At 39.6% G+C, this 144,089-nt stretch overlaps 3 protein-coding genes across 6 annotated transcripts; all 3 read left to right on the top strand.

Annotated features, from left to right (window-relative positions):
• Positions 1-693: 693 nt before the first annotated feature.
• Positions 694-66,473, top strand: LOC104642559 (uncharacterized). Of its 3 annotated transcripts, none has more exons than XM_075751752.1 (20): positions 694-894; positions 1,271-1,371; positions 1,728-1,797; positions 2,671-2,801; positions 4,489-4,577; positions 7,273-7,372; positions 8,726-8,769; positions 9,963-10,040; positions 19,470-19,666; positions 22,639-22,703; positions 25,614-25,720; positions 28,285-28,396; positions 34,407-34,509; positions 46,341-46,380; positions 47,425-47,476; positions 50,765-50,876; positions 56,376-56,459; positions 57,998-58,121; positions 63,411-63,501; positions 64,597-66,473. In XM_075751752.1, the coding sequence occupies exons 1-20, from the start codon at positions 729-731 to the stop codon at positions 64,669-64,671; spliced, it is 1,941 nt and encodes a 646-aa protein (XP_075607867.1). In that variant the 5' UTR covers positions 694-728; the 3' UTR covers positions 64,672-66,473. The 3 variants fall into 3 exon arrangements, with proteins under 3 accessions (XP_075607867.1, XP_075607868.1, XP_075607869.1); XM_075751753.1 differs by having other exon boundaries at positions 34,410-34,509; XM_075751754.1 differs by lacking the exon at positions 64,597-66,473 and having other exon boundaries at positions 63,411-63,601.
• Positions 66,474-70,661: 4,188 nt separating this feature from the next.
• Positions 70,662-78,132, top strand: LRAT (lecithin retinol acyltransferase). Of its 2 annotated transcripts, XR_012835304.1 has the most exons (3): positions 70,662-71,284; positions 71,851-73,771; positions 78,025-78,132. XR_012835304.1 is itself a non-coding variant. In XM_075751750.1 (2 exons), exons 1-2 carry the CDS (start codon positions 70,745-70,747, stop codon positions 72,001-72,003), a joined length of 693 nt encoding a protein of 230 aa, XP_075607865.1. In that variant the 5' UTR covers positions 70,662-70,744; the 3' UTR covers positions 72,004-73,948. The 2 variants fall into 2 exon arrangements, 1 of the variants encoding a protein (XP_075607865.1); XM_075751750.1 differs by lacking the exon at positions 78,025-78,132 and having other exon boundaries at positions 71,851-73,948.
• An 11,740-nt stretch (positions 78,133-89,872) lies between these two features.
• On the top strand, positions 89,873-103,661 carry RBM46 (RNA binding motif protein 46). Its single transcript, XM_010310099.2, has 4 exons — positions 89,873-90,023; positions 95,212-95,679; positions 97,102-97,884; positions 103,615-103,661. Exons 1-4 carry the CDS (start codon positions 89,873-89,875, stop codon positions 103,659-103,661), a joined length of 1,449 nt encoding a protein of 482 aa, XP_010308401.2.
• The last annotated feature ends 40,428 nt before the right edge of the window (positions 103,662-144,089 follow it).

Here is a 144,089-nt window from a genome sequence, read left to right on the forward strand (position 1 = left end):
AGACTTCAGGACTGGGAAATCATTCCTCCTCCTGTACTGGGGAATTTGCTGGTTTGGTGATGTTTACCTCATGTCCCCTGACTAGAAATTCAGTCCGGGACCTGAGAAACCCTTCCTGTCAAAACTGAGATACGTACTCCTACAGAAAGCCTTATTTTTTAATAAATGCACTTTTTTATTTAGGGGAGGCGGAACATATTTCATAAAAATTTCATAACCAGACTGACATGCTTTTGACATCACTACATGCCTGAATGAGGTTTCCACTTTAGGGGTTAGCCCCCGCACCCCACTCGTGGTGGCTCGGTAGTGACGGGGTGCCCTTGCCAACGCTGCAGCCCTTCAGGTATGCGGCAGCCCCAAACCCACCGGGCATTGATCCACGCCCTGCATGGGCCAGAATAAAACCAGAATCAAACCACAGACGCCCGATTAGGTGCATCCTGGCATGCCGCCATCACCGACGTTCAACTGCCTGGCGCTAACGTGTTGAACAAAGCGGGCCAGCCGGGCCGAGCGGGGACTCCCTGAGCTCCTGTCATTTTCCCCCACAAAGGGGTTTATAAACCACCTCCCGTCCCTTTCCCCAGCCAGCTCTGCAGACCCCCAACACACCCCCAGCATCTCTTAGGCCGCTGCGGTGGGTTGGGCCGGGCCGGGGCGGCCGCGGGGCGGACCCGGGCCTCAGCCAGGGGCGGTGCCCATAAGTCCGCCCGCCCGCTGCCACCATGAGCTGCGCTACGCTGCTGGGGCTTCGGGGGCCGCGGCTCCTGGGGGCTGCGGCCCGACCGCCCCGCTGGAGCAGGCAGCGCAGCAGTGGCTCCGAGCCCCCGGCGGGCGCTGCGGTGCGCATCGGCTGTGCTTCGGGCTTCTGGGGGGACACGGCGGCTTCAGGTAGGCGGTGGCTCGGGGACGGCGGCGGGGGCAGCGGGGAGATCCAGCCGGGCGGCGGGAGCGGTCGTTGGGACGCTGAGGCCTGGTGAAGCCTCCGGTCGGGCTGCTGGCTCCGCAAACAGCACCGTTGCGTAAGCGGCCGGGCCGGGGCTGCCGCCGCACGCTCGGGCGGGGCGGGCCGAGCCGAGCCGCCCGCAAGGCCGTCACCAAGGGCAGAGGCGGAACGGCCCGGCGGGCCTCGGCTCTGCCCCGCGGCGGTTAGGGCGGGCCGGGACCGCCGGGCGCTGGCCCCGGCGCCGGGCAGCCCCCCCGGTCTGCGGCCGGGTGGGGTGAGGGTACCGCGGTGCTAACGGCAGGTTCTCCCCTGTCCCGCCAGTGCCGCAGCTGCTGTACGGAGGGAAGCTGGATTTCCTCGTCTTCGATTACCTCTCCGAGATCACCATGTCGCTGCTGACGGCCGCCAAAGCCCGGTCTCCCGTAAGTAGCCGCCGGGAGCCGTTGCCCAGCCCCAGCGTCCCGGCTTGGCCCAGGCGAGAGGGGCTGGGTGGGCTCCGGGACCTGCCCAGCTCTCCTCCAAACCAGATCACGCTCAGAGTCTGCTTAAAAAAACATGTCAGGTTCTGGGGACATGTTTGCTTTTGTATATGCCTCGCATGCATTTATTTTCATGTATTCAGTTTCATCTAGTAAAAGCGTTCCTGTCCTTTTCCATAGCATGATCCAAGCGTTTTGAGAGCTAGTTGTTCTCCCTTATTTTCCCTTTTCCCTTAACCAAGAAAAGGGATTGGATTTACTTAGCCATAACAAATCATTACAGCTCTTAATTATTTCAGCTTTTAGGTTACATTCCGGATTTTGTCTCTACTGCCATGGCTCCCTATATAAAAGATATTCACAGGAAAGGTATGCTACTCCCTGTGTCAATTTGTATGTTAACTAAGTTCAGTTGCTTAGGTGGGTTTTGTATAGTTGCTATTCTTACAAACTGCTATTTTTCACTCCAGCGTTTGGCTGCCCTCTGGGAATAATGATTTAAACAAAAATCCCATCATAATAGATGTGAAGTGCAGATCTGATGGTGACATTTAAATTGGGTTAATTTGAAATGCTTGCTCTAATTATAAGTATATACCTATATCTCCATGTATTTCTTATTGTAGCTTTAATTTGTGAATGGAAGATTGCTTTACAGATCTTTGTTAAAATGTGAGATCTAGATGTTTTCAATGCAATCTAAAAGTTTTTCAACGTTCCTGTATAGTTCTAGAATATCACTTTTCTTCTGTTTACATTAGTATAGCTTCACAGCTTTCTGAGCTTGAGAAGAGAAAAGGAGTTACTTCTAAGTACCCAATACCTTGCTAACACATTCTGGAATTTATAGAGATAGATGCATGTTTCTGCTAAAATGCAGTTGTTTGGAGAGCATGGATGCTTGAATGACTGGTGTCAAATACTGTTCCTGTAGGAGTTGTTTTGATAGTGTCTGTCTGCCTCATCATGTATGTCTCTTTGGTCACCTTCTCCTTTCATGCATAAAGGAAAGATGAGAAGTATCTATAAGAATTGTTTTTCTGTTAACAACTTTGCATTGGCTTACTCTGATCCTTTCACAGATTAAATAGTCTTCATATTTTAATGTGACTTTAGTACTTTACTTGATTAGATATCTGACACCTTGCAAAGATGCTATCTTGCTTGTGTTTCAGCACACTTTTAAGTTTTTAAAATACAAGTGACTGATGCTGCTGAACTGAACTTGTCTTTTTTGTTTAGGTGTTCGTGTCATCAGTAATGCTGGTGGAATTAATCCACATGCTTGTGCAGCTGCCCTTCAGGAGGTAGCAAAGAAAGCAGATGTTGATTTGAAAATAGCTGTTGTTGCTGGAGATGACCTAATGAGTGAGGTATTTTACTTTGTCTTAAGGCTTAGTGACATTGTGGAAATTATTTATTCTATATAATATGAAGGTGACATTTACTGTCCTGTAGGAACTTACTTTGTGTATCTTTATGCAGTAGCCTTCTACTGTTAAAAGCATCTAAAAATTGTTGCTTTATTTTTCTTTTTTTTAATGCATGAAAACAATTCTTGGCACATCTTATATTTAGTGTGTGGTGGGGGTGAATTTTATGAGATCTGCTGTTTAGCTTTTTGAAGCAAACTGTGAATCTGATCTAAGGTCTGCTTGCTCTTCAGGAGAAGCTGGGGTGTGCTGTTACTTATTGTTTCTGCCTAAACTAAATAATCCTGAGTGTTAAATCTCATAAATCAAAATGTGGTGTAGTTACAATGTGTTCAAATGTTCATCCCTTCTAGCTGTTTTTAATAGTTTTACAGGCATTGCCTGTTGCTATTTTGTTTACACATAGCTGTTTTTCTCTTTTAAAGTAATTAGTTTATGGCCAGTACAGTAATATTAAGTGGGAGGATTAAGTTTTAATATTTAAAAACCCCTTTGAAATCTGGAGATGAAATATATAGCTTTTTTGATTTAAAGGATGATGCTTTATATATGAAGTCTGGTTCAGCAAAAAGCATCGGCCATATCTGAAAAGATACTGTGAAAGCAGTTTATACCTTGATAGTGGTTAAGAGGGGATAGGTTTGCACTGTGGTTAAATATCTGCCTGTAACTTGGAAAATTATTTATCTATGTAGGCTCTTGTTACTCCTTGCATGCTATTGAATGTGGAAGATGGTCAAGTAAGATTCTTTATTTGCAAATTATGTGCAGTGCTTGGACTTCCTTTCAAGAAACTTCTGCCATACTGAAATTACTTTAGCATCAGTGGTCCAGAATCTCATTACTGGTATGACAGTGAAATGGTTGCTATTTGAGCTGAGAATTGGTTCTGATCTGAAATGGATGATTTTCTATGCTATTGTCAGTATGTATCTTACAAGAACAAAAAAGAGATAGCTTTTACTGCAGACAAATCTTACTGTTGATACCAAACACCATAAATTACACTAGGAAGTGTTATTTGTGGCTTGGAGGATTTCAGTTCTTACCATAGAACACCAAATAAATTCAAAGTGGAAGTTTTTTCCAAACTATAGTTTCCCCCTGTAACTAGCATTAGGCATTGAGTCTATGTAATAGTCACTGGCCCCTGGATCCACTGGTTTTCCAAACTGCGTAATGCGTTGTCAAAAACTCCCACCCCCCTACCTACCTCTCTGGAAACACAATGTATTCTGAATATCACCTGGAGCTGCAGAATTAACCTTGTTTGCTGGCCATGCTACCATTGCTGTTATCTGCTTGCAGGGTTTGATTTACTTGGTCCTACAGCAATTAAAGACAATTTAAAAGCCTAGGGAATATAACAAATTGTACTTGATCGTCTGGGAAGGGACTAGCATTCTTTAAAGACTGATTTATTTTTTCTGTGTGCTGGAACACTATGGTTAAAAGTGTGCCTAGGGATTTTTAGTCATTCAACTGATTTGTGTTGTTGCTAATTTTAAAGATTATGCTTTGCTTAGAGGTGCTATGAAGTGGATCTATTGTCTAATAGTAGTAAAAGGCTTACAGTAGATACTACGAAATAATAATAGATTTGGTCTTTTTGTTTGTTCTTAAACAGAAAGAGAACCTAAAAGGAGCTGGTATCAGTGATTTAGAGAGCGGCAAACCATTTCCAGAGAGCATTCATAGCATGAATGTGTATCTTGGGTGAGTTATGTTAATGAGTTGTTTTTATTATGGAAAGATAACTTTAAGACATTGACTATGTGAAATTGTTTGTTTTGTGCATAGAACCACCTAGTATGTGAGGGTCACCTTTGCATTATTCAGGCTACCAGGGAAAAAAAAAGGTTGTATAATAAACTTTAATTAAATTTATTTAATTAAATAAACTTTTAATTTAGAACCTTGCCAGTTGTGACTCCTTAGCATTACATCTCCTGCGAATCCTCAGGTTTTAGTTCAAGTCAGAATAGTTTCAGTTTACAGCAATGACAAAAGTCCTGTTTCATTTGCAGAGTATCCTGTTGTATGGAGCAGTTTAGGATGTTGTCATCAGAAAAGTGCAGCCAAGGAATTAAAGTACTGGGATGTGCTCTGAGTGCTGTAGGAGGTTCCATGAGGCTGTGCTGAATTGTGTGCCAGGCTTTGTACCATTGAAATTTTGGAAGCTGGCTTTCTGGGATGGATCACTATTTTGAAAGATGTCCCTTGCCTCCTTGTTGAGACTAAAGGCCTTCCATAAATCTCTAAATGCAGGTGTTCTAGCTACCTGTTTTATGATCAGTTGCATTTTCATTGTCACCATAAGCTTCTTCAGGTGAATTAATGTCAATCAAGTCTATCAAGGGGAGGAAGGACTGAGAAATGGGACAATGGTCAGGTGTTCCCAAAAGCCAGCACCTCTTCCAGATGATGACCCTGGTTTTGCTTTTCCATTCTCCATGTTGCATGTATCTTTGTTCGGTATACTTCTAAAGTCTGTGCACACAGTCTTCCCTTTTTTACGTTAATCTTTATGGAAAAAACTGCTGTGTTCTGTCTTACTGCACTTTCCAAAAATGCATCGGTGGCAGATAGCAGGGTATGGCTGTACCTAATACAGTATGTATTTGTCTCTGTAAAATAAGAACCTTTTAATAGATGAGTCTTTTTAAGTTCATCTTTAGAGAATCCAGCAACAGAAAACACTGTTTGTTAAACTTATGATCTACAAATGTTGCAAGTCAGAGTAACTGTAAATGAAATCTAACAAATAATGTTTTATATTTTTAATTGTGAGAAAGTATTCATTCCAATTCTGCTGATTCATGATTTAGTCACAAATTAAAAAAAGCAATGCAAAGCAGAGACGAAAAAAGCAGGCTAGTATCAAGATGAGATGTTTTAGAAATGTTACCTCTGTCTCTGCTTCATTAACAGATGCTAGAACAGTAGACTCTTGGCTTTCTAATAAAAGCCGTATTTCTTTATGGGCCCCTTAATCTGACTTGCATTGAAATGTAAAGCTATTATCAGCCTCTTAAATCAGTCAGTTACATTTTTCTTTGACAGCATCAGCAGTGGATGCTTACTTGAAAGGAAATAGTACATTTATATATACCTGTAAACCAAAGCAACACCAGAGTGTATTGGGTAAAATCTGTAAGTTCTATATGTAGTTCACTTTTTAATTCCCTAAATCTGATGTTTACAGTTTGATTCTTGAATCAAGTATGTAAACTCCATCTGAAAAATTTGCATTGGGGTATTGATCCTGAAGTTTCTTCTGTCCCTCCTGACTTGGGCTATTAGGAGTTCTGTGGACTGAATTCAAGTGCATTTTTGACAATAAGAGTCAAATGGCTTTATTTACTGCCTTTTTTTTAAAGGTAGTTACACAGTTTTTCTATCAGTATCCTGTATGTATGAATGTAGAAACCCAATTTGAGCTTTTTACCTGTGACTGTTACTTAACACTATGCCCAGAATGGTAAATTATTTCTGTATGTTGTGTATTTGCTTGTTGTTCTAACTAGTATCCTTTGGTTCATGTAGCATTGGGGGGGGGGGGGCGGGGGTAGTCAGTTTACATTACAAAGACAACTTGTGTCTCTCTAACTTACCTTTTGACAAAACCAGGGCTAAGTCTATAGAAACTGTAGAAGAATGCTACTCTTGGTTTTGTTCTCCAAGGCACACAGTTTGTGGCTTGTGTTTCCAAGCTGCCTGTTTCATGAAGAATAGAAGGATCCAGCAGATAGCATGGGTTTAGAAGCCAGGAGCCCCACACTCTGGTCAAAGCTTGCTCACTAAAATGTATAAACTCAAGCTGTTCACCTGGGTGAATATTTTCAAGCCTGACTAATTTTGCTTGGGCCGACTCCTACCTGACTGATCTGGAAAATCTGTTGCCTGAGTGTCTTTGAAAATAATGATTGCGTGTGTTCTTGTTGAAGTTGGTTGATATTACAAGTTCTAAAAACACTTATGGAAATTGACCTGAAAGGCTTAAAATTGGAGGGCAAATCCACTAAACTTTTTCTTTGAAGAATATTTGTCTTTATACCTCATCTACAAATGAAATAGGAGTAATGAGTCTCTGAAAAGCACTTACTAATTTCTGTTGCTGATAATAGCAGTGACCCTTTATGTACTACATTCAAGACAGTTTCTATGAGCATCAAGACAAGTGTTCCAATTGTGTTATTTAGGTACCTGAATTTGATAGGGTGTTCTGATGATTGCTTTTTGAAATATTCTTGTTGTATATACAAAATGACAAATTGGTTAAAATTGATTTAATTGATTTCCTATGGTATTTTAAAGTGATTTTTATCCCATGTGTGGTAGGGAACTGATTTTTTTTTTAATAATGCTTTATAAAAGTAAAGTACTTATTGTTGTGTTTTGTAATCTGTAGTGCAAGACCAATAAGCAGAGCTCTTGACCTTGGAGCTGATATTGTTGTGACGGGAAGATGCGTTGACAGTGGGATTGTATTAGGACCACTCATTCATTCTGTAAGTACAAGTTAATTTCCTTATGATAATTAAACAGGTGTGAATGGATATTCAGCAATCGTTGTCAGATAACTTTTGCTCCTTATGAAAATGTAGATACTAAATTCAAAATAATGAGCACCTGATGCTTTTTTCCTTGCACGCATGAAAAGATGCTAGTTTTCACTTCTCAAATTTATAGCAGAGATATTAATGAAGTTGTGCATGATGAAGCTGGGAAGCGTTTTGGTGAGGTTAAGGGAGTCTTACCGTGTTTTACCAGTATCTTGCTCTTACTCTTTTTCTGTCTCTTTAAAATTTGGCGTGCATGGTTAAGTAACCAGTATATTTTTCTTTACCACAAGATGGTGATAGCAAAACTTGCTTTCTTTTGGTGGGGATGGTGGGGGGAGTGGGTTGAGGCACATGTGGTCTAAGACGCTGGTCTTTTTCAATGGGTAAGCAGTTTTATTTTAAGTGACTGAATTTCAGTGCAACATTTCTTGAATTTCAACAAGTTATACAAGCAGGATATGTAGTTTTCTGAAGTATTTTGAATAGGTTATACATTTTCGTGAATGACCACACGCTGTGAAATGTGGAAGCTTTCTCTTGGTGCATATTTAAAAAAAAAAAAAAGAGGGTGTGTGTTAGTCTCTGTTTTCAAACATCATTTCTAAAACTTCATGCTCTCCTGACTTCATGCTTGTCAATTATTGCCTAATCTAGAATTAAATGTTGACATTTGTAATTGACATTATGACTTGTTACTTTATTCCTAGGTGTTTACATTTTCAAAATATGTCATTGTGTATTATTTACTCCAGAGAGGCCTTATCTAATTTATTGAAAAGTTTTAGGGAGATTTCTGTTAAGTTCTGAATAAGAAACAATGAATATATTGCTTGCACTGTCTTGAACTTGAGGAAAAATAATTGCTACTGAAACAGAAAGCATACTTCCAATTTTTAAGGTTGACTGGTAGTACTCCAGGAACTAATAACTTTCAAAAGACGAAAAAAATAGTGGTTTGTTTATATGACACAAAATAGATGCTAGGCTTTTAAACCTCTGGGTTATTCATAGTATTCAAAATTTGCATATTGCACTTCCATTTTTTTTAAGAGGGTATGATTTTCAGAATTTGTATTTGGATTTATTAATAAGAAGAAAACTGAAATCAGAGCTTTTTTACTAATTTACTGTATAGTAACTCAAATCCATGTACAGTGCCTGCCAGTCATTGTTCTTTAGATTTCTGCAGTTAAGTAAAAATACATTGAATGCATTGTTACTCAAAGCAGTGAACACGTGCAGTTTTCTGTATTGTATGAAACTTTTATATATTTAACATACCTGTATTTTTTCTTCTAGTTTGGCTGGAATAGGGATGAATTTGACTTGCTAGCTGCAGGAAGGTAAATGATATAAGAAGAAATGGGTAAATTTATATTTAATATCAGATAATGTTAGGATAACAGAACTTTTAAGCACTTAGTGATTCTGCATATTATTATTGAATTGATTTATTTGAATGTTTTATTATGTTTTGGCTTCTTTTTTTAAGGCTTACTTAGTACACTCTTGTTTGAATGTTCTATAATTTCAATTCCATTCTGGAACCAACTTAAAATAACAAAATGAGGAAAGGAGTGAATGATTTTATTTAGCAGCTTAACTTTCTCTGCCTGTCCATTTTGTGTAATGAGATAAAATCTTACAGTACAGACAAGTGCCTCCCAGCTTTTTCTGTTTGGCCATTACTGTTGATAGTTGAGGTGGTACAAGGTCTTATCCTCAAAGATGCACACGAAGAGATTCAGTAAGAGGTCAGCATCCTTGTATGGTTTTTCAGAAGCTCAGTGTCAGTACTCCTGTTTGCAAGTCCTATTTGTGAGTCTTAAGGTTAGGAATCTGCTCTAGAAAGCATAGGGTAAAATTTTGCCACCTAATTTAATGTTCTGCATCATCTGACTGCGTTGAAATCCATAAACATGAATGACTACTAAGGTAACCTGAGTAGACCTAGTAGTAGTATGCTTGGACCTCCTGTTGCTTGAGAATAAATGTGGAGATAAACTCCAGCTCCACTGAATTGGGGATGATAGAGATATGAGGATTTTTCCCTTAATTCATCGAGTGTTTATAAACTGTCATTTTCAAATCTTTGATTGTGATAATACATAATCATAATACATTCTGTCCTTCACCTTGGAAGTGAGATCTTATAGCTCTTAATTTAAAAATGGGCTTTGCATATTTAGTTACACATAGTGCAGACAGCTAAGACACTGAATTTAGATAAAGACTTCTTGAAATGACTAACGGAACTTGTTTTTTTTGGTGTCAGATAATTTTTAGATGTTCATTTTTTTTCAGTAAATTAATTTGATTTTTCATGTAAAAGTTACTCTTTTCAACTCTTACTCAACTTGCAGAATCCCTTGGTATGTTGAATGTGTAATTTATAAATATATTAGATCCCTGTGGAGGAGAAAATACAATGTTCTCTCATTTAGCTTTATTTCCATTGTACTATTACACTTTAAAGCTGGATTTGTGAAACTTGATTTTTACAAAATATTTAGTTACTTGAATGCCACTTTCCCAGCCTTGCAGGTCATCTCATTGAATGTGGTGCTCAATGTACAGGTGGAATATTCACGGATTGGCATGCAGTACCAGACTGGTAGGTAACCATGACATCGATATGTATGCTTGTAGTGAACCAAAGATGAGGTTTCCTGCTATATCTATGCTGTGAGAACTGCTTCTGCTTTGTTCTTTTGAGGGAGGCAGTATGGGTGTCTTGATATTTTTCTGCCTTAATGTCACTCTTCCCCAAGGTCTGCTCTCCCTATTGAAGTTTTCCTGTCTGGTCAATTGGGGGCTTGCTTTCTTAAGAAGCAGATGATTTGAGGAAAAAAAACTTAGCCCTTTGATTTCTTCCTTTTAGATTATCTTTGGTTTTCTTTTTTATCATCTGATTTTTTGAAAGATTGGTTTATTTGCTTTCATGTATGGTTGTAATGGAAAATACAATATGCATATACTGGATGCTGTTTTATCAGTCCTCAGATCAAAGTTGCGTACCGTTCGGTCACAAATTTAATGTGGTTTGCTTTGGTAGGGATGAATGTAAGCCGGAGTCTTCTCCTACTGTATGACCTGATTTTGAGCTGTCCATCCTTTAAGAAGTTACATGTGTATTTTGTGTTCAGACCTACTGAATTGGGCTTTCATGTAGGTAGGTTCTTCTGCCTTTTCAGAAGTACCACAAGGAAGGACTAGTGTAGCGTGCTTTTGACAGACTTGTTTAAGAGTAGACAGGGAACGTCTGCATAGGATGAGTGATTCTGTCTGCAGTTTATTCCTATTTTCCTTAGGATGAGAGGAAAGAATCTTATCCTGTGTGACATCCTGAGAGAGGCAGGGCTTCCTTTACACGATGGAGGAGAGGGCTGAAGAGGAGTGGGAGAAATGCAGGAGGGAAGGGTGGCTTTCATCCACGTGTTCCTGCTCCCAGGTTGACCCTGGGAGGAGGCCACTGGGGGCAGCCTGTGGTCCAGGTGGATGAACCAGCACAACGCTCTGCCCTGCAATCTGAAGAGCTGCTCTCCTGAGTTAGTTCCCTAGGGCTGCCAAGCTCTTTTCTCTGACTTGTAGTGACTGTTTCTGATTCAGAGCCTGATCCTGAAAGATGTATTCTGCTTTTATGGGTTCCCAAACGCTGCTGACTTACAGGTGAAGGCACATATGGCATTGAAAGAACAGGGTCAAACATGTCTTTTCACCTATTAGAAAGCTACTAGCTCTGAACAAACTGTACTTGCTCTTCAATGTTGTGTTCAATGGGAAGTCAAATGAGAGGGTTTATAGTAACAAGCTGGTCTGTTCAGATTGGAAATTTATAACTGCTAATCTGATGTATCTCCTAATGATTTTATTACGCTGTATCATGAAACTTCTTAAAATCTCCTGTAACTCTGACTCTGAAAGACCTTGTGTTGTAAAAGAATCAAAGAAAAAAACCCAGAATACTACTTTTATTATTAAAATGTCTGGTAGTTCTTTATTTTTAAGGATTTTTCTCTGAGAAATGGCAGTCTGATTTAAAAAATGTTGTTTGAGTATATTAAGCTATGTGCTACTAGAGTGGGAGTAGCTAATCTTGCAGGTAAGTATACATACATTGTATATGGATAGCTAATACTTTGTGTGTATGTAAAAATCACATAACTGTGCTAAAATCATAGTAGTCTTGTGGCTTAGAGCTGACTGGTGCTGACTTGAATTGCTACTAAAGAATGCAGAAGGTTAGCACCTCTGCTGCCTTGTGCCCATTGATCTGCATGCATACTTCTGAACCATGCATGATTGTATTTGTGCTAATATAACAGTAACTTATTTACCTTCAGGTTAAGTCTGCTAAAGAATTAATCATGGTGCCTTAAAACTAGTGGTTTTGTTTGCAAATTCAAAAAGTCTTAGGTGTTTAATTGGAGTTTTTGAAATAAAAGCATGTTACATGTCAGCCTGTATGACAAACTCCTAAAACTAGTTGAAACTAAAATAACGTGAGAGCTTTTAATTTTATATTTGGAGAGGCAGAGTAGAAGACTGTCTAAAGTGGACTTGTGGTCCAGCACATCCAGGATATGGTGGAAGGAGGGAGGGTTGTTAGCTTTGCTGCCCCCTTTTTTTTTTTTCTTCTCCCTGATAAATAGTTGTTTACTATATTTAGGCCCAAATACATGAAGGGGAAATACTATTGAAAGCTTTTGGGCTGCAGAAAAATGTATTTTCCATTTGATAGCTTAGTAGTAACCTTTTGACTCCTTAAGTTAAAGAAACTTGATGGGTTTTTTATTTAGACAGTCTGAATCTGTTTTCAATGCAGATAATATATTGCATAATAATACACAATAGTAATATGATAATCATAGTTTCAGTAATGACCAAACCATGCAATACTTGCTGCCACCAACATTACTTACATTGCCAATAGATCAACAGAGCTCTGACAGGGTTTGCAGAAATTACATGGCTACAGTCTGTTGAATGTTTCTCCCTCACTTAGGAAAAGCTGTGTTTTCACCAGTCTCCTGAAAGTAATCGTGTGTAATTTAGATCTCAATAAATCATAGTGTCTGTGATACATGTTAAATCCAAACCAGCTCAGCAAAGTCAGTAAATGTAGGGGGAGGAAGCCAAGTGAAACCCCTGTGTTTGTCATTAAAGTGCCTTTCACATATGAATTTTTCAGTCGTAAGTATGTTCATGCAGCCAAGACCACACTTATTCAGGTCTGCAAACATTTACTCAACCTTTATGCTAGAGCTTGAGAAAATCTTTCACAGCATTTTTTTCTCTGGTGACTAAACGCTAGAGGGCAATCTCTCTCTCTTTTCCTCACATCTTATTGCAGAGAGTAGGTTTGGTTAAAATTAGACTCGAGGCTTTTTTCCTCCCCAAGAACAGTAGTCCACATTACTCTTCTGTCTTTGGCTGCTGAAAAACGTGTAAGTGTACTGCTAAGGAGGACTGATGGGTATGAGTTTTTCTCATTTGTAAACAAAGGAAGAGTTATCAAATTTTAGGTTTATAAACCTTATCTGTCTATAGCTTATGTGTAAGCAAAAATAATTAACTATGCAAACAAGAGCACTTCAAATTAAACTGAGTAAAGCCAGGCAAGTCAGTTAGAGCTCACATTCTATGCATATATTATCACATCTGAGTATTGAGGCACTGGATTGGACCCACTTCATTCATCCAACATAGTGGTTTGTTTTTTGGTTGGTTCGGGTTGTGGTGGGGGTTTTTTTGGGTTTTTTTTTTTTTCATTTTCTTGAAATGTTTGATGTAGACCACTTCTGGGAACTCAATGCCACTGCAAAAGCGTGCTTTAAGTCTCAGGAATGTTCATGTGGACATATTGTGGCAATTGAATGGTCAGCAGTTAAAACCTAAGCTATTCTTTCTTTTTCTTTGTTGTCTTGGTAAAATAAGTTTTTAATGTAAAACAAGTTCAGCACATGTTCCAACTTGTGACCCTCTAATTACTTTAGCTGATAGAAGCTGGGCTTTAAGTTGATTTGTGTGCTGACCTAGGGCACTGAGATGTCTTTAATTGTGCTGGATGTATCTCTGTAATGTATTTGACTTAAATGCAGGAATGTTGAAGCTCTGAAGTTTTGTCCAGTTTCCATGTGAACAGGCAGACAGGTAGAGGGGATAGATGCTGTTTGCTTTCCAGTGAGAGGAAGGCTGCTTGACTTACCTCTTGTGTGGATTCTCTGATGTTCAGCAGAGAGAATGCAAGAAACCATTAGTTCAGTTTATAGAAGGCTACTGAGCGTTCTTAAATGACTTAGTTTAAGTAAATGTTATCAGAAAAAGGTACTTATTCCTTTTCTGTTATTTGTGTAGTAATATGTCAGCAGATGGTCAGAAGTTAAAACATCACAGCTCCCTATTTAACATCTAGTGCACAGCACTCAATAAGGAGTTCATGCAATGTGTCAAAATGAACCGATGCCAGAACTATATTGATAATGCACAGTTCTGTATTTAATTTTCATTTAACCCCAGACATTGATGTCTTTTACTATTATTTAGTGCCAGTGGGTGATTAGTACATTGTTTTATTTTGTTTTGAAATGCAGGAGAATAAACTAATGCTGATCAGTAGAGTAATCATTTTGAGGAGATGATAAACACTGACACTTTGCCCTAAGCCAAGAGTGTACAATGGTTGAGACTGCATAATCCTCTGGCCTGGGATGACCAAAAGGGTAAGTCAATAGTTGGAGTCTCTTAAGGGCTGGATCCAGATTGCTTAATTTGAGACTTGAACAGAATCCAGCATGTGAGTCCCAATCAGCAATGTGGAATGCCTTTTTCTCTGTAGCACCATCTATTCCAGGCAGCTGAAAACACCAGGCAGCCTGTCTGATTGGGCTGAAACTGTCTAGGTGTTGAGTTTACATACAATGCATACTCTGAAATGCCCTAGTCAGAGGAGATAGGTGATGCACTCAATAAATTTTGCCTAAATTGGAATTGCAGTAGAAGTTAGGAAACATGTTGGTACCTACATGTAAACAGATGTAAGATACATAAAAGTTTGTGTCCTGCCTGACACATTAGCAGTTTTGAATTGGTTGTAAAAACACCGCTAAGAAGCGGTAGCAATTTCTACTTTTTGCCTAATAGCATTGTGGTTTAAATACATGCCCAGGGAGTTGAGAAGCTTGCCTTGGAGCTCTCCTCAGCCTGACACTCGTTGAGTCACATCCCAGGAAACTGCAGTAGCTATAAAGCTAAAAGTTCATACCACAGCCTACTTGGACCCTGGTTCACTTCCATGTCACATACATTGCTGTGGCTTTTTTGTTTTCTTTCTTGCAGCATCTTCCCCTGCAAAGTAAATTTACTACACTGACTGTTGCATCTTCGCTTGCCAGTAGTCTCCTCAGTCTGCCCGTAGCAGCCACAATAAGATACTTAAGGGCTTTGGCACCTTATGAGGGAAGAAATACCCATTTTATCTCAGACAATGTCTTTCTCCCTGAGACCAACAGGACCCAGTATTGATCATGGGTTTTACATTTTTTGTAATGCATATGGTGTGAGGTATGTGGGAAAACAAAAAGAAAGGCTGTCTTCATAGTTGCACAGAAGTTGACTAGTGCATTGTCCTAGAGTAGACCAAGAGGAGATCTCTGCTTAGACAGTTCATGTTAGCACCTGTGACATGCCTATAAGGTGTAACATTTCTGAGAGCCAATCTAAATTAAAACTCAGCATTTTACATTTAAAAAAAAAATTAAAAATCCAAGAGTAAGTCGTTGGCAGGCAGTAGACTCAATTTCAGAGCCCTGATTACTACTAGAGTAGGACAGCAGCTCTAGGTGGTTATGAGGAGGTTGCTTCAGCAGCAAAACCAGTTTTGTAGTCAGTGAGGACCTGCTTTAGCTGTTAACTCCTTACCTAGCCCCAACTTGGAGGGGTTTTCTGAGGTTTAATCTTAGCTTGGATTTATTCAGTGCTCTGGTTTACTAATGGATATAACTTAATTGTTAAATACCAAACATGAAACCCAAACCAGAGATTTTGGATAAAAGAATGGTAGCTGTCATCTCCTTTCACAAACTGATATATATTACTCCAGTAATTTAACTCTATGTTAAAAGAACTGCTAAAAAATGTTTAAAAGTAGTACTTTCATATTTATCTCTAGTATTTTATTAATTACACAATCATATAATTATAAGTCATTTTAGTAGCTTCCTTTCAGAAGTGTTTACGTTGCTTGATACTGTCCCATCCTACTAGAGGATTTTATCACTAAACTGATGCAATTCTTCTGTTATTAAAGGGTGCCATTTGACCACTGTGCCACTTTGGATGCCATGACTGTAATTGCTGCTGAAGTTCAAGTTCATAGTTCTGTGGTTTAATTCCCCTGCTACACTGTACAAAATTACAACTTGGCTGTGGGTTATGGCCAGCATAAAATTGGCATGATACAGAGCAGATGTCATACGGCCTGCAGTTGTTCAGCAAGACTTACTAGTGAATCTGGCAAAGAGTTACTTCCTTCAGTGGAAGTGCTGATCAAGGTGACGATGTGATCATGGTACCTGTAGTATCTGCTAGAATACCCTGACCAGGCAGCTATTGCTGCTAGTGAGCTCTGACACTAGGTTTAAGTAGCTGTCACTTGACTGACTCATGCCATAGGGGTGACTTAGCCCAGTTTGTTTCCAAGTTGAAAATTAATTTTAAGTAATGGCTTTTAGCAATATACAAAATACATTTTTCTCTTAAACTACGTTAACATATGCATGCTGATTATTGGCATCTACTACAAGGTAATATAGGGTGTATGTATTTTCCCAGTCATCCAGTTACAATACAGCTTGAATCCAGGGGCTTCTTGCTCGGTTCACTGCGTCTGTTTTGAATTGTTAAAAAGTGAGGGAAGCTTTCAGAGCTGACATGACCTAGGACAACACATGTCTTCTGCAACTAACCGAGCATTCAGAAAAGTTCGTTGGATGTTGTTGGACCTTGAGGAAGAAACGTTTCTCATGCTTATCTCAAAGGCAAAACATCTTCCTTGATACCTTCACTAACTGTTGAAACAGAGTGACAATGAAAGAGATGACCAAAGACTAAGTCACTGATTGTAATGTTCCTCTCATTGGCCTGGGTCGTGGATTTCAGAATGCTTTAAATATAGCTAAAATTCTTCTCATGCAAAGATATGCCAGTGTCCTGTATCAGCATTCCTTTCCTAGGAAGACTTCTGGTTTTCCCCTTTGCTTTTTTTTTTGTTGTTGTTGGGTGGGTTTTTTGGGGTGGCAGGTGGGTTTGTGTTTCTTCTGTTTTTTTTTGTTTAGGGTTTTTTGTGTTGCAATGTCATCTTCATACAATTTTCTTACAAGCTTTGGGTCAACGCTTTGCAGCAAGTGGTAAGATCTGAGTGTCTTTTTTTATATAGAAAATATGTCTCAACCTCAGAGGTTCTTTAGAAGCTGTTCCAGAAAGTACATTCATACCTGTGTGGTCTCCTTACAGCTATTCTGGCAGCATAAAAAATTCCACCACAATGATACTTGACTTTGGCCCTAAGATAACAGGAAAATCAGAGTCTGTCCTTCCTTTTGCATATTAAGGGGCCTGAATAATAGTGTTGCTTATACTGATACTGTTTATCTGTTGTCTTCTGTGATTGGTCTGCTTTTAATGACTTAAGTGTTTGCCAGATCTTAGCCATTTTAGGGGGTGAAATTTCTCTCTCTGCTTCACTGTGTTGTTTTCTCTTAATGGTTTAGGTCTCTTGAGAGTGGAGCTTGAGTAAACTGAAGTTTAATCGATGTTAGTAGACTTGGTTCAGAATAGAAAGTTGAGTGTCTGCAGTTTACCTCTTCCTTCAAAACAAAGATCACTGGGGTGCAGCAATGTGTCGGAAGAGCTGCATGTGCTGATGACTTAGATCAGTGGGCTGCAACAAGGATACCGGTTGTTCCTGCATGTTCGTGTAGCCTGCACTGAGTAGTCTATCTTGATGGAAACGATTTCACTTTTGGGTAGGTGATTGGAGTAAGCTGGGTTGAGCCTGCTAGCAAGGCACCTGGTGCCCTTGCCTTAAAACAAGACAGATAGATGGTAGGGTCAAAGCACACAAGCATGGCCCCAAGCGGGTAACAGCACCTTAATTCTAGCCTTATTGAGCCACTGATACTGCTGTGTAACACTAGGCAAATCATGATGCTTCCTGTATCTGTCTCCTTACCTCTAAAACTGGGATGATTCCATATGTTAGTCTGTTACCCTACAATGATGTTCAAGACTGAGAACTGAGAAGTTTTTTGGGTGGTTTTTTTTTTCTATGCCACACTTCTTAAAGTTGAGTGTTACATAATTCTTGACACCATCTTTTCTCCCTCTTCTTCCCCTCATAAAAAAAAAAAAATCTAGAATAACTTGTATAAAAAAAATTGTTGATTCCATTCAATTCTCTGTATTCACCAGGGTGGGGGTTTTTGTGTCCCTTTATCTGTTTAGTGGTTTAAATAGTTTCAAAGACCAGTCTAATGAAGTATTATCTTTACTGATTAGTCATGGGCTTTTCTAGGTGTCCTCCAGCTACCATGCTTTCTGAGTTTTGTACACTATCAGTATTAAAGTTGCTGATCTCTGGTAACAGAGCTTGTCTCTTAATCCTTTTTTAAATAACGGGGTTATGTTTGAAGCTTCCCAATGATAAGGAATCTGTTTAAACTCCCATGAACTCTTACAAATGTCACTTAAGAGTTCACTGGTTTCTTTGCTTACTTCCTTCAAAAATTTGTGGATTTGTTATACAAACTATGTTCATCTAACCTTTGCTGAGAACCAATTCAGTTGTATGTTCAGCACATTGTTCCCACTAGCACCGAAAAAGAATTAATTTCAGGGATGGACTGATCTTAAGTATGTACAAAGGACCTGAAGGTTGTTGACTTTGATGTTCATCACCTTTCATTATCAGGATCTTTTTAGAACAGTTTTGCTTTTGCAAGGGGTTGATCTCCCTAACTCTTCTTTTTATGTCTCTGGGACACTTGCACAAATTTCCAACTGCTTGTGAAAGGGGAGTGAGCCAGGTCACCTTTTTAGAAGAATATTAAGATTCTATTTTAATTTTCAGGTACTCTTCAATTTTCTTTTAAGTCATTACTTTTGCTCAAATTGTCTGTAAATAAAATAAAAGCTGGGAAAGCAGATATCTAGATTTGGTCCACGTAACTCTGAAAATTCTGCTACTGTAATGACGAGCATGTACCTCTCCCTATTAGTTACTTGATCACTTTCTGTATATTAATCTTGTGATAATCTGAAGAGGAAGAATATTTTCCATTTGTAAAACATGTCTATAACTTTCTGGTTTTCCGGGTTTTTTTTGCTATGCATCATAATTTTTTGTTCATTCTGTCTTCTGGGCTGAAGATCTTAACTTTCATGTATCTTTGTGTTTTCTGATTATAACTTTTATGTGTAGAACTTATTATTAACATGTGAAATTGCTTTTAATAGGTGTGATTATTCCTGTTTCCTACTTCCCTTTATCTCTGAGGCTTCCAGCACACTGTTCTTGCAGCTTTGACTGCCTTTTTACAAATCCAGAGTGCAGGATGTGTTTACATATCTTCACCTTCATGCTGTGTGTGCTGCTGTAGCCAAACTAGGCTAGAATTAGTGATCATGGGTTTTCTTCTGAATTTACCTCTTTAATCATAGTCCTCTAATTCTTTTGGCTTTTTTCCTTTAACTGTTTCTGTTAGTGTCCTTCTACATTCCATTCCCCACTGCTATCCGTTTACTGTTGGAATCTGTTGTTACACCTGCACTCCTTTGCCAGGCAATAAAATGCATCCTCTTACTGTGATTGAGCAGTTTAGTGCTTTTTCTTGTGTATGTTTCTGCAGAAAGAACCAGATATTTCTATAACTCTTGATCAGTTTTATTTAGTCATTACCGTAAAATTCTGGAATGTTGTTAGTCATTTTTCTTTTCCCTTTCCCTTTGTATTTATAGGGGTTTTTCAATGTCTTTCATATTCTAGGCACAACATAGGATTTCCCATAGTAGAATGTTCCTCTGAAGGAGACTTTATTCTTTCCAAACCACCAGACACAGGAGGACTAATCTCTTTTGGCACCGTAGCTGAACAGTTGGTATATGAATTGGGCAATCCTCAGCGCTATCTTTTACCAGATGTCACATGTGACTTCTCCGAAGTTTCCATCACTGAAATTCCAGGTTAGTCCTCTTTAGATTTAAAGAGATGTGTGTCGATGAACTGACGTATCAAACTAAGGCAGTTACTTTAATTTCCATGTTTTCCTTGCATATTGCTTGTTAAATCAGTTTTTTTTAGTGTGATACTGTATTAAACTGATTTTTTTTTTCAAAGAATTTTGCTAGAAATTCCTAAAGGAATTTTAACCATAATCTTTATTTATGATGCTGGCTGACTAATTTAAATTTCCCTTTGCTTTCCTTGTACCTACCAAGTCTTTAAACTATATTCTGTGTGAGCAACATTGAGACAGCTCCACTGTGTCAGTGTTGTTTTTTTTTAACTGCTGCTCAGTTTCTTTGCTCAAAAAAAAGTATGTTTTATACATGATTTCTCATACAGCATTTGAAATGTTAGTAACAATGGAGAGCTGTGTCTTTAAAAGCACTACTTAGGATGATCCACCTAAATGTCTAAGAAACATCGTTACTAAGTGGTGGAAGTGTGCTTAGGTACAGGATTTCCACCAGAGAATCTCTGTTTGGAAAAAGCCTATCTGCTATCCTCAAAACTCTCAATAGCCACTAGACTAAAGAAGGATATGATGTATGTTCTGGATTTCGCTTTAAAAGCAAAACAAACAAAAAACCCCAGGCTTAACAGATTTGAAGATCTATAGATTGGATAAGACAGCTTGGAAAAAAATGTTTAGCTATAGTCATCTGAAGTTTTGTTTCTTATTGTATCTGTATTGTATATCCTTTTTCATTCTATTGGAACTTATCTGTGACTGTATGCTAAGTGTCTCTATAAAGCTTAGAACAATTGAAATCTCAAATTAAAAACTTTCTGTGATAAAACTCAAAACACTGTAGCATTAAAAATATTTTGTTTCAATAATAAAGGTACTGTAAAATTGTACAGTGAACCTTCTGCTCATGCAGCATAACCAAATGGCAGTCTAAGGCCAGCTTGTTGCTCTTAGCCACTAGTCCTTTTTTCTTAAAAAAGAAACCCTAACCTTCCTATGAACTTTTAGCTTGCAAATGACCCGATATGACATGTTTGAACTTAAAATGAACTTTCACATGAACTTTCAGTTAGCCCTCTTAGAAATATAACAGATGGAAAATGGGCAGATTTCTTAAATATTTTTAGTTTGAAGTGCTTTGACACGTACACCAGTAAAGACAGGCAAGCTATCTAGTTTTGCTGTTTACATTTGTCGTGAATCCTGATTTAGAATCCTGTTGATTATGCCAATTTGTTGCAAATGGGTGATTTGGATTGCTTAGTGAACCACTGTCAAAGGTATTGGCAAAAGTGGTTTTAGTATGATGTAAAAGTGTGACTTCACAAAGTTTGATGGCAAGGTTCCCTCTATGATTGTGCCGTACAGTAATTTGAACAATGATTTCAAGTTACCAAGGCACAAATTTAAAGTTACCATACTACAAGGTTATCGTAGTACCAACGATATCGGTCGCTTACTGAAGATCTGCTGTTGGTGAAAGGCCTCTCTGCCTGGAGAAGCAACCTTGAGAGGTGTCCCAGCTCAAGGGGAGATCGCTGCCGTGCAGCCAGGCTGCCCAGCTGGGAGAGCTCAAGGAAGGCTCGCTTAGGCTGCCGTATTTATGGAATACAGTAGTTGGCTTATAGACAAATTGCATGTGATGGGAAAGGTGTGCATGAGACTCCTTGTACCCACAACTTTCTTTGTTCCTTGATAAATGAGTCTTGAAAAAGCCACCCCGCTATTCATGTGTTAATTGAATGATCGGTGTTCCAAGCTCATGTGCATCGTTGCTCAGCGTGTCACTCTGCTCCTTTGTGGGTTTTTATAGAACAGATTGGAAGGAGAGTTGTTCTCGACCTGGTTGCAGCTCAGGCCTTTACCTCCTTTGGAGCTTGTACCAAACTACTGCTACTTTGGTTAAAGGGTCGAGTGCATCTGATGCAACATTGCCGATTTTATTTTCCTGCTGGATTACTTGCAGTGTTTGAACTGAGAGGTGCTTCTGTTTTCTGTCAGTGGATGCTATGTGTTCTGTTTTGCAGGATTTTTCTCTGTAATACTCCTTTACCTGGAACATGAAACTCTTTCAAATCTTCACCCTGATTGTAGGGGTGTTGTTCTGTACTGAGTGTGTTAAATTAACCTTATGTAAATCTTGCAGAGGGTGATGATGTTGTTTGAGTGACATGTAAAATTTTTCCTAGTTACATTCACTCTTTCAGATATATTTTGCTTTGAACTCTTCAGAGTATTTGTGTAAAGCTTTGAACTGCTTCCTAAATATTTGCAAGCACAGGTTAGGTACAGATGAGCTACAACATAATACTGTCTGACATCAGCTGCACTGTTAACTTTCAAGGAGTTGCACCTACTAATTTTCTTCCAGTTCAAGCTTGAACCCAATGCCATGGCAGCAATTTTCTCCAGTTTCTTTTTGGCATGAATATTCTTAATACTAACATGGTAGTTGCCCTGGAACACGCATTCAGATAGTTCTGTTTCTCTTATTGACAAGAAGGCTAAAGTTAAGTTGTCCCTTCGCTTACTGAGCTATCAGCAAAGACGCTCTCACTGGTTTTGTTTCTTTGCCAAGTGAAGGACTGCAGTCCGCTCCAGCCAACTACAGTAAACTTTGTGTGTGTGTGCAATAACTAGCTGTTAAGTGGAAAATAACTATTGGGTCTGAAGTCCTAAGGCTGCTTTCTGTGTTAAGTATTTTTTAAGTACATGAATAAACATTTCAAGCATTCTATTAAAAGGCTCATTGAAGTCGTAAATTTAGTCACCAGTTTGCTGCTTGTGTTTCTAAGGCAGGGAGGACTGTTTCGTGAAAGCTTCTCTCTTCCCTGGCAGTACAGCTATCAATGGTTTGCTTTTTAATTAAGTGCATTTGATTAATACATATCACAAAAGAATGTCTTTGAAGTTATATTGAAGAAGCTTAAATATTTATTTTTATTTTTTTAACCACTACAGGTTTTGATGGTGGGGCAGTAAAAGTTCATGGAGCAAAAGGATTGCCTCCTTCAACTTTTTATAAGGTATTATCTCGTTCCGTGAAGTGTAAGGTATTTTTGATTTGCAAAACTATATTTTGGAGAAAATACTACATATTTTCTGCCAAAAACTGTTACCACTTTAAAATCCTCGTCCTTCTTGCCCCAAGAGTAAAAGAAGGGGGAAAAAGAAAAAAAGACAAACCTTATTTGATACATAAAAACATGTTAATTTGTATAATGGACTTATCCACAAACCTCCAGAGAAGACCAGGATGGTTCTTTATATAATAATTTTAAAAACGTCTTAGCCCATTAACACTTGTATACTTGTTGATTTTTATACTGGTGTGTTAATTTTGTTCTGGTTCACTGTGAAACTTGCCTTTTGAAAACTACTTGGTGGATAAGTAATGAGTAACTACATCTGTCAAGAGAGCAACTAAGAATGAGAGAGTCTCCTGAAATACTCTCTTGAAAGAAACTCATGCTAGTAAAAATTGTGAAGTTTATGTTTATTACTATAGTCTTCTAGTGGTCTCCCATCCCTGGATGGATGCTAAGGTAATACAATTCTAGTGAAGGACCAGTAGGGCTGGATCTTTTTCTTGTTTTAAGCTAGTGGCAAAACTGACTCTTACGGAGGCAAGGTTGCGATCAGATATTAACTGCTTAGCACAGCCACGTCAAAAGTGAGTTAACCTAAGCACAGAATTGTGCTAATATTTCTGTTTAAATAATATAACAAAAGCACAATTTTTCTTTAAAATTTTTTACTGCATTTTAAAAATATTACTGACATTTTTAAAACCAGTTTTATATAAGATAGTTTCAGTTTTTAAAAGACACAGTATTTCAAAGACAAATAATAATATCATCAAAGTAGGTTTGGTATTGGTGAGTTGTAAATTCAGAATAGAAGAGCTCTCTAAAGGCTCCATAATTGAAGCATACTGACAAAGTATTTTTAGAATCAAATGGTGTATCACAGGTCACTTTTCTCATGCACTTAGTAAGTTTTTCACTTCTGTTAGCTTCCTAGTAATCATGTTTGTATCAGCTTTATGAAAAAGGGGTTTGATATTTTAGCACTATTGTGGGAGTGCAATCTGAACATGAATTTTTCTAAATTTTCACCTAATATAAGGAAGCGGATTTTTTTTACCAGGCAGCCTACAATTTCAGTAGAATATTGTCTTGCAGCTTTTTGCATTTCCTCAATTTTTCCTCTCTCTGAGTGATCTGTGTTTGCATCTGGGAATAACTGTGTCTCTTCAATCTGAAAATACATTTTTGTTTTTGAATCAACAACAAAAAAGTCTTAGAAGTGTGCTTATTTATGTTGTAAAAGTTTAGTCTTAAATATCAGGTTTACAGTGTCATTATGTAACTGACAGAGAAGTGAATTTAGAAGTAATTCCTAATAATTACATAGAATGAAGAGGATACTTTTGTATAAAACATCAAATTCCATCACTCAAAAGATAACTACGTCACTGCTCTTATTCCTGTAGTAAATAGTGGAATTTGATATGGGCAAATACAGAAGGGAGTGAGTGTACTTTTTATTCCTTGGTCTGAGTATGCGTTTTGAAGCAGAATGTTTTGCTGCTTCTCAGCAACTTTCAACAACTGTTCTGTTCAGCAGCCTTGTCCTCCTGTCATTTTTGTTCTCAACTTTACATTTCCATACTTCTGTGTATCTAAAGGATATGACTGAGACTTGAGATTTTCAGTTGATGAACCGTGAAATGGAATAAACAAAAAAGAATGAAAGTTTATTTTTACATAGCAATAAAATAAGCTTTATTTCTTATTTATTATTATGTTTTAAGAAGGACACTTGAAATGTATGTGTTTAGGAATCTCTTTTAATGTATCTTTTGTGTATTAAACAGTGTAATGATATTCTAAAATATTTAAGTTAGAGTTCCTGTGAAATATTTCCGTTTTTGAAACTGTTTAATTAGCTGTCAATGATAAATGGACATATGCTTTACACACCTATTTTCGAGGTAGTTTTTAGGAAATGAACTAAGTATGTTCAGCTTGGGTAAGGAGTGACTGAATGGGCATTATAACAAGCTAGAAATATATTTTAGCGGTGTGTTACATCTTTCAGTAACTTTAAGTCTAGAGGAAAATAATTGATTTGCTGCATTAAAGGTGAAGTGTAGTTAGGAAAACAATGATAAGAGAAATTAAGATATGAGGTAAATTTCAGGGAAAGAAATACATTACCCAGTCTACTTTCAAGTGTCCCAAAAACAGTGTTTCAGCTATTTCTTTTGAGAAGCTATTTCACAGGTAAAGTGAAAAATTACTGTAGGAAGAACACTTCTGGTTGTAGAGAGTTATGCTGAATGTCTTACCAGGTTCTTCAATTTCTGTTTTTGTTTTTCTGTTGGGTAACAAAAGTTGAAAACACATATCACCCTTAGTTTATATGTATCTATTAAGGCTTTTCTACCATTTATGGCTGTGTATTATGGTCATGACTTTCACTGTATTAGAGCTCTGTTAAGCAGTTGTAGCACTGGAAGTCTAGTAAAATGCTTATTAATTAAATGTTTGCAAGGTATAGCATGTTCCTTTTGTGTGTGTGTGTATATGTGATATTTTTCCACATTTACTTAATACTTCTGGGAAACTTATATCTGATCTATTTCACTGTGATAGATGATGCAGATTTGCAATATCAGAATGTGTTCTATCTACCAAAATAGATAAGTACAGGAGAATTTAAAGATAAGTGATTCAGAGTTTCACAGTTTTGCAGATTTCAATCTTCCTCCAACAGAATTTTGCATTCTAAATAATGGAGTAATTTTTTTGTGATGATGATGGTGTGTTACTGTTCCACTTCTGCTCAATGTATGGATAATGATTGTCAGAGAGCATTTATAGCATATCAGTACTGAATCCCATGTAATTTCATAATCCTTTTATTGTTAGGTAAATGCCACTTACCTTGATGGCTTCAGAGCTACTGCTGTCTGTCCAGTGGGAGGTCCAAAGGCAGTACAAAAAGGAAAACGCACTGCAGAAAGTATTCTGCAAAGGTTAGTATTTGAGTCTTGGAAGGGGTTTTGGCTTTTTGTTTTCAGAGATGATGAAAATAGAACTGTGACATACGATGGCAACCATATTAACCTTGTAAGAACCATAAAAGATGATAATATTCCAATTGGGAGGACGTTTCAAGACTAAGTAGCCTGTTTAGGAAACCTGTTTTTACCATATACTTCAGCTCATTTGACAGAGCGAGAAAGGTCTCAAATATTGTTGAAAATAGATGGCTGGGTAGTGGAGAGAAACCCAAATTAATGAGGGAAAATCTCTGATTCAGATTAAAATTTATTAGGTGCCAGAGGTAAACCTGTCTGAAACTTTTTTCACTGATTTTCACAGAACTTCTTTTTATCAAAAATCATAGTGCTATGAAATGTAGGCAGTTTACCAAGTTTGTGTTTTAAACAGAATTATCTGAGTACCTTGTAAAATGTGACTAATAGTTTTGTTTGCTAGAACAATCTTACAATTGTAAGACAGACTAATAAACATTTAGTCATATTGTCATGCCAGCATATTTGGGTGAGGAGGGATTCTTCTTAAATATAACTCCACATATCCTCATGGAAGTCTCTGAGCATTTACTCCAAGAGCCCCAGTCTTTCTATAAGATCTATCTTTGTGCCATGTTTTATATAAAACTTCCCCCCCATCCTATTATAGACCCATGCAGCAAGTACACTAAGATAGACACCTGTGGGAACTGGAACGTTTACTGTGGACTTAGAGTGACTTATTACTCATGTGTCCACATTCAGCACTGATGAAGGAGAAGCTGTGTGACTTCCTCAAGAGGCACAGTGGATGAGAGTGGGTGATACGGGATGTGTAGTTAAACTATGGAATCCCTTTCTTCAGAGTGTGAATGTTGAAAGTGTATGTATGTGTCCAAGAGCCACTGAGAAAAATGTATGAAGAAAAAACCCTTCAAGAGTTGTTCAATACAAAGACTCAGGGACTCGGAAGTCCCTGAAAAGCAATCCTTTTGGACGCTAGGTGATTATTTTGGGGAAAAAAAAAAATAGGATGGTGTATATTCCCTTTCATGTCTTCTCTTGAACTTTATTTCAGACTGGACTACATGAATCTTTGTCTAAAGCAGCTTGTGGTGCTGCTGCCTCTGTGACCACTAGAAAATTAATTTGGCCTACTGTCCTGAGTAACCCTCAGTAGAGGGCTGATGGGAGATAGCCAAAGGCTGGTTCACTGGCTTGATAAGTGGCCTCTAGCCCATGAGGCATGCCTGGAGCAGCTGTGGCTTGTTCTGTGTATTAAAAATCACAATATAGAGTATTATCCATGAATATATTCTCCATCTCAAACAGTCTTAAACAACTTAATGTGTGGAATAGTTTCTTCAGCATGTTCAAAAGATTTGTGTATGTATATTTTTCAGGTACCATGCTAGTATTTACAATAACAATGATAGATTAATAGTGTCTTCAAAATGTTCCACTGATGCAAAATGTTTTTTTCATGCTAATGTAATTCCAATGTTTTAACTGATGGCAGACTATACAGATAGAAGGGTGCTAGACTAAGATTGCTAGGAAACCAGTTTAGGTGCTTCAGAATTTAACTTCTTTTTCCAATCTGCAACATGGTAATAATTGGACTATTTTTAATGGTTGGATTCTTTTAAAACTTTATTCTGACTTTTTTACTATGGGTTTTTTATTTTTATTTTGGAGTTCATATGATTATCTTTTTAAAACTATAGCAGTCACTTTTTCAGTTTTAGTGCTTGAACTGGGCTATTCTTCCAAGAGTTGTTGCAAACAGTCTCTTTAATACAAACTTTGTATTTGTCAAAACCTAGTATTAATTCCTGGCTCTCTTAAATCAGTGTGTGTTTTCATAGTGTATAAAAGAAGGTAATGTTCATCCCCACTATTAATTGTGATTAGACAAACTTGGCACTTCTGACAATGTGCTTTTGGTGGAAATGTCCTTACAGAAAGAGTTTGAGGGATTTCGGTACCATTACTACATGAGTAATGAAGAAGCATTCTCTTTAAAAACTTTATCTACTTTTTGGCCTTTGAGCCATATGTTTATTAATCCCAAATAGTACCTTTAAGGTTTGAATAAAGGTTCCTTCTTCTGTTCAATTTTTCTTCAGTGGTGCCTGTGATGTAATGAGGTAGTTTCATGTATTTATGGGTAATTCATAATGCCTTATAGCAGAAACAGAGTTAAGAACTGAATTACCAGTATGAAAACCAGGAAGACTGCATATACTGTAATTACACTTCAAGCTGCCTTTATTTTAAAGATAAAAGTAAGAGCTAAAATAGATTTATTTGTCTTTGTGTGTCATCTTTCCAATAATTTGAATAAACAAAGGCTCAATTGGAAACCTAGGTATAAATTCAGAGGCATAACTTCCTTGTCAGTGATCACTTGATTTGTAGTATTCGGATATATTTGTTTCATGTAAAGTATTCATAGTCCAGTTTACATGACAGAGCTAACTCCTGTGGACTACACAGGGCTACTTCAGATAATAATTTTGAGGCAGTTTACTAATAAAAAAAAAAATCATTTGTTGCAGGACTCGTCTTATTTTCAGTCAGCTTGGGTATGAAGATTACAGTGCAGTTAACATACAGGTTTTAGGGTCTGAAGATACATATGGACCTCATGCTAGAAGGAGTATAGATGGTGTAAGTATTCAGTGGAGTGTTCTTAAACTTTTACTGACCTCTTGTAATCTCTCCATATTGTTATCTTTTTCCACAACTTTAAAGGAAGTCGCTATCATCTTGGGAATTTCACCCCATCATCTTGCAAAGAATTCAGTGTTGCTACTTAGTGTACAAAATTAACACTGACAAGGTCTTTGCAGTGTTGGGTCTTCCAGAAGCACTGATATGAAATCTTACAAAAATGTTGTAGTCTGTTCTAACGTTGTTCATCTAGAGAAGTATCTTCTTATAAAAGTTCTTATGGTGTAGACTTAAATTACATCAGATGTAACTCTAAAAGACCACATTATAAAGATTGCAGAGTCAGGAAATGGTAGAATTATTGTTGCCTGTGTAACTCAAACTCTCTGTGAGTATTCTTTGAAACAATCTTCAACTATATAATTCTGCATCGTATTTTGTGACTTAAATTCATACATAAGAGCATGAATAATGGTTATAGCCACAGCAGCTGTGATATCCATGGTCTGTCTTACTAATCTAGAATATGAAAGTTCCTTTTAAAGGAAGAAGACTGTAAATCTTGTACTCACTTATATGCACTCTTACAATTTTAGTTTGTTCCAAAACAGTAGCACCTAATTCTTCTTTGTCAATGGCAGCCATGCAAAACTCTTAAAGGTACATGTGGCAAAACTCAGCTGTGAGTTTGATCTTAGGAGTTGCCAGTGCTTAAAATAGCTAACAGCTTCTATGTATAGGAAACAAGAACTTGATGTGGAGAAAGGCAGTGAACTTCTTACTATAGCGATTAAGTGTTTTTAGAAATTGTGCAAGTTATATCTGCAGCTGTTCATTTTAATGCTTGTGCTTCAATGTCATTCTGCACAGCAGCAAAAGTTGCTTCTGAGGAACCAGCTTTATAACGTGGTCTTTTTCCTTTTAGGACCATGAACCCTGCACTGTTAAGTGTGTTACTGAGGTTACAGAATCAAAATTTTGAAACATAGGAACAGATGTTCCAGATGCTGAACTTGTCTGTGTTCTGTTTGTACCAGCTCCTTATGATTATGCATTGTAATACATTCTTTAATGAAATTGTTACATAGAATGTTTTCTTTCTCGTTGTATAGAGTTAATAATGATTTGAAAAAGAGCAGTTTCTCCTTCCTTATTGTTCTGTTTGCCTTGCTTACAGTAAATTAAATAAACTTTCCAAATGAAATTGAGTATTTGTAGTATTTTCTGTATTTCCAGCATCAACTCCCAGGTCTTGTATTAAAAGTAAATAGAGTGTTATCTCAGTTGTATGTGCTTCCCCTACATGCCTGAAATAGGATGTGAGAGCTGAGGCTGAAATACAGGAAATTGCTCTATTGCCTTCCCCCTTCACCCGGTTTCTCCAAGAGTTTGGAAGAAACTAACCAGAGGATTTTCATCTGGAAAGCAGACTTAACAGCTTGAGAAACAGGAGTGGAGGGTAGGGTTTGCTTTTCTGTTTAAAATACAAAGTCATAGAATCCTAAGGAAAACATCTGCCTGTTGGGGCTTCAGGTAAGAATAGTGTAGTCTCTGAAATGCTCTTTCCTACCACGTCTTTTCATACAAAATTAGACATATTTATTTGAGTTGCAAATAACGGTGCTCAAAACCAGGGCCATGTTATGTTAGGCAGTGTATTAACACAAGGAAAACAGTTCCTGCTTTGAAGATTCTACCATCTGAATTCAAAGAGGAGTAGCCAAATAGGTATATGAATACCAAAACAGCATAAGTTGAACAATATTTGGAGCTCAGTGTAGATGTCTGGTGTGGCTGGACTAATTCTCACACAGGTCTGTCAAACTGGGTGCTAAAGTTTGCCTTCAGCTGTAAAATCGCTGTATATCACAGGCTTATATATGTCTGTATACTGTACCCTGAACTGCTGAGTACTAAATGTTCCTGACAGCACAGAGTATCCTTGAGAAATGAAGAAATGGTTGCCTCCTTTCCTTTCTCAGTCTTCCCCGCCTGGTTACTTGGCTGTTGCTTGCCACTCTGATAGCTTGCTTTGGCAGTAGCAGCCCAGCATGAGCAAGAAAGGGACCTGCAACAACACGTGGTAACCCCAGTGGTGGTTAATTTTTAAGATCTCCTGCTCTGTGCTTTTCTGTTGGAGAGGAAGGAGTTACAACAGTGTCACAGCCTTAATGAGTTCAATGAAATACTGGATGTTTCATGTGAGAGGTATCTATTAATAGTAAATCAGTTATTAGTTTGCTATATAAAAACTGTATGTACTGTGCCTGTTAGTTTTCTACTAATCCTTTGTTAAGCAATTTACAACACTGTAAGATAAATGACTTTAAAATAGTCTATATATCCAGTTTTAATACTGGATTCACCCACCAAGAGTAGGATTTGGCTTATTTTCATAGGTCTTGCATCTATGGGCAAGGAAGTAAACCTAGAACTTAAATAGAATATTGAAGACACAGTACAGTTTAGAACCAGGAAGCAGGTGTGAATGCATAAGTCTGGTTTCTGCAAGAGTATTTCCTATTAATTATTATTTGCCACAATTTAATGAATCTCTTGGTAGCTTTGGGAACATAGAATGTAAACCAAAACAAAACCAGAATCCCCCCCAAAAAAACCCCAAGCATTTGTGGTATGGTTGGATATTTTCTTTGTAGCAACAATTTTTATAACAATCTAGTGACACTTCTTAAATTGAAAACTGATTGGTTGCTTTTTTATATTATCTTGATCAGGAAATCTCCTTCTGTATTCATAGAAGGAAACTTCTATCATTTCAGCAATATATGATCTGGTAAAATAATACAACCTCTCCTACCTTGGCTCTGCTAAATCTTTATTTTAGGATTTGCCTACATGGGTATTGAGATAAGCTAATAAAAATGTGAATCAAGTCTGCAGGATTTCCTGTACGATAGTATTGTGGCAGGTATTTCCAGCTGGGAGCTTGGAGACTGAGAAACAGAGTGTGTGTCTCCCTGTGAGTATGTCTACATAGGGGTACTTAAAGATGAAAGCAATGATATTTACCGTTACGGTACCTCAGAATACCTCTGTGTTGGATATGCCCCTGGAATAGGAAGTAGAGAACAATCATCTTTCAACTTCATGTATATTGAGGACTCAGGTTTCAACATACTAAACCACGAAGGTCCTTTTGTTACTGGGTTTTAGCTGATCACCAGCTCTAAAGTCAGGAATTTTTCCTCACTTGGTATAAGCTGGCGGAAGCAAGCTTGCTTGTGTTGAGTTTTGTTGTGTATTTGAGTTTGTTATGTTAACAGACTACTAAATCCTCTATTCAGTCTCTTTGGGATACTCTTACAGTAGCCAGAATGCTTGGTGCAGCGTATTACATTTATGATAAACACCGTTTCAGCAGCTGCCACTAGGAAATGCATCCATGTTCCTACATTGCTGAAGTTACTTAAATTCCTGAAATTGACTTGAGATTTTCAGATGTTGATATGTTCAACAGTATTGCTTTTGGGGAAAAATGTACTGTATACACACAGGGAATTGATACTAATATGCAAGACATCAGTATTCCAAAAGCTAATATTCAATTTGCTGGTTTATGTAATGTTTTTTTTAAAGAATGCAGCTTTACAGAAATGTGGGCAATTAAAATAAGTAGAACTAGAGTTAGGAGATGTGTTTAAAAGATGGACAGTTTAGGAGTTCAGATGCAGCATGTAGTTTCCCAGGTTATTTAAAGAGGAGAAAAAATATTTTTTTCTAGTTTAAAATGTTTAGTCAAGTCTTACTTGACAGTTTGTTTTGTTAAGATACTGCTTATTTTACTAGAATTCCAATGAGATACATTTATGTTTTCTTAGGCAAAATAGTCTAGCATTTTTCACTGCTAGCTGTGTAAATTGACCATTGCTTCAAGTAATTTTAGAATTGGTTTTGACATGACTTCTAGTTCCTGAAATCAGGGACACCCATTCAGCTTTGGGTAGTGAGTAAACATCAAAACATATAGCAAGATCACAACTTTAATTCAGTTTATCTAACAACTGCCTGCGTATAACACCACCTTCAAGGTGTTGATCTTTTTCTCTCCTGCTCTGTGTTTTAGAGGAGAGATGCTGTTAGCATGAAGAAAGTACCTCCGTCTCTTCAGTGTTAAGTCATAAAAAAACCAACCTTGATGCTGCGTAGGATGATACTGTTCCTTAGCGCAGAGGAGGGAGGACACCTTAAAGGAGTCATGGCTCCATTCTTTTCATCTGACCAAAAAACCATGTCCCCTCTGCTACACACCCCAACCCTTGTGTTTTGAAGTTGGGGCTGTTGAATTCTAGCAGATCTGTATCCTTCCTGTCTGCTGAGTAATCTCTGCTTTCAGAAATGTCACTGGGTTCTGTATTTGTAAAGAAGTAGACCTTTAGCTAAAACCTGCTGAACGTGTTACCTAGGAGGAAAAATGTTATTTTAAAAATATTCCTCATGATTTTATGCACAATTGGGAAGCTATTAAATGCTTCAGAAGTTATTATATGTAAGTAAAAAAGTTGGAATAAACTAAAAATGGGTTATCTAGTCATGTATAGCAAATGTCTGGCATAGATTCAGAAGGGCTTGGATCTTCCAAAATCCAATTGTCTCTTTCTTCCAGGAAAATGTCTTCTTCAGTATCCTAAGTAGCTATATGTTCAATTTTCCTTTACTTTTCTACACTTTTAGTAGAACAGCTACCAAGTCTACAAGAATTCTTTAGACAGGACATTTAGAGAACTGAAGTCCTCTGAGCTCTATAGAATAACATAGACAAAAAAACAAACTCCAGACTTTAGTATGTTTTTCATGCTTTCATGAAATAAATTCTGTTGATATGAAAAAGGACATAAACACTGGAAGAAATCCCCTAGTATCTTGTAGTCAAACTCTTCCTTTTTTGAATTTTACATTGATTTTAAGTAAGCCAAGAATCTCATGTAAGGTTACCAAAGAACCTTTAGAAACTGTCTTTGCGCTCATTAGTGAAAACAAAAGCTGACTTCGAGAGCTGACTACTAGAGGGAGGAAATGCCTTGCTGCAAAGCTCCATACTTGGAGTAGTGCTGTGTGAGAAACTCCTGACCAGTGGATTTTGAGACCTTGTGCAGTTCCATTTCATAGGTATGATGGAAATGGTTGTGCCTTGTGCTTTGGGACAAGAGATACTTAGGGACAGACTTGTATTTTGAGCATGTTTCACATTTTTTAGAGACTCAAAGGTAGACCAAAAGTGGCTGCAAATTCTTAAATAAATAGGCCTCACTGAGTAAAAGACTGTAATGTTCACTCTAAGGCTTTTTACCAGTGTATTGATTCCAGTGGTAGATCTTTCGGTAGTAGAAAAGATTTTCAGAGAAGTAAAATCTTAAGAGAGAGTACTTATTTATCTGCAAGGGTGGGGGTATTAGTTGGCTATAGAATAGAGGGCAGAGTACTGGTTGGGTTTACCTTTAGAGGAGCATCTGCTCTCTTCTCTGGAAATGTGGTGGCTTTTACAAGTTCAGTTCTCCCATTTCCCAGTCCCAAGGATTAGGTTTGAATTCTTTTCTGTGAGCAGATCTGCTTGCTTTTTGATGCTAAGAAAAGTAAACCTGGCGGTCTAATGTGACCTCAAGGTATTCTCAGTGCATTTAAAATAAGAGGAAAGTTTGTTTGCCAGTTCCACTGAGAGTGAAGGCAAGTTTTTAGTTTCTTGTAAAGTATTATTAGTTATAGTACTTAGTCCTTTGAGAATGCTGGAGAAGAGGTGTAGTGTCCTAGCAGTCTGAAATATCCAATAGTTGATTTCATGGTAGCAAAATAAAAGATTATTTTCTGTTAATGTTTCATTATAGTGATGCTGGATGAAAAGTCACTGAATGGAAGTTGTAGTTTGCAGCAGTGAACACTAACATTCCACTAGATTTAACTTGAATGCTGAGCTACAGTTATTTTTCAGTTTGGTAAATTTAGATGATGTTCTGCATCTAAGCTAATCTAACTTCTCCTTTTTTTTTTTAAGCAGGGTCCTCGGGAAGCTGTTATTTGGCTTGCTGTACACCATAAGCAAAAAGAAGCTGTAGAAGTCTTCTCCAGAGAGATTGCACCAGCTGGAACTGGCATGGGTAAATAGTCATATAATCGTCTAAGAATTTTAAAGTTACTCTCTTTTTTTTTTTCCCCCTGATCATGACTAACACCCAAAGACTTAACTGTGTTCAGTTTCATTGAGTTTGCAGTGAAATGGTAATGTTTTAAGGGTATTTGTTTGGTGCAGAAGTGGGACCTACAGACATTAGCAACATGATAAAGTGAAAGTTCTGGAAGTCCACCTTCTTGTTCCTTTGAGACTCTTTATCCTCCTGTTTCTGCTACTGTCCATTCCTGCCTTTTTGCCTCTTCCTCATTTGTCATTGTTTTCCTACCCAAGGTTACACTGATATACATCAGTATCTTAGTCTGTTTTACCATGTTATTAAAACTCAGTAATGCTTTTAGATCTCACTGGCAATCAGCATGAAGAATGTTACTCAGCTGGCAAAAATTTATCACAGTGTCCAGCTATAACACTGCAGTTTATGAAGAGCTGTGCTTTGTATGAGGGTTTTGAAGGGTCTCTTCAGCAATTAGTTATCCATGTTACTGCAAAGGATTTTTATAGACACTACTGTACTTCTAACATGTGTAGCTGCTTATGTAGGTAATTACAAATTTCAGATATAATTCAAAACTCATAATACAATACTGCAGTGAAAATGCTAATGACCTGCATCTAATTCTTTATTCACAGTGTATATTGACTGCTGGACTTAAATTCTGATCCTGCACTATTAAGTCTAACTTCAGATTAATCTGTATTTAACATTTGATTTTGTATGAATTTGTGGTATAACGCAACTATTGCAAGATTTGTTTTTAACTGAGCTGAAGTAATGCAAAAATACTGGGATTTAATTATGCTGTCTTAAGTTTTGCGTGTGTATTTTAAGTATTTGTGTCAGGGAAATCACCTATGCTTCTATTGTTTACCAAATATTTGTTCAAAAAAAACCCCTTCACATTTGTTCTTTGTAAGTGTCATTGGATTCTCTTCACTTTCTAGGAGGACTTACTGTTTGATTATTTTGAACAAACTCTTTTTTTTTTTTTTCCTTCTGTTCTCTGTCACTTAAGTGGCACTGCTGTATCCATCTCAATTGTGAGTAGTGCATTCATATGTTGTGAGTGACTGTTTACATTATGGATACTTATCCCACTTTTATTATCCATTTAAAATCTGGACAGCCTATTTTGAGGACTAGGACTTAGATATTTTGTAATGGCTTCTATGTATATCATGAAATAATATATCAAGGATTTATATAGATCTTCAAAATTAAGTTACATGAGCTTAACCTGAATGTAGCAAATATAGAATCTTGATTAATGGAGGGGTGGGGAGATGGTGTCTTGCGGTTAAGGAACTAATAAATACTTTATTTTCAGTGGATTCAAAATTGTATGAAAGTATGCACATCCTGTGTTGTTGTCTTTACAGTGGTAGCAGACATACAGTTAATGTAGGGCGGAGGTTTTTTGAAGTCTTGTGTTTATAGATGCATGGTCATCCTTTTTTGTCCTTTTTTCCTTTTTTTCCCTATAAGAAAGAATATGATAATGTAGAACTAATCAGGAATATTCACTGAGATAATTTTTAAAGATTTTGCAGTTCTAAAGGCTGGTTCGTAGGTCAGCATTTAGCATAGATGTAAGTTGCTTCTAAAGACTGTTTTTTCTAATGAGTGAAAGATGGTATTTTCACAGTTGGACCAAACTACCAGTTCTGTAATTAGATAAGGATTCATAACTTAAGTAGTTTCTCCTTTTGTCATTATTCAAGTAGATCATGTAACATAACTGAAAGATCTATACTAATTAATTATTTTATATATGCATAGACAATCCCCTAGAAAATATTTTTTTTGAAGGAAAGCTGGGTGGATTTTAAAACAATTACTTATTTGTAAGATCTGAAGTTAATGGAGGTATACTTGTCTCTCCAGATTCTTAATCTGTACCTCTTCTTTCATAAAGCAACTGGTGTGTATATAAACCTTGATTGAAGTCTGAAAGTGCTAGGTTTATTAAGGTTTTGGTTTTTTCCTTTCACCTCCGTTCTTCACAGAATGAAAAAAGTCAAAAAATCTGCACTACCTGGATTGGGTGGAGTATGTCCAATATTGAAATTGAGTTACCAGAATATGTGAACATCTGTGTCTTAAGGTGGCTGGCAAGCTTTCAGGTCATGTTATCAGGGCTCTTTGTGATGAAACAGGTGTGTTCCTGTGTAGAATCAGGTTAGGCAGTCTGTGTGGATGATGGTGGGGTGCTAGTTCTGTTTCCTAAAAGAACAGCTTAAACTTTTTAGAACATCCTTCAGCACTTATTCTCAAAAAAAAAAAAATCTATTTCAATTCGTAGAACTGCTGCTAATGAGCAGTAGTGGGAAAGACCGTATTTCTGGAATCATCTGGAGTATCTGGTGATAAATAGCACTTTTGCTTGCCAGGTACAGGACTGCAACAAGGTTTTTGGCCTCTGATGTAAATGACCAATGTCAGAGGGTATCAGAGCTGTTTACTGTCATGCTTCCGAGTGCTTGAACAACCACATAAATAGCCTTTTTTTTTTTTAATTTGTTGAAGATATATTGAGACTGCTTCATACAATCACTTCTTTCAGTTGCTGTTGTGTAGTAGATTTCCATATTACCTGCATAGATAACGTGCAGAGAAGGGTCAAACTTGGGATCTAAATGTAGTATGCTGCTTGTTGATGTGGAATACTTAAGGCAGTGGTTATGAAGAGTCTTTTTTATTTTCTTCAGTGAGACTTGGCAAAAATAAATTAAAAATTGTGCAGTACTGCCAAACAGTAATTAGTGGTGTACTAATAACTGAATCAGCTTAATGATGCTTGGTTTCTGACAGCGGTGTAGGTTGCCAGAACTTGCTGTGGGGAGCAGAACAAGGAATGTCCGCTGCTTAATTGTCTTAAAACAGGCAGTTCCATAGACAAGACTTAAATTAAAACTCTTGTCGGATAAATGTGTAAGCGATCTTGGGAACAGAAGCCAGAACAAAGATGATGGTCCTAGGTGAATTCTCTAAAACAGCACCTGATGTTCATTTCCCAGCCCCTTCCCCTTGGCTTTTCCTTCTCTGTTTCACTGGGCCATTTTTGCAAATGATTACTATTCTCTAAAGCGTAACAGCTTCAGCAAGAAGCAGAGTGTGCCCCATGGGAGTTTGGTCACTCTTATGGGAGGGATGGAGTATCCACAGGCAGAGAAGAACTCAGAATTTAAACCTCCCATACCCTGAGTAAGCGCTCTGGGCAGCAAGCACCTGAAGTTCCTTATTGTACAATGCTGCACCACTTTCTCGCTGGGCACTGAGCGAAAATAGCTGTGGCTGCTGTCTCTTACACGAATGGAGCATGCCTATCAGATGTGGCTTTGCACATCCCATGTGAGTCTATGTATGATGTAAACTTGCGTGACTTTGTTCTGCCAAAATGGTGGCAGTTGTGGAGATGCAAACCAAGTGAGGTTTTAAGCATGTGTGGCTTTTCCTGATGAAAACACAGGCACTCTTTAAGCAACAAAGTCCTGTGTTTTAAGGATTGCCAGCTTGGTCATGTTCCCTTCAGCTCTCCTGTGTTAGTTCTCTTCCAGGAGAGGTAGTGACTATGAGAGTGATTGCAAATAACACTCTTTCTTACTTTGCATATTATTTTAATGAAAAACTGAGGAAAAGCAGGAAAAACTATAAATCCTTTATAACCAGCAGCAAGGAGAACGGAGGAGTTGTTAACTTACAGGTTGATGTCACCTGAACTGAAACATTTAATTCCGTTATTTTTTTTGGACATTTGGAGAGTGACCTTTAAGAAACAAAGAACCTGTTTGGCCTGTACCAGACAAAAAGGAAGAAAGAAAAAAAAAGGAAAAGTTTTGTTCTTCTGCTTGGATTGTATCTAGTGATTGTGAAGTACCATTTTTAACTGTATTCCTCTTTCACCTCAATAGCAGTTTGTGTATGTTACCCTAAGTGGTGCTTAGGGACATGGTTTAGTGGTGGACTTGGCAGTACTAGGTTAACAGTTCGACTTGATGATCTTGAAGGTCTTTTCCAACCAAAATGATTCTATGATTCTAAATACACAGATCCCTAAACATTTAAGGGAACATTAAGACAGTTACACAGACAATGATTTTCATATATAGCACCTTTAATCCAAGAATCTTTAGCAAGCTGTGTTAACACCATTGACTATGCTTTCTAATGTCTAGTAACATTGGAAAGTATTCCATCTACTTTACAGATGTTTCTGGAGATAGTGTAAGGAGGCATAACCACAAAAGAATTTGAATCAGAGTCCTTGATTCTGCTTTCCCTTTAGGAAGTGCTAGAGAGGAACTCAGCAATATCGCTGGCTGGCTAAAATTTAGGAATGGGGAGTAGAGGGGAAAAGGGATGGAGAAAGGAGATCTGACAGTTCAGAATAAGTGTGGGGAGTCCTAAGAGCTCCTGCTCTGGTCCATGGGATTTTCCAGTACTGAGACGTGAGAGGGAGGCAGCACTGAACCTAGGCTTTTAGATTTATCTCTGCTTATCAGCCTCATCTTTTGAGACAAATCCAAGACCACTGTCACTCTTGGTCTTTTGTCAGGTTGTTTCAGCCTGCTAGTCACTACTTGTGGAGCCCTGAGCTAGATTTGGTAGGCAGTTTTATTTTGGAAATAGTATTGCGATATGAGAATTATAAATTGTAGATAAGAGATTAATTTCTTTAATAGCCAGTACTAAAAGCCTAGTTTTGATGGCTTTCACTTAGCTCAAAAGTTTTGACTCAAGTGATTTGAATTTAGTCTATTTCCCTGATAAACTTTGAGGGGAATTTTTCAGTTACGGTTTTTCAGATTTTGCAGGGAACAGTAAGATGAGAAGAAATTCTTTTTCTTCCTGTGATTAAAAAGCGTATTACAACAGAGATTTAAAACTTAGTGTGTTAGTCTTGAGTGTCAGAGATGTGCTTTTCAGCTCTTCTAGTGAATTTAAAGTCTTAATGTCAGTATTTTTAAATGTTTTACTCATTTTGCAGCTTTGACTATTTCAAAACATTTTTAGATATGATATGTTTTTTGTGTATTGGTATTTATAAAGGATAATAAAACTTAGGCCTCAAAAGGAGACCATTGTATAATTTCTGGTTAATTTGAGTGCCGATTCCCCCTACCACCACCCCATCTTTACTTCTCAAAAATCAGTAGAAAGCCAACCACCTCAAGGTATGCTGATTTTGAAATTCCCTATTTCTTATGAAATCCCATCCTCTGTCAGAAAGAAAAGGTAAAGGGATGCTACCTAAATGTTGGAATGGACTGAAGCATATATGTGTTTGTGCTCTGCAATATAGACAAGGAGTTAGATGTGCAAGAGAAGTTTGGGAAGGTGGCATCTTTTTAAAAGCTTCCATAATCAAGAGTGAAAGACAGATTTTCATAGCTATTCTCTAATGCTTTTTTCTAATGCTTTTTAGATTCCCATTGGTTTTTGTTGAAGACCAGTGGAGTACATGAGTGTACTTGCACAGAAAATTTCTGAAGTATTATTAAAATTGCAGATGAGATTCTTAAGCCCAGAGGAGAATTTGAAGCTACTGCATATAGACTTGCCATACCTTAGAGAGTGATTTGTTTATTTTCTGTTTGGAATGGAAGGCTTTTACTCTGAACTACTTCTGTTGAGCATGGTATTTAATTTGCCTGTTCAAAATCAGTTTTCATTTGTATTATGCTCTTCTGATGGGCTTAAAGGGATAAAAGCTATTTAAAAAACCACACCTAATCCAATCTTTTTATCTCTTTTTACAGTTAACACCCACGTTTGTTAAACTTTCAGTTGGTAACAGTATGCTTTCAGTTTATTTCTCAATACTTTGAAGGTTGGTAATAGCCAGACTTTTTTCACAGCAATTAGCAAGTTAGTTTGGTTTTGTGCATGTACGGTCTCCTGAAAAAAAAAAAAATAAAAACTTTAAATGTCTTTAATGTTCGGTCTTTAATAGCAGGGTCTTCAGAGCTATTTTCCTGTTCTATAAAGGGAGCTTTTCTGCACTTGGCAGTGAAGAATCCTAGGCACAGAGACTCAGACTTTTAAATCTGTAGTAGCCTGTGGGAGTTCAGTGCAGTTCTGCATTACCTAGTCTATAGAAATTTACCCTGACTTCCTAAAAGCTAGCAATCACAGACCAGGTTCGTACTACTCAGTGAAAATGTCTTCAATATGTACAGTCCAGTCAGCCAATGTTTAGCATTTAAATACACTGTATCAACACAAGTTATTTATTTTGTCATCTTAATTTCAGATATTTTATTCTGAATAAAATACAGTGTAGAAGAGGCTCAAGAAGAGCTTTGCTGTGGGAAACTGACATTTATAGTTTAATAGGGGTTCAGTAGCTAAGAAATGTTTTACTAATAGCTGAAATCATGTGCTGACCCTTATTTCACATTAAAATGACCGGAGTTTGACACTAAGATGACAGCTGGTTAATAGCACTTGAGATTTTAAAGTGCTTGAGTACATGTAAATATTATGACTGATCTCCTCAGCGTGTTGGAAGATACTTCCAGAAATGCCCTTGTTCTAACAGTTTACTGCAGTCCCCATTTTTTTGAGAATAATACTGCAGAAGACAGTTTATCTGCTGTATTCAGAGGACATAGAGTAACTAAGATTGTATAATTGACCCCGTAAACAAAGATTGTATGTATTTTGTGCTACTCAACTGTATTGTAAGAATGGTTGAGTATAAAACCTTGGATTTCAGAGTTGTCTGGTTTGATCACCTAAAAAATAATGCTTGAGAAGTAGATGTCTTTTGATACCTGTTTTATATATAAATATATATATATATAAAATTCCTTAGAATATGCAGTAAATAGATTAATAACCTTTTGGTTGAGCTAGTTCAGTCACCAGAAATATATGGGACAAACCATCTAGGGTCAAATGCTGTAAGTTAGTGAGCAAGAGACATCATTGTATTTTGGAACTCAGTGAAGTTTCAAAGAAAGAAGTGTCACCTGTTGGCTTTAAAGTTCTTAAAGCTTTGTTAGATTTCCACTAGTCAGAGCATTTTCATGCTTTTTAATTCCAAAACATGTTGTAAAATATTTCATGCAGTCTAGCATCTTTCTTTCATATATTGCATAATCTTTTATGCTGTTGAAAAAATCCAAATTTGTATATATATACAGAAATATTTATTAATTTTTGGCAGAAGTAGATTAAAGAATAAGAAGTAATAAGACAAAATTTGGTGTGGCCATTAAAGTAGGATTTGAACAGGATAGAGGAACTAATAAGGAGGCAAAACATGAGGCTTTCCTCCCATCAGAGAATCTAGTGGTGAATTATGAGAGCTGGACAGAATGAAGCTTGTTTTGCTGGGAATTTGCATCTTGTAGGTTAATTGCACGTTCCAACTGGAGCTTTTTCTGCCATGGGTCATTTTACAGGGTGCCATAGCTATGGCATAAATTATAATGCAGTAGAACGTGGTCGTTCTGCATATTGAAATAGGTGCTTGTTTGGGCTGATTTTAAGCATTCTTTTTGCCAGGGCTGGTTTTCAGTGGATCCACTCCCTGAAATGCTTGTGCAAACACCAGAGCTGGTACAGGAGAGGAGAGAAGAATGAATGACAAAGGATGAGGAGTGGGGAGCTGACAGCCCCAACCGAGAGCAACATTGGTTTTCCCAGTACTCTTGTTTGCCTGCTACCAGTATTCATGAAATTTATCAGAAAGTTCCTGTCTTTTCCAGCATATCATATATGAGCTCTAAAAGTATTGGTATTTGCAAGTCTGTCCTCATCTGAGTTCTATAGAGACAGAACATACATAGAGGATCAGAAATGGTGGAACTGCTGTATCAAGGAGTATATCTTGAGTGGACTTCATCTCGTATTATCTACATGCACATCTGTGTACACTGCTGCCAGGTCACAGGGTGGTGGTGATTGTAGGGTGTTAGCATGCTTTGATATTCTTGAGATTCCTCTCCATCCTTCAGATTTGGGTGAAACTTGCCATTGGACAAAAAATTTGGGGTCTTGCAGGTGTGCTGGAAGAATCATGAGCACAAAGGAAAAAAAAAAAATCCCACAAACATAAATATACGTGTATGTACGCACAGAGGATGATAGCTTGTTTTCCTAAAGTAATTGGGCTGAAAATGGGTAAGATTGAAGGTAGGCTAGAGGGAAGAGTCATAAAATGAACAGACAGGTTAAGACTGTGTGAAGAATTGTGCAGATTAACTAAAGCGAAGCACTTGCTAAATAATAAATTATTTTGTAGAGTAGTGTAGACTCAAACCTTTAAGCATAGAATCCAAAAGAAGGGTCCTATATCAGTACCTAGTCACCTAGAAAGAAGTAAATTTAGTGGATTTAGTGCCTGACGCTTCTCCAATCATGCCATATATCTGGGAGTTAATGAAATCAGTGGAATTCAAGCGGTGTAATCCCCAGTACTGACTCATGGCTTTTAAATGCCAGGTCACCCAGAGAATTTGTGGTTATCAAACTAGGTCCTCAGGCACTGTATGAGGGAAAATATTCTCAGAAGTGGTGGGCTTTTGGATCATATACACTTGAAGCAAAACAAATATGATATTCAGTATTATGATTACACCAGACAAATACTGTACCTACAGACAAACATGAACAGAATATAAATAGATTGAAAGAAGTGACTCCAGTTTAAGGCATTCAGCTCACTTTGCAGTGCACCAGTTTTGTGCTGTTCTGAGGCACAGAAGCTGGCAGATGGTGGTGGCGAGTCGTCCGTCAACTGATGGTGAAGCAACTTGTCCAAGAGGGCGACTGGAGGCAGATAGGATGACGCTATGCTTAGTGATACTTTATCTGCCTTGAGAAACTAATGAATGCAGCTCTGATTGCAAAAAAGTTGTCATGTAGAGTTTCTGGGAAGAGATCAACAGCTTCAATTTAACTGATAAGATTATCAACTTGATACTGCAGCCTGATTGATACTCTCTACAAGCATGACAAATTATTCATGTGATTATAGATAAAGACATCTTCCAAAAAGGAGGGAGGGAGAGCATCTGCACAGATATTTAAGCAAGCAATGTAAAGTAAGCATAAAATACAATATAAGTAAATCTCTTTAAAGAAAGTGTCTTGGGGCAACAGTTGATCTAAGGACATCACAACTAACTTAGCAGAAGTAGGTCTGGCCACAGTGACAAACGCACTGTTGCCCGTTTGTGCTTCACCTTCCATTGCAGCCTTTCAGTTTTACTGGAGAAGTGTAATGGGTATCTGAGCCCTGGGTTGAGATAAGGTGTTGGGCTCTAGTGCTGGTTACACAAATAACAAATCACTGATTATAAGCCATAATTTAAGATTTGCTTCATCTTCTCTGCCTGATGTCTAAATAGGAATTGCATATAGATAAAATTAAATTGTACTTACAAGTACTCAGATCTTATATTAACATAAACAATGAATTGGATAATCTTAAGATAGAAACTAATAATGTTGCAACTGGGATTTTGGTGTATACTTTGCCCTGCAATTGCATTGCATTTATGTGCAGGGGTAGCAGCAGTATCTCCAGAGGCAGAGCTGCTGTTAAGTAGCTTGTGCTGGAGAACTTTGCAAGACTAGTAATAGCAAGCAGCAGTAGAAGGCTATCATAGCCTCGAGCTGTGAGCAGTGGTTGCTCTTAGATGGTTTCTTTTCTTGTCAGTGTTTAGAGAGCTCCTTTGTTGTAGGAGCCAAGTTCCATTGTGTGAGAGTAGGCAAGTGAAGAGGTTTCTCTGAGAGCTTTCAGGAAGTTGAAACTGATGTCAGAGCAAAATCTGGTATCCTTAATGAGCAGTTCAGCTGCCTAGCAGGAAGTGAGCCATGTGACAATCCACAGATAATTTAAATTAACTTTATGAACCTATATTTTCAACATGACCTTACTATAGCCAGCATACTCTCCCAACAACCTAAATAAACTAGGCATATAATTCAGTAAAATAACTGCAGTTGGTTTTAATGTTGAATGGCAATTTTCTGCTTGAACGAGTGCATGGGTAATATGTCTAGGGCTGAATTTTCACTGGACGATTTAAAATTGTGTAACCCTGATGTAAGGGACTCTTTCACATTCTATCCACTACCATAGGTTTTTTTTGCAGCAGAACTTACTGAGTAGGGAGGTGGTTATTCATGGCAATTTTATTTTTTTTCATTGAAGGCATTCTTTTTTTTTCCTGTACTAAAAAATATCATAGGCTTTTTTGGAGAAAGAGGTGTAATTAATACACCCCTAATTCCTTCCAATTGTTCTCAACTGTAACACCTTCTAAACGCTGCTGTGTCTTGAGGTTGGTTGGGTTTGGTTTTTCAGCCTCTGGCTAAAAGTATAGTCAGTGAAGTCTGTTAATCTTGTGAATTAGTTATATTGTGCAAGTAGCACATTACATTAACCAGCACACTGGCTAAGCTGGCAGAGTGATTATGGACTAGCCTTAGGCAAAAGACCTCTTTCATAACTTCAGGTTTATTTACTGTAGTTACCATCTCTGAATCAGTCATTTAAATATGCGCTGAGTTTTAGTTTTGTTGATTCCAAATGTGCCTCTGATAATAGAGCAGTGTGATCAAGATAAGGACTACATAACAGCACTCCTCTTTGAAAATTTTGTTAAAACACCTTGGTAACCACTAGTCCATGGAAATCACTTTCAATGAATGCGAATATGGCAAGACTCTAATCTGTGCTATGTTGTACTGTCTGTGCTGCTATGGCGTGCGTCCACATGACCAAGGCACCGAATGCGAACTATAATAGCCTGCTGAGAGGTAGAAGTTATCGGTGTGAGCCTAGTACCACAACAGCATGGTTAAATGGCTTTTAATCTGTTTGGAGGACAAACAGAGAATTTGCACCCAGAGGAAGCATGAAGCCCACTTTAGCCAGTATTAGTTTGAGTAAATATACCATGTGGGCAGCTTTCCACAGCATTTGTTGTTAAGGGACTGCTTAACACACTTGTTAATTCCTAGACTGATTCAACGTATGCACTTTACTGTTTCTTTCCCCTGCAATACTCTGTGGAGCTCTGATGTACCGTGTAGGCATGCTATCCATGCCAAAAAGAAGAGTGAAAAGCTATGCTTGGGATGAGGAAAGCAGAACTGTTTCTTTCAGTAATACTGAGGTGGGTGGGTGGGTTTAATGGCAGTAATACCTGGCAACCTGATTCTAAGAACAAACAAGAGTCTAAGCACTACTGCAAATCTGGGATCAGGCTAGTGACTTAAGCCCCTGTGTTACCTATGTATCAGAGAGAGAATGGGATCTGCAGCACCCAGCACCTTAAAGCAAAGTTAGCCAGTGAAAATGCTAAAGAGAAAGATGCAAGTCAATTTGAAACGGTTAATCTAATAAGAAAAGTCATATTAAGCAAGTATTAAAACAAACTGTAGTTCAGGTCAGACTTGTTTCTCTGCTCTCTCTAAAAATAAATAAAACAGCAATGGAAAACCCAAAGCTAAGTTCTTTTTCTGTCAAATATATTGCCTGACATTGGTTTATAAAATATTTGGAAGAAGCTAAAGATTTAGTTTATACTTTGCATGTTTTGAAACATTCATTATTTTGTTAAGTCAGAGTACCTTTTAAATGTTTTACTTTTTTAACTGTTGTATAAAATGTTCAGTTTTATTTATTTACAAGAACATATGTAACTTGCTAGATATTTTTTCCTATCATTTAATAAATGTGCATTATAGGAACGATCCAAGTTATGGTAAGCTATGAGCTCTGGTGTTTTGAAGATGGCTTTAACAGTTCTTTTGTGAATTTCAATTTCCATTTCCAGCACCCGGCCTCACTGGAATTGTTGGAGGGCGCCCCAGAGTGTAAGTTAACTCCTGATCATTAACTTGCCATAATGTTAGTGTTCCTACCACTCACCATCATGAGCTTCCCCACCTTGAAAGAGTAGCCACAGAAGCAACTAAAGTCTTTCCATTGCACACTATGCTTAATAACTGATAACAGGATAATAGTGAGTGCTACAGATATGTATGTAAATAGTAAAATTCTTTATTGGGTTATTGAATATGAGTTACATAAGTCACTGATCAGCTCGTAACAAAGTCTTTGCTTGATGACCTGTAGGGACAACTTTAAATGTGATTTTGTGGCAGGGCAGTAGCTCATGCATGTGCCAATATATGCAGATTTCTGGACCAGATTTCTCTTGTACCCGTTAGTTTGGAATATGGGCACAGCAAATTTATGTCTGTACCAGCCCACCTCATCTAGAAATATGAGGTCAAATGTCCCAGAACATCCCACAAAATTTTAGCATGAACCCATTATGTGAGCAAATGGAACAGAATAATACTGAGAATAGAAGGAAAAAAAAAAGAGAAAACCTGGTCTGATTCAGTATTTTTCTAGATATGGCTAAAATCTGCTGCTGATTTATATGCCCACCTTTCCATACTTTTTCATGAGAGCATCTAAAACTTTCCTGTCCCAAAGCAAATCGTTTGATATGTCTGTCTTGGACATGGAGATGGGGGGAAAAAATTGTCAATCTATTTCCACTAGCTCTGTGTAACTAGCCTAGGTATCAGACTTCAATGTCATCGAGTGCATCCTTTGTCAAGAAAATATTTTCAGTATCTTTGGCTGCTACTCCTACAAAAATCTTGTGTGGGGGGGGTTTGGGTTTTTTTTAAACAAAGTCTTACTTTATTAATAATGAAATTCAAGGAATTTCTACACTTCTCAAGCTTTCCAAAATTGTTTGGAAAACCATTGCTAATCATGGCTAAATAGCTGTTAATTTCCCAAGTGTTTGTCTGATGTATAAATAGTCTAAAGATGTATGATCTGACATTTTCTTTAATTTCTGGTTAAATGCATTTATGCTTGTTGTTTTGTGTGTCTAGGTCTCCAGTTTTGAAGCCATTTTTCTTCCATTATCCAAAAAGCAATGTTCAGGTAAGACTTACAGCTTAAAGCCTGCTCTGTTCTCTTTGAAGTAATTTGAAAAATTCTGCTGACTCTGGCAGTTCTTCAGTGACTTTGAATCCTAAAACTGCAAAGTATTCTGGTAATTTTGATTAAAAAATATTTTCCCAGAGACTAATGTTATTAACACAGAATGTTTTACAACAGCTGAACTTACTAACCTTGCATTTTAATTGCTGTGAATTTTGAAATATCTTGCATCAAAAGTGAACTTCTCTTTTCAGGTTCCTAAAATTGTAGGTTTGAATCATTTTTACTGCATTTGCAAAGAGTGCCTATGAAAATTATATATGTTTTTTTTTTAAAGTTAAAGGTTCCTCTTTAAAGAGGACGCAATTGGGTGTTCAGAGAGTTGAACATTGATCTTGTGAGCCTGGACACATCTTCTGTCTGTTTTTTTGGGGGTCTAGATTTTGTATATACTACTGGAAAAAGTATTAAAATGGGTGAATTTCCTCTGATTGACACAGGTTTTACCTTAACACAGTTGGGCCTTTTCCTTCCAAATACCCTGTCTATAAAAATAGGTGTAGTAATTTCTGCTCTTGCCTATATTGCAAAACCTGTAAAATAATGAAAGCCTGTGTGACTATTGTGATGAGTATCATGGAGGAGCCTGTGAGATCTGTCTTTGTGGCTCTAGTCAGTTGGTAACAGTAGCTTCTTTCAGTCTGAGAAGTTATGGTTCAGATGACTAGGCAGCCCTAGGTGAGAATTCAGTGTAAGATGAAACACTGAGCTAGAGCCCTGCTTCCTTGCTGTTAGGGGTGTACCTCTGTGTAGACTGAAGTCTTCAAGATAAACTTGAAGAAACTGGTTTTGCTGAAAACATAAAATGTTTGGATTTGTAAATGTTGGTCTTGGCTTTTTGAATGCCATCAGATACTTAATTCATCCTTTGGAGACTGCAGACAAAATGGCAGATAGGCCCTTCTTTTTCCAAGGCCTTTACCTGACTTTTAGCTATTGCATCTATCTCGTGCCAAGGCATCTTGATAATGATGCTTCTCACTTGGTAAGAATTTTCTCACTCATTCGCCATCAAGAAAGGGGCCAAAGGCCAGAACATTGGCCTATGGTAGACCAGAAGGCACTGTGACAGGCTTCTGCTGAGGGTGGTGAAGGGAAGCCTCAGGGGCACTGGTGGCAAGTGAAAGGGAGGGGGGAGAGAAAAAACACAGCCAACCAAAACCCCAATTGATTAAAAAAACATCTGTAAAACAACTATTAGTAAACAATTTAGGTGTTCTAATCCTTTCAGAAAAGGACTGTTTCATTTTAATGTTTTTTAACATGCATACAGCGCTTAGCACAAATAAGCCCAAATGTTACATTTGTCTTTGAGTAGTACTCTGCATTAGTGGGAAACTTCAGGCTCATTTTACAGAGGAGATGCTATTTAGTTATTAAAACTAAGTTTATAAACTCTGCATAGTGGAAAACCATTTAAAAATCTCCCACCTTTCTTGTCATTTAAAGAAGTTCAAGTACTTATTGTCACTTAAATTTTCCTTTATACAAATGACTTGTCTTTGCCAAGTGTAATGTGAAATGATTATCTTTATGGAAGTTTAGGCTAGCACTGTTTTGTTCATCAAATTAAATGTAAACTTACTAATTAGCATTGTGTTCCAGACTTGGTAAAATGCTTGTGAGATTAAATAGTAAACTAACTTAGCAGGGAAAGCAAGCAGTGTCTCATCTACTCTTTTCAATACAGAAAACCAAAATCCTTGCTCTAGGTAGCTAATCTGATGAATGCAGATACGCTATTAACAAAATGCCATGTGATCCATCACTGTTGTACTGCAGTAATATTAAAGGTTATGTAAAAGTGTGGTGTAAGTGATTCAAGTCCTTGATTCAAAGTTTTAGCCATATATTAACAACACTGATCTAGCTGGAGATTAGAGAGTAAGAAAGGTAGGAATTAACTGCTTTTCTAGATTGGAAGTTCGGTTACAAAGAGCCTAGTTGCTCTGGTGCAGCATTTGACCTAAAACCAAAAAAAAAAAACAAAACTCCATAAGGAGATTTTCAGATATGTTAACATTGCCACAGTGGGTTCTTTTGTTTTGTGTTCGATAACACCTTTCTGGGTGTCAGTTTGGATTCAATATCTCATTTGTTGTTTCCGCTGCTCTTATGCAATTGTTCTAATTTTATTATAGATCACCACTGGGTTTACAGTGCAAACAGTAGTTACTTTCCATGTATGTTTTTTCATGTTTAAAAAGTAACCTAAAACTTTCCCTAAGGAGAAAAAATTCTAGCAAACCTACTGAAGGCAAGAACATCTTTTCTGAAATGTTTTTTTTTTTTTTTAATCTTCCTCTTACATAAGCATTGGAGGCCTTTGTCACTATTAGCTATTCTCTAAGAACAGTCTTACAGACAGCTAAGATAAATAGAATTATCTTGTATTTGCTGACAACTGAGCCTTGTAACTGCTGCAGCTCAGTTGTGTATTGTTTTGTTGTGGTAGTGTAACCTGGTTGTATGTCTGAGCCTGTAGTAGTGGGAGTCCTCCAATACAGATGAAATAGATGCAGTTAATTTTTCAACATGATTGTGCTCTGTGATTTAACTGGAGAAACCTTTGCTTACATCTTAAGTGAATACCCCAATCAGCTAATGAAATAGCAAACTTGACTATGTATTTTTTTCAGATTTCTTTGGTGGTGGGTGTAGAGATAGTTCATCATACAAGATGAACAGCATGGCACTTTTTATTTCATATTTTCATCTTAGCATAAACCCAAAATACCCAGTATTAACTTATTTTTTTATAGGTTGCTTTCACAAAATTTATTTAAAGATGAATTTAGGATCTAAAGAGAAGCTTGTCATTAATACAGACAGTGACATTAAGAAAAGGGGGTTATACCATGGAAGAGCTGGAAGCTTTCAGGTTTTGAGATCCAGCTGTCAAGAGTTGTGACACAGGATTCCATGTAATGCAGCTGTGTATAGGGGGGGATGGAAAGAGAGATTTGTCTTCCTTTAAAACATGCCCAACTAGATAGAGCATTTCTTTGATTTTATACTTTTTTCCCCCTACATGAAGATATTTTTTGATGTATAATGGATCATTATTGTTGTTGTGACTTTTTAAAAGGGAGGGACAGAACCTTATCTGTAAAACTGTTACTGAAAATGTGCCAGATCAATACTTACTTAGAAATATGCTTTATTTATTCACACGTTGCACTGGATTTCTAATTTGATGGTTTGAAAATGGGTCTTTTTTTTTTCCAGATTAACCTGTTTTTAAATGGGCAGCATGTTGAGTCGTTTGAGGAGGATCTTACGTTTACATCAGATGAGGTGGTTTCATTTGATCCACCTAAGATTAGCAGTGAATTGAAAGGTATGTTCATGTTTTTATTTGTGAATGTATCATTTACTGTCTTTTGTCCTGGAAAATCATGTACTAGATTTTGTCTGTGAAATATATTTTACCTCTTTATATTATATATTTTTAAGTCTGTTGCAAAACACTTAAGCTACTTTCCTTGGAAGGAAGGAGGTTAGTGTCACACAGTATAAAATGTATTTGAGACTATTACAAGTATGTAAGTAAACTGTTACTCAGCCTAAGTCTTTAACACAACTGAAGACAGTTGAATGCAGGCTTGAAATTGAAACATGGTTTCAAAGTATACTGCAATCTTACTTTGTTAATCCTGGAAATTGTTGGTTTTATCTTTCATCAAAATAGTTGTGTTCAGAATGGAGGACAGACTTACAGAATGCTACTTAGCATTTAGATAACTAAAGTTTGGCCCTATTCCATATGGCAGCCTTCATGAAATGAACAAGAATTGGATCAGCCTGGAACTGGTGACTTTTAAAGAGAACAAACTAGGCTAATGATCCAGCATGATCATTCCAGTGTTGCTGTTAAGATTTGTCTAACCAAATTCTCTGAAGAAAGGAAAAGAAACTTGAGAAGGGCAAACCAGTGAGCTGAATGGAGCAGGTCAGGATGTCTGCAATGAAAAGGAAGTGTTGAGTGTTGTTCATACAAACTAGGTACTACGGTACGGATTATTGAAAGTGCTAGACGCTTGAAGATTTTTCTTCTTTCTAATGGGAGAACTATGTACAGTATTTCTTAATGTATAGTACACTTCATAATTCCCTTTTGGTCCAGAGTCTTTATTATCTTATTCCTGCTCACCAGAGAAATGAGAGGAATTTAATTTAAAGCAAATTTAATTTAAATTAAAGATTTTCAAATCTAAATCAGGTGACTGTATCTAAAGATTACTTGTTAGAAATATTTCTAAAAATAATACTAATGCTGAAAGAGTAATTTGGGTATTTAAGTCTGTGTATACTCAAAAAATTAATGCTGTGAAGGCACCAATACATTTAAGATTTATTCTGGATTCCAGATATAGGTGAGTAGTATTTATCAAAACTGGTAATGGAATAGTGTAATGACTAATTATAAGTTAGTATGGAATGTTCTGTATCAGTAGAGAAATTTTAAAATACAGATATGATATGTTTTCATGATATGTTTTCATATGATATGTTGCCATTTGGAAGTCACTCATACTGTATGCCTGAATGCCATGCATCACTTCATTTTCCCTGTCTATTCAAACATCTCTTCAATGCAATGATTCATGCATGGCACAGAAACAAGACAAACTCTTAAGTGTGTTTTCAGCTCTTATGTCTGTTGCAAATCTAATGTTGCACCAGAATCTGATACCTGGGAGTTCCCAGGAGGGCAGTGGGGGATTTGTACCATTGAACTGGGCGAGTTAAGGAATAGGAAGTCATTGTTCCATTTAATAAAGGGGTTAGCAAAGGTCCTGGTATTTTTTTTTAAGGTGACTGAAATGCGAAATATTGGAGAAACAAAAAGCTATTACGCTTCTCATTGCTGCCTTGTTAGAGAAAACATTCTGAGGTGCCTGACATCAGTCAGCATTTAAGTACTGAATTCTTCAGGATTTATTCAGGCAAAAACTTTTGAGGCACAGCAGAGCTCCTCTGGTTGCTTCTCCTGAGAAGGATCTCTAAACTTTTGCCCTTAGTTGTAAATAGCAATGTTTTCTGTGTGTGACTAAATACCTACTTCTGTGGCTTAATGCATGGACAGCATGGATGAGAAATAAGACAAATAGGTTAGACTATAAAAGGAGTAACTTCTAAAACACTTTCTGTCAGCATTTAGTAAGGAGGGAAGTATTTTTCTTAGTTTCATGGTTATCTCAAGTGTGAGGGACTGGTAGTTGTCTTTGAATAGATAAGAGAAATATGTGAAAATGGATTTCAAAAATGCTGCTAGATGTGGTTCTGGGAGCGTGGAATTTGAATTTACCATTTGCCCTAGCTTTGAAGGGCATTCTTTTGTAGATTTGTTTAAGATGTTTATTAAATGAAAACAATTTCCTGATAAACAGATCATGAAAGATAAATCAATTAGGGTAATAATAAATGAGAACACCAGAAGACTGTCTTGAACTGGTTTTGTTTAAAGGGAGACTGCCAAAGACTGACTGTTTAAAATGTCTGATGGAGAAAAGACTTCTAGAGCTTATACAGTTTAAACACTGTCATACTTCAGCCTTTGAAGAAGCACTACATTTTTTTCTTGAATTCTGTATTGAATGAAATAATTATTAAAAATAATGTGATTTCTGTGGTGTATGAAGTGTGGTAGTCCAGAATGAACAATGAGCTTTAGCTGGACTTTTTCCGATCCTCTCTCAATGGAGATGTTTAATCAAAAATAATATTCCCCAATTAAACACACTCTTAATATTTTCTGACAAGTTTCATGGCACATTTCTGCTTGCATCTTTCATGGAGGTGAACATGGAAAAGAGCATCAAGCTCAAAACAAACCTCTTGTGTCAACTTTTTCATTGTATGCTTTCACCATTTCAAATTTCATGCTACTGTGACTTAGTACCGATGAAGAACCATTGTGCCAGACTAAACTATAATCACTCTTGGAATCACATCTTTGACAGCAATCCGATATACGTTATAAAACTTCAGGTCTTGGTGAAAGCAGTTTAACACTGATATGCTGCTGTTTGGGGTGTGGGTAGATGTTCTCTTTCTGATCCAGCTGTGCCAGTAGAAGAGGTGGCTGTGGTGAGCCCCCAGTTATTCATTATTGTTTTCCCTGTTATTCCCACTCAGATGTGCCAGTAAAGCCACTCTTGTAAGTGTTGCCTGATCTGTTTCGACCAAATAAGTACCACGAACTAAGATACACTATACAAATTATGTGTGATGTTGTAATGAGGCGTTTTTGTCATCCACAGTATCCCCCACCCCATACCCAAATGGATTTCTGGGATCTGTCCAGCTGCTGCTGCTGCCCCAGACTTGCAGCCTCCCTTTCTGACAGGGACAGTGAAAACTACAGGCAGTAGGATTTGGACATGGTTTCTTTGTTACCCAGCATTGCTAAAGCTCTTTAGGTCAGCCTGGCTCATGTCTGAGGAGTCAGCAATTCTCTGTGGGCAGGAAGGTAGTTGAAGGTAATGATGATTTGGCTAGTGCTGGGTTTACCTGGTTACCTGACGCAGTTCATGGAGTGCAACTCTACCCATGACTTAATAGTAGGTGCACTTTAAAACATACTTGAACTTACCACAGTGTTAATTTTGTTTTTAAGTGTAACTTAAACATTCATTTGTATCTTGAGGGCGAATTTAAATCTGTATGGTTACACTTGTAAATATAGTCTGCCTTTGGCCAGCATTTAGAGCATAACTTCTTTAGTATTGGGTCTCCCTAAAGTTAAAAACAAACCCACAAAACCAGCACAATAGTTGATATTCTCAGCAGAAGCAATAACAATACAGAGAAGATAGTGATGCATTTTCAAATTGCATTGTGTCTTGCAATATGGCGTTTGTCCAACATGACTGTAATTTGCAAGACCCTCTCTTCCATTCCTCTAAATCTGACAGTTTTTAACACACTAGACTGAAATGTCCTGTGAAAAGCCAGGGTGTGTAGCACCCGCAGTTGTGACGGAGAGCAGGAAAGCTGCTGCTTCCCTGCTCTGTATGTTCCCCCTACCGGTGTCGTGGGGCAGAGGCGGGGAGAGCTTCTGCTTGTCTACAGAGGGATGAGAAAATGAGGGGAAGGGGACAGAGGAGAGGGCAGCCCGGGGGTGAGAAGTCTACATGTGAGTCAAGAGTGTAGGTGAGCGTTAGAGATGCTGGGACTGAAAAGCCAGGGATGCCAGGAGAGCTGATGTGGCTATAGGGGAGCTGGATCAGAAGCAAAACTGGCTGGAAATTACTAGATTTTCACTGCCTAAAACTGGGATACAACCTATGCTTCAAGTTTCACTATTATGCTGCCATCAGCAGATACCTTAGTGGCAAAGTGAGTGCTTCATCTCTTGCTTTGGGGGAACAAACTAGATGGTGACAGCCTACTACTCTTAGTAATCAATGACTGCAAGCGGTCTGTGCTGTGTAACTCAACCATCAGACCTCACATATAAACTGTGTGGATCCCACAAGATTTGAGTTTCTGGATTTGAGCAGGAGTGGGTTTGTTTTTTTGATATACAAATGGATAAAAATAATGTGAACCTTTGTTCAATGAAGCACAACAATCCTTATGTTCCTAAAGTCTTGAAAATCCAATAGTCAGACATCAAGAAGTTAAAAAATGTGTTTCCTATAGAGCATGCATTTATAACCATTATGACCTTTTCTTCTATAAACAGACATTACAGAATTAACAGGACAGTAGCAACTACATGTATTTTCCACCTGCAATGGAAGCAGAAATCTGTGTGTTAAGGGGACAAAAGTTGTCAGTCAAGAAATGACAAGTAGCTGCTACTCCTCCTTCAGAGATAACCATATTGCTAAGACCAAGATAAATTTCCATATTCAATGGTGGTGGAAGAGGGGATGGTAAAGAGGTGTAAAAGAGCTTTTAGAGATGGAGCAGGAGGGATCAATTTTGTAATTTTGGCCTTCAGCCTCACCTCTTGTTCTCCAGGTTTTCTTGTGGGAAGAAAGCTTGGGAAACATTTTCAGGAGTACTACAAACCATGCAGAAATTATACCCTTAAAATGGCAGTTCTTCAAAAGCACAACTACAGGCTGGGCAGAGAATGGATTGAAAGCAGCCCTGAGGAGGACGACTTGGGTGTATTGATTGATGAAAAGCTCAACATGAGCCGGCAGTGTGTGCTTGCAGCTCAGAAAGCCAACTGTGTCCTGGGCCGCATCAAAAGAGGTGTGACCAGCAGGTCAAGGGAGGTCATTCTCCCCTTCTCTGCTCTTGTGAGACCCCACCTGGAGTACTGCGTCCAGCTCTGGGGGCCCCAGTACGGGAGAGACATGGAGCTGTTGGAGCGAGTCCAGAGGAGGGCCACGAAGCTGATCAGAGGGCTGGAGCACCTCTCCTATGAGGACAGGCTGAGAGAGTTGGGGTTGTTCAGCCTGGAGAAGAGAAGGCTCCAGGGAGATCTAATTGTGGCTTCCCAGTACCTGAAGGGGCCTACAGGAAAGCTGGAGAGGGACTGTTTATAAGGGCACGGAGTGATAGGACAAGGGGTAATGGCTTTAAGCTGAAGGAGGGTCGATTTAGATTAGATGTTAGAAAGAAATTCTTTACTGTGAGGGTGGTGAGGCACTGGAACAGGTTTTCCAGAGAAGCTGTGGCTGCCCCATCCCTGGAAGTGTTCAAGGCCAGGTTGGATGGGGCTTTGGGCAACCTGGTCTAGTGGAGGGTGTCCCTGCCCATGGCAGGGGGGTTGGAACTAGATGATCTTTGAGGTTCCAACCCAAGCTGTTCTGTGATTCTATGTACTATTATTTGTAGTTATCATTAACATGTATTCATTTTTTATATTGTATAGATCTGCCAAGTGGTCCACATACTTACCGCTTAGAAGATCTTGCCTATACTAGAAGCGGAGACAAAGGCAACTCTGCAAACATAGGTATTTTTCTTTTTCTTGCTTTCTGAAGTAATATAATATTTTCACATATGTCTTATATATTAAGTGCTCTACTTAATTTTTTGAAGGCTCTCACATTACTTGATTTTCATTTTTTAATTGTGTCTGTGCTGAAACAAAAAAAAAATTATGTATAAACCAAGGATTTTACTACAAAATACCTGTAGCTTTCTGTTTAGCAGCTATTGAAAACTGAGGTATTAAGAAAAACTACTTGTATGTCATACCACAAAGATAGATCTTTGTTTAGGGTTGCAAAGTTGAGCTTCCCAAAGTTAAGAAATGCCTTTTTAAGGCTTCCTTTACACATTAGTTGCTACTCCTGCATGCGTACATGTTATGTAATATAATCTCTTGGTTGTGTGATCATGTATAGTATTTCCATACATGAATTTTGTAATGTGTATGGCTAAAACATTGACACTGTTAGGAAATAACAAAGTTGTTCTTGCATGTAAGAGAATGTTTTTATTATATTGTTAATCCAAATGGTGTATTTCAGTGTGCAGTCTCTTTACATTGATTGTACTGCTCCTTGCATTGTTTAATAATTCCTTCTATTCCTTACTTCTGCATGCAACAATTGGCTCTCTTGTTGGAAGATGAGAGTGTGTGGTGTTCAAAGCTCAGTATGAATTAAAGGTGCGTTTGGGATTTGATTTGCTCTTAGCTGTCATGCTAAAACTGATTAATTTTGTTCATTTATTTTTAGGAATATAGTTTTCTTGTCCTTGTTTGTGAAACTGTTTTTTGGGTTGAAGAATGAAGGAATGTTGATTTTTTTCCTTTTTTTTCCCTCCCTTTCCCCATGGTTGACCACTGTTGCAGTGTAGCATTGCCAAATCATGAATGATGCATAGCTAATAGATTTCCTCAGATATAAAGACACTACTGCTGTATTAAGGAACAACAATAACAACAACAAACTTGACCTCTAATTTAGCTTTGAAGTCCACAGATAAAAAGATCCCTGTGACACAAATCTGCTTTCCTGATCCTGCTGTGGAACCTCAGCTTCAGCATAAAGTTACCTGAAGCTTATGAAAGCATATTTACAGCAATAAAAATGTAATTGTGATTTCCTACACTTATGTCAGGATCTCATGCAAGGAGTGGGTCAAGGACCAAACCGTCAGTCACTGATCATGCCTTGTTACGGTTAATTGCAATTACTTGTCTAAGTCTTGCAAACCATTTTGGGGAAGAGGACTGCCTGTGGGTTGTTTGTTGCGATGATACTGTTGTTCTTTAGGTGTCTTTCAGTGGCCTGAACTGTTTGCAGCCAGAAAAAGTCCAATAATCACTTAATCTGGGAGCATTCTTTTGTGTCATGCTCCACATTACCTCTCCACTGACAGAGGGAAAGCTGTCATACTATTGGTTTTTATTCAGGAGCTCATTAAAAAGGATCCATATGTACAGTTTCAGTTAGGAGGAGGATCTCAGATCAGTTTTGAAAGGATAAGTACAAATTAGTTTTAACAGCTCTTATTCCAACTAACACCAGTTATACCTAACAGGTGTGATAGCACGGCATCCCCTCTACTATCCGTACCTAAAGAAAACTTTGACTACTCAAGCCCTGGAGAATTACTTCCAACACCTTTTAGAGCAAGAAAAACCTGAAGAACAACTAGTGACAAGGTGAGTAGCTTGCTGCTCAGTCCACTCTTGTATGGTAGATATATGATTATATCAGAAGTTATCTTAAAGTATATAAACATAAATATTGCAAACCTGTGTGTTTTGTCTTCATTTTTATGTATCTTTCTTTGCCTTTTTAAATAACTTGAACAATAGTCATTGAAAAAGAACACGAACGTGGGCCTCTCTTGAAGCTGGACAAAGGCAGCGAATCAGTTTAGTGAAGGCATTCAAATTCCCAGAATTAGAATATCAGCGTTGGGACTATTTCTTTGTTTTGTTCCAGTAGAGAATGTCTCTACAAAATAGAAATAACTTCTAATGTCCTTTGAGAAATGTATCTTTCCATTATTTTTGAACTATTTGGAGACTACAGGAGCCTTAGTAACTGAAGCTTCCCGAGCCTCAGAGCCACTGCAGATCTGGGAGTTTGAAATCCCTAAAACACCACTGGAAAAACATTCATGCAGCCAGTATGGACTGGAGCCCAAACTTACCTGATCATCCATCAGAAACGTGCCTTGTCCTATCCCCATCTCTGTAAAACACTTTAATCTTTATGAAGCTCACTCACTTTAGAGAAAGTATTCCTTTGAATACCCCTGTCTCACCCACATTTTGCCAGAATTTAAAGAAAAACCACATCTAATTTCCCTTTTTAAAACACAAAAGAGAATACATCCTAAACAGGATACTTTTACCTGGTATTCATCTACAAAAGAATATCCTCTGCCAGTAGACAGCATACATAACATTTTTGTTTTCAGCTGGTGCTCAGGGTCCTTCCTGGGTACTGGCAAATAAGATGTACTGCTCTGTACCATGAGGTAATAGGGCTCATTCTCCTAAGGATGTCAAATGAAACAGCTGACAGATTTTAAACCTTTGTCTCTCCTTAAAAACAAACAAAAGCTTAATGTTGCAACAAACAAGTCTTCTAAAACCTGTTTTGATACAAAGTCAATTCTGCAAATACAGAGATTCTGCCAAAATCATTACATATTTCCATGGGTGATAAACTCAAGTGTCTCTTTCCATGTTCAAAGAGCTTGAGTCAGAAAGGTGCAGCTCAAAGCTCAGAGCTTGGAGTTATTTTAACCCCTGATCTTTGAGTTATAAGTGCTTGTTCTTTGTCTTCATAAGCAGCTCAGTGCAGATCTCAACCACTGTTTCAAAAGTGCTAACAAATCTGTGTATCTAATAAATTGTGATACCAAAAAATGTAATTGAATTTCCTCTGAAACAGAGCAAAGAAGAGAAGAAATCAAAAGTCCCATGCCTCCTAATGATACTTCTAGAAATTGATTCAGTGTTGTTGCTTAATGCTGTTCATGTTCATAAATAAAAGTTGAAATTTGCTGTGTCTGGATGAAGCCAATTTATTTTGATTAATTAGATTATCTGTTCCTGTGTTTGGCTTCCTTTTAATGATGTGATAATGGAGCTCTGTGAGTGAACTGAAAAACTACTGGGGAAAAAGAATAAATCCTTTTGTGGAAATATTTAGGATTATAAGGATTATGCTCATGTGCTTCAGATTGTATAGTTTCTTTTTAAATTACTTGTTTATTTAACTGTCATAAAAAGAGCTATCTTTTTCATTTTCCTTCATTTCCTTTATTTAAATTGTGAGTGGCTAAAAATATATATAGTAGTGTTGTTACTAAAAACATACCAACCCTGGCTCTGCCTCACTACAGAACTGAGATTGTCAGCCAGTTGCCTTTCATTCTTTTTCATTAAAGCTATTAAATACGTGTACTAAACAGAGAAAAGGTGGGATTATTTTGGTAGAGAACACTGAAAAATCAAACTTCCAGATTTTCAGGTAACATAACAACCAAGATGGTTTTTCAAACCCCTCTCCCCATACCCCCAAAATTCCAAACATATATACTCTATACAGTGGGGGAAGTAATCACATTATTAACAGTTAATCACAGTTTGTCTTGGGCATAGGAGTGATGCACAAGCTCAACGTGAAAGGTCAGACCTTTCATGTTGAGTGATGGTAAGGAAGACATGGCCATATTCAGACAGAAATTTATAAAAGGACTTTAGTTTCTTGAATTCTGACTGGTACCATAATTAAAAATAACATCAATGCTGTAGTAAGATGAGTAGCTAGAAAATCATACTGCATGTGAAAGATTTTTTTTTTTTTTTCCTTTAGCCATCTTGCCCTCTGGGTTACTACTAAGTTATCTGTGTGGTGTTTTGTATACAAGACTTTTATAAATTGAGATCTGGTAATGTTAAAGTGGAATATGAAACTTTCAGTGGTATTGTATTAGGTAAGTCATTTAAGGAGGATAGTAAAAATATCCTGTGAGAATGTGCTGGTTTCATCTGAAATATGGCTATCTTCATGTTTTGAGAGTATTCCAATGCTCAGAAATAAAAATTATATGACTGCTGATTTCTTCTTATGGGATACGTTTACTAAAAGCTGAAAAACAAGAAATGTGGATACTGATGCTTCTAGATTGCATTTCTTTGTATGTATATTTATTGGGGGGGGGGAAATTGCTTCTCTACAGTGTATCTCTTCTAGCCTATAGATTTGGTTCCTGCTTTCCTCTGAGAGGAATCCTATCTTTTTTCTTTATTTAAATGCACTAAAGAATTTTTGTACCATTATTATTTCCATGCATTTTTAACAGGAAATTGACAGGGAAACTCGACTTCTTTGAATATGTGCAGACAGCACTTTAAAGGAAGTAGTTAAGCAGGCACCCTATTGTGCATAAGCATAGGAGTTCAGCTACAACAGTGAATTTTCCTTGTTTTATTGGTTTCTGTCACAGCCAGAATAAACCCTTCTTTGAAGGGTTTATTTGTTTTCTTTCTGCATTTTAAGAGCAGAAAACTTAAAACTTCTGATTGAATTGTACCATTAGATAATATTTTTTCTTTTTAGATCTGTTAATTAAACTTACATTGTTTAATTGTGCTGGGTAAATGCAGGTCAACATTTTCATTGATGTATTGTTGCTGTTTCAGACTATTACAATGGTTATAGTGTTGAGTTTTTTAATTGTGAGCATATTTTTTTGCGCAGAAATATTTTGGATGCTTAGATTCTTCAAACAGGCCTTAAAATATTGAAAATGCTGCTCTTTATTATTTTGTAATCCTAGTTTTAGCTAGAGCTATCTCACTAAATATTTTCTCGAAGTACTTGAAGTGAATGTGCTGTTCTGTGATGTTCCAAATTAAGATCTGTTGCTTGTATTACATAATCCCCCTGCCAGAATTACTGCAGAAACTGAAATGAAATTCTTCCACTCTTTGTCATTTGCTTCTGCTTTTGTACACTCTTCAGTTTCTCTCCTGATTTTTTTAAAATGATTGATTTTCATGAAACCTCTTTTGAGAGCTGAAGTATTAGCTTCTGGAATACATATTCCATTAGTCTAGTTCTCATGGAGAGATCTGCCAGTTGTGAAATCACTTGCTGCCTGGAAGTCTTTTCCAGTTTTTCAGGGTAGAATTTACAGTGTAGTATTTTGGTAGACCTCTAGCTCTCATGGTATATGGTTATTGGTAATTTGTATTGAGTATTTAGTTGAAAATTTTGTGAGGTCCTTTGATCCTGCTATGTAGTTGATTATGCTATTTAAACTTAGTAAATTATGTAGATGACTTATTGTGGAAATGGCTTTATTCTTCATATTCCTGTTGTCAAGTAGAGCACTGTTGGATTAACTAAACTTCCCTGCTTTCCCAATGGATTTGCCTTTAAGCATGATAATGTTGCCTGGCAACTAGTTTTCAAGGAAGATCAACAGAATGCTAACACCACTTTTCTTAGTCACAACTAACAATGTTAATACTAGAATGTGGTAATTAAAGAGTAGAAGCAACAGTGAAAACTCCTTGCCTCGGAGACAGGCACAGACACTCCATGACTACTGCTTGCAAGAACATAATGAGAACTAAAGTGTTTGCCAGGCTGTTCAGCAGAATCATAGGCTGACAACATCTCCTTCTGTGAAAGGTTTGGGTCATCTGCCCAAGATACGAGAGCGTACAGAGCTGGGAACATCAACAGCCATAATTTTCACAATGCTAAGAAGGAGCTGAGAAAGATAAACCTCAGAGAGACAAAATCAGCAGTACGAGAGCACTGCAAGAAATCCAGCTATTTCGGAGGACAGATTAGAAGAATCTGCCCCAAACAGATGAAGATCAGATAGATCACTAAAGAAAAATAGATGGTGTTGGAGGAAGCGTGATTTCAATTGCAGCAAACACCTGGAGACAGAGCAAGAATTGGACATCATCTTTCTGCATTATTCCTCATGTCTTTCTGATGTTCTGATTAAACCCTTTCCTATGGAAAAAAGGAAAGCTGTCGAGTCCTTAGATAAAGAAAATATTGGAGGAAAGCAAAACCAAAGAAAAACAAGAAGACGACAAGGAAGATGACGAAACACTGAAAAACTGTGCAAGGAGAGGCAAATGGAAATATGTTATAGACCTATTTTTGGAATTTGAAACAACTTTGTTAGGAAACCACAGAGCCATTTGCCAAACTTCTACAGAAGTTTCCAAATTGGAATTGCACCAGTCAAAAGCAAGGATGGAAAAATGCTTACAGTGGCAATGGAACAGAAAAATAGGTCTATCACACTAAAATAAAACTTTATCATCTGAACAAAATACATGGCTCCAAGAAAGCATTGAAATGTAGCTCTACTCTTCATTTGTTGTAAAATTGTCTGTAGTTGGTCATAAGAGTTTGATTTAGTAACTCATAGTGATTTCTCAGTAATAAAGAGGATGCCGTCCCAATTAGCTGGCAGCCTTTGTTAGCAAAAGTGAGTTCCAGGAATTAAGCGATTGTATTTTGCAGTATCAGAACTAGGAAATACTAAAAATACTTCCTGTAGCCCACTACGTTCTCTGAGTTCATATTGGATCTTGCACCTCTTGCCTATGGAGCTTTCTATAGGGGCTTTAACTCTTGGGGGGGTGGGTGGGTGGGGGGGAAGTAGAAAACAACCTCATTAGAAATGAATGAGTTTTGAAGTTGAGTAAGAGGAAAGGAGCATTACTTTATGGTCCTACTTTAAAACTATTAAGAACTATTGATTTGGAGCAAGGGGAAGGAACAAGAAGGCAGGGAAAGCCATGGGTTAATCTTTAGTTAACTTTTAGGCTTGACTAAGCAGTGGGATGCCATCAGAAGCATGACACTTGTGCACGCAGTCTTTTGCTTGATGTTCTGTATGAGTGTTTCTTACAAAATCTCCTGAGAAACAATGTGTGGACTTGACTTTACAGATACGAGTTGCCAGGAATCCATGGATTAAATTTTGTTCTGAAGAATTCCCTTGGTGGTGGTGGCATAGCATCCCTAAGAAGCGACCCACAGGCATGTATCAAAGCATTGATTTTAATGTAGTTATCTTTTTATCACTATGTATTATGCAGTCTCTTTATAACTAGCTTTTGGGCTGGAACTGTTTTTGGTTTTGACTCTTTAGTTCCTTTTAATTTCCTGTCAATATACATAATCTACTTAATTGTTTTAAGGTTTGAAAACAACACAGGCAAGTAGAAAGTTCATTTAGGGTATTGGGTGAAAGAGTTGTACGGGAAATTATTAAGAATCATCAAATCAGTTATGCTCTTCATGATGTGCTACCTATGCTTTTAGATGCACCAGCAAAATCAGCTTCTCAAAGGCTGTCACTTTTTGAGAATACAAATTTACTAGATAATTCTGATTTAAGTGTTTCCTAGTACATACAGGAACGGTTAACTGTACGACAACTCCTCTAGCTTAGCATATGACTCCTATAGTTAAAATACTGATAACTGATACAAATCTGAAAGAGAAAGATAGATGAGTAGGAGATCTTTTGTGTTGATGACATTATGTGAATCTGAAACTAACATTTTCTTGCAAGTGTACAATTTGAGTATTAAATATTTGAAACATCTAAACCTGAAGATAAGCTGCCTTAATGTGGCAATCCCATGGCAAAGCATAGCTCTGCCACCATAGGCTGAGAAATGCTTATGTGTACTAATAACCTCAACATAGTTGAGAAGACTAATCACAACATAAGATGATGCCATGTATGAATCAGATAGCAGAATTGAACCCAAAATAAATTTATTTTAGTACTAGGTACTAAATAAATTGAAATAAACTATTCAGTCTGTTCAGGTTTAGATGCTTTAAAACTCAACTGTATAGTTCTCCTTACATAACTATATTGGCTCACAAGTGAGCCAAATAAATGGAAAAGGTAAATACAACTTTGGATAACACACAATCCAAGGCTTGATAAAACTCACCCAAAATTTATATAGAGAGCTAAATAGTCATAAAACTTAGAAAACATACTGAATTCTTGCATTGATTATATAAAGTACACTTGAACCATTTTTAAAAACTTAATTTACAAAGGTAGTATATTTAGACAGTAAAATGAAATGTTGGTTTGTTTTTTTCTTACAGGGCAAAGCACTTGGACAGATGCTGTTGGATTTCCAGATTAAAAATGTTCCTGACTTAAAATCACTGATAGAGTAACAGGTGTTTGATACATATGCTTTTAATACTGAGTGGTATAAAAACATTTTATAAACAAGAACTGGCTTCTTGAGTGAGACTTTTTTTTAAAGTCAAAGAGTAGAAATTAGTGACAGTTATCTCTCAGAGGCTTAGCTATATGGCACAGATTAGCAGATGTTTTGAGTAATACCAGACTAATAGCTTTGTCTGTGACTGATAACATTTCCTGTCTAGATAATACATTGGATGAAGAATTAATTTATTTCCTGTAAAATAGAATTAATCAAATTGCAACATAACACTTTATTACGAGACAAGATAATCTTCGTTCCAAGATGGAAATTACCTCCTGTTCAGTCCATGTCTCTTTTCCTTCTCTCAATCTTTATTTGAAAATTAAATGGCCCGATATAGTCGAGCTCCTGTCAGCTGTTTGTCCTGTGCATAGAGTGATGCTGGGTAACCTGCTGTGCATCGCTGTGAAGTCAGCACTGGCTGGTACTGGGAAACAGCTTTCCCCATAGGGCAATAAAGAAAAGTAGTAATTGTTACTGTTATAGCATGACTGGTAGTAAATGCTGACCTTTGGTGATCCACCAAACTTCCAGCACTTTGTCCAATTAATGACACAGTTTATTATTAGGGTTTCCCGCACCTCTGATCCATTGGTTGAAAGCACTGACTAGTAGTAACTTGCAGATCTAGGCGTGGGAATAAATGTGAAGATGAGGAAAGGAGAGTGCTGTGAGCTAGTCTGCCTGCTTGTGCTCTCTTGTGATGGTGTGACCCTGGTGGGGAGGAAGGGGGGCTGGGTGGTGGAGGGATACCTTGTTTTCTTTCAGGGCTGTTAAGTTCTCATTTTGTGCAGCAGAGTCCTGCCTGGATTGTTCATGTGACTGTCATTTGCATTGCCCTTACCACAGAAAGGTCTGTCCCTTGCTGTGAAGGAATACCATCTTCAGTGCAGTGTGCTCGCCTCTCTTTTGACTCCCAGTTCTCACCTCCATTTCTCCCTTCCTGCAGAATGACTTGCATGTTCAAATTAGGACACTCTTAAATGTCTTCACCTGATTAAGCAGAGACTTAAAAAATCTGTATCATGCTTCCAATGACTCTATTTCCTCTGCAGAAGCCATATAAATATTAATCTGCATGTTCAGGCATTTTATATTCAGAAATTAATCTTTTCCTTTATTTTGGGGTACTATTAATTGTTTCATGCTGACAAAATGAGACATTACTAATACCAGATAAAATGATGAAAATGAGAGTATTTTTTTAACTGTCACCAAAACTACCTGTTAGTTGTTCCTAAATCTCAATCTGTGCTACCACTACAATTAATTTCCTAGCCTCTTGCTTGCTAATAAGGACTATACAACTAATTGTTCCCACCTTTTCTGTGGTTCTGTTAATTTGAATTGAAGGTATTGTAAGTAAGTGAATACCTTATCCATGTAAACATACTATTCTCTTAGTGAGCCGTAAGTGTTATCAGTGTATACAGCATGATTCAGTCTAGTTGTACAAAATCAGTCATTACTTCATTGCAGAAAAATATCCAACTTCAAAGGGAGAACAGCATGCTGGTTTTATTATCTTTACAGCCATTGGTAATGATTTGGAAGCCTATTAATGTAGCAAAACAGACAAAGATACTGAGAGGAAATAAGAAAAAAGTGATAGACCTCAATACCAAACCAATAAGGATAAAAAGGCTACAGTAAATATTTGCATTTTACTCCATATGGTGCTTAAGTGACTCTGTAAATGTGTATGCAATAATTTTTGAATAAAAGTGAACATTTATAAAGTATAAATTTTAGTCATTTATGCTGTTTCTTCTACTGGAAGAGAGTGATACTCAGTTCAAAGGTTCTTTGTTCTGGGGTTATTTCACTTGCCTGCAATTTTGTGCATTGTCTTGCTGGTTCCCTTCTTCCGTTAGATTTTGTCTATTCTGTCCCTAGTCTTTGTTAAATACAAAAACTGAAAAAGTGATACTGTTTGCTAAAGAGCTGGTCATTTACAGCTCTACAATGGAAGCTGTAATTTGCTGAAAAGAACGGTACAGTGTTCAAATGGATTAGATTGGGACTACAAAGGCGGGGTTTTTTTTTTCCTCAGGAATCGCCTTTTTTGGATGTTGTGAAACCATCCTTCACAAACATGTTTTCTGTCTGTTATTTCTTTCAGTGCACCAGCTTAAACCAAGTGGCATTGCTTTCCAGATACTTTCCTTGCAAATTACAGCCTCCAAAAATCCCTATGCAAAGATTTTATTCTCCTTGACCTCCTTAACATGTTTTGAATTCATGAACCTGTACTTGTTCCAGCAATCCCAGCTGACCCGAAAGCTTGTTAAAGCTGCATTTGTTTCTTCACCTACAGTAGAGATTGAGTAATTGAGAAAGGTTTGGTAAAACGTAAATTGTACTCAAAGGTGAGCAAGTATGCGGTCAGTATTGGCTTAACTTCAGTCAGTTAAAAAATGCATTTTGCTTGCTTGTTAAAGCAGGGCTGTTCCTCAGACAGGCAAGAGCTTATCCTTCCCATTGCCTGCCTTTCCAGCTTTTTCCCTCCAGTGTTAGCTGTGAGGGCAGGATGGAAATAGTAATGCCTAGCTTATAAAATAAAGTTCCATCTAATATATGTGTTTCAGTGTAATGGAAAATGGCTCGCACCTCTTACCTGGCAAGCTTTTGTGCTGTGGCTCATCTGCACTACAAAACAAAAGCTGCATTCTCTTACCTCTTGCAGCTTTCTTACTGCATCTCACCTAACTCTTGAAAATAAATCATGGGGTTTATAACTGAATTATTCTGTAGCAGCTAACAGTCCAAACAAGTAGTTTGTCAATGTTTGCTGGTTTAATGTTTCAAAGTGATTTTCCTGCTGCGATTTGTGCATTAAAGGTACAAAAGTTATACAAAAGTGACCCAAGATAAAGGATGTGCCGGAGTGCTCGAGGCACAAAGTATATTTTCAGTTTAGCCATCTCCAATGAAGCCGTTTTTCCACTAAAATATGGGGGGAGGGAGGAGATTCTCCCTCAGAGCAGGGGAAAAATAATTGTAAGTATACCTTTTTTAAATTCTGCTTTGCACCATGACAGTTTGAAAGTAATAGGAGTGCAGCCCTTCAGGTCTGAAAGCAGAAAATGTTGGGTTGCAGGTTGCCTTTCAGGAATCTGAACGGTCTTACTCAGAAATGACTCTGATACGTGGTGGTGTGAGCGTTGCTGTGTGCAAAGCACTGAACAGTTGCAAGGTGGTGGCGCAGCGTTACCTGGGGTAGATTTCACTTGCTGCAGCTGGGTATGTGCGCTGGCCAAAGGAGCAGAGGCGTTTCATGGACCTGTCTGCTGTGTGATGCCTTCTGTGCTTGTTCAGTTGGGGTTTCCGGGCCTGAGAGTGAGCAAGGGGTTTGGGGGGGTGGGGGGCAGAGATGAGGCTCCTTAGTGCCTCAGGTATGAGGAAATTACGCTGCAGAAGTGTCACACCTCTTGCCTTATTTCCTTGAAAACCTCCCATGCAGTAAGACTTTGAGTCTCCTCATCGCCATTCCTCGTCTTTGGTTTCATCCTGTTTTCCTTTCCGGATTTACTTGAAATGGACCCTGGTGATTTTGGGATTAAAGCTAACTGGCACTAGAAAAGCAAACAAAGGATGCCTCCAAGTAAAAGATCCATTGGGAAATGTCTGTTTCTGCCAGGGAGTTCAACTGAATTCCTCTGCCTGCCTTTGGGCAGGGGAGAGAAATGTGAACTGTGGGACTGAAGTGTCTCTGACACCTATTTCAACAAAGCCCACCCAGAGACTGCCTCAACAGCTTTGGGGGAAGGGGAGGGGTAGTCTGGAGATGGCAGCACGGGGCAGGACCAGTGCTTATCCTCACTGGAGGGTGATGGGAACCTTTCTGTGCTAGGATGTTCTGTGGAGTCCAATAACCTGGCCGTGGCACAGTGCTCCAGCTGCTGTGACCATCACCAAATGGGCGAGACTCTTTATTGTGATGAGGGGTTTCAATCTTTTTTTTTTTTCTCCTGTCCCTTAAAAGCAATGCACTAGGTAACAGTGAGAAAAGCTCCCCCTTCTCCTGTTTGTATTTACTAGTGGCAAAAGCTTCAAACCTTTCAAATATATTTAAACATCTGGATTTTAAAAGATGCTGGTTTAATTATAAAATTATGTGTGGCTGGTGGCTAATCCACAGGGTTCCTACCAGCATCATAAGCCACATCTATGAGGTATTTTCTCTTTTGTAAGTGACACAATTTGAAGTAGGGGGCTTCAGAGGGCTAAGCCTCTGTGCAGTCTCCGCCAAATTTTTATGCAAGAGAAAATCCCAAATGCCTGATCACTCTAGTAAGAAGTGCTGGGGCTCTGGCCTTGGTAATCAGCAACCAAAAAAGAGGTTATGGTGGGCCTCTCTCTTTGCAGATGAAGGAGGGTAAGGATAATCTTCAGTTCCCCAGAAGCTGCTTTCTGCTCTGAGCAGGAGGAAACAGGAGGGTGACACCAGCCATCATTTCTTGGCAAGCAGGGAGGTAACCTGTTCCCCTGAAATATTTTTCTTCACTGAGTGGAAAACTTGCTTTGGCTCACTGATAAACCTCACCTTTCCTGTGCACAAGATCCTGCCTGAACCTTGGTTCAGTACCCATGGTGGTAGGAGGCTCTTACTTCCTGGGTCCTTCACCTTCCCTTTGCCTTTCCATTTGTACCAGGGCTCTTCCCTGATGGAAAGAAAAGGGATGGTGAACCTTTTCTCTTTTTTGCTGGTCTGGCCAAAGGGGTCAAAGCTTGAGAGTATTCTAGGGATCTTATCCTTAATCCACAGGCTCTCAGCTTTAAAGTGACTGAGGAGGGAAAGATAACTTGCTGTTTCGACGTGGCTTGCCTGTGGAGATGCTGACCTGTTACACCTTAGTGCTCCTCTTATTTCCCTTTTTTGTACTTGGCATCGTGTAAGTTGTGTTTGCCTGAGCATCCACAACCTGCGGAAGGAATGATCAGGCACCTTGGTGGCTTTAGAGCCCGGGTTTGGGGGAAGATGCTCCAACCCCACTACTCCTCCAGCGTTGCTTTCCCTCACCCCCCACCCACTCCGCGTTTCTCAGAGACACAATCTTCCCCCTGCAGCCGGAGCACCAGGAGGCTCTGCGGCACGAACAAAAGTCGATGGCAGCGGGTCGGGGCGAGACGGCGGTGGTGGCGGGGACGCTGTGAAAGGCCGCAGCCGTGAGGGGGGGCGGGCGGGCAGCCCCCTCCCCTGCCACTCTCCGGGGCCTGTCATCTTCCAGGTAAGATGAATGTCTGTCCCATCCATCATCCCGCAGTCCCCCGGGGGGGGCGGGAATTTGCTCGGTTACTGAAACTTATTAGCCTCAGATGGGGCGGCTTTGTTGCCCTGCCAGGGCTGCTCTTTTGTGGGCTCTGTTGCCAGGATTTAGCCATTTACATAATGGATTAGCATGAAACAAAACGCACGGGAATGCCTCTCCGCCTTTTCCCACTCTTTCTCAGCTGGCGGACCTTTCGGGAGAGTTTGTTTATAAATGTGACTTTCCCCCTTTTCCTCGGGGACGTGTTTTCTTCCGAGGAAGAAAGAGGCGCCCAGGAGCCACCGCTCCGCTCCCCTCTCCCGCCGCCGAGCGAGCATCGCGGCAGCCTCCCGCCCCCGGCGGGGGAAGGTGAACGAAGCGGCTGCGGCCCCGGGAGCCCTCCGCTGTACTCCTGGGGCAGATGAAGGGCTTTCAGCGCACTTTTTCTTTGCCCTTCTACCTGGGCAGCGCAGGGGGCAGGCGGGGGAGAGCTGCGGCTGGCGCCCGGCGTCGGGCCCGGGCATCGCGCCTGCCCGTCAACCGAGCCGCCGCCGGGCCCGGGCCGGGGGGTGCAGGGTCTGCTCGGTGCGCCCGCCGCGCTCCCCAATAAATCCCGGCCGCTCCTCGGGGCGGGCGCTCCCCGCACGCCGCTCAGCCGGTGGGCTGGCCCGGGTACCCGCCCCGCCCCACCCGGTAGCCTAGAAAAGCGGGTCCGGGCGGCGGGGGGTGCTCGGCGGCAGCGAGGGCTTCCCCCCCCCGCCGACCATGAAGAACCCGGTGCCGCAGGCGGCCTCGCTGCTGCTGGAGAAGCTGCTGCTCCTCGTCCACGTCCGGCCCCTGCCCGCGGGCTCCGGCGGGGAACCGGCAGCGGCCCCCGGCTACTACGACACCAGCTGCTTCAAGCGGGGCGACCTGCTGGAGGTGCCCCGCACCCTCTTCATCCACTTCGGCATCTACCTGGGCGAGAACCGCGTCGCCCACCTGATGCCCGACATCCTGCCCGCCATCACCGGCGACCGCCGGCAGATCCAGCAGGTGGTGACCAACAAGCGGCTCATCCTGGGCGTCATCACCAAAACGGCCAGCATCCGCGTGGACACGGTGGAGGACTTCGCCTACGGCGGCAGCATCCTGGTCAACCACATGGACCGGCTCTTCGAGGACCAGGTGCTGGGTAGCGAGGAGGCGGCCCGCCGGGCGGAGAAGCTGGTGGGAGCCACGGCCTACAGCCTGCTCTGGAACAACTGCGAGCACTTCGTCACTTACTGCCGATACGGAGCCCCGGTCAGCTTCCAGACCGACAAGGTACGGCCCAGCCGTCGGCGCTGGGGAGCCCCTTGGGGAGCCGGTACACCGGGACGGCGGGCAGCTGCCGGGAGAGGCGGCGGCCGGCGCCGGGGGGGTGCTGCCCTTCCTGGCGGCGGCCCCGCGGGCACTCCGCTCCCCGAAACTAGGTCAGCCGCCGCCACCGGTCCCCGGGAGGTGCCGCCCGGTGCCCCCGGCCGGAGCTGACGGCCGGTGTCGCCGCAGCGGGCACTGCCGCGGGTGCGGGGCCGCTCGGAAAGGCGGGCAGCCTGGCCGCTGCGGGCTCAAGTGGCAGAAAAGCGAAGCTGAATTGGTAGGACAATTAACGTGCTCTTAAAATGCTCTGACGTTACTCGTTCCTGCCGCAGCCGCAGGCTGGGCAGCGCTGGGGGTAAAGCTCGGGTCGTGAGCCAGTGCCAGACTCGCTCCTCACCCTGCCCTGTGCTCCAGAGAGCCCGCCCGAGAGCTGGGGTGGCAACCCCTGGCCCGTATGGAGAGAGCGGGCATCTCCGGCTCTCCTCTCTAACCCTCATCTCTTCCTTTTTTTTTTTTTTCTCTTTTTCTAGTTCTGTGAGACTGTGAAGATGATTATTCGGGACCAGAGGAGCGTTCTTGCTTCGGTGCTTGTGGGATTAGCATCAATAGTCTGCCTCGGTTTGGCACCCTCCACCACGCTCCCCACTATCTTTATTCCCTTCTTTCTGTGGATGGCTGGCTAACAGCCTATCGCAGGCGCGCGGCCAGCATCTGTACATAGGATGTACACTACTGTATTTATGAAAGCAGAGATTACTCATCGGTGTCGCGTAAAGTTTCTTAACCTTGTGTGCCATTTTTAAATATAACTTTGTCTAGAACACAGTGCACAAGGCATAGCTTACTGTGTAAGCCAAGTAATAGATTTTCTGAAAATCTCAGTTGGTACATTTTAATACACCTTTAAATCATGAAAAAGTAGGGTTGCGATGCAGTTCTGCTCCTTGCCTTTAGCCGTAAGTGATTCTGGCAATATCCTTCATGTTATTCAATTTCTTAGCTGCATACCCAGGTGCCGTAAGTATTAAAAAAAAAATAGAGGATGGAGTTCCACAAAGCGACTGATACTGAGAACAAACTACTTACCTCTTCCTTTGATAGATACAGTGCATATTCAGAAGTTACTATCTCCATCCCTAAAATACTCTTTAGTGGAGATACAAATAAGTAAACTGACTCTTTGATAGCCAAGAACCCAGCACCTAGGCTGGGCGCTGCAGGAGCACATCTGGCTGGATTGGCTGCATTTATTTCCCTTTTGAGAAATGTTCACAAATCTCTCATTTGTATTAATTGTGTAAACACTTGCTACCAGTATTGAACAAGTTTTTAATTGGGTTAGTGGTAAGGAAAGATCGCAATTCCTCAGCATTTTCCTTGCTACTGATAGTGGTTAGTATGGCTAATGTAGATGGCTACAGAGGGGCTTAAGGGATACAGGAAGAAAGTAGCTTGCTGTATGACAACTAGTGACATACAAACGTCAGAAATTACCAGTGTTCAGGGCACATGGTGGGGAGGAGGAGGACAGACCCCAATTTAGTTCCTACCTTCCCTCAGCAATGGGACCTGCGTGGGTGCCATAATGCATCAGGGATCATTGGAGCAGTTTCTCTGGTGGCTGTATTATCATTTTTGCCTTAAAACAAGGTGCCTCTCGGTGAAAGACAACACGTCTTTCTGCGCTCGTCCCTCGCGAATAAGTATTCACTTGCAAGCCAGCAGTTGGTGCTAAAAATGTTTCCTCTTCAATGTTGAGGCCTTTCTGCTTAACAAGAATGTGTAAAGTTGGATTTGAAATCAAGTTCATCTAGCCAATTGTTTGAGTGCTAAAAACCTTTGCTATTTTTTTTTTTTTTCTTAGCAATGTCTCGATGTATACAGAGAAACTGTTCAGCTCTTGGAATGCCTTGCATGTGATACGTGAACTTACACGTTCACGCGCTGTGCTTGCCTGCCTTTCTAGTCAAAGGCGACTACGATGGTGTCTTCACGAAGGACTGAACCTCAGATTTACTTCTTTCTATGAGTGGTGTTCAGTATCCTGTCATCAGCTCTGCTACTGAAGTGGCCATTTTCCCCACTTTTAGAGAAAGTCATTTTAACTGTGCTGTAAACCCCCTCCTCCTTCCCCTGGACCTTACAGCTGCTTGAAGATTGGATTCTTGAACTATGACTCTACTTGGCTGCTCTGTAATCATGTTTCTTCTTCTGGCTGCTCCACTATAACCGACGAAGAATGTAAAGACTGGGGTGAAATTCCAGGCTCGTAGGAAACGGCAGCATGGCTGCTGCTGCCGCCGTCAACCGAGAGGGGATTTCAGCCCAGCTTTCAGTACACCTTCAGTTTGCAGCCCAGCTCCGAGCAGCTGGATATCAATTACTATTGGATCCTTGTAAACAACTCTGTTCTGCTTTCAAAGATTGCAATGCTCAGTGTAACTGTTTCTGGTAAACGTTTAAAATTAAGGTGTTTTTTAATTAACATGAATTGCTTTTTCATAGTGTACGCATTAGTAGTATTTACATAAATTCCAGTGTGGTTTTTTTTTTTACTTGCTGTGCATAAGGTATGAACTGTAGTTATTACTGTAATTATATAAATAGAACTTATTCATTTAAAAACGTCTACCGGCCTCTTGAAATTGAGTATAATGCTATAGCATTTCTCTAACATATCCCAGTAGGGCACTGAACAGTCCATTAGCATGCAGTTACATGGTGTCTGATTACAGGTGGGCTTTTCTTTTCCCTTTATTTACTTGGGATTTATAAGAATTCCAGTAATTCTTACGATTCACTTATACAATAAACAATAGGGTCATGACCAGTAACCGAATCATAAGTGGGATTGTTGGAAGGCAGAGAAATGTTCCTGCTCTAGCTCCAATATCAAAGGACCAATGCTCCTGCTTTGATGCTGTCAAGCAAGAAGCATCGGGCTTAGACTGGGGGACTAAGCTGGGATCTTCATAGGTGTCTATGAAAGAAATGAAAGCAGTTCCTTGCAGACTTCCAGCTCCATTAGTAGAGAATTTTCCTTCAACATGTAGTCTTTTGAAGCTCATGAAATGCTATGGAATGGTCTAGAATGTCTTGCTGTATGCTTTCATCAAAGACAAGTAATAATGTGGGCACAGGAACAGAAGTTCAGCTGCACGTTTAGGAGTTTTTCCTACCAACTATAATTCTAGCAGAGACCTGGAAATTTTGTTCAAGTCAGGCATGAGTCAGATCAGTCGTACTCCGAGGGGAAAACCAAGACTAGCAGGCATGAATTCTCATGTTCAGCTCAGTGGGTGGTGGTTGTGCTCTGAAATATTTTGGTAAATGTCAGTGTCAACTTTTTTTCTGTAATTACTTGAGTAAAAATAAGCACTTGCCTTAGGTGGAGCATTGCATTTCAGACTTGAGCTCAGCTGTGATGCCACTGAAATGAAGGAGCTAGTTATAATAAGAAAAACACAGAAAACTGGAGCAGTTCAGCTGTTTGGAAATGTGTACGCTTAGAAGTGAAATTGTTCATCGGTAACTGTAAGTGATGATGATGGGGAGTGTAAATCTAGAGCTGAAGCTCATTTTAGTGGTGGGGCTGTTTTGAAAAATTGTGTGGTTAAACGAGACTATGTAATGGAGGAGTATAACCATCACCCCTGTGCCACTGGGAAAGGCAAGTAGTGAAGCCATCAAGTGAAAAGGATAGATGTTGCACTTCAGGCTTTCCAAACAAAATAAAAATAAAATGACCATTCACAAGGCTCGAAATGTTTCTACAAAACCTGTGTTTAAAAGAAGAAAAAAAAAAAGAAGTTGCTAAATGAAGACATTAGAACAGTGAGCTTTCTGTTTGTATTTATTTTAGCTTGGAACATAAATGATTACTCATTTTGTGGTGAACAGTCATCTGCTGCTTGATTTCACCTTTGGGTCCTCCTGTGCTCAAGGAGAATGCTACATATAAATACCATTGAGGGTTTTAATGAAAACAAAATCATAGCAATACTTGTTAAAGGCTGAGGGGGTGGGGAAGAGGGAATTAAACTTGTGTGTGACTTGACATCGTCCAGACAGGTTTTAGAAAGCAAGCTGCAGCAACAAGTAACATTAGGACTGTGATCTCTAGAAATGATACGGTGTTGTATTATTTATTGCATGTTCTCACATTAAATAAAGTGTCACATGCCACTGAATGATACAGAACTGTGTTAGACAGTTATTAGTTAGCATGCCCTTTATCCACTGAAATGAAAAAAACCCCAAAACTGTTGAGGTGACTGTAGGAGCCATTTACTCCTTATGCTTTGTAATAGCTTAGGACCTGACGACTCTGAGCACTCAACTGTCATGAATGGGCTTACTGATGGGGAACGAAGATACAAAAGCTTAGTAGTTTTCAGGCTCTTTGCTGCAGTGCATTGCACTCTCCTGTAAGCCTTACAGACATCTTTCAGAACACTGCTGGTAAAATAAACAATCTCCTCTGCTGTAGGAATAGATCACTAGAAGTATTTGAGGGCTATTTTGGGCATAATTTCTTAAAAATCTGTTCTGTGCTGTATTTTGTATCTTAGCTTCACTTCTTAAGTCAGGAGAACGTTTAAGATATGGTCCCGAGCGCTTGGAGACTGTCAGAGAAGGGGCAGAAGTGGAGTGATCTTCAGGAGACTTAAATCAGAATTACGCTGATTGCATTACTGCACTTCCACCTGTGACAAAACCGGTGATTTATGTTTACTGTTTCTGTGTCTTGCAGGGTAGAAAACTTCCTGTAACATGTTCTGTAGCTTTTCAATGTTTTCCCTGTTTATTAGGGAATTTTATGTAGCCCTGTGACCTTGTTTTAGTAGTTGCCTCTTCTCTACAGTGTATCTGTGAATTGGAAAACAGTCGGTGGCTGCTCTGTGATAGAGTGATTTGGAGCAAGTCAGCTGCATAATCCCCTACAACTACATCACGACACATACAACTAGGTGCTTGGTCTGAACAAGGCGGTGAAAGTGCGGGAGGCAGGTAACATAGGTTTATTTTACTTGCAAGGGCAGGGCATATTCAGTGTGCTGGAGGACCAGCCAGTGAACGCAGAGGTGCGTGCCTGTGAAAACTCAGATGCTGCTCAGTTGGGCACGCTGGGCACAGGGATGTGTCTGCTCTCCTGTCCCCAGATGGAGTTTAACGTGAGACGGGGTTGCATGTTAGGGCTAATATTAAATGGATTAACTTGCCTTCCCTGAAATTGAGAGGTATGCCATTAATGCCACAGGCTGTAATCTAACCTAGTAAATAAAATGGGCTGGGGTCCATCTTCTGGCTATGTGGTGGCACACTGCGGCTCCTGTCCCTGTAGCTAAACTCCCTCATGGCTACAGCACAGCTTCACCTCTAGTGGCTGTGGGCAGAGAGCACCAGTTACCCCAGCGCTGCAACTGGCACCATGCAAACAGCATCCATGCAAATGTGCAAACCTGTCACCTTGTTTAGCTGATTAACCTGGCCAGAATTTTAAGGTAGACACCCCCCCATTGGTTACCCAAAATCTTGAGTCCCTTCCTGATTGAGCAGCACTTCAAATGGAAACAGCAATACCATTTTATAAAGAGTGCAAAAATGCATTTCTGGGGATTTGGGAGACCTTCCTCCTGGGACCTTCCCAGTCCATCCTGCAGGAGACTCACCAGACTTTGGATAAGGCTATGAGGTGGCGACCCTTCACCTTTTCTAACTGTATCTCATGGCTAGGACAGTCATTATTGATTTTTTTATCAAGTTGGGCAACACCTGTGGCTTTGAGTTAGAAGGAGAAAATGGCTCTCTGGCCACTCTGTGTTGGAACAGGCTCTGTTTGGGCTCCGTGTATTTGCCCCCTCCAAGATGGGTGTCACTTCTCACGGTCTGTGGGCCCCAGTGAGGTTCTGAGTGGGAACCAGATCCCTAGATGCAGCCAGGAACTAGAAATGCTAAGATTGGGACATTTCTGACTTTGACACAACACACACTGCAGCCATTCCAAAAACTTGCAGGTAAAAACAAGGGAGAGACTATCAGGTTAGATCAAAGGTTTGCTGCTTCACTGCAGCGTTGCTTTAGTTAAAGCAAACAGTTTCAGTTAAAGCAGAAACCTGCTGTACCTCTCTAACTATTGGCTACAGTTTCTCTCTCTTAATTCTTTCCCATTTCTATAACTGCGAAAATAATCATCTCTCTGTTTTCTGGCCAGCTGCAAGACTTGGTTAATATTTGCATAAGGTTGTGGGTTCCCTGCACTGGACATAATAAATAAAGTGCATGGTTCCTCACCAGAAGGCAGCTTCCCTGCCTGTGAAACCAGTGTTTTCTGTGATGCTAAGGAGGTATGCTATTTTATGTAATTAAGAATACAGGCAAATGAAGGGTTATGCTCTGCTAAACTTGCCCAGCCACCTTATTTTCTCCTTCTGCATAGTCTTAGACCTGACTCAGATTTGCACCTGTGTTCCTTGCACAGGAAATTTTGCAGAAAGTACCTGCACATTTCCATTTAGAACTGCACGGAAACCCGGGGAGGGGTGGGTCCACTACTGCCACACGGTAGGTAAAAGGTTAGTAATTAATTCTAATCAAAAGTGAAGAAATGTGCGTGTGAAGATAATAAGAGGTCTCCTGCACCCTGGGTTGAAAGATCAGACTTAGATATTAAAGAGAGTAGTTTTTGCTATTTCTGTTTGCAGATAAGATTGTATATAGCTCCAAGTGAATGCTCAGGAGGAGGGAGGCACCTGGTTTCAACCACATCCATTTAGGGTCTGTATACACGGCACGGTAGTGCACTGTAAGTAAGTAGCCTGGAGCCAACGATGACTTGATTGCCTCCAGAACCAGCAACAGCATAGCCGTGAAAAATGTAGCACTGCATTTAGCCCTAGGGGAAGGAGGCTGTTTGGTTCAGCATCATGCTATTACAGCTCTGTCGCTGCTGGAGCCTGAATGCATAGCACCTCATGATCCCGTCCTGTTCTGCAGTCACACCAACTCACCTGAAGCAAGAGCTCTGAATCATGCAGATATGCCCCAGACCGTTTAAATTCCATCCCAAGCCTCATTTTATTCATGGGTTACTTAACAGGGGTTCCGGCTCTGCCAGTTCCTGAGGAGTCCTTCCCTAAGTGTCTAACTCTTCCCAAGCTCTGGAAGAGGAGCCCGAAGGCCTCACTCAGGGCTGGGAACCACTCCAGACTGGCAAGTGTGCAAAGCTGCAATGCCTCAGGTTACACGTGAAGCTGTAGCCTGTGACATCCACAGTCACGTTGTCTCAGTCTTTCATCAGGAAAGATGCTCGGGACACGTACAAAACTCGGCTCCTCTGGAAATCCAAATCTGTAATGAACTAGGACACGGCCTTGATGAGCAGAGGCAAAAGTCACATCTCTTCATCCAGCACATCAGCCATTTAGCACTGACAATCGCAGAGTAAAGACAGCTTTTTATTTTCCTTCAGTTATTACTCCCAATTTCTGACAGCAAGTAGGTTTGGTCACACTGCACGTAAGAAAGAACTACTCCGTTGTACAAGTAACTATTTTGGAATGACAATTTGATCACATATTGACAGAGAGGGTGTAGACTGGGAATGATGTCTTTTCAAAAACTTGCCTGCAGAAAGCAGTAATTCTGCTTGGCCAATGAACTCTAATTCCAGGGAGGAATGGAGCGGTTCTGTTTCTGATGTCTTTGAGCGATTCCAGTAACTCTAATACTGTTAAAGCACTGAGAATTGCACAGGCAGTAGACCTGATGCATAGTCATGAAATGTGTTTCAGAATTATAATGAGGTTTTTATGACTTGCAAAGAGGTTTTTTTACAAGCAGACTGAAAATACCCACCCAAACCAGTTAGAGAAATTACTTTCCCTCAGTAACTTTCTAGTTTGCATTTTTCAGTTTGGGGAATGTTTGTGTTAAAAGCTCTCTTACAGACAGTACTCAGTGCTGCAATTAAACTCCAATTTGTGCTTGAAACAACAGTCTGTTCTTATGGGAAAGACACTGGATTTGTGACATAAATTGTGAGCTCACTGTATAACTGAGCAGGAAGGGAACATGGGAAGTGAGCAAGACATCTGCTTATACAAAACCCATTTGATCTTAATTAAAAAAATAGTAAGATAGGTTACTGAAAAAAAATATTACTACCACTGCATATTTAAAAATAACTGCATTAGGACATGTTCTCAGTAATTCACCAGATTTACCATCGAGTACGTAGTACTCCAGGCTTCTTTATTACAGCAGCATCATTGGGTTTCTTCCAGCTAACATCAACAGCAGCTTTGTCACTGTCTTCATAGAGAGCAAGATGAAGTACTCCCACCTATTCGCTGACCTCCCCAAAATCTTGTACCTGTGGAAATGTAATAATGACAGTCAGAAATGAATCCCTGATGACTACGAACTTTACACTGAATTACGAGTTGAAGAATCTTACAGGTCACAAACTGTGCAGCTTTTTTTTTTTTTTTTCTGTGGTGTAGTTTTTCAACTCTATTCAGACAGCTGCCTACAGACGGTTGCTTTTGGGCTGCCACCAGTGTTTTCACCTATTTTTTTTGCTGGTCTAGGCATTGCATTCTTCAGATGGCTTCTGAGATCTTTTTCTGTGAACACAACTACTGCCATTAATCTTTAGAAAAACTGGACTCTCAATCCAGCACTGCAGCAAGACAACCAGACGCTGTTAACAACTTAACCACCTTTGAGAGCCTTGAGCTGGTAGATGAGGGCCAAATTTTTCAGCATCACGGGAACACAGGAATGAACCTGGCAATCTCTGAAGGTCAGTTTAGCCCTGTGTCATTCTTCACCAATGAGCAACAGTGAGCACTTAGGGAAAGGTACAGACAAAGTCTTGATATCTTCTCAAAAATTTCTGTAAGCAACAATTCACAACTTCCAGCTTTAAAGCTTGCCTTCATTTTGTCATGTTTAATACTCTTACTCTGCGTGAACTTGTCTTACTCCTTTTTTTAGCTTATCTGTCTGGCCTCTGAAAGGTTCTATGGCAAGATTGATTATGACATATGAAAAAGCACTTTATTTTAAATTGGCTGCCTGATGATTATATTAGCTGTCCCTCCCCTTCTTGTACTACAGGGAACAAGGAATAATCATTTTGTGTCCTTTTTTTCCACTTACAGTCTTACAACTCTCAGACATTCCTGGTGTGGACATCAGATTTTTTGCAGTTCCCACAAATTTCTGCTGTAATTCTTCTGAAAGTGGCTCATTTGGCACCACCCTTCTAGTACCATGGCTGCCCTCAGAAATTTATTACACGTTACACTCCTCAGTCCAACAATATCATCCTGGACTTGCTTTAGACTTGACTACACCCAGCCTTGTCAGTTTGTTACTTTCAGTCACTTCTAAAACACCTTTTATTGACCCCTCAATTTAAGACTAATATGAGGATGTATTTCCTGTAGAAAAGAATGGGCTTACTTTCAAAACTTCTCTATCACTTTTGTATTGAATATCGTTGCAGAAAGAAAAAATAAAAAAAAGAGAATTATTTTTGGTTTTGCTATGGTCTAGTCTTCCTCAAAAGGCCCTTTCTATATCATCTGTCAGTTCTCCCCCTGGAAAATGCCTGGCTTTTGATATATTTTCACAAGTTCTTTTTTTTTTTTTAATTATTAGCTTGTATGTTAGTAAGATGATCCTCTGAATCTTTCTTAGCCTGGGTGCTTGGGGCTTTCTACATAACTAGCCTGTGCAGAGTACTTGTGGTCCTTGTTTGGATAGGAGATCAGCTTTTTGGATGGTGGGACTTCTAGTCAGCCTTTGCTCGAGTCCTCCTGGGCTGAAGGAGCAGGAAGGCAGGCAGCGTCTGCCCAGCGCCCAGTGAGGACGCGAGCATCGAAAAATCCCAAATCGATCACCAACTTGACATGGTGCGGATGGTTTTGCAGAATCTCCTGGATGCTGGGAAAAGGGAGGCGCAGAGCTCCTTCAGAATAAAAATAGCCGGGGTGTACAAACCTTCTTTTAAGATAACATACTCCCACCTAGTGGCTTTCTTACCTTCAGGAAAATGCAGTCTCCAACACATTGGGAAGTTAACTATGAAACTTGCATTTAAAGAATGGGTAAAGCAGATACTAAGTCGATGTAACTGCTCAGTAGTTTTAGAAATGTCGATTTTGAATTTTTCTTTCACTGTTGTAACTTCTAACCAGGAATCGGGAAGGAACAGTTAAACTGTGCAACACTGATTTTGTTTATAGATGCCCACAATGGTTCTTGGTTTAATTTTTCATTGCAATTTTGGTTGTGTCACTAGGCTTTGCAGGAAAGACAATAGCTAGACACAGAAAAGCATTTAAAATCATTCTGTTAGGTGTACTTAATGAATACTATAAAAACGCCCAAAGATAAGTCATGTGATTCTATGAGTGTATAATATACAAATGTGTATCTATAAATAAGAGAAACATGCAAAATCACAGGCTACATTCCTTCAGACCTTCTTAGTTGTGTCTCCAAGCATAGCACTATATCCTTAAAGCCTCAGGAAAAATATAAAGAAAATTACACAGAAGCATCGTAAGTTATTTAACTATAATTGGCATTGACAGTCCAGAGTTTCCTGACTTAAAAGCTAGTTAGCAGCTTACAGCAGCTGGATTATAAATTAAAAGGATGTGAACTTGATAAATCGATGCCTTTTAGGATTCTCAGAATAAACAGGAATTCAAAGCCAAGTATGAACAGCCTAAAGAAAGAGTGAACTCTTTCCACTTTTCAAACTACAATTAAGGTATTTTAAGTATTTAAATCTAGGAAAAGTAAAAATTAAATCTTGTTCTCCATTGTTGCTCTCAATCTAATTTATTTGCAAAATTATTACATATTCAAAAGGTAATGTGATATAAAAATCTTCAGCCTCCCTGGTAAATTTCCAGGTACTGTCTGGGTCAGATCAGGTACAACCAGAGACCAGACAGTTTGATGCCTGATGCCTGTTTGGTTCCAACGCTGAAACATGTTCTAAGACTTGAACATGTTCAAGTATTTTCTGACAGTATTTGCAGAGAAATAAAAAACTGAGCAGTGACTGAGACGGGACTGTTTCCCATCTTTCTGAGCCCTCCGGTGAGGACTGAGACACCAGTGGCACAACGAAGGGAAGCTCGCTCCGTAGATCTTTGTGCTTCACATCCTTGTGGAAAGAAAACTGTTTTCAAGGTTGTTGGGGCAGTAGCCACTTTCAGAAGCACTAAACCCACCAAACCTCTGTAACTGCTGCTGTACAGACGTGCGGAGGATATACTGCCATTTCAGCACTCATTTAAAACACCTGCCCAAAAAGCAGTCAGGAAAACGGTGGGGCATCAAAAGACCGCAGTACTGCTGGACAGGATTCTCCACCTCCCTTGGCCCTTCCCTCCTTCCCATCCTTTTTTTCCCTTCTATTCCCTGGCATTCACCTCTCCTTTCATCAAACCTTCTGTAGTGTTACTTTTTCCAGCAATTTCCATCTGCTCCTTCCCTCTGGAGGTCAGCTGTATTGCCAGAAAATAGCCGTTTTGCTCCGTGATTAAAGGTACAGCTTTGTCGCACAGGGTCCAAGGTTTTAGAGTGAGATACAGAAGGAGCAGAGAACAATAGTTCTAGGGGTAATGAGGGAAAAAACAAGCAGAGAGATTTTAGACACTTTGTTATGCACATTTTACATCAATCTGCACTCAGCAATATTGGCTTAAAGTTGATTTAATTCAACTTACCTCAGTAGAATTGTCAATATTCATACTAATCTAAGTGAAGACAGAACATGCTTCAGGATCCATATTTTCATATTCATTGCATATCTGCATGTTAAAATCATGTGGCATGTGTGTCTCAAAGCGGTATACAAAAAAAAAGCAAACCATTCTGTATGATACTTTCTCTACATTTAATATTCTGTTCCCCCAAATGCTTATTCCAGCAATATCAGATTTTGTAATTTTAGAATTAAAAGAGATTTCAACGCTTTTAAGGCAGAAAGCTGAACGCCAGCAAACAGCACCTCTCAAGAAAAAGAAGACCCTTCAGGCGCTAGTGTGCCTTGTTAGGAGGATCCTACTGAACAGGCATTGCAGCTACTTGATAAACTGAAACCCAAAATGAAATGGACTGATTGACTGAAATGAAGTCTTTCTAGACAGCTTACTATAATTAGATTTACAATCATATTATGTCTAGATTTTCTACAGAGACCTTTGTCTAAACTTCAAAGGATGTCTGCTTCCTTTTAAAGTATTTCCACTACCTACATATCAAACCTGTCAGAGTGCAGAAATACTACATAGCCTCTTTTCCTGCTCCAGGCCATAGTAAAATTTACACTGACAAAAAAAAGCTTATGCTTCTATTAAAGCATATTACAACTGCGGTAATAGCCCACTCCAGGAATATATTTGCTGGGGCTTGCTAGCATTCCAATGAAACAGAAGTTAAAAAACATCAAGGGCTTCTGTGTTACAGCTACCCAAAATAACTTAGGAAAAGAAAAGCAACTGTCTGCTGCAGTGCTATAAAATAAACCGTGTAAGAAGACGACCTCTTTCACGTTTTCAAATTCAGCCAAAGGAATAAATGTCATAATCTTGGCAGGACTCTGCTCTCATTCCTCATCCATCAGATCTGTGACAGTTTCAAGAAGACGTTTGTGAGGAAATTAACTCAGCGTTAACAGGAGCTGTATAAAGCTTTAGGGCAAATAGCACATTATTTGCAATTCAAAGTAATTTTCAAACCAGAATTTTTGCCAAATGCTTTTTTCAAATTATACTGTAAATCTTGTAAAATAATCGTAAAATAAGTTTCTATTTATCAGATTTAAAAGTTAAACAGTTATGTACTAAGGTACTGATTCAATAAAGCCGTAAAAACCTAAATACTCTGATAAATAACAAACATTGTTCTGGGCCTGGTCTTCTTTCCCATCCTTTAGTAAATCCTCATTAAAAAGAAATGAATTAAAATACAGCATTGATTTGGATGAATGGTATTTATGTATGTATGGGGAGAGAGAAATTGTAACTGTGTGAAACTGTCCCCTTGCTGTGAACAGTTGTCACTCCTAGAAATGGGAATTAAAATGTTAATTGCCCTTCCCCTTCTACCACACTTATCCAAACGATGGCTACTGATAAAGGAGCGAGATATGTCTTTTGAAAGCAGAATACAATCAAATACTATGGGAGAGAAAGGGGAAGAAATTAAAACAAGGTGGAATTCACTGGGGGCAGTGCCTACCTGGAGGAGGAGAGACGTGGCTTATCCCCTACAACTGTTCCAACGTGATAGAATTACACATTGTGTTAAAGTTTAAAAGTAACTAAACCTGACTTTTTAAAATGGGAGAATGACTGAAGGGTTTGCTTGGTGAGGATTCTGCTTGTTGTAATACAAGAAAAGCAGTATTTCAGAGAGTGCCGAGGTCAATAGTTTTGATTTAGCCATTAAAAGCTTTCAGCTGTGCAAATTCTTTTTTGAGGACCTGAAGTTATCAGATATACTGCCTGATTTAATAAAACTATTGCATTCCCCTGCAAATCTTGTCTTATTAGAAAAGAAAGAAAAACATTCAGCTTAGACTTTATCATGAGTCACAGCAAAATCCAAGACAAATATAGGTTAGAAAGAGTTGTTCTCAGTAAAACCTCATTATACTGAACAATTAGACTGTCAGAGAGAAAAAAAGGAGCTAGCACCTGTGGGCAAGGGGGTAGTGAGAACTCTGATACCCAATTAGCACGTGGGGAACAACGGAAGAAAAGGATCATTAATTTCTTTCAGAGAGGCAGGGGTCAGCAAGAAAATCAATTGAGTCTTTAGTTCCTATGTCTGACTTTGATGTTTAGTAAGAGATAATAATGTAAGCATTGAATACTTTTTTGGTTATTTTGATGTTCGCTTTTACTCATGTCATGAAGTAAAAAAGCTGATGGCAAATTTGTATGCTTTCCTTGGGACCTTCTGCTGTGAAGTGCTGGAACGGGTTAATGTTCTCTATCCTGGAGCAGCAAACAGTCATTTGTACTCCAGAAATGGCGTAATGCACATGGTAACCCATCCGGTAAGATGTCACTTACATGAATACAAAGAAAATGCTAAGGAGTTGTGGTGGTTTGGTTTTTTTCTTCTCTATTTTCTTTTCACTTAGAGGAGGCTGTCCGCATTCCTTCAGTACTTCTCCCCAGCAATAACAACTGAGACACATGGAGTTTTCTGCCAGGGAGAGAGCAGTCTCCAAGGTAACAGGGACACGGTGAGGCAGTCAGAATACCCCAAACTTTATTTAACTTAATATACCCCAAGTTCATTCCTATTAGAGGCTTGATGACTGATTTAGATGTGGTCACAAAACAAGCGGACACCTCAAATGAGAAGGTGGTGAGATTTAATCTTCACCATTTGGAACTTTTAAATGGAGACATATTTGTAAAATACATAGTTAGTGTATCATGAGATTATTAATAAAAGGATAGTAAGCTTTCTCTTTGAAAAATAAGCAAACTTGAATAAGTAATGTGATGTGGTGACAATTTTATGGCAGTACGTATTTAAAACTGGATTGCTAAAAGCTCTGGAACATATTCATAATAAAGCTGAATTTGCATGCCCCAAGTCAAAATTTCTGTGATTCTCTGCCTTATTAATAGGTACAGTTAAGCATTTAAATCTTAGGAAAAGGGAGGGGAAGAAGTCTTTGGTGAAAGTATTTTGGCTTTGGGAGACTTCCATTTGCTAGATGGGGCAAAAGGGCCACAGCATTTTGGTAACAATAAATCGAGGAACTGGCAAACTGATCCCACGCTCTTTATTGACCCCGGTGCATTCGATGTGTGCCCACCAAGGTGCAGCGCTGCAGCCGCGCATGCGGCTGCGACACAAGTTTTGCAAAGAGTCCAGGAGCAGCGCTGAAACTGCGAGGCCTCCAGCCCCACTGGCTGGAGAAGCGCCCGTAGCTGTTGTTAAGCTAACGTGGTTCATCTCCAAGAGACTGAAACACTAACTTAACCGCCGCGGATTGAAGACAGGCCTGTTTCATCACTCAGGCATTACTGGTCAACACGGGCCTGCGTGACCATAAGCACACCCTGAAGCACAAGCGCACACTAAACGCACCCTAAAGGCCCAAACGTGCCTCTGAAAGCGGCTACAAGCCCGGAGACACCAAGCCGCCCCAGCCAGGTTCGGCAGCGCTAAAGGGGAGCCCACCACCAGGCCCTCCTTTCGGAGCGGGGGGCGGGAGGGGCTCGGAGGCGGTGTCGCGTGACCACCCTGAGGGCGGGGGCAGCACCGCCACCAACACGCGACGTTCCAACGGCGTTCCAACGGCGTTCCAACGGCTTTCGCGGTCGCCGTCACCCCCAGCACCACGCGCACCGGCAGCCTACTTTCCTCCAACGGTCGCCTGTTTTAAAAGAGCTCGCGTGCCGGGCACCGCCCTTTTCCTTTCTATGATTGGCTGATATGGCCTGTCAGTTATGCCCGTGCCCACCCTGGCTGCCTGGTGATTGGCTAGGCGGGGGCAGAGCGAGGGAAAGCTGTGGCGGCGGGGCCAGGCGAGTGAGGTGGTAGGCGGAGGTGTCGGCTGGGCTTCTTGTCTCCGCACCGTTCTCCTGGTGTGGCGCAGGGCTCGTGCGGGAAGTCGTGCCGCGGCCTTGCCTCCCTGGGGGTAGCGGCAGGTTTGGGCCTTTGCTGTGCTGTGGGGAAAGGCGGAGGCGACGTGAGGGACGAAGCCGTGAGGAGAAAGGACCGCGGCGGCCGCCCTCAACGTGCAAGTCGGCGAGAGTAGCGCAGGGTATTTCCGGGGCTGCTTTTTTTCTTTTTCTCTCGCTGTCCCGTATACCTGTCTTGCCTCCTCAGGTGGTGGTTTCGCCCTGGGACCCATCCCTCCTCCCTTGGCTTCCTCCGCTGGTCTCTTGTCCTAACTCCTTAGTGACTTTTCACCTCTTTGGGAGCACCGTGGGCACCCTCATAAACTCCCACGACTTTAATTTGGTGTCCCCTTGCTGCTCTTAACAGATAACGTTCTTGGCTGGATGTTTGAACTCACTGAGACAAAGGGAAAATTAATTTACCTCTCCCTTGCCGAACTTTGTTGTTGTCTATTTCCAGAACCTTGTTAGACCTGAAACTGCTGCGACAGTTCCTGATTAAGGAATCTCTATGCAGCTTGTAGGCCGTGAATCACAGTAAATGTAATTCACTTGCTGAAAGGAGATGGGACACAGTTAGTAGCAGATAGGAGTTGTCCTGTAACTGCTGTCATCTGTTGGGGATTTTTTTGTGCTCTACCCTGCTTCCTTTGTGGAATCTCATTTTGATGAAGCCAGGAGTTGCTTGAGGATTGGCTTTTTTAATGACTAGTGATGGGTGTCATATAAACTTTTCCAGAGTGGTTGGTTGCATGTATTCCTGCCCCCAAATGAATACCAGTTTGATAGAAAAGACAAAATATATCTCCACCAAAAGTCTTTTTCTGGGATGGAAGAACTGACAGTTGTGTTTATTCTGTCACTGTTCTAATTAAGGGATGTGTAGAGTCTATTATAATGTCATATGAAGGCTGTTGTGAAAAGAATGCATTGAAGAATAGTTTCATTATTACTTTGATTTAAAGTACATTTGACATGACTAAGGGGGAAGTCCACCTCTGGACAGTAATATTGCATAACATGCATAAATATGGCAGTGGAAGGGGCTTAATCACTCCATAAATACAATCTTTTGAAAAGCTTCAATTTATGCAAAATAATTTTAACTTGAGATACTGGGTTAGTTTCAGTGAAATGTGTAAGTGAAGAATAAAAGGACTAGCAACCATGGGGATGGTTAATGTTTTGTGTATGGAGGCAAAAGCTTGCTTAGTGTGACCAGCAATCATCTGGAAACCTTTATATTTAAAGATGGGTGGGATAACATTTGCTGCTATATATGGCTTTATTTTTACTAATTCTTGTTTCTGCAGGTAAAATAAATCATCTGTGTAGATAATGGTTCTCATTTGGATAATAAGTTAAAAGTAATAGTTTAGTTTGTACAAAAGCACTAGAAGTGATAAGCTGAAGATGACAAAGTGGCTTCAGACTGTAGAAAAAGGATGCAATTGTAACTGGTTTTGAACTCTTCTTCCCCCCTCTCTTTCAGCAGTGTTCAGTTCATTGCAACAAGTTTGAATTTACTGCATTGCTTGAGATACTGGTTTCTTGGGATCTTGAGTAGTGGAAGTTTAATCAAGAGACAGACATGTGAATGCTTATGCACTCTTTACTGTCCTTGATTTCGTTTCCTTTATTCTCTGCCTCCCAGATACTTTATTAATTGAGGCCTTACCTAAGAAGCTTCATTATCTGGCAAATAATAGTGAGTTGACAAGAGACATGTGTGTGAAAATTAAGCTGGTTTTAACTGATTTCTTGGAAAAATTCAACTGCTGAGGTCTCAGGACATTATTTATTGGAGCCTGATCCTGAAGACAAAGCAAGCTGAAAATATAAGGGACACTACAGAACAAACAGGAGTTGTAGCTTCTTTGTCTGGTGGTGATTTTCTGGGCAGCATTTCTTTCAGAGAACATGTGGCATGGCACTTGGATGTAGCTTTTGGGCAAAGGATTGAAGTGTTGAAGAAAATTGGTTGTCTAAGTATTGCAGACCGTAAAGCAGGAGGTCTTGGGAAAAGAAGATACAAATTGGGGAAGAAAAAAGTGTCAGTGAAAAAAAAAGTCTGACTTGAAAGTTAAAATTTTTTAGGGGCTTGACTAGTAAAGTTGGTACTTATCAAATTGGTTCTTTGGTGTGATTGTTTCTGTCATCTAGGTGATGGGAAACCTAAAGCTGTTGTACATGGCATGCCAGGGAAATAGTGGATAGAGCACCAACAACTATATTGATAAACTTTTTTTAGTTTTGGAAATTATGGAAATGGATAAAGGCATGAAAATAAGGACCCCAGAGGTGGGATTATTTCAAACACTTTTGCCAGACAGTTCTGCCTAGTTTTATTATATATTGGTTTTAATTAAATTACTTTTGTTCCTGAATTCTTTATATTAATTAGGCATGGACTTAATGTATTTTAAAATATTTTTGTACTAAATTACAGTTTTAAAATCACTGGTATTTCTATAAAATGTAGCAATAAGGAAGTGGAACTTGTCACTTTGAGTAGCATATAGATCTCTACATAAACAACTGATAACATGATTTATGAAGGAATTAATTATTGTACTTTAAGGGCAGCATACTTAGAAAATATTTGTGATACCACTTATGAAAGTTTGCTTATAGAATGTATGGTTGCTGGTTAAAGTTCAAGTTACCACAGTTACAGAACAATGTTTTGAAAGCAAATATGTAGATGGTAGTAGTTGGATGTAGGATTGAAACCTTATGGTAAACAAAGTCACAGTAAATAGGCATGTATAGTTGTCTTTCTGTGCTTTAGTAGCTTCTGTATACATATAACAACTTTGAATTATCTGAATTGAAATATTTGCAATGTTATGTTGAAGCTATTGCAGATATGCATGAGGAAAATAAAGCTGCAGCAAATGGATGTGGCAAAATCCGAAGTGGCACTCAGAATGAGGCTGCTTTACTGGCCCTGATGGAGAAGACTGGATACAGCATGGTTCAAGAAAATGGGCAAAGAAAATTTGGTGGTCCTCCACCAGGTAAGCATTTCTTTTGAGATTATGAAGTTGCAGTTTATTTTCTGTAAGGAGAGCTATACTGAATCAGACTGAAAAATAGCCCCATGTCCTGTATCTTGACAGTGACCGGTAGTAGATACTTAGGGAAAGAGTGTAAGAAACACAACATGTACAGGGTCCTGATTTGCTTTACAGTTCCCAGCAGTTTAAGATTTCTTGTGACAGGTTATGTTGAACATCTGCTTTTGGCAGATTTAAGAAGTCACAGCTTTAAAAGCAGCCTAAAGTTGACAGGTAGCAAAACAAATGTGGAGTTGAAAATACTGAACGTGTTCCATATGACGGAGAACATGCCTGAAAATGTTTAGTGACACAGAAGAGACAAACCAGTTGATAATAGCAGGCATAACCTACTTGATTTCTTGTCATACCACTTGCATTGGCCAAAGCATTTTAATTTTTTTTTACAAACCTCCATTCTCTGAGATAGCATCAGTGAAGATGATCTAACTCATTTTGTTTTAGTCAGAGTTGACCAAGCTGTTCTCCATATCTAACACACACCACCACCACCGCCCCTCCCCTTTATGCTGACAAGAAGAATTGATAAATGCTGAACTTCTGGAGCTTTTATCATTCATCGGATGTGTTTTTAACAGTGAAGTACAACAGTTGTAGTTTATTATTCATGTGTTATTGTTCTTTCACTTAATACACTGGAAAACACAAATTCTTGAGTATGTGTCCATGTGTAAACAAAAAATAATAGTTGATAAAAGTCCTAGAGAATAACAGAGTTTGTATTGATGCTATAAAAGCTACAATCATCCTCTTGGTTAATTTATGGTGATTTAAGATTTATTGTCACGGTGCAAGTGGGAGACTTACACACTTGAACTGGAAAGTTATTGCTGCAGTGAAAACAAACTTTGTCACTAAAATGTTTTTCTGTATGTCCAATTATATTTCCACTAAAGTCAGTGACAAAAAAGAATTGAGTCTTGCAGTATATGGAACATGTACATTGCAATTTGGAAACAGTGGTTGCTGGGTTTAGTAAACACTTTTCAGGATCTTACTGTATTGTAAGACTTAACTTTTTCTTGTGTATTAAATGCTATTTCAGAAGCATGTCTGATACTGTGATAAAGTAACTTAGCAATAATAAATCTCTTGCAGTAGCCCAATCCCCTGCTAAAATACTTTTGCTGAAACTGCTGCTGCAGATCTAGTTTATAGAGAATGAGTAACATTCACAGGTAGTGCAAGGAAAAGCCTTTGTTCAGCACTTGAAATTTGCTTTCAAAAATAAATTTAAATGACTTAGTTTTAAGTTCAACTGCTAAAGGTTGTTTTTGTTTGAAGATGTTGCAAGATCATTCAACTTCAATGCATGCTTATACAAGTGCTGAAAACTAGTGGGTCTATCTCGTGCTGCAAAGGCTGAAAGTTTGTGAAATAAATGAATAAAACCCAAATGACTGAATTTGTTACTGTTTTGAGTGAAGACACTTGAACAGAGGAGGAGGGATAGTTCAGTAGATATATATGGGTTTTTTCCCTAATTATCTGTTTTGTCATTATTCCCCTATTCATGAGCTAAAACTTATGTTAAGAGTGTGTTAAGAAAATAAGTGGCTTTAGTTTGAACTCTGTGTATCTTACATGTTTACTTTCTGCCCAGTTATTATTGTGTTGAGCCTGATGACTTTGGCCAAGACACATTTTCAGAAAAGTATATGGGTTTGATTTTTGAGAGCTCTAAAAGGTGGGATTATCTGCTCCTACGCTTAGCTTGTTAAAATGGTTAGCATCTTTCCTGCTGAATTAGGGCTTTATTTCTAGTCTGAAATACTTTTTTTTGAATTTTCATGGTGAAAAACCTAGTATCTGTAATTCTCTGTAATAACTTTGTGTCAGTTACCTTTATCTTAACATTTCTTGTTATCTGATGAAATTAATCAAATGCTTTAAATCTTTATGAAACATTTCTTCTACTTTGAATAATTTTTCAGTGTTGTTGTTGACATCAGCAAGGTACAAGAATTTTGCTATTAGTCCTGGTTGTATCACATGGAGTACAGTAATTCTTTTTGAGTCAGATTATGCATTTACACAAGCAGAAAGAGGGAAGACTCTTTGTGCTATTTTTGCAGTTCATTCTCACTTGTGGCCTGTGATTCCCTATCTTTGTAAGTCATGCTTCTAAGCATGAACTGTATTGCTTACTGCTGTAGGTAGTTTAAGATACAGCTGCATGAAAATTATTTCTCTTTGGAAGTTTTTGCTGTCTGAAATTACATACATACTTTTACTAGCCTATATAAAATAGGCAGATGGAGCCCTGTGAAGTTATTTTGAAAATGGTGCTGAAAAAAGAACTGCAGGGCATCACTGACTACTTTCTGAGGGCTGAGCCTGTTCTTAAATTATTTAATACATTTTTTACATTATAATTATGATTTTTAATTAGAACGCTAGGCAGTATTAAGTGTATTTGTTTGGCAGAGTTACTTTTATTAATGAAATTTGTTAATATTTTGTGAAACTAGATGTGTTTAACAAGGTGTATCTTCCATAAATCTGTTCATTGACATTAATTATACACCTCTCCTTTAAATCTTCATGTATTTTCATACTTGCTTAGGCTGGAAATTATGGTAAGTTACTGTGAATGGTTTTCTAGGCCAGATGAGACTTGAATGTTTGAGCTGGCTTGTAAGAAATTACAAGTACTCTTTGTAAATTAAGAGTTTCACTGTGAATTTTGCTTGTTTAAGCTGTAGTTTCTGTAAGCTTGCGTTGCTGCCAAAGGAGATAGTTTCACTGTCAGTTGTGTTTTCCTGTTACCACCTTGCTTATCTGACTGGTAGGTATCCAGAGCAAGAAGCTGATCTGGCTCAAAATTACCCTAAAAAATGATATTTTTTCTTTCCACTTCAGTTGGCAGCAGTGCAGTTCTTGTTCAGCTTATGTGACTTACAGAAAACGCATCTGTAGAGTGTAAAAGAAAATAAAAAAGGTTAAGAAAGTGAATTTTTCTTGCTTTGTTTGGGTCTTCTGCTTAGATTGCTGCAGGCATAATGATACCATTAGGTATGTAAGTCACTAGAATTATATAGAAGAAAATTTGAGATGTTATGGATCTCACAGTGAGAGGATTATAACTATAATGTTGTTTGAAGTTTGATTACTTGAACTGCTGCAAAAAAAGGAATTCCATAATCTGTTGTCCAGTGATGAATCAAGTACCCAGTCACGGAAACCCTGGTCAGTTGGTAACTACTTAAGGAATGGTGCTTTTGATGAGCTGTTTCCATGTTTGCTTTGGTAAATACATGTTGCTCACTGACAAATGTGGCACAGACCAGGCTTTCTTTAAGTCAGGAGTCATAACTTACTCGCAGTTGACAGTAGTGTGCTATAATGCTAAGTTAGTATGCAGCTTTAAAAGTAGAAGGTGGGTGCTGCATGGTAGATGGCTTTTACTTACTGAGAATCGCTGTTTAATCAGTTATCCTGCTGAGGATGACGGTAAAAGTTTGTCTTCCCTTTTTTCCTGATTAAGGTGTGCATTTTGTCTTTGGAGCTCCTAAATGGTGTACTGTTGGTTTATGCGGGTTTTTTTTAATGTTGGCAACTGACTGGCACGATGTGAGAGATGGCAGTACTAGCTTGCAAACTGTGTTACTTGCCATGTCCTGTCAGATCTCAGTTGAAGTGGTCGTAAGTGTTTATAAAGCTGAATAATACAAAAATGTTGAATGTTGTGTGGAACAGAACCGTAGTTTTTCCTAGATAAGCTATGGCGGTGTGGCTCCAAATGCATGTGAATTCTGATGCCTTGGTAGCTTCCCTGTGTACTGTATAGTTCTTAGTGTACAGCTTATAGATGAAAATTTATTCTGTGAGAAGGCTGAAATTTCCCAATTCTGTCAAAAATTTTTTTCATGAGTAAATTACGTGCTCTTTGATGATAGTTACATGAAGGAAAAAGTTTTAAGTTAATTACAAAATTACCTAAAAATAATTTATTCTGAACGTCAAGCCAAAGTGAAATATTTAATTATCTTCTTTTTTAATTTGTCAACAGTAATTTTTTTCACCTGGCCTCCTTATGCTTTGTCATTTCATATTAGCACTTACTTATCAAATTTTGTGTTGGTTTTTTTTTCTACCAGCTTTATACTCCTTGTCTTCTCTTCTGTGGCGAACCTTTCTTGTCAAAGCTTTAGAAAAAGCTCTTAGTGATGATTTAACTGTGTGCCTTTGAAACTTCTGCCTGATTTGTCTAATTTGTTTAAAAAAAACCCCAACCCAAACCCAAGATTTTTTTAATGCATATTTTGGGAAAATGGATTGCCATATTTGCAGACCATAACTCCATATTTTTAAATGCATGTATGCATTTTTACATTATCTGTTGAGCGTATCTTTCAGTGTATATGGCAGAGATATAAAAGAGTGTATGAATGGCTTAAGGACAGAAGCATGAATCTTCTTGTAACTGTCAGATGTGAACTAGGGACTTCTGTGGATTTTTTTAATTTCTTTTTTTCTACCATCCAGCTCCAGTTGTGAAAACTGGTCTGTTTTTAGAGGAAAAGTGTTCAGTCTTTTTGACTATTGAAGAAAGGATGGCTCCATATCCTGCTCCCACTCCTTAGGGAGTCCTGTTTTAGTGGTTGAATGGACAAGGTGGGAGCAAAATGTTTGAACCTTTTGAATGATGTCAAGGAACGAAGAAAATACTGTACTAGGGACCGTGACCAAAATGTCTTAAAATATGGGCAAGAAACGCAGAGAAACTTATGCAACTTTAAAATGTTACAGTAGAAAATACAACTTCTCAGTTATCACCTATCTCTATCTCAGTTATATCAGTATTAATAACTGACATACAATTTTAAGGGGCAAAAAATGATTGAAATGTAGACTCTTACAGAAAACCTATCAGTGTTTTAAATAATACTAGGTTGAGTGGGTTGTCATACAGATTCCAGTGAAAGCTGAAGATGGAATTAAATACAAATTTTGAGCTTATGGCATTTTTTTAAACATAACAAAAATAAGAATTAAATAGTGGACAAGAATATGCTAGTTTTAAATTGAGACTAAAATAAGTAACTCCCACCTCCATATTATAAGGGGGGGGTGTATGTCTGTCTGGCATTTGTACTAAGATTGTTGTTGGACAATTTATTTTAAGGTTGGGAAGGTCCTCCACCACCTCGTGGATGTGAAGTTTTTGTGGGTAAGATTCCTCGTGATATGTATGAAGATGAATTGGTTCCTGTTTTCGAGAAAGCTGGGAAGATCTATGAGTTCAGACTGATGATGGAATTCAGTGGTGAGAATCGAGGCTATGCTTTTGTGATGTACACTACTAAAGAGGAAGCCCAGCTAGCCATCAAGATTCTTAACAATTATGAAATTCGTCCAGGGAAACTTATTGGTGTCTGCGTAAGCTTGGACAACTGCAGACTATTTATTGGAGCAATTCCAAAAGAAAAGAAGAAAGAAGAAATACTGAATGAAATGAAAAAAGTTACGGAAGGAGTGGTGGATGTCATCGTTTATCCAAATGCCACTGACAAAACTAAAAATCGTGGCTTTGCTTTTGTAGAATATGAGTCTCACAGAGCAGCTGCGATGGCTAGAAGGCGGCTAATCCCAGGTAAACCTATTTGTAATTTTTTGGGAGTTTTTAGGGGAGTATCTGTCTCCAGTTTGCAGGCTGTGGGGTGCTGGATCATCCCTGATGTTCTTTTAAGGAAGGGTTGGTTTTTTTCTTTTTTGGTTCATGAATCAAGGCTGGGTTTGGAGGTTTCTTTCTTTTTTGCGGTGGTTTTTTTTTGTTTGTTTTTATTTTAAAGAAGCTAAAATTTAAGCAGTTTGGAAAATGAAAGAGCAGATACCCGTTTTATAAACACAAGTTACTGTAATCTACCCAAGATATGTATTTGCTTGGGCACACATCCAGTTTATATTTGCGTGCACTAATCCCTGCACATGAATTTTCTTAAAGCTGAACTTAAAAAATACAATCCTTGGAACATGTCCCTTATTTTCTTTGAGTGTCATGAGTGATGTTATTGATGTTTCATATTTTAAAAATGTTTGAAATTAGGTCTTTTAGTCTTTTACTAGAAAATAATTTTAAGAGTTTAACAAGTAGAAGACTACTTTTTCCTTGCACCTTATTTTATAATTGTTGCGGGAGGGAGAGTAGAAGGGATTAAATCTACTGAAAGAAGAGGGAATAGGTAAAGGTACAGTTAAAAAAGGAAATTCTGGAGAAGAAAGGAAAAGAAATTAAATAGGGATGAAATTAAACAATATTGTTGGAGAAGCAAAGTCATTAAAACAGATAATACAGCATTGGCCTTGCTGAAATGAATGACGAAACTCCCTGTATTTATTAAGGCTAAGATTTAGGCCAGTCTTGCGTTAATCGCTGACAGAGTATTAAGGAGGACTGTTACCTAAGACTTACATAGGCCTTGCAAAGTAGTGGGACAAGTATGGCTAGATCACTGAATGTGAAATAAACTAGTTGTGGATACTCAATATGTTGGCTTGAAATGACTAACAAGGTGGGTTTTGTTAGCTTGGGGTTTTTTTTGTTATTTGTTTGTTTTTAGTTTATGGTTTTGGTGTCTGCTGCAACATAAAGTAAGGCTTGTGCTAGTGCATATACATTTAGATTATTTTTTCCAAGTGTTGGCCTTACTTTTTAAGGTAGTAATATTATTGAAGATGCTGTGTTTGTTAACTAGTAAGGTAATATGTTGCTTTGGTTGCTTTATATATGCATGTACATGCATGTCACAAAATCACAAAGTCTTTGTTTTGACAGCTTATCTGGCTTAATGAACCCAAAGGGTACAGATAGAACCTTTTGAATTTTTGCAGTCTTATTTTCTTTAATAATTTCAAGTAGTAATATTTTACATATTTTGCTTAAGTAGATGCAGGCAAAAAACCCCACTATGTCATGCAGCCATGCATCATGTTTGCTTTTTCTAGAGGTAGTTGATACGAATGATTTTGTTTTCCTCTGAATATTTCTTATTGATGTAATGCTTCTTTGCTGTAGGAACATTCCAGCTATGGGGTCACACTATTCAAGTAGACTGGGCAGACCCAGAGAAAGAAGTAGATGAAGAAACAATGCAGAGAGTCAAAGTATTATACGTAAGAAATTTAATGATATCTACTACAGAGGACACAATTAAAGCTGAATTCAACAAGTTCAAACCAGGAGTAGTTGAACGTGTAAAGAAGCTGAGAGACTATGCTTTTGTTCATTTTTTCCACCGAGAAGATGCAGTTGCTGCTATGTCTGTAATGAACGGAAAGTGCATTGATGGAGCTAGTATTGAGGTAACATTGGCAAAGCCAGTTAACAAAGAAAGTACTTGGAAACAACATTTTAATGGTCACATAAGTCCTGGTTCTGAAAATCTCTTGGGGTTTCCTAACAAAGAAGATGGTCATCAAAAATCTGTAGGGAAACAAGCAACTCTTTCAGTTCGTCTTAATGGTCAGCACAGTCCAGGCCCTGCTGAAGTTGAAAGATGTACATACCCGTTTTTTCCAGGAATAAAGCTTACTCCAATTAGCATGTATTCTTTAAAATCCAGTCACTTCAGTTCTGCAGCAATGCATCTGGATTATTTTTGCAATAAAAATAACTGGGCACCACCAGAATACTACTTGTATTCAACCACAAGTCAGGATGGGAAAATACTCTTGGTGTACAAGGTGCTTATTCCTAGTATTTCAGATGGTTCCCAGAGTTATTTCATGCCAGACAAACTCTGTACAACAGTAGAAAGCGCAAAGGAATTGGCAGCACAGTTCACACTTCTACATCTAGGTAAGCATAAATGCTTTCAATTAGTTCTTAAGAACTGAAGCTAGCAAAGTTACTGTAAAATTGTTCTTTATATCTCGGCCTGCGTGTATGTCTTTTTATATAAAGATAGAATACAAAATATTCAGAATATAACAATACAGAAGAATTATTGCTTGTTTCAGCTGAGTCTGGACCGTCAGGTGAGAGCACTAAAGAAACACTTGTGTCAACGTCTATTCAGTGCAAAGCTAGGGTAATTTTTGCTTACATTTATCTACCACAATGATTTATAAGGAAGAACTAGATGACACATTAAGTGACTTTAATTATAAGGCCATCTGTGCAAGGACAGTGATGGTGCTGAAAATGTATTTGAAAAGACTGTCTGTGTTCTTGATTTATTATAAATAGGGAAAGCAGAAGTGGTAGATCCATATTCAGATAGTTTTGGGAAGCTTTTTTGATTCTTCTTTATAAACATTCTTGAGGCTATAGCAGAGTATAATTATGTGGCTGTATGTGTATTATCTTTGGGTGAAAAGTGCTGTCATTTAGTGTTGGGTTTTTTGTTTTTAAACCGGAAAATGGGAAAAAATAGGGATACAGTTATTATTAATTACTTTATAAGTCTAGCATCTTCATTTATATTTCTTAAATATAAATTCTTAATTTCTTAAAATTAGAATACAGCTACTAGAAAAGGGAAGTTTTTATATTATAAAAAACTATGGTAAAATCTGTTCTTTTCATAACTAAGACAACAGATCACTGCAGTTCTGACAGTGTCATCCCTGTTGCTCTGTAAAGTGAAATACATAAATAATACAAAATGTAACACTTTGGTCATCTAGTTCCTGCCCAGTGTTTTTCACCATTCACCAAGTGCATTCAGAACACAGAACTGATTTCTGGTACCAGGTTGTTTCATTAGTAATTGCAGTCATCATCTGATCGAACTTCATCCTCAAAGAAATCAGAATTTTGGCTCTTTGGTACTCAGATTTGAAGGCTGTTACAGAGCCATACCATAATGGTTTGAAAACTGCTCATATTTCCAGGCAAAGCTTTGTATAATTTATTCCACTTGTTCTTTTGAACAGTTTTTTTTTCTTTTTCTCTTTTTGGCCTTTACATCCTGGTATATTTGAAGATGAGATAAGACTGATCTTTATAGTTTTCCAAGTATTACGAACCATCATGTAATTTTTCTGATCTGCTGAGTAACGTTCTTGTGTATTTGTTGCATGGTTTCTTTCAGCATGACTAGATCCGTAGATGCTGTATCTTGAAATGAATTCTTGCTAGTCTTTTGTAGAACAACAGAAATATTTGTTTGTCATTATTAAATTGTTTCTAACGAATCCTAGAGCCAGAGGTTTGTTTTTTCTTTTCTATTTTCTCTTTCTGTGGAGAATTATGTTGGAGGTGATAGGCTTGTTCTGATAATGCAAACTAGTTTGTTGTCTAGTTGTGTGTAAAAAAGTTGGGTTTTTTTGAGTTGTGGCGTTTTTGTTGCCTTTTTTAAATTCAGAATTGCAGTAATGCCAGAGTTGTTTAGGAGGGAGTGTTTCAGTTTTTGGAATGGTGGTAGGCAAGTTCTTTCCAAGTTTCTTACAATATCTAGGAAGTTCAAACAGGTTGTGCTTCAATTACTATTATTTCAGTTTATTAATAGACTGCTGTGTTTTTTCACATTCTAGTTTAGATTATCAGCCTTCTTAAGCCATGGACTTCCAGGTTTGAAATGAGTGGCATTCTCTGTGGATAGTGCCTACTGTGTGGGGGCCAGGCAGTGTCTGAGGCATCAGACTTGATGGTCCTGTATAGTGCAGCTCTGGATAGAAGCACAATGAGATTGTACAATACAGTAAATAATCCTTTTCTGATTAGCTGTGCATGCAGGACCCAGGACTGCATCCACAAGATTTAAAGCTTGATTTTGCTTTAGGAATGGAAGGAGGAGAAATGAGACTAGATAAAGAAGTGTTTATTAAAATGCTTTTACTTAATAGTTTTGGGCCAGTGAAACTAAATTTTCAGGGAAATGGAAGCAGGAGTAACTGAAAGGTTAAGTGGACTCCTCTGTTAGTGATTACTGCTTCTGTTCCTGAGAAATGCTTTGAAAAAGACTTTTCTGTTCCCCTTTATTGCCCTGTTTTTTGTGGGGTTTTTTTGTGTTATTTTTTCTTCTTTTTTTCTCACCTGTTCTAGTTTTGGTAGATTAGAAAAGCTACTGCTGATAGCAAACTATTAAAATAGTGTTGCCATCCTTCTCTTCCCAATAACTGCTACTTAGCACTTGTTCTGGAAGTCTCTTGATACTTAGGCTGTGGTGAGATTTTTCTTATGGATACAGTTTGTAGCAGACTTATTTCAGGTTTGACTGTGATGCCTTTTTTTGCAATGCATGACTGAAATGTAAACAAACTTTTTCTTCTGGCTTAGAATCTTGCTTCTCCTTGGTTTTGTTTTTGCATGCTCAGAAGGCCTTCGAGAAAGGAGAATTTCCCAAAAGCAGCGCCTTATACGTTGTCCCCACTTTAGCAGTGATATGTTTGGTTTGCATTAGTAGGTTATCTCGTGAAGGTGATACTTTCAGATAATCAAAGTGATCAGAAACATTTATTTTTTAATAATAAAACAGCTAAGTATCTGTGCCTGGTTTTGTACACACTGTGGGGGGCATTTTACTAGTTGAGTGTTTGTTTCCATCTTCTTCTAACTATGAAAATTAGGGCCATACCTTTATAACCTGTGCAATTCTGAACACAAAAGATAAAAAGAATGCTAAGCTTGAAATAGTGGTGTGAGCCTCTCCTTTAAAGAAGAATGAAGACAGCTTCAGGTTCTGTGCTTGACCATGCATACCTACCCATTTTATGCCTTACACATAGCTTTATCTAAAGATAGTATTTTATCTTCTGTATTGCTCCAGGAAAGAATCACCAGAACAATTAAAAAAAAGTTGGACTAAGAATGATTATTCACACCAGTGGTCAAAACCAGAATGCAAACAAGTTTAAAAAAAAAAAAATTGAAGAAAGAACGTGTTGAGATTTTTTTATCTCTGCAATTATAGTTACAAGTGCTATTGGGAAAACCTTTTAAGCTGAATTTAAATTAACAGTATTTTAAAGCTTTTTAGCACTACAGGGTGCCAAATGATCACAATTAGTGTGAATTCTTACTTAACAGAATTCCCAAATCCTAGGCTTGTTTTTTAAAGGCTGTCCACCTAATGGCCTAGTGCTGGTAATGCTGTATTGTTATCTTTGAACTATAAAGGTGCTCTGTGCATTCTTCTTTCTGAGGATTTGGCCCCTCACAGAGCATGCAGACCCCTATTTCAAAGCAAACATAATGGCTGACTTTGGAAAGATACACCTCTTTCATGTTGGTAACAACCCTCTTTTTTGATGTTAGTATTGTCATTATACTGAAACATAGCCCTAAGGAGTCTAGAAATAGAATTGAATGATGCTGCATAGATGCATGTCTTGTGGGTGGTTTTTTGGTTGTTTTGGGGGGTTTTTTGGGTTTTTTTGTTGTTTTTTTTTTTTTTTTTAATAAGTAGCAGTGATTTTGAGAAAAGTCTGAATGTATTTCTTTGTGGAAGCAACTTACTATAAGCATGAGTGTACAGAGATGAGAACACCGGGAATAATTCCTTCTGGTAAGTAACTTCTCTTACAGGAACTTAATTTTTTTCCCACTTAAGTTTTGCTGATGTGTGCAGTTTTGGTTTTGTTTTTTTTTTTTCTTTTTAAAACATATAAACAGGCTAAGGTAAGTGAATGAGAAAGGTCTGCTTTGATAGAATTTTAAAATTGGACTGTTATGATTAATAATCTCAAAGCACTCTGCTGGCTTTTTTTTGGTGATACGTATTTCTGTATTTGCTTTCACATAACAGAATACTTGGTTGTTACTGTATGCAATAGTCCTGAACAGACAGCAGTACAACAATTAACCACTTGGTGTCACCTGAATGTTTTGAAAACAATGCTTGGAGAAAATACAGAAAGCTGTGATTTCACTGAAAGATGAATAAGCTATATTTTAATATTACTAGATAAATCGTAAACAGATCAAGGAAGTGAAAAAACTCAGGCTTGTTTAAATATATGGAAATTACATGTCTGGATATCCATTTGTGAGAAAGGGGGCAGAAGTATATGTTGAAGTTCAGAAGGCGGATGTTTGGGGTGGGGACAGGGGACAGAATAGGGAAAAACATGAATGCTCCATAGGAGAAATCAATACTTTTTCCATTAATTTGAACCTAATTTCAATAGAAATAAGTCTGCGTCTTAAAAGTTACACAACACGTTAGTGTTGTTTGCAAAATGGCGCTTGGCTGTTAAATGTGGTATCTAGTTAGAAAAACATGTAAGACTTCTTATTCTCGCCTGTCCTGGAGGCTGATTGGATATGAGGCAGCTCCAATGTGGAGACTGTATAGTTGTGCTAATTAACACAGACTCTATATTCCACCTCTGGTCCAGAAGCAGTGTTAGTGCCGAGTCAATCCCAAAATAAGACCATTCAGGTCCTGTGCATCAGTAATGTAGCTTTGTAGCTTATGGAATCAAGCTGGTTCATCCAGATGACTTCGAAGTCTAGGCAGAAAAGAACTTGAATAGATGTGCTCTGAGTTGTAGGAGAACTTCCACCTCCCTTTCTTTAGTAAGAGTAAACATCTGAACCCAGGAAAAGAACATTCTTTTGAGAATGATTGGGGTGGGGTTTTTTATTTTCTATTGTTATCACTTAATGCTAGTGAAATTCCACTGGTTTAAGGAAATACCAGAAAATGTGAGGACCTCTTTCTAGTCCTTAAGATAACACCCTTTGCAGCAAAGACTGAGTCCTGGGGAGTGCTCTCCCTTCTGACTCTGACTTAAAGGTGATGGGGAAGAAGGGAAGAAGATTTGGTAAAGTTTTCTGAGTTTTGGGGATCTGCCAGGTTTTAGACATGCATTCCACAACAGAGCATTCTTTGTTTATTCACGTATACTATTCCATGTGACATTTTGCTGAGACACAATTTAAGAAATTATTTTTTAGGTAGAAGAGAGTAGTTAAAAGTATTTAACAGAAAGTAGTTAAAAGAAAATATACTGATAAATCTCTGAATGAAGGAAAAGCATTTTAATAACCAACTGTAGCATGTAAATAACAGTTTAATTCCAGTTCACCACATAGAATGTATATAGTAAACTCTACTGAAACAGGTGGAGCAAGCATTATATTTTAATACTATGAATTCACTTATTTAAGCTTCTTAAAATACTGCATGCAGTAGCAATTTACAAGTTAAAGATAAAACTTATATAAAGTAGTTTAAGAGTCTGTACTCAGCATCTGGGTCTCAGAACAAATGTATCAGTACACTGCTGACCAAGATCTTCGGACATTAAACTTAAAGGTCTCACAGTTCAAGTGAAATATTTTTATTTTACTGTTTCATTGTAGAGATTTTCTTTACTTAAGCACTGCCTTGGTTTGCTTTATCAAAATTAACTATATTGCTGTTGAAACAAGCAACATGTAAGATGTTTAAAAAAATACAGAAATTGCTGGTTTTGTTTAGCCAATTCAGATGATAAGTGGTGATTGGTGGGGTTTTTTTCAGTGATTTTTCTTTTTTAAGAAAGGCACAGAATAAAGTATAAGATGTTCTTTAACAGTATGAATTTAGAAGTCTTAAATATTTATCAGATGACTTACACATAATGGTTTTTATCACAGCCCCTGAACAAGCCTATATAACTTTGCTGTCCCTGAATGCAGCATAGTGGGATAGTAGAGGTGAGTGAACCTCCCAGTATTGTGTTTGGTGCAGGTTTTTGCCCCCTCAAAGACATTGTCTTAGCTGCACTGTTTGGGCTGTTTGTTAGAGAAGTTGGTCTGAAGGTTATTTCCCCACATATTCACCTCTGAGAATGCTTGTAGAAATACTCTGTCCAGGTTTTTTTTTCAAAGGAGACCATAGCTCTACTGCTGTAGACCTGCTGATGGATAACCCCATCTGATGTTCATGAGGATTGTGCAGCACAAAGGAAGGTTATGGTTTTTACACCTGAAATGACTGTAAGTCATTTCTGAATTGTTGGCATTTCTAGCTTGGGTTTAAATTTATGTTCAGAAGTGGAGTTCTTACTGCACTGGTGACTTGGACCGTTTCTTTGGGTAGTCATTTTCTTGTAAAAGAAAGAGACTGTCTCCTCCGATTTACAAAAAGTGTTCTTTTTAACTTTCTGCATTTTATGCTGTAAGGGTAAATGTTCTCTTTTTTTGAATATGCTATTGTGGATGAATTTAACTGTAGATGTCTGTCACTTCTGAAGCCTCTCTCATTTTTTAAAATAAGGATTATTATCCTCTCTGAGTGTCATGAGATTGGTTTTTAAAAGCTTATAAGGCAGTTTGAAAATAGCATTAATTCCATGCTCGGTGTTAACTTTACTGCTGGAAGCTTCTAATCTGAGTCACTCAGGATTTGTCCTGAAGATTCAGTTATTTTTCTCTTGCTGCTGCTTACAGACAGGGAACATAAATTTGTAAGTCCAGGGCCAGCGTAGGAGAACTTGGAGAAAAACGAGTAAGAAAGATATGAGTCATGGCAGTCCAGTGAAGTTCCCACTGACTGGAAAAGGGGAAATATAATCCCTGTTTTTAAAAAGGGGGGGAAAAAAAAAAAGACCCAGGGAGCTACAGGCTGGTCAGTCTTACCTCTGTGCTCAACAGTATCACGGAGCAGATCCTCCTGGAAACTATGCTAAGGCACACAAAATAAGGAGGTGATTGGTGACAGCCAACATGGCTTCACTAAGGGCAAATCGTGCCTGACAAATTTGGTGACCTTCTACAACCGGGTTACGGTGTTGGTGGATAAGGGAAGAGCAACTGATGTCATCTGCCTGGACTTGTGCAAAGCATTTGATACTATTCCACATGACATCCTTGTCTCTAAATGGGAGAGACATGGATTTGACAAATGGACCACTTGGTGGATAAGGAATTGGCTGGATGGTCGCGCTCAGAGTTGCAGTCAATGGCTTAATGTCCAAGTGGAGACCAGTGACGAGTGGTGTTCCTCAGGGGTCAGTATTGGGACTGGTGCTGTTTAGCATCTTTGTAGGCAACATGGACAGCGGGATTGAGTGCACCCTCAGCAGGTTTGCTGATCAACACCAAAGTGTGCGGTGCAGCCAATGCACTGGAGGGAAGGGATGCCATCCAGAGGGACCTTGACAGGCTTGAGAGGCGGGCCTGTGTGAACCGCGTGAAATTCAGCAAGGCCAAGTGCAAGGTCCTGCACATGGGTCAGGGTAATCCCAAGCACGACTACAGGCTGGGCAGAGAATGGACTGAGAGCAGCCCTCAGGAAGAGGACTTGGGAGTGTCGGTGGACGAGAAGCTCAACATGACCCAACAATGTGCGCTTGCAGCCCAGAAAGCCTGCTGTATCCTAGGCCACATCAAAAGAAAAAGTTATCCAATATGCATGTTGAAGTTGTTTTAATATTTTGTGTTCAGTGGAGGTGAAACGCAGGGTCATTATTGTAAAGCTTGGTCAAAAAAATATATATACATACACTTATGTTCAGTACTGAAGAATGGGGTTTTTTAAAACATATAAGGCTTTTAGGAAGAAAACCCCTAAGATTAAGTTCTAATTTTTAATGTTTTTTTTTTTTTATGATGTCCTTTCTGATGTTGCTTGAACTGTTGACTAATTTCTTACTGATTTGAGTTAGTATTAGGGGTGCAGAGGAAAGGGAAGAATACAGCTTTGGCATAAGACTGTGAATGCTTTCTTTACATCATTTTCTTAAGTTTCTTAATAGTCAAGTTCATCTTGGAATAGGTAATGCAGTAATCAAAAGTCTCTTTCTTACCCTCTTCCCCCTCTTTTTCTGCAGCCAACTGTACACCCTATTTGGTTTGAATGGGCCTGAAGAAGGAAAGTTCGGAATTGCTTTGGATCTTGCCATGAAATGAACACCACACTGACACATAATTACCGGAAATTCACCCTACATCTCTATTAATGAATAATTCTTCAAAACACGTGTGTGTATTAAACATTTCACTTTAAAGATTAGTGAAATTGAATGTTAAATTATTTTGGTTAACTTGATTCAAATTTGTTTTGAAAAGATAGTTTGTTTAAAAGACTTTTTTTTACCTGTAATAGTTTATACAACAGTATCTTATTTTTTAGTGTTGAAATAATTTGCTACAATTCCTACTTTTGTATTTTGAGTTTCACACAGAATTTTTACAGCTTCTGTTGTAATAGATCTTAAGCAAACATTAAAAAAAACCAAAACCACCACCACACCACGCTGGCAACCCTGCCTTTTCATACATAAACTTACGTAATATGAAACTTAAATACCACACTCAGATTTGTTTCTGTAGATTGATGCAAAATTTTATAGGAAGAACACGTTCATTAAAATCGTTGCTTCTGGTATAGCATTACATCAATGGAGGAGTGGTATTTTGAAGGGCTTTATGTCAACATACCGTCAGGCTACACGAGATATATTGCTGTAGTCATAACATTGAGATTCGATGCCTTAGATAATTAAAATATGCAAAACAGAAATTTGCAAAAAAAAAAAAAAAAGTACTTTTATGCACAGCTCATTAAGGTGCATTTCCTGTTCTTAGCACCTCTCTGCTGGGTTCTTAGCACCTCTCTGTGTTCAGACGCCGCCTTCTTACCCAAGCTATCCCTCGTAACCAGCACTACTACTTGCTGTGGTAGCCATGTTGACCAGCAGCTTGCTCACTTTGTAATCAGGCCATGTTCTTCTTAAAAAAACCATTGTTTAGCACTAAACTGAATATAGTTTTCAAGTTTTTAAATTGGGTATATGTAATTCATTTTGAGTGAGCCATCTTTATTTTTATTGTGACTATTTAGTATTTCTCATAAAGTGCTTTATTTATTTAATGACAAATAATAAAGACTTTTTTCTTTTTTAAAATCTGAAACTAATATAGTGGGATCATCCTTCTTTTTGAATGTGATATATAGTTTCAGTTCCTGGTCAAGGAACGGGCCAAGTGGCATATGTTAAGAGTCTAAGGTTCTGACCTATGCAAATATTGGTTGTAAGCTGTTTTGTCTAAAAAGTGTTTGTCAGAAAGGAATATTATGTAGACAGCAAACAATGCAATGGAAAGATTGAAAGTTAAGTAATTTTTCTTACAAACAGTCAACTATTGTGGTCCATTACATATTTTAGTTAAACGTGTTTCATCAGCATATTAAATAGTCTCTTTTGGTGTTAATTTAGGTGCAGTTACAGCAGTTTAATTTTATTTGCATTTGATATTAGCTACGTAGTAGTTGTTTTAAGTGTTGTAATTTTTAATGTTGAAATCATGTGTTTGACTTCTGTACTTGAATTAACATTTATATTAAATTTATGCTGTTAGTATTTGGTGTGTGTAAAAGCTACTTATTTTACACATAGTACCTTCACAAACTTACTTTGCAGGATTCACTTTGCTTTCTCTAGTAGCAAGCTTTGGCCAGAGGTTCCAGTGCAGGTGCTCTGCTGAACTAGAGGAAGGGTAATTATAAGTGGCTTAGTGAAACCTTGAAAAAAGAAAAATAATTTTTAAAAAGCAAATTTGCTTAGTTGGGTCTATCGCATTTGAAAATTGTTAAACTGTTACGATTTCTTAAGAAACTCTGTTGAGAGGAAAGAAGAGAGGGCTTGCTTTACTTCATGTTTAAACTAAGTGGTCCCTGAGGACAAAAAAAAAAGACAAAAATCAGTGTTTGAGATAGAATAATACAGTATAATGCTGATAAGATATGGGGGGACAAATTTGAAAGTATTTGTGCCTGGCAGCCTGCGAATTCCAGTCTACAGACTGCTGAAATGAGCTTTATTTTTATTTTTCAGGGGCCTTAGGACTCACTTTTTTTATTGTACGTTTTTTGTATAGGCATCTGTAGCAACGCCTTGAAAATACAGTAGACTTTTTGCATGTGCAAGAAAGATTTCCTAAAACAATGTTCTCTAACACTTCTAATGGAAATCTGGGTCAACCAAGCCTAGGTAGAATTGGTGGTGTTAGCTACCTAAGGGAACTGTGTAATGAGCTGCACAAAGATTGCATAGTGGTAAAATGAATACGTGTTGGAGAGGAGACTTACCAGTGAACAGAAGGAGGTACTGACCAGTACTGTAGAAAGCCACAGGATTGTATTTTTCAGGTGTGTAACATCCTCCTTGTTCAGAGTTCTGACCCTGCTCCCATCTTTGAAGCAGTCTTGTGCAAAAAGTTTTGCTGCAAATGAGCAACTCCCATCATTATTAACATGAGCATGTACCTTGGCAATTATTTTCAGTATTCCCAACACGTGTGACTGTACAAGGCCATGATCAAACATTTGAGTGTAACGAGTCCTGGGTGGATGTAAACCAAATACAACCCTCAGACAACTTGGCCTTTGTTTTGCAGATAAGAACAAAGGTGTAAGGAATAAGCAGCTGAAGCAGCAGTAGCATTTAGTAGCTGTAGTTCAAGGTTTTTGAAGTTTATTTAGAACACATAATTAAAAAATCTCTAATTGGTGTGCAGAATTGCAAGCATATTTTTCATATTTATAAAATTCTCACTGGAGCTTATTAACCTTTAAAAAAACCCCATCAAACCATGTATTTCTTCTAAAAATACTGTGACCAAGGGAGAACGTGGTGTTGCATATTTTCAACAGTACTGTATAACTGATAGAAGTGAATCTGTATACCATCCTGTTTTATAATTGGTGTAGAATCTGGAAGTCCCTCTGAAAGTAGAGGTCACTGACTTTAGTGAAACAAAGTTTTGTTCCTTTGCGTTAAACCCGCTGCATTAAAATTTGTCCTAAATAAGAAAAGGTAGTCTTTATTCTTATAGTTACCTTTTTCATCTGCTTGGTTTTTTGTTTTGTTTTGTTTTTTTCTTAATATTATTATTACTACCTTGTGGTTGGTGGCAGATGGTAAAGCCAATGTTAGGGAGCAAGCATGGTGTGGGCTGCAGCCTCTATCTTTCAACCCCTGTTTTCCAATGGGGAAAAAACCCAGTAGATGGGGTGGGGGGAACTAAGGCTGTTTGTCACCAAGAGCTAGTGTCCTATTTAATAACATGATCAAGAGTTACTAAATTAATGGGAATGCCTTTTAAATAGGAAACAGTATTAAAGAGAAAGTCAGCTGGGAGTTACTAGGTTAACACACACTCTTGAGGTAAAAGGAACTGCCAAGAAGTCAGTTGTTACAAGTGTTCTCTTTCAGTGAATTTCTCAGCACAGTTCTGTGCATAACAAAAAATGAGCTGTTCAGCATCTCTTCATGTTCAACTTAATGGAGAACTAGGGGAAGGAAAACCGGCCACAATCCAGCAGTTAGAAATACACCTTTGGCAGTTAGAGTCTGAAAGCTAAGAAATGGGACTGTTTAGAGCAGTCACTTAGAGCTCCTTCCTCGACCCCTCATAGTTTTTCTCCATGCCAACAAGGCTGTTTCAGGCCACCATGACTTGCAATTGTCGTTCTAAGCTGTGGTTGAACTGTTCAGCTGAAGAGTCAGAGTAAAAAGGCTTTCCCTCCTCACTATGTTGCAGACTGCACCAGCACCGCAGTGACTTAACGCCCTTAGCATCCTCAGGAGGCAGAGCCCGTGTTGCCTGGTGAAAGCAGCGCTCAAGCCACCAGGATGACACCAAGCTATCAGGAATGGCACCAGGCCCAGTCCCATATGGGACCAGGATAAGCAGAGGCCTTCTCCAAAGGTACAAGCACTGCAAAACTACCATGGGGAATCATTTATGGACAAGAATGATCTAAGTATACCTTAACAATACCTTAAATTTTGTGTAAATGGCCTTCCATCCAACTGACATAGCTTTGGCCTTACTGCAGAAGGGCTTAATTTTTGTAAGGCTGGTCCTTTTCTTGAAGCTTTTCTGTTTCCAAAAATGTAAACAGCCATAAAACAATTAAACGATGCAACCACTGGCAAACCAGGTGGAATTTTTAGGACTCTAGAATGCAAATACCTGCTCATGGGAACTGAAAGAAAAATCTTATGTACTGCTTGAAGGTGGGTGAAATTCCAAGGACACTTAAGTATCTTCAAAAAGAAGCCTGCAAAGCCAAGATTGTTCCAGTCTTACAATTGAGAATGCAGCACTACTTTTAACTAAGCTACCAGATAAAGTTTTAGACTTGAAAGGGGTGAATAATCCAGGGTAATAACCACCGAGTGCAGCACGGGCTTGTAGATCAAACAGTAGTGATCATACTCTGCATTTTAAATCTTGCAGTGCTTCCGAAAGAAGGCATAATACTGCCGGTTTTTGATGGGGAGGGGAAAGCATTGAGGTACAGGAGTTTATGACTGTCACGAAATAATTGACACAATCAGAAATAGAAATTAAGCAGTGCAGGAATCAGAAGCATCTACAAAGGCAGGTTGTGGCTCAGGGAGGCTGGTCTGTGTGGTACAGTTCGGTTTAGGTAGGAAGTCAAGTTCCTTCAGAAAGCCATAGCAGAGTGTGGCAGACATGAAAGATGACACTCCCCCCCCCCCCCTCCCCCAAACCTGGCCTCCTGTGGCAATCCAAGGAGGGGAATGTTTGTAAGCACCAGCGTCAGACCTTTCTGCGTGGATAGTGGCAGGTTAGTTATTTGCTGTCAAACTCCACTGGGGGGGGGGGGGGAATAATCTACGTGAAAGTCAATGGAAATATTGTGATGGAAAACTTAACATAAAACGTGACCAAACCACTCGGGCAGCTTGCCAAGAAACAGGTACCCATTTCAGTAAATTTAACTGTACGAGTTACCACTTCAGGCCTCCAACACTTTTTCTACACTGCCGCAGGCTATGGCTGCTATTGACTTACAGTTTCCTGCAGAGGGAAGTATTCACTAGTGTATGAAAAACAAATATTGAGTCAAATGAACTTTGTAAAAGCTGGAAATCTCTCTATCTGTAAGCAAAGCAAAAGTCTAGAATGTCAAGAATGGTATTCACTGAGTTACACAGTTTTTAAGAAGTCAAAACATTTCAAGTGATAAAGTAGCTCTCTGAGCAAAAGAAACTTACCGGAACTTGTCGATGGGAAATCTTAAAAGAGGCATCTTAAATGTAACCCCTTTATGATTTAGCAGCCTACCTCTGGGCTGTAACACTGACGTTGTTACTCTAATGAAGAAGAACATGACGATTTTTTAAAAGACTGTCCCTGGAGGTTCCTGTTTTCCTCTGGATGTGTGCTTCCATGTCAGCTTTGTACTGCTTTCTGCCTCTTGTGTTTGAGGAGAGGACGTAACTCCTGGATCCTGGGCTGTCCTGAGGTGGGCAAGCATTCCTGAAGCAGCATGTGGGACCTTCCCTACCTGCGCCAAGTGCCTCAGCAGGTCCCTGCAGCAACAGGGCCCTTCTCTCCCAAATCGTGATGTCTCCCTTGCTCTGCTCTACAGCTTCAACAGGAAGGAAGAACATTTCTTCCAATTTCCTAGTGCCTTTTCCAGGCAACACACTCCTGGAGAAGACAGGGTAGTAGGTTGGATTCAGACTGATGAGGGAAGAGGCCTTTGACCTGTCCTCTCCTTTTTTTTTTTTTTTAAAAAAAGTGACAACAATCATGGTATTGTTTGTAGGTACATACTTTAACATATGCACCTTTAGCATAGGTAAAACAGCCTCGGGCAGTTTAGGTAGAATAACATCTGTTGGGAAGGTCTAACTGGGCTGAGAGCAGGAAGCTGTCATGATTTTTCAGGAATTCAGAGGTTCTGGCTGAGCAGGAGTTGTTCAGGTTCCCCAGAAACTTAAATAGCAAAGGAGGGCTTGGGTGCACGCACAAAAATCAGCTCAAGCTGCCTGCAGGATGACGCAGATTTTGAGGACCACACAACAAGGTTTAAGTGCCCAACTTCAGTTCTCTCTAGCTTTAGACAGCTAAGGCTAAAACTCAAATTCTTTGTAGAATCCGAGGAGATGTTTGGTTGTTAATACGTTGTTTTTACACAGGGAACAGCGGTATGTCAGAGGATGAATGACAGCTCCTTTGTAGCACTAGCTTTCTAAGGGGTGGTGGTGAGCATCTGTCACACATGAAGTCTTACAGTGAAAAACTATGAACTTGGGGACACTGATTAAAGGTTTTGTTTGTTTTAAACCAGAAAAAATGTAAACAAGGCAAAAAAACCCCACCTCCACTATCTAAAGTAGCATTCATGAGAGAAAGCTACCTCAAGTCTCTTTAAGGCATGTATGTTGATGAAACTTTCACTACGTATTTTTCCTTGAAGAAAGCATGTGGTTTTCAGCTACCATGAAATCATACTTATTTTATCCATTCAGGGATTTAGGCTATGACAGCAGTAGACTAAGACCAGAGGAAACAGTCATACCACCCAGTTTGTCCAGCAGTCCAAACACATCACTAAATTTAATTGCGTGCCCCTGGAGCAAGCCCAATAACAGCTGATGAAAACACATCTTCCAGAAAGACGTCAGAGTCCACGAGGTGCCGACTCTTGCAACATAAATTGGATCGGAGTTTCCTAACTTTGACCAGATGCAGTACTTTGTTGCAAAAACACTTGGTTCCTCCCACATAACAGAGGGTATTTCCTAAGCTCTTGATACCTCCTCTTGCTTTGAGCTCAGCAAATTTTTAAAGCTACCTACCAGCTCTACCTGCTGGTAACTTGTTGCTATTAATAGCTGTCAACTATATTTTCCTGCTTCTTTTTCACACCCTCATGTGAGGTTTGTCTAATATTTCACTAACTACTGAATACCTGTGTGAACAACGCTGTAGGAGGACTCCAGCGAGCTGTGGAGCAGGTGGAGTTCAACTGTATTTAGGTCTGGTGAACCTGCACTGCAGAGCTCACGAGCTGGTCCTGTTCCGCAGCTGAACTGGCGAGAGCTGTGCGTTAGTGGGGCTCCCTCCCCTCATTTTGGTTTATCTGACCTGGAGGGGGGACACGGCCCCCAATTTGTGCAGCCCCTGGAGCTGAGCTGCTGGTGAACCGCAGGTCTGGAGTTTCGGAGAGGAGCTGGAGCGAGGTGCTCTCACTGCAGAGTTCAGGGGCTAACGCGGGTGTGGGTATTCACAGAAGGACGGTGTATGTCTGTCTGTCTGTCAGAGAAAGTCTTCTGGGGATCATTTGGACAAAAACATGTATTTAAAAAGCTAACACCATATGAAATATTTTGATTCTGAAGTAGAACAGAAATTCTGTAAGACCATCAGATCCCGTCGTTTTTGTAAATAATTCTGCTAATGCTTATTTAGAGTCCTGTAACAGTAGAGGCAAGGGATGTATAACGCATACTGCATCAGTTAGGGCATGAATTTAGTGAACTCTCAAATGCCGCTGTACGAAGCTAGCTAATAGATTAACACTGCAGTCTTTTGGAAGCTTAGCCTCCTGTTTTTCTCCCCCAAACCCCGACAAAAGTGAGCAGGCATAGCTGCTGTAAGGGCTGATGAAAGGCTGGCACAAGAATCCTGCTGTAGCACAGCGTCTGCTGAACTTTTGCTCTCCTACTCTAGAATTACTTGCCAGAAAAGCAGTTTTTCCATTTCATACTGGATTTGTGCCTGTTAAATCCATTTCAATTGCATGATATACCAGTATTTAATAATGGAAAGAAGCTGCTGTCCTGTATAGGTATGACTTGACTTTTTCTAAGCTATTCTTCCTTAAATTTTCAGCAGTTCACTGGGATAGAGACAATACTATATTAGGGAAAGAAAACTGAAAAAAAAATCACTTTGTATATTTTGAGGGTTCTTATTTTGGTGCTAAGCCTTCCACATCCCTTCCTCACTCTGTACCAGTTCTGTAGCTTTTCTGCTTCAGAAAGAAATGAGTACATGTTGGAGTTCCAAAATGTTAGAAAATTGTGGAGAGTGATAGCCTTCGGTGCAGAGGACAGCCCAATTAGACACTCCCCCAGGTCATTAACAGCCTCATTATTACAAGCTAGACAGCAGTGATTTAAAAGCCTCTTCTTTTTTCTTTCTTCTCTCCCAGCCAGAGTAGAGAGATTCATATTTTATGTGCTCACATCCTAGTGCACTGTTTGTCAAACAGGAGCCAGCAGAGATAGGAGAGGCATCTAACCATGGGAGAATGTGCTAGCAGCCTGAGAGGACAACCAACATAACTCAAGGAAGCTTCATGTCAGTATCGTGTTTGACAGTTTAGGAAGGAATTTTTGGAAACACTTTTAAAATTCCACTTTAAATTAAATTTACTCATACTCTTGGCAGTTTAACAGTTCATTAAAAAAAAAAAAGCTATTTAATTACTCTTGCATGGGAGGAAGTTGCAGAGAAGATGAGAAAAGTAGGGATAAAGATCTAAGTACCAGTAGACGTTTTTAATTGCATTACATGGATAACTGTTTCATAACATTTTAAAAACTTGTTGGTTTATTAGGATTCATGATGCTAGGGTAAGCAGATGTTTGATTATAAATGAGAATATCCTACCCAAACAATCTTAGTCAGCATAGATAAGACTCAGATGTATTACAGCTCTTGAAAGTGAACTATGGTCAACTTGTTCACTATATTGTATATTTGGGGTTTTTGGCCTAATTTCCAAGCCAGTTCAGCAAGCTGCATTTCAAACTATACTGTCTTTAGCATCAGCTCTCTTTAGATTCTCCTTGCTTCATTGCTACTTTATCATTTTGTGGACCTTGCTTGGCATTTTCCCCCCTCAAATATTTTTCTGTGTCATAGAATAGTTTGGGTTGGAAGGAACCTTTAAAGATCATCTAGTCCAAGCCTCCTGCAATGCGCAGGAACATCTTCAAATTAGATCAGGTTGGTCAGAGCCCCGTCCAACCTGACTTTGCTCATCGATTATTCTTCCACAAAAGGCTTCAGTCTACTACTGTATTTAAGTGAAAAATATTTGCTGCTTTTTCCTTGTCAGCTCACATTGGTTTTTCTTTAAAAAGAAATCCAAAACCCAGCACACCCCTCAAGCATATCTGTTCTGATTCTTTTACTTAAAACAGTGCTGACTGCTCTCAGTGACACTGTTTTGTATCAAAATATTCTCTTCTTGTGTATTTCCAGACTATTTCCAAATAGACTACGTCCATCTTTAAGGGTGCTTTTGAAATAAGGTACCAGAATATCGCTTGGAGTACGGATTCAGCATCACCAGCGCGCAGGCTCCTGCCAGCTCAGCTGTGTCTGTCACTGGTTATGTTTTCTCATATCCTTAACAGAGCCTGCAACAGAGTGCTGCTGGAAGCTTACATTACAGGCTTCTGCTACGTATCAAATATAATCGCGTTCTTTTCATGATGAATAATCTTTTACAGATGTTGTTTTACAAAGGGAGAGTTCAATCCACCTACCACATCTCTAATTCTCTGGCAAGAAGATACCTACTCAGGGGGAAAATGGTCCCACATGATCATTGCATATATTTTGTGTTAATATATCGAATAAACAGGTACTGTGGTAGTAGAGTATATTTGTAGAATCATTTCAAGTGTGCGAACACAATTCGCTAAGCACCTGGCGAGCTTTCAGCGTTCATGATCTGCTCAGTTCTGGGAGGCACAGGGAGCGGAGGATGTATAAAACAAACTCAGGCTGTGGCAGCCAGAACCTCTACTAAAAATGAACTGGGGGATTGCAAGAGGAAGCAAGAAGCAAAGCACAGAGGAAGTATACGTAAGTTCATAGTTCAGTTGGTCTCCAGGTGGCAGAGGTGTACGGGGAAGAACAGCTTTCTGCGATGAGATTTCGAGCTAGGAGTGCAGAAAGGCGCAGGCTGCACCAGCCCAGCTCGCTGCTCGTGCTCCCGGGCTGCGTTCCCTGAGCCAGGACGCACCCAGATTTCCACAACGTCCACGTTAGCTGCCCTTGCAGCACATTGGGAATACCTTCTTTTTTTATGAAGGACCATCCATCCTAACAGAATTTGTAACAGAAGGAAATGGCTAGTTTTGGTACTATAAACTTTATTCCTGTATAATCAGCGGCTAAGTGATATTCAACTGAAGTTTTTCAAAAGTTACGAGGCTTATGACAGTAGGGCAAGATCTTTCTTGTTTATGGAAGAGGGAAAGCTTAAGGGTGATTTCCCTCGCTTCCCTGCAGAGTTTCACCTGCTTGAGCTGTCCCCGCCGCTCACAAGTGCCTCTGCCAGTCTCTCGCTTAGCCGGGCCAGAGCGGCAGCGCTGTCTATCTCCAAACCATTTCATGCACATTCCTGCACGATGTCCAGTTACTCAGAGTTGGATTTCTACAAATTAACAAGTCAATACACATTAAGACATGCATTTGTTTGCCTCTCCATTTTCATTCATTTGTAGCTTCCGATTTTTTTGGACCTGCGTGATGCTCCCCGAGGCCCAGAGACACGATGTTGGGTTACCAGGACCTGGTTAGACACAGTCCCTGATGCACCGAGCTCAAAGAAGGGAGGAGAGAGGTTTCAAACATCTGGCTGCAGGAAAGGCAGGGTGCTGAGGAGCTGGGCTAATCCCAGATCCCCTGCTGAAGGAGATAACAGAGGGCCTGCAAAGCCCTTACCAGCCCTCGAGGTAGATCAGCCTCTGTAATTGTTCTGCTAAGTTAGGAGCGGAGAACCAAAAGGGCTGTAAACAAGTAACATTTAAAGCAAACACTGACCCAAACCAGGAAGAAATATTTGGTGCACGTATTTACCAACACACATCTTAAGTCCTGGCCCATATGAGACAATAATTACATTATTGGAGTTACAAAGTGTCCTCAACTTGGAAAGATTCCAGTGACTGATGAGAAAAATGTACAGTTCCAGGACAGAAAGTAACATGATTTTTTTGGCTTGAAAATATGAAAACTATCACCTCTGGGGAAAAATAATCGAAAACAAAGACATTCACATGGAGCTCAGAGAAAAGCATCAAAGGGACTGTGGTTCTGGAGGGACAAATGTTTGAGGAAAGATTATGAAAGCTGAATATGAATATTTGGCTAAGCACCAATTTAATAAGGGATCAAGAGATAAATCTACAATTATTTAATTCACAGAATGGTAATGTTATTGGTGAAGCACACTTTTTTTTTTTTTTTTTTTTTTAAGAGCACCGAGGAGTTTATTTTCCAGTAGATACACATCAAAATTTTGGAGAGCAATATGAAGACACTGATTTCTTAAACATCCCATAGAAAGGTTAAAGGCAGTTCTTAATCAAATCCTATCTGAATCAGATCTTGGAGTCTTGAGCAATTCAGGTACAACACAGGGGAAAAAAAAAGTGGAGGCTTGCTTGTGTTTTCCGTGTTGGTCTTTGCACACTTCTAGAAATTTCTACTCCTGGTTGTTGTTTTTTTTTTTTTCCTTTAGTAGTAGAAGTTTCACACCCCAGGCTGATTTTCTCTGGAAAGGCATGTTACACCTTGGCTGAGCAGAATACGAGCGCAAGCCTGACAAGGGAAAAACCCATCTTCCACTTTTCAACCGACACTACCTTCAAAACACTCTTATCATTAAACTGAATTTCTGACACGACAGCACTATCCCTATCGGTCTAAATCCTGGTGGAAATCAGGGGAATAAAGTCAGTAGCTTAAGTTAGGCTTTGAAGGCAGCTTAGCTCAGTAACAGCACTAACAGCAGCAGTTACGCGAAAGGTGACACGTGGTATCATGATGAATCCTTGTACGTGCAAAGTACCAGACTGAGAGCAATATGTAACAGTCATCATTAATATCAGCCTATAATGACAAGACAACTAATGGAAATTTAAATTACCAAAACAATGAAGGCTCCGATTGTTAAATTAACTTACAGCTTTATGAAATAGAAGATAGTCTCATTTTTTTAACATTGGTAACTTTTATCTCCAACTTTGCAATACCTGATAATAAGTGAAGAATTTTAGAGGCTTTCAAGAAACAGGTTCTCATGTGAATATGAGCTGCTTATTTAATATTCCTTCCCCCCCCCCAAGCACTTATCTGAGTTATCATAATCAAAGACACTTACTGTGATAACAACTTTTCAGAATACATTTTCATTGAACAAAGCCTCTGTACTGCAACTAATTCATCAGCTTTTACAAGTGAATGCGTATCACAGAAGGACGACAAGATCAGTCTCGAGTCTGCCTTGGCTGTGTTCAGCTGCGATGGACCAGAGCCTGCATTCAGCATAGCACCTCCACAGCCAAAAATCAGCATCAAATGTTTAAAATAACAGCTGATTTTGAAAGGTGTGCACACCTAATAAACCTCAGATGTAGGCTTATATTTTCATATCCTGAAATATCTGGGCAGACTGGAGAAAAAGTGAACAGGAAAGAAGCAAGGTTTGGCTTGAAGAATTTTTTTTTTTTTTTTTTTTTTTTTTTTTTGCGGCTGTTGAAGACAAGTTTAGCGGAGAAAGCCAGGGGACAGGACAGTGCCAGTGAAATCCTAACCTACGTAGGTGAAACCCGGGGCACGGAGCAGGGTGCCGCCCTCCTGAGCTGGGGCTGGGGGTGCTGCCATCGCCAGGTCCCGGGGCAGCCACGGGCAGCTCTGCGGGCATGCCTGCCTGAGCGGGGAACCCCAGGGGCAGCAAATATGGAAATATGCCAAACCTTCCCTTCCAGCCATGCAATAAGTCTCAGCACGCTCAAAAAGTAGGGGTTTGGCTAACTTCCAGTTTTAAAAAGAAATTAAGCCTGCCTTTCAAGGCACTAAAGCAGCCAGATCCTATCGGTTCTCACTATGTTTTGAATACCTCTTCTCTCCGGCAGGAACAGCTTGGCTTTTGGTTTGGGTTGGGTTTGTGTTTTTTTTTTTTTCTTTTTGTTAAGCTGCTGTTATTTTGAACCAGAGTCTCAACACACAGGCACAGAAAATGAGATTTTAAAAGATGAATAAAAAAAGTCATAATTCTAACCCTATGGCTAAGAGATTAATCTGACAGAGGGGAAAAAAAGCCACTTTAATTATCTGGCTTAATTGATCCAGACAGATGAACTGTAATTCTGCAGTAGCCTGTGATGTGAAAAAGGCGGCACGTGTGGGTGCCGTGGGGCACCCTTGGGCTCAGAGTGCCGGCTTGTGCCGGGCAGGGAGACGGAAGCAGGTCCCAGGGGCAGCCCCGGCAGCAGCGGCACCATCTCCCGCTTCTCTCGCCCCTCACGTTTCAGCCTGAACACTTACGCAAGCCCAGAAGTTTTGACCGATAGGTTTTAGCATAGGCACTGCAAATCAGCCTTTTGATGCGAGTCATCTTGGTGAGTCCTAGCTCTGTGCCCTCAATATCTCACGTCCCCTCCTGCACATTTAGTCTGCCATAAATGGGTTCCTGGAGACTTATCCAAGCTGTTGTACTCCGAGGTGTAAAGCCTACTCCTAATTCTTTTCCTTTCCCCACTTTTCAGTCCACCCTGTGGAAGGGGACAGCTGCCGCTGAGGTTTGGAGGAGTTTACTCGTGAGATGCACGCAGCAAGAAAAGGAGGGTAACATTGCTTTCTGTGCAGGGTCCGTCCTATTTCTCTACCTCCCAGCCTCCACCAACCTGTTAAGGAAATTGGAAAAGGTCCTCCCAGCCCAATGGCTGCATCCCAGTGGTGACAACCACCTTTACTGGTTGAAGCATCTTATAGTCTAATAATGCCACTGTGGAGGTATTCCTCTGGTATCACACCTGCACAACTTCAATCTATTTATGCAACTGAAATAGGCTAAAAATAGGGTTCAAAACAGGAGGCAAGACAGACAGAGACTTGTTCTGGCTCAGGGAAGAATTTCACTGAATTATAACAAACTGAAATCCCCACAGGCAACGCGCTCACATTTCTGACTGATTCAACCTTTTTCTTTCAGCGGAAAAAGGGTGTAAAGGAAGCTCAGCAACAAAATTCCTGGCAAAAATCCCACTGACTTCAGTTAGCTGATATTTCAATGTTGAAATTTTATTATGCAATATTTTTTTAAAGATGCATTTGATTAGAAATATGCTCTTTGGTGTTTTTTTTTCCCCCAAAAGGGAAAGCAACAACTGGTTTAAGCTTTCCCCCCTCCTTACTTCATAAAAAAAAATAATAATCAAAGTAAAGCATTAGGAGAGACCTACCGGAGAGTATTTAAAAATACTTGACAGTTGTACAGTACCATTTTTATAGTTTATCACCCCGAGTTCAGAACTAAATAGTAAAATGACCTATAAATAGTAGTCAGCTTCAGCAATAACTTGTCAAATGTTCACTACATTAGGAAAAGGATTAAGTCACAGCTTTTTGATCTACTGAGGAAACGTTATCAAACCACTGTATACAAGAATACTATATCAAATGCATATTATTTACACATAGCGTGCCAGCTATGTGTAAATAATGGAGGAACTCAGTTATCCCAAATCACCCAGTATCACTCTGGAGTACTTCTTTGCTGACAAGTGTCATCCTTAGCAAGAGGCAGGCACTAATCTTATCTACACAGCGATGTAGTACATGACTGATGAAAGCGTGGTTCATGCAAAATGGGATTCAGCATGGGGGGGAAAGGATTACGTGGTAAACTGGAAGGCAGACGCTGTCCTGCTGGGTAGCTGCAGCTTGCAGGCTGTGCGTGCAGCACGGGGTTTGCTGGGGACCGCATACGCGTCAGCGGTACACGCTTGTGGCAAGGAAGGCTAGCTACACGTGGGGTTAGATAAGAATTAGTCAACAGGTCAAGGGAAGTGTTTTTCCCCTGCTGCCCATCGCTCAAAGCCGCACCTGGAGCGGTGTCCAGCTGTTTCCCCCAGCACAGGAGAGAGGGAGCTCAGAGGAGAGCTACCGTGATGGTCAAGAGCTGGAGCACACGATGCACGAGGAGCTGCAGACGATGCGTGAGGAGCCGCAGAGGGAGCTGAGCATGCCCAGCCTGCAAAAGTGCAGGCTGAGGGAGGACCTGATGGCTGCCGCTAACGCTAGGGTGGGGAGGGCTGGGCAGAAGACAGTCAGATCCTTCTCAGAAGCACATGGTGAGAGTATAAGCAGCAATGGTCATAGGGAGGAGCAAGGGAAATTCCAACTAATCTTTTTTTCTCCCCTCCCCCACCGTGAAGGTGGTTAAGCACTGCAAAAAGGATCCCTGGAGACAACATTGAATCTCTGTCCTTGCAGATACTCAAAACTCCCCTGGACAAGATGTCCAGTGCCTGATCTTAGATGTCACTCTTGAAGCAAGGGTTGGACTGGAGACCTCCAGAGGTCCCATCCAACTTGAACGAGGCCATGAAACTAGAAAGCACCAAGGTAACACCAAAACCAAAATCTTTTAGTTGCCTGGATGTAAGATGGTAATGGCTGGCCATGACCAGTGTCACCAGCATTTCCAGAAGGTAACTACGTTGGGAAATGTGACATTTGTGAGAGCAAGAAGGCCTGAGATTGAAGGACACGCTTGCACCCCTCTCTCCCATCAAGCCATGAACCAAAGGGATGGGAAACTATTGGGCCTCCTCCTGCCCCCATCCGAGTGTACCTCTTGTGGTTGCTGCCTGAGGACCGAGGGTGTTCAACACAGCAGGAGTCCCGGCAACATACGTCAGGTAAGTCTGCTTTCACCGGGATGCGGGAAGAGAATCCTTTAAAGACTTCATCATGTAACATCTTGACTGCATGCATTTTCCTTTCTGTCTTCAAAAACCTCCGTAAGCTCTTTCTGTTTGAATGCCATTAAAAAAAATATTTTTGTTTGCTTTAACCTTAACGTGGCTTTAATTAAAGTGGGGCTCATGGTCCTTAAAATCAAGACAGCATGCAAAATCACATCTGGGTACTCCTAATGTATCCAAAAGCCATGAACTGCATCCTTACCTAACAGCTCTGGGTGTGAGGAGCTGGCAACGTGGTGGTGTTGATGCCTGTGTGGAAGAGACTAGTTTCCAGCAAAGGATGTAATGCAGCAAGGTGCAAGGGTGTCTCTGCAGTAGGCTGACATGCCAGAAAGCAGTGCAGCTGAGCCTCAAAGGTCTGAGGTCCTGCACCTTTTTTTCCTAGTAATTTGTAATAGTTCAGCAAGAACTAGGGGTGGGGGAGAAATCAGTTCGTATTTTTCATTTTAGTACACCTGGCACACACATCAGCTTTTCAGAGCAGTACATTTGTGAGAGCAAGCTGCTGCTGGAAACTGGTAAAGGTCACTTTTGAGTCACATCGAAATATTAATTGCATTTTACTACACTATGATTTGTAGGAAGCTATTGTATTCCTTCAGAGGGCATGGTTTGAATCCTGTTTCTTCTCTCACAAGTTATATCAAAGAATATTTGTTTGAGATGACTAGAAAAGGAAAAAAAAAAAAAAAAAGACTGTGAAGTGTTTGATGTTTTAAACAGAGAACAACAACAAAGCCACAAGCTAGAATTAAACAAGTTCAAATTACTTCTTTGGTCCTTTTTACATCTCCTGAAATCATGCCTGGCCAGCATCCCAGCATGATCTGGAAGACACTAACAAAAGACTCAATCTAACATATATAATTAGGTCTTTTATTGGGTACATAGTTAAGTACTGTATAGATCATTATTTGTTTAAGTCTCAAAGAAATTTTCGCAGTCTCTTACTGTGGAGTTAAAATGAGATAGTTAAAGTTAGAACATTTTGGACTTGCTTTAGAGGCGCTTTGCTCTTTTCAAATAAGCACCACTGGGGAGTTGCCACAGTAGAGGTTTCTCTTTTTAGGAAGACCAGGAACCCTCTTAAGAGGTTAATGGGGGGGAGCAGAACACACAAATCTGTTCCCTCCACAAGCCAAATCACCTTCCTCTTCAAAGACTACTGCTCCCATTAGTGTGACAAGGGCTTCTCCCCGAGCTTTGCTCTTCTGAGTTAGGACTTACATTTCGCAACCAAGGTTTACTCCTGGCCAGCTTTACTCCTGTGTTTTTCCTGACACCGCTCTCCAACTTACGTAGCTGTTTACTCACTGAAGTTTGCAGGCAGCAATCTTTCCCCCCTTACTTTACCAATAGAAAGAACTAACCTTTGTATTTTCTAATGCATTCATCACTGATTCAAACCCCAACACCACCAGCTTTCACCAATTTGTTGAAACTTTTTGTCATGGGGTTTACTTTGAGCTCTGGCTGCTGAAGTTAAAAAAACCCAAACAACAAAAACATCTAGCCAATTAAGTGATGTTTTCTTACTGACGCTGGTTACAAAGAAAAACTTGTAAGTTTGACTCAGGGGAACTCTGGCATCTCAAAAATCAGAAGACAAATAATAAATTTTTAACAAGACCTACAAAGCGTGCTGTATATTATTTTAGTCCTGTTTGAGGGGTCTCTCTCAAGAGTTTGGTAATATTGCAGTAAGTGCATGATTTTGAGGGTTACTGTGAGTTTCAATGTTTTCTTTCAGGTGGTTGTTAAAAGTTAAAAATTGCATAGTTTGATGATCACAGGAGTCACTGGATGTTTTTAATCCATATAGTTTTCCTCCCACCTTCCCAAGACCATCTCTATTTGTTTTTATGAGTTCTCTGAGCAGATCCATCTGTCAAACATAACAGCAGATACATACACACAGAGAAGATCCTTGTCCTGTCTTGCCTAGCCTGCCTTGGTCAACACGGGCACTTCTTCAGACTTACCAAACCTATGAATACCTCCAGCTTGTTCCCAAGAAAGAGCGGTCGGCCACCACCAGAACTTCTCACGCAAGGCCTTCCATCTCATCTCAAGCAATGGCTCCCACTTCCTTAGGGACAGCTCAAGAGCAGACTGGGGATAACAGCATATCAGGTGAACAAACAGCTTCCAGCCATTCTCTTTCTCCATGACTTCCTCAAACTTCCCCACTTGACGACTGGATGTGCACCCATCTTTGTACGGTCAGATGCCCCCAGAGTCTGGAGTGTACTTCTGCTACCAAAGAAGTCACCCCTGGCTCGGAGCCAGCTCCTGACAGGCCCCAGGAAAACTGGCAAGCTGTCCTGGATAATTGCTGAGACACCTTTGTTCCAGGAGACTTGCTATCAATCTCATTTATTGGTGTAGCGCTGCACTGTAGGACTGTAAAAAGCAGTAAAACTGCTTGGATGGAGCTACCTGAAATATGCTGTTCAGTTTGTTTCTGTGCTCCTCTTGACTTTGTGAACGTGTCACAGAGGCAGCAGCAGTAATTTTATGCCATCACCATCCCATTTGCACTAGGTGCCCCCAATATCTTGTCCCCTTCCTCTATTTTCCCACCCACATCCATTTCAAGTCTCTCTCACCTCACAGCAGCATTATTAGTGGTGTTGATCATGCCAAATGCAAAAGCAGAATTCTTACCAATTTCACCAACACTATATATTCTTAAACGGTGTGGGGGGACACACCTCAAGTGGACAAATTTTAGCTGTAGTTACATTGCATGTCTCAATACTTTAAATACATGTTAAAATTCCATGTTCTCCTATGCATGCAAGAATTCCCTCCTCCCTACCTGTGACTGCCGGCATAAAACCACAGCAAGACATGAAGGTTTGCAATTTTTTATCTTACTTTGTATGATACAATGCCTCCTCAGCCACACAATTACCTGCACACACGTAAGGCCTGGTGGAATACACAACATAGAAATTTAAGTACAGGCGTGCCTCTGCAGGCTTGATGCCCTGTGAAATAGGACAAGGGGTAATGGGTTTAAGCTGAAGGAGGGTCGATTTAGATTAGATGTTAGAAAGACATTCTTTACTGTGAGGGTGGTGAGGCACTGGACCAGGTTGCCCAGAGAAGCTGTGGCTGCCCCATCCCTGGAAGTGTTTAAGGCCAGGTTGGATGGGGCTTTGGGCAACCTGGTCTAGTGGAGGGTGTCCCTGCCCATGGCAGGGGGGTTGGAACTAGATGGTCTTTGAGGTCCCTTCCAACCCAAACCATTCTATGAGTCTATGATTCTGTGAAATTTCCTGCAGCTGCACCACCCTTTTCACGCATGGACTTTGAAAGAACTGCAATACGCTGGTAGCCTGCTTAGAAGAAACACTGGTTAGATATAACCAACGCCAGGACAAGAGAGGACAAAACAGCTCTGGCTAAAGCAGGCTGCTGAGAAAGCAGGAGTGACGCTGGAGCAGGACGTTGATGGCAGTCCACGTGGGCCCAGATACGCAGCATCTCTCGGGATCAGACCCGTGGTGAGCAGATGAAATGGAATGAGGATTAGAAGATCCTGTCTAATTCTCTTCACAAATAAGTTTTTTTTTAAGACGTAAAACTTGTACATGGTTTATAACATTCAGAATGACAGTCATTTCTGATTAGTTTTATTACTACACTAAAAATTAACTTAGTCATGACGAATTTTTTTCGTACTAAAAAGATATAAAAATGCAAATCCAGAGGGATTCTTCATCTGCCTAGTATTAATGTCCATCTATGAAATCAAATAAGTTAAAATTGAGTTAAAGGTAACTCTTTTAGGAAAACAAATCCCCATTTTGGGAAGATATGTCTATTTTTCATTAGTGCAAAAACTGTTACAACTCTCCTGGCTAGTGCAGCTGTCATTTTAGATGAAAAAAACCTGTCATCTGAAAAGAATCTTCAAAGCCATCTTCAAAGAAAGCAAGCCTGCACGTGAAAAAAACTACATTAAAGATGTTAACATTAAAAATACATATTTATTGAAATTTGTTAAATTCAGTTAAACTAATCATATTTATATCATCTCTGGCACTAAGACAAAGCTTAAATGGCAAGGTTATCATTAAACTTCCATTTTTACACTGGCCAGCAAAAGTTATAATCTAGTGGGAGTCCAACCTGCAGTACTACCTTCTATTTAGAGTTTACATGTTCTCGCATATTGCTCAGTGGCAGCAAGGCTAAGGCAAGACCAGGGAGAGAGAGAAAATACAACAGCTTGCTCATCTGCAGTTCATCTTGTGACTTTATCAAGACGACCAGTAAGTCGTATTAGTTTTCAAGTTTGTCCTCAAGAAAACAAAGTCAACACCATCCCTGGGTGCCCGATTGGTCTTTTAGTTGGGGGTTTTTTTGTGTGTTTACTGAGCAACAAATTACAAATTAAGCTTAGCTGATTTTAGCAGAGGTGAGTCATACAGATCCCCACAAACCAGCCAAATTCAACATTTGACTGTGTTCTTTGCATCTCATGGGCTCTGGAAGGAAAGTGATGGTGATCCATATGGCTACAAAAAAGAAAAAGAAGGAAAAAAAGTCTCCATTTTATGGCTGAGCTGAAGACCCCACATTTGCTCCTTTTCTCTGCCTATTTCATGCCTTGGTTTGAACAGCCACGTAAATAATTTACACACATTCATACAAGCTCTTTTATCGAGGAGCAGAAAAGTCTTATGTGAAATGCTAAACACTCAGGCTTGAGGGAAGGGCTGTGATGTTGCTGAAAACTTCAGCTGTCGGGCTAGTTTTGTGCCACAGCCCTCAGAGATTTTGGGTATTAAAAGTTTCATACAAATCCTGAATGCAAAGCATTCATTATCAGCCCGTTGATAAGAGATTCGTTAAACTGTTTAAAACACTGACTTTCTTCCTTGCTTGGGAGGAAACTTCCCACCACACCAATAAATTAACTTCCCATTTTGGAAGACTTGTATTTAGTTATAGTCATGTACATTTAACGTATAACTGAAAGAAATGCCCAGACAGTGCCACCTTTAATCAGGAAAACTGCCACGCAGCAGCTAATGAATATAGCCAGACATTTGCCTGCCATAAATGGGTCCCCTGGCCCAAAACACAATTCCAAACATTACAAAGTTTAGCTACATTTTGATGGACCATTTCCAAATAAAGCAGAAGAGACACATGAACTTATCTTTCTGTAAAGATTTCCCTCCCTTCAGCTTTCCCCAGGAACTGTAATTCAAATAGGCACCAGATCTAGCAGACCAGATTCAGGCAAAATACAATTTGCATTTAAATCAGTGAGAGCTACTGGTGACTAGCATGCAGCATTAAACCACGTGTACTTATTAGCATCCTAACAGAAACATGTATTTTAAAACAGATGGTAGAAGTTGAAAGAAAATTGAATCACAAAATAAGTTCATTAACATAAATGCTTCCTCTTGTAATCAGCTACCACTGTGTTAGTATCAGCTAGGGTGTTGGGGAATATAATTCATTTCCTCATCTCAGAATCTAAATACGTGGATTGTTTCACTTCCTACTTCCCTCCCCTCTGCACAGGTGCTTTATTCTTCCACAGAATTTCCCCCAGCTAGATAAAAAAATTAGAGAGGACCATTTTTCTCTTCTTCTCTCCTTCCCAGCAGTAGAGCTCTCTGCACCTACTGAAAGAACCCCTAGATGTTGACAGAGGTGGATATTCTGGGACTACACTTCAGATTTACTTCTCCATATAGCTACCTCCCACATCAGAGCACAACCTTTCAGGTGCAAGCATAATAGCTTGGGAAAACAGCTTAAAAAAATATAGCCGTGAAAGAAAAAAAGCAGAGCATAGTAATTTCATCTTTCTCAGCTACATATTTCTCAGTTTACATAGCAAGTAAACTACCAGTACCTTGTACTCAAAACAACCAGCTACAAGCAAGTTCTGTTTTTCTCCCCTTCCCCATCACCTTCATCAAGAAGATTTCTGCAACTAGAATTTAACCACCAGTTTGACCATATCACGAACCAGAACACCACTTGAAATGCTCTTCACTGGCAATGGTAGTGACAACTGACTTGCTGGTAAATGATACAGGCAAGATTTAGAGCACCAGTAAAATCCAGTCATCACAAGAAGCAAGGACACCTAAAGTACACTAGCATACTACTAGGATTGAGTTTCAAAGTCTCACTCAAAAAGAAGTCACATAAAAATGGTATTCTCTTACCTGACAGAGCTTTCAACAGCACGCATCCATCATATATCCCCCAAGTACAATCAGAAAACACTTCTGTAACTCCTTTTCCTTGAGGAACAAAGAAGCTCAATGCAAGGTCCTGCTCAAGCCCTTGCTCAGCTGTAAGCTGTTGGACCTACCAAAACCCTGCCCAGATCCTGATCTGCCCCAATCCCCAGCTGACAGCAATGGGGAATTTGTTCTGTAGAACCCTCAGGAAGGTAAAACGTCTCTGGTGCTGAGGTCCTGTCACAGTGCTCTTTTTCTCTTGGAAAAGGAGTGCACCCTTGAGGTTACCACAAAGTTCCCAGAAGGGCTCTGTGCAAGAGGGCTGCTGGGTTAGAGCTGCTGAAGGACTAGGTGCGCAACTGTCGTTTTAAGCATGCCCAGCCTGAGCCAAAAAACTGTGAAACCATTACAGATATTACTTTAAGCTTCTGGGGAAGGCAATAGCTGGTTTTGCTCATTTCCAGTGTAATTCAAGGCAGCTACGTAGGGTTTTGATCTGCAGTAATTTAAAAAAACCCCTGTAACAGGCCATGGAATTTAACCCCAAGCCTTTGTTTTTCTTTCAAATGTTTCAAATATTGCAGCAACCTGGAAATGAGATTTCAAATGAAAATGCTCGCTGTGGTCGCTTCTCTGCTCACCTAGTCCGTGTTCTTAGCAAACAGAAGGGGTTTAAGTTTGAAAGAGTAAGGCTAAATACACATACCCCTACATCAAGTTATCAGCTATTATTTATACACAGAAAAGAAATAGCTACCATTTTATGTAGAAATATACTTGTATTTGTTCTCCCATGTGTAAAGGAACAAAACTTCCGTGTATTATTTTCCCAGCTGGAAGCTAATCCACGCTAAATTTCACTGCAGCGCTGAAGATTTCTTAAAAGCTGCAGAGATAATTGAGTTGCAGCTTCAATACATAGGATCCCTCAGTAGGCAAAAGAGTATCATCCTCTGTTTGTCATAAACCTTTTTTTAAAACAGGAAGAAGAAGAGCGAGAAAAGAAGAAGAGATGAACCTGTTCAAAGGTTCTGACAGCAACACTTCTGCCAGCAGTCTTACTAAATACCCTACAATTTTGCATGGTTATTTCAAGGCCTTAAGAGTTAGGGAGCTAACTGACTTCAAGCCAGTTGTGCCAGCACAAATCAAAGCTGGGTACTCCCATCCTTCATTAACATTGCAAGCCTGTTTGTGTGGGGCTACCACCTCTTGGCCTCTCCACCTAGCTGTTTTCAATGACGGCTGGTTTTCAAGGCGGGCTAACAGGCTCTCGCGGTGGCAGGACCTCCGAAGGCAGCTGCCCGCTCAACGAGGTCCTGCACTAATTGCTCAGGCAAACTCTCCTCAGGTTCAGTATGGGTATAAACTGAGTCTGGAACAGATTTGGGTTTCTTCTGGGGCTTTTTAGCACAGTTTTGAGGGCCTTTTGTCCCACTGAAGTACTGGTTGAATAGAACATAATGACACATTTGCAGCATAATTGTATGATCTGTTTTTCCCTCATCAATTCTTTCACTTTTACATTCACCTGAATTTCTGAACTGGTATCTTTTCCATTCTTTTTTTCCAGTTAGCTTAAGTAACTGTTTCACGGCACAGTGATCTGGGAAACGCTCATTTATAAAGCTCCCAGAGACAATTCTAATACTGAATGTTATAAAGCTAAAGCAGCTCACATACAGATGGCAAAACCCGCTGGTGTTGCGGGAAAGAAATGGTAAGCATTTAATTCTGCCATCGGTTCTGAATCCTGTGTGTACACAGGGGCAAGAAAAGTCATTAAAATCTTCTCCTTGCACAAGGAGAACTAGCTGTGAACTCTTAGTTGAAGGAAGTTCAGCAAATATCCTTCAAACCGCCTTGCTGAGGGACCTAAGGCTAGACCAGTCCAGTCTCTCCTGTAGCATCTCTCACTGCCTTCTGAGGAGGGACCCCCTCTTTTGGGGCTGTGGTTCGAAGCTTTCTTGAAGACTACAAATCTGAGGAAAACTACGGTAGAGTGATCTTCTGCCCTTTCAGGAGAACAACCATCTCCCCAGGACAGAGGTTGCAGTTCAGTGCCTGGGAGTTTCACGGTGCTTGCCTTTGTCAGCACATGTGGACCTGTCTCTGGAAGGGGATAGCTCCAGAAACCAAGCATCCAACCAATCTACTTCCTTAAAAATCTACTTCCTGCTTTTTAAAAAGTAATACAAAGAATGGAACAGAATTAAACATTTGCTTAGTGATCAAAACTGATTGGAGCCATGATTAATTAATTTTAAAACCCCAAATGACAGGTCATTCCTAGCTAAACAGAGAAAGTAGAGCAGTGGGCTCTCTCCTCCCAAATGTTTATGATGGTAAGTTTGACATGACATCCCATTTCTAAATATTTTGCTTTCCCAATGTCCTGAGCTGATACAATAGGAATAACTTACACTGCACAGGAAACATTGCTGGACACACAGCCTGAATCCTGCGCAGCTCACATCAGAAGTCTTCACCTTCCCTGAGTGCCTTGCTCCAGATGGGATTACCTGGAGTACCGCTGCAGTTCAGCCCTTGGGGTAAGGCACTAAGGAGGAGTGAGGCATTTAAACATGGAGAACAGGATTGTTGCATTGTGCGTTTTCCTGGTGAATGGCTTTACATTGATACATTACTTACCACTTTCTTTTTTCTGAGCTTATGAGGTGTGACTGCCATTTAGCAGCACCTATTGTACAAAGAGATACACTGAAATAGAGTAATTTGTTGCAATAAGCCAGCGGTCTTTGTGGAGAGAGACACGGGTCCTTATTCATCTTCACAGGACATTTCCAGATAGGGACATACAGGGGCATTTTTTAATGTCACGTGGGGATGCTTAGAGTCAAGGTTGGTCTGGAAAACTTCCTGCATTGCAACATGTCACCGCACACATCATTGTCATTATTATTACTACGGTTATTAGATTTATTCTTCCCATGAAATATACAGCTGTGAGCTAGATATGTGTTCACAGGACAGCCATTTCTGCTCCAAAGCAAGCTGTCTGTGACGAAGCCCACCTCCTCCTTCGTGACGAAAATGCCATCAAGACAGAACAAATAAATAGACTCCTTTCTTCTGGTAAGGCAGAGCCAACAAGGCTGTCAAGAGCATGGTGGAAAATTATAGTAATAGGATAGTGGAAAAATTAGTTAGTGGAGAATAAAGTCTATTACTTCTACATTTAACAGCCCTGTGGAGAAGAGGAACAGCTTTTCTGCGGAAAGATTTGACATCAGTGCCAAAAATTTGAATTGACACCTTAAAATAACCTGCAAAAAGAGGGGAAAACCCCCAAACCTTTCTTCTTGAAATACTGTGGCAGAATTAGCTCAAATTAGTACATGTTAGTACTGCTGCCTAGAGCTATGAGTTGGGGAAATGGTGACTATTAACTGTGCATTTTGGCCCAAGTTCATGGAAAAGCTGGAGAGTTACTCAGCAGGGATAGCTGCTCTGGGTAATTTGTTTGGAAATTCTAATACTGACCAAAAAACCCAAACCCTAAGCTTCTGCTCATATGGGGGGAATTTTACTTTCTTCAAATAGATAAAGGCAATCTGATTATTCTATACAAGAGCTTTTCAATAAATTCTGGTGGGACACTTGTTGTTTTGCAGTTATTAAGGCTGTTTTTTGAAGTTGCATTACTGGAAAAAAAAAAAAATAAAGACAAGACAATGCATCAGTTTCTGAATACCTAAACCAGTCTTACACATTTTGGTGTTTAACTCTGTGATACTTAAACAGAATTAATATGTTTGCATCTGATTTCTTTCCAATAAAGACAATCACATGTATGTTTTTAATATTGACAACAACACCGATAGTGTATATTTCTTCATAGTACAACTAAAAATAGCAACTACATCAGTTACACAGGTTGCCTTTGCATTCAGTACATTTATTTTAGTTTGAAGAAAAGTCTGTAAAAGAATCAGCTGCAAATATAGGAAGAAAAATGAAGTTGATAAGGTGTATCAACATCTATGTTTGCAAACAAATAAAAGTCTGTAAAACAGTACCATCCAGATCTAATGAAGATTCAGCAGGTATGTGGACCTGTGGTCTTTGGATGAGGAAAAAATAAGGGTCTTTTGCTGTGCAGGACATGCCAACCAGTACTCATACAGTAAGCATATCTTCCTGGTATCTGTTCCAGAAGAACATGTTTGCTTAAGACTAAGTCTTAATCTACTAGGATAAATGAAAATTGAGAAATCTATCAATGCAAAATTCTGAAAGAAATGAATTCTAAAAAAACCCTCTGTGAGTGCAAGCTGTTTGCCAGCTCCCTCATGAACTCTCCCGGCGCTCCCCAACCCTGGTGGGGGAAGCAGACAGAAACATTTCCCAGACGTGCCCGGGACAGTCACAGCTCCGTCGGCAGCTGCAGGGGTTTCCGTCTGAAAGACCTTCCAGCACAAGGGTAAAAATTCCTCCTGCCCCGTGCACCTGGACCGTGAACGCGTCTTGGCCACTGTGGTCTGTCGAGGTGCAGGCGCGAATGTTTCCCTTCAGCGGAACAGGTCTGAGGCTGCACTTTGGTGCAATCACCAGCGGGTGATATCGGAAAACTGCCTGTGAACCACCTGCAAGGTGTCTTCCTCCGGTGGTTGGTTACACTCAGCTGGAATGAAGCTCTTGGATAAGCAGTGAACGGTGCTGGTCGTAAACAGATGCCAGTTGTAGAGTGTTGCGCATCTTCTCTGAAAGTCAATTTTGAGCGGTATTTCTTTTTTTTTTTTTAGGACGAGGCTCCCATTTCCTTGCCGTGAGTTAATCACGGATCCGCATCAGATATCACAAATCGGCCAGGCTACTGCTGGAGAACAGAATGGCTCAAGAATGGATCCTGGATTTTCAACAGAAGCTTCATCTCCTGAGGCCTGACTGGAGACTCATCACAAAGTCTCCTCGGCACTTCAGAAAAAGCAGTTTCCAGTATAAAATATCGTGCAACAGCCAAATGTCTTTATTGCTATCTTTTGGAAACAAGTAGAAAGTCTTTCCCAGTTGTCATCTGTAAGTAAAACTTTTAATAAGTGTATAGATATAAAATCTAATCTTTTGGCCAGAAACTAATGTGACTAATTACATTCCACTATCTGCCTTTCCCCTGAGGCTTCAGTATTTCCTGCTTTCTTCCCAAACTGTAACATAATACGATTTCTCCTAGTTATGTAATGTGTTATGAATTTAAATAATACACAAACTATATTTTGGTATCTCTGGGTGAGGAAGCATCACCATCTCCTTTAACATAGTGGGGAAAAAAATTCTAAACTTAAAAATGTAAATTTTAAATTAGGTGTTTATAGAAAATGAGCATTAGTGCACAAGTTAGACTAGTTTTCACAAGTTTAGTGTGAGAGTTTTAGATGCAAAATTTATTTATCAAAATGCAGGTTTGGGTTCCTTCAAACTAATATGCAATAAGACCAAAATGAGTACATAAAAATATTTCTTTAGATAGTTCATCTATCAAACATTTTAACTTAAAAAAAATTTTGGAGACCAAATTTGTCAAATTTACTCAAACCTGTAAGGCAAAATGAGGGAAGAAATACTGAAACCTGAAGTATAATGGATGGTGTGAAATATTTATTTTCACAAAACAGTGGGATTTACCCCAGATGTATTTTTGCCCATTTACAGTTTGCCCTAGGAGCCCAAAATGGATTCCACCGGCCAAAGCTCTGCCAAGGAGTTGCAGCGCTGTGCGTCACACCGCAGCGTTCACTGCCAGCCCTCTTCTCAGGCTGCTCCCTGGCACTGTGTGTGCGCGGCTGTCCTGGTTTAACCCGGCCGGCAGCTGAACACCACGCAGCCCTTCACTTGCTGCCCCCCATCAGTGGGATGGGGGAGAGAATAAAAAAAAAAAAAAAGGTAAAACTTGTTGCTTGAGATAGACACAGTTTAATAGGACAGAAAAGGAAGGGAGACTACTACTACTACTACTACTACTACTACTACTACTTATAAAAGAATATACAAAACAAGTGATGCACAATGCAATCGCTCACCACCTGCTGACTGATGCCCAGCCAGTCCCTGAGTAGCAGCCCCTGGACTGATTCCACACTAGTTTAGATGCTGAATATGATGTCATATGATATGGAATATCCCTTTGGCGAGTTGGGGTCAGCTGTCCTGGCCGTGTCCCCTTGGGCTTCTTGTGCACCCCCAGCCTCCTTGCTGGTGGGACAGTATGAGAAGCTGAAAAGTCCTTGAGTCGGTGTAACCATTGCCTAGCAACAACCACAACATCAGCGTGTTATCAACATTATTCTCAGCCTAAATCCAAACAACAGCATGATACCAGCTGCTGGGAAGAAAATTAAGTCTATCCCAGCTGAAACCGGGACAGTGGTTGAAATTTCACAGGAGGGTTTGCTGGAATCCAAGGTGTCTGACATCTCCTCTGCAAAATTTGCCAGTCGCTTTAAGACTACAAAATGCTTTGGCAGTAGAGCTGTTATTAAGTGGAAGAGACTCACTGGTGTGCAAGGAGGCAGTTCCTCCCTTGAGTGACCCAGTTGAGGCAAATTCACCTCAGCAACAGGCATGACCCTAAAATTTCAGCAAGCAGAGATGTTGCTTATGGTTTTGGCTTTTCATTGCTAGAACTGTCTAGCTGAGCTAATAAGCAAATTCCTAAAGTCAAATGAGAGGTATTCTTTTTTGTCTGTTTTGTTTTTCTATTTTAATCTGTAGTGTCTTTTCTTCTTATCTACTCAGTGTGCATCTCACATTGGTGCAGCTCTCAATAACTGCTTGCACAGAGGTTGTGTTTGATGGACATCTCCAGTCACAACTTACAAAATCTGAAAGACTGATATGGCATATAGTTTTGGCTGTTGTCTGTCCTCTTAACGTGTGACATCCATTTATTAAGTTACATTGTTGGAGGACACCTAAGGAGCCTCTAGTGTTGAGTTCCCTGCTTGTAATGAAAGGTTTGATTTCTTCCCAAGTCCTGCGCTCTTGGAATGAGCTACTGATAAATGCCCATATTAAGCCTTATCACCACCAGTATTTATATTCAAATACCTCAAAGTTATTTATTTGGAGTATATATTAATAAATTAATGATCCATTTTCAAAGATTTGCTGCTTTGGCAACACTGGTATAGCTGTGTCTGTGATCACATGGTGTTTATAGCCATGATCATGTCATGTGTTCATTGCCATACCGTACCATACAATTACCATATCATTACCATGGTAAGGGCAGTGAACTCTAGTGTTTGTAGCATTTGGAAGATTATTTATAATTTATTCATTCAAGAACTGGGAGAAGGAAATACAGAGGAAACATACATTAGTTCCCTGTGGCCTCCCAGAATTTCGTGGAATTAAAATCCAAAGAGTATGTTACAGCCTGGGGGGAGGCTGGCTCCTCTCAGGTGTAAGTCCCCGTTGAACAGTTTGGTACAGGACTGGACTGTGTTTCCACAGGTACTGTAAGTTCTTAGGATTCTGTTGCAGAAAATCTTAAAGCGCTATTATTTTTAAAGGGTACTATACAAATAACATAAATATTGTATAAATATGAAAATAAAAGTAGTGTTATCATTCATCACTCTGCAACCATTTAGTTCATACTGCCAAGTCAACTGACTTTTGTGTGTATTACCTTCCTGCTGAGCTCCATCAGAGGTCCTGTGAAAAAGCATTTTACTCTGCCAAACCAAATAATCCGTTGCCAAGAAACACACAAAGCTTTTTTAATAATTCTTTTTCTATCTTTATGGAGTTTAGACAAGAATGGCTTAAATATTTGATTGTAACAGGTCATTAATCAACACTTCTGTTGACAAGTGGTCTCCATCTTTGGTGAGAGGATTTTATTTCAAGTATTTTTTGGGTCCGCAGGAGTTAACTCTTATGAATTTCTTGTCTTACAGAAAGCATTTTGATACCATGTTCTGTAAGAAAGCAAAGGGCTTTAGAGTCCTAGTCCAAGGTATAGGCAAAGCCCAGGCCCCTTTGTTTGCCTCCTACTAGTTGCAAATAGTTTTCATTGATTTCATACCAGCTCTATTTATCTTATGGCTTGCTTATGTGACCAGTAACCATAAACCAAGGTAAAAGGTGGATCTACAGTACTCCAGTGCTTCCCTGGTAACTGCTCAGGTATGCTCCTGTACCCAGCAGCGCGTGCAAGGTGTGCGACCTGCTCCTTGCTCTCTTTTTCTCTCCTATGTCCTCTTCTGAATCTCAAATTTGCAGGAGGGTAAGAATGGATGAATCTATATAGTCACTGTTACCAGTCTTTACTCAAATGGTTTTGTGGGGAATTTCTTTATGTTTTTTGCCCTCAAGGTTTTATTGCTACCTGTCATTTAGTGTATCTGAGACCTTCCGGGTAACGGGTTCATAATATGAAACCAGTGAAAGGGTTAACTTGAGGGCACCTGTGGATGGATGGATGGATGGATGGATGGATGGATGGATGGATGGATTCTTTGGCGCTGGGTTGCAGGAAGGGACTGCATGGTCACTGACATGATTTACTTTAGGTGTGATGAAAAATATTTAACAAAATGGAAGTTTTCATTGCAGCTCAGAAATACTAAGGTTTTGTGCCTTATGCTAAATAAATAAATGTACTAAATTATAAAAGTTAAAAAAATAGACAATTTTAAAATAGTAAGGTTTAAATAAATATAAAATTTCCATAAATATAAATTTTTAGCAAGTATACTGAAAATGGAGGTTTTTGCCAATCACAGACTCCCATGTCTGAGGATAGCTTGTCTTCTGCTTTCATGGTCTTTCTGCTGGGATTTTAATCTATTTTGTTCATCTAAAGTGCATCTATTCCGGTGCTTGAGCAGGGGAAGAGATAGTAGGTAGCTATGATAAATCACTTCTCATGTAGCTGATTTAATAGATCTTACTTTGAAAGTTCTTGTAAGCTAAACTTCTCATTCAAAAAACCATGTAGAAAACTTGTAGTGCTGCTGGAGAAAACTCGGATTCAGATACAAGTCACGGGAAGAGTTAGTATGTGGCATCCTATAAGGGACAACTGAACCGGTATTTATAATGACAGTATCTGCAAATGAACTTCTTCAGACAGCTTCTTCCAGGATTTTTCCAATGGTTCTGTGAAAAAGGATTATCAACACAAAAATAATCCTGTCTTTGGTACCTGTAGTGTGAGGAAAGCCATTATCATCAACCTCTTTGCAAGAACATAGCCCCTTCTTAACACATTCCCTTAAAATATTTTGAATTCCCATATGAAGTCTGAAAATTTCTTTGCACTTGACATGGCATTCAATTATTTTAGTTCTCCAAAATCGATAGTGCCTCTAGAACAAGTAGTCCAACAAAGCTAGTGGAGTAACTGCTGAGTTATGCCAAAGAACTCAAGAACAAACTTATTTTAAGTGCAAGACAACACAGATTTGATGTAATATTATCTTTGTTAAATGTCTTAGGGTCTTCCTAGGCTTTTGTTGCTGTTAGCAAGTGCTGTGGACTCAGGCACTAGATGGCGAAGTTAGGTAAACTGTGATCATACTACCAGCTAAAAACAAAGGAGTTAAAAATAATCCCCAGTTTAGTTTGGGAAAAACAAAACAACAACAGAAAATGTCCCCAGTATCCCTGGGAAGCAGAAGAGTGCTCAGTTTTCCTACTGGGAGCTCTTCATTCTCTACAGCCTCTCTGAAAGGTTAAAAGGGCGGTAGCTGTGCACCCCCTTTACTCCAGAGGCACAGCACTCCAACAGAGCTTCTGTGCAGGTGCAGAAGACATGGAGTAACTCTCAGTGGTGGTTTTCAGCCTGTCTCCTGCGGAGTTTACAGTCCTTGTCAGCATAGGTCAGGGGAGGCACTATTGTGATGCAGCAAAAGGGATTATTTAGTGAAATAACCTTAATGCATTAATTGTATTTCTCCTGCAAATTACTGCTGGACTTCATTTTTCCTGCTGCCTCAGAGGTTTTGAGGCTGTGCTTGGAGCCAGAAAGGGAGGGTGGGAGCTAAGATTCTTCATCACATCAGTCCTAGTTTCACCATTGCCCTCCCCTGCCTTTCCTCTCCTCCTGCCAGTATCCCACTGCCTCTAGCACTGTACTTTACTAAATATCAGGACATATAGTCTCAGCGTGGACTTGTGGGGCATGGAAAACTTGGAGAAAAATTGCTTTTGGTCAGTAACTGTTCCTCATCCTGTTGCTTTTGGACTGAATCCAGCCTTCACGCCAGGAGGTTTTGAGGGAAGGCAAGTCTGTGGGTGTGTGTGAATTGCACAGTTGGAGAGGAAGGAGAAAACATGATTCTGCCAAATGGGGTTTTTGGAGGGGACAGGAGCTGCTAGAGTTTGCTGAGTGGTTTCAAATTCTTAGTGGTGTCTCTGGCAGTTGGGTTGGGGACCTGAGTGTACAGGTTGAAGAGCCGAGTGACAAATTACATCTATCTGATATTATTACAAGCCTTTGCAATCTATACCAACGCTACAAACACCACAAATTTGGATGATATATCTGAATCTGTGAATGTATCTATATATGCATGAAAGAAACTCACAATATCTCTAATCATTGAAGAGAGCAAGGCTGAGATAGTCTGACAGCGGCTTTGGGCAGAACCTGCTGAAAACCTCCTAATTAAGAGTTGCCATGGCCCTGTGGTAAGAAGCGCTCAGAAAAGCACATCAAATGTTGCTCTGAGCCCTGCTCTTTGGCCAGGAAATAGGCAGTGAATCAATATCAAGCACAGGCTGGAACATCCCAGAAACCATTTTGCAAATCACACAATCCTGATATTCTAGCTGTTCTATCTAAATGTGGATAGCCGCCGTCAGAAGTGTCTTGAGTGTTTAATGGATTTCTTGGAACCATCTTTAGGACTTGCTAGCACCATAGGTTTTTTTTTTCCCTCTTATATTTGGACGTCCTTGAGAGAGGCATGGCCAGGTCTGGTATTGTGTTGACACCAGAGATATGGGGACAGGCGAGATGCCTGAGGGTCAGTTATTCGATAGCAGGTGAACGTCACAGAAGTTGCCATGTCCTTTCAGCTGCCACACCTAGAGTTCAGTGCTGTGGGGCCCTTTCATGAAGGGTCAGTTATCTGCCTTGGCAGCACAGTGAGCAGAGAGCAACCCTCTAACAGAATACTCTAGAGGCATTTTCTCCCTCAAAATTTCTCCTGTGGGACTTTCCACAGCTGGAAAGTCTTCTCTGGTGCATGACAGTAATTGCTCTGCTTATGGAGCAAAGCAGAGCAAGAAAAAAGCAGGAAAATATTCTTACTCCTTTTCCCACACTGACCATAAAATGTACTGTCTGGCCTTGAACCAAGGGCCAAGAAATAATGCGTCGCCATATAACATGTTCAGCTGGGGAAAGTGCTTTGACATTTAAAGGGATGTTTTAAAATCATCTCGTACACAATCCTGTCGGGCAAGAACCGGACTGTTCCCCAGGGGGAGGCAAGCTGGGAGGCGAGGGCGGCCACACGGCCAGCCAGGCAGGGGCAGGCAGGGCCAAGGCAGGGCCAAGGCAGGGCCAGGCAGGGCCAGGCAGGGCTGCCACGGCAGGGCACAGTCCCATGGCACTGGAGGCAGTCAAGGGCCCCAGCAAACCCTTTTAAATCCACTGTGCTAGATTTTTAGGCATCCAGATAGATCCACAGGCCCCGTATCGAGTACTCTGCTGTCAGGGCTTTTGTTGGCCTTCACACAGGGGCTGCCAGCAATGGGTAAACATACTGGCTGTCGGTAAAAATCCTCGGCCAGAAATTGCTTGCCACTGGAGTCTGTAAAGAGCTTCTCCACCAGGAGAAACACAAGGGTATTGTAAGAATTTTGTTTCTTTCTTCTCACACCTGACTTCACGTTTTTTTAACTGGGAAGATTGGTTTCAGCAACAGGCTCTCACTGAGGTTTGTGTTAGAGAGCTTATTATTTATGTAAAATACAGGAAAGAAACTTTAACAATGATTTATTTTGTCAGTGTTGCTATTTATGACATTAATCAAAGTTGCTGTAATAAAGCTGCTTCTAGAAAGACCAGTGTTCAGCCAGTTGTTGCTGTCTACTGTTTTTTTTCTTGGGGGAATGGGTTGTTGATATTTATGAAATGTTTCAAAGGAGTAGATTTTTTTTCTGGGAGAAAAAGTCTTGAAACCCTCTCTTCTGCCCTCCTCACTTCTCGTTTTCCTGTTTGCATGCTTTCCTCCTGCAAACTGTTGTTCAGAAAGTGCCTGCCAAGTCCGTGTTCGCGTGGGGACGCTGCTGATCGCTCCGCATGGACCACAGACATCCATCTCCAGAGACTCCTGTGGGAAGGAGCGACATATCCTTAACACCCCCCTCCCACCTCTGGGAATGCAATAGCTTTTGTTCTGGCTTGTCTAACTTCTCCCAAGACAGCATTAGGAATAGCTAATGTCATTGGTTTGTCTGGACTTATCATTCCTAGGGGCTTAATTTTGTCTGTGGTGGATCTGTCCCCTATCGCCATCAGTTTTTTCAAGCGACTGCTTTTATGATCTTTAACTTATGTTTGTTTCCTTCGTGTGGGCCGTCACTGTGCACTGTCTATTAATTGTACATATACACATATAGGGTTTCACAATTTTAAAAAAATATAACAACAAAGGATGTAAAGGGCCAAGATTCTAGATACAAACACTAAAAAAGTCAAGGGGTTAGTTTAATCAATAGAGTATTCTAACTAGCAGTTGAGTAATCTCATTGTTTACTAATACGTGGTGTTTATTCTTAGACAAACTCTTTGCCAATAAAAAAATCGTCATGCAAGAATGAGCAGTATTCAGATAAAAGTGTTCAAAGGAATAAAAATGGTGCTGTGATTACTCTGTAATTCTGAAGGAAATTATCAGTACCTATGAAGTATTTATGGCATCCACAGGGTCTCAGAAGTAGGTGAAGCTAGCGACACTATGAAAGAATCAGGATTATTAATGAAACTGTCTAGTGGATTGTATAATTTTTTTTCTTATTTCTGCTGAATTTTGATAAAGTAAAATATCTGCTCTGTTCTCTGAAATGTTCTTTGTAAGGAACAGAACTTCAGTATCCATGGAGGTTTGTATTAGAACTTTATGCTGGAGACTTAGGAATTGATTTCCCCTCTGCTGTATGGTTTTGCAAACAGAAATGACAGATAACATGCACACATTACACAAATGTCAGTGGCTAGTTCAAAGCAAAGCCTGCTCCTTGCCAACTATGGGATAATCCAAAAGAAGACATATGGGCGGTAGGATGGCAATTAACAATTTCCAGTGCAGGTTCACTAACAGAAGTTCTTTGTCTCACTAAAATTATGAAACACAGAAACGGTATATGAGCAACCGTCTCTGTTGAATCTGGACATCTTCAACCTTTTGCTCTAACAAAAAATGTTACTTCATAGTGACATCTGTTGTATTTCTTTTGAAGTTCAGTGTCCTCCTTTTACTAAGACGCAGTGTGGTGACTTAATGACAGTGCCAATCACAGTGAAACAGAGGATGGGGGGGGGGTGGGGGGTTGGATAGGATGTCCTCAGAACATCTTCCCTTTGGACCACAGATGTGTTGAAATGTCACATTTTTCAGGAAAAAAATGTTTATAACATGAATCACCTAGTTCTGAGTCAGTATTTCTGATTGATGAAGAGCAGCCTCTTGGTTAAAAAATAAGAATTTTAAGGCCCACTAGGTAGCCTGCCCACTTTGCTTATAAATGACTTATCCATCACTTGTGTTTTGACAACAGATTTTTTTCCTATAAAAACACAAAGGAAAGAGATGGGCAGAGAACAAGTTACTAGTCAAGAAATATTTACTTTTGAACAGGGAATGAAGAGCAGCAAGAAAGCATGAAACTTAAAAGAGATAGTGGTATTATGTGGCAGAAAATTAAACTCACTGATAAAGGAATTAAAATATCCCAATGACACAAAATAAGAAAGTTTTGCAGTCTAATCACAGTGTTTTCTACGGTGTTCTAAATTCTCTCTCTCTTTTTTTTTTTTTTTTTTTTTTTTTAAAGAAATGGATAGGCCATAAGACAGAACAAAAACCTTGGCCTCTCATTTTACATCTCTGGCTTCAGCACTCACAGGTCCAGATGTGCAAACTGATACAAGACTTTTTTAGTGACAGCTTTCACACCATTCTTTTTCCCCCCATGGATGCATCGTTCACTTCTCCATGTTGTGTTTTCTCTTGTTTCTTCATTAAAAATCATACATGCATGTTCTAGCTGTTATTAGCGATACTATGGTGTCAGCCAAATAGGTTTGTACAGAAGCCATTTCACTGCTCTTGCTGCTCTGCTCTCCCGTGTTAGACCAAGAAGCAAGGAGCTGAGTCTGCAAAGAGAAATCAGAGTCTCCGCAGCCTCTTGTGCCGGCCTTGCAAGATGCCTTCGAGGTGATGGACATGAACATACATGCTTATGGCTCCCACAGGGACGATGAAGATTTGATTGTACGGACATCCATGCCTGCATGTGCCCAATCAGGCGCCTGTCCTACCCACATGCCGTGGCTGCCCGATGCCAGCCAGCCCTGGAAACTGCAGCAGGGCAGCAAGATGAAGATTATCTGTTATATTGTCCATCACGTTCTCACAGAGCCGGTGCTGCAGCGATATGGCTACAAGGTTTTCAGAGCGGAGTGGTATTGAGTCGGCGCAGGCCCCTTTCTGCTTAGATTTAGCCTTAATTACCATCCACCTTTTCTGAAGTGGTGACACAGGAAAAGAAAGCAGGCAAAATTCTTCAGTTGGAAGGTGTTTGGTATGTCAGAACGCATTTTTGCTGTAGACGTAATTTATTTCCATTTTGCACACTACAGTCTGGGCAAGCGCTCACCCAGCCAGTCGAAGTAGGCTTCCCTCATACACCGCTGCTGGTCCGACACGTCAGCACATGCACTCTAACAGATAGCTAGTAACTAATCTTATGAAAGCAAGACAAAACAACAAGAAAAAATAAACAATAAGAAAAAATGTTCTACCTTTTAAAACCTTCAGAACATTTAATGAATGCACCTAAACGACATCTGCTGAAAGACAAGTCCCTGTAGGTGCTTTGCACAACAGTCACTATCTTATATTGTATCTTGTATACTTTAAAATATCTCCGGGATTTCTCTGTGCTCAAGTCACTGCTGTGATACTCAAGGTATTGAATCTGTTGTATTAAGGTCACTCTGGGTTTCTGCTGGAGGCACAAGCATGCAAGGAGGGTCTGCCTTCATGGTTGGTCTAGGACAGGACTTGGTTGAGATCCCAGTGAAGTTAAGGAAAGATGGAATTAAACCTCTGGGATTCCTCTTTTGACCAGGATTGTCTTACAAATAAGTCTGAATCTCTAACCCCTCCACAGAAAAGATAGATTCAAGATGATGAACTATAGTGATTTGTGCAGTAGAAAAAGGCTTCAGGTTCTTCTTCAAGGTAAAGTCATTCTTCTCCTAGATAAAATATCATGTTTTATTAAAGTACCCTGAATTCTCACTTATAAAACTAAGAACTAAAGAAAAATCCCAGAGTCCACTAATCATATAAGGAAAAATAAACATCTGGACATGTCATTGTATCTGTTCCTTTTGAAAAGAGATTCTAGAGATAATGGATTATCTCCAGATCATATGGAGTTATTTAATGATGTAAGCATCGCACCACTTTTTTTGTGTGTGTTTCAGTTACACTGCTTCTTTAGTCCAATTATCTCACATTTTGAGCAAAAATTATTTGCTAACAAGGCCATCCCCTGCACAGAGATTGAAATGAAGATGTTAGTGCTTCTCATTCTTACCATAGGATGTGGCCCATATAGCAAGACGGGAAAGGATTTGAAGAAGCAGGTCCTTCGAAACATCCTGACACCTTCACTGAGGAACATGGGGATTTTGGATTTGCAGAGGCTAGGCTTCAGCATTCCCTTATTTACCCATAGAAGTCAGAGATGCTAGTCCATGGGTCTGAAATGGCATATGGCTCTTGGGGAGTGTAAATGAAGGTCCTAAGCTTGGGTATGTCATCTCGCGGAGAGCAGGGGCCAAGCTGGCAGAGCGGCTGGGTATGTGAATGTTGATGCGTGTGAGGTGGCAAGCCAGCAGACTGGGGGAGGATACACCTAATTTGTTCCAGCCCATCTCAAACCGGTGGTGGAGCAGGGAGACGGTTGTCATTTTCTGCCAGGAAATGCCGGAGCCAGAGCCCTTCTCCTCAGCTCTTGGCAGAGATGGAGGTGCAAAAATGCCCAGGCTTGTCTCTGTAGCTCTCCAGCCAATTACACATAATTCACATCAGATCAAGAGGAGAGCAGAATTTTGTTCGCAAAT

The sequence above is a fragment of the Balearica regulorum genome, chromosome 4 (assembly GCF_011004875.1).
Source record: "Balearica regulorum gibbericeps isolate bBalReg1 chromosome 4, bBalReg1.pri, whole genome shotgun sequence".
Taxonomy (NCBI): Eukaryota; Metazoa; Chordata; class Aves; order Gruiformes; family Gruidae; genus Balearica; species Balearica regulorum.

Bases quoted from the DNA above. Each gene is read 5' to 3' on its own strand.
- LOC104642559 (XM_075751752.1), top strand. From the start codon at position 729: ATGAGCTGCGCTACGCTGCTGGGGCTTCGGGGGCCGCGGCTCCTGGGG. The intron at 8,770-9,962 runs GTAAATGATATA...CCACTTTCCCAG, and splicing joins GACTTGCTAGCTGCAGGAAG to CCTTGCAGGTCATCTCATTG. The intron at 47,477-50,764 runs GTAAGACTTACA...TTTTTTTTCCAG, and splicing joins ATCCAAAAAGCAATGTTCAG to ATTAACCTGTTTTTAAATGG.
- LRAT (XM_075751750.1), top strand. From the start codon at position 70,745: ATGAAGAACCCGGTGCCGCAGGCGGCCTCGCTGCTGCTGGAGAAGCTG. The intron at 71,285-71,850 runs GTACGGCCCAGC...CTCTTTTTCTAG, and splicing joins TCAGCTTCCAGACCGACAAG to TTCTGTGAGACTGTGAAGAT.
- RBM46 (XM_010310099.2), top strand. From the start codon at position 89,873: ATGCATGAGGAAAATAAAGCTGCAGCAAATGGATGTGGCAAAATCCGA. The intron at 90,024-95,211 runs GTAAGCATTTCT...ATTTATTTTAAG, and splicing joins ATTTGGTGGTCCTCCACCAG to GTTGGGAAGGTCCTCCACCA. The intron at 95,680-97,101 runs GTAAACCTATTT...TCTTTGCTGTAG, and splicing joins TAGAAGGCGGCTAATCCCAG to GAACATTCCAGCTATGGGGT.